The sequence below is a fragment of the Nesoenas mayeri genome, assembly GCF_963082525.1.
Source record: "Nesoenas mayeri genome assembly, chromosome: Z".
Taxonomy (NCBI): Eukaryota; Metazoa; Chordata; class Aves; order Columbiformes; family Columbidae; genus Nesoenas; species Nesoenas mayeri.
The window spans coordinates 35,649,537-35,792,744 of NC_137542.1; the positions used below are offsets into that span (position 1 = coordinate 35,649,537).

The 143,208-nt window shown below is 42.0% G+C and overlaps 6 protein-coding genes across 6 annotated transcripts; 3 read left to right on the forward strand and 3 right to left on the reverse strand.

Moving 5' to 3' along the window:
- Positions 1-466: 466 nt before the first annotated feature.
- On the forward strand, positions 467-7,929 carry CHRNB3 (cholinergic receptor nicotinic beta 3 subunit; the record flags this gene model as incomplete). The annotated part of the gene is made up of 4 exons (XM_080362421.1): positions 467-508; positions 5,271-5,380; positions 5,606-6,488; positions 7,795-7,929. The coding sequence occupies exons 1-4, from the start codon at positions 482-484 to the stop codon at positions 7,927-7,929; spliced, it is 1,155 nt and encodes a 384-aa protein (XP_080218547.1). The 5' UTR covers positions 467-481.
- A 5,619-nt stretch (positions 7,930-13,548) lies between these two features.
- Positions 13,549-23,226, reverse strand: CHRNA6 (cholinergic receptor nicotinic alpha 6 subunit; the record flags this gene model as incomplete). Its single annotated transcript, XM_080362589.1, has 6 exons — positions 13,549-13,671; positions 16,391-17,378; positions 17,496-17,605; positions 18,735-18,779; positions 20,642-20,781; positions 23,148-23,226. The coding sequence occupies 6 exons, from the start codon at positions 23,224-23,226 to the stop codon at positions 13,549-13,551; spliced, it is 1,485 nt and encodes a 494-aa protein (XP_080218715.1).
- Positions 23,227-58,563: 35,337 nt separating this feature from the next.
- Positions 58,564-68,945, reverse strand: SLC26A1 (solute carrier family 26 member 1; the record flags this gene model as incomplete). The annotated part of the gene is given in 4 exon segments (XM_080363000.1): positions 58,564-60,084; positions 61,400-62,050; positions 68,857-68,882; positions 68,885-68,945. Coding segments are annotated over 4 exon segments (2,259 nt in total).
- A 13,435-nt stretch (positions 68,946-82,380) lies between these two features.
- Positions 82,381-92,468, forward strand: IDUA (alpha-L-iduronidase; the record flags this gene model as incomplete). Its single annotated transcript, XM_080363001.1, has 11 exons — positions 82,381-82,488; positions 83,137-83,232; positions 83,787-83,989; positions 84,406-84,585; positions 85,650-85,866; positions 86,462-86,677; positions 87,282-87,403; positions 88,652-88,777; positions 89,363-89,439; positions 90,211-90,311; positions 92,368-92,468. The coding sequence occupies exons 1-11, from the start codon at positions 82,392-82,394 to the stop codon at positions 92,466-92,468; spliced, it is 1,536 nt and encodes a 511-aa protein (XP_080219127.1). The 5' UTR covers positions 82,381-82,391.
- A 5,954-nt stretch (positions 92,469-98,422) lies between these two features.
- On the reverse strand, positions 98,423-103,430 carry LOC308052239 (purpurin; the record flags this gene model as incomplete). The annotated part of the gene is made up of 4 exons (XM_080363084.1): positions 98,423-98,944; positions 100,030-100,142; positions 101,704-101,840; positions 103,314-103,430. The coding sequence occupies 4 exons, from the start codon at positions 103,428-103,430 to the stop codon at positions 98,718-98,720; spliced, it is 594 nt and encodes a 197-aa protein (XP_080219210.1). The 3' UTR covers positions 98,423-98,717.
- Positions 103,431-114,574: 11,144 nt separating this feature from the next.
- Positions 114,575-137,168, forward strand: PDE6B (phosphodiesterase 6B; the record flags this gene model as incomplete). Its single annotated transcript, XM_080362813.1, has 22 exons — positions 114,575-114,985; positions 117,295-117,447; positions 117,777-117,866; positions 120,280-120,420; positions 121,481-121,555; positions 121,647-121,711; positions 122,677-122,743; positions 122,890-122,937; positions 123,120-123,269; positions 124,368-124,511; positions 125,124-125,189; positions 125,814-125,960; positions 127,580-127,687; positions 128,673-128,782; positions 129,748-129,835; positions 130,413-130,513; positions 131,919-132,026; positions 132,783-132,846; positions 134,267-134,341; positions 135,282-135,365; positions 135,640-135,796; positions 136,822-137,168. The coding sequence occupies 22 exons, from the start codon at positions 114,575-114,577 to the stop codon at positions 136,878-136,880; spliced, it is 2,511 nt and encodes an 836-aa protein (XP_080218939.1). The 3' UTR covers positions 136,881-137,168.
- Between the last annotated feature and the right edge of the window lie 6,040 nt (positions 137,169-143,208).

Sequence of the window (143,208 nt, forward strand, 5' to 3'; positions counted from 1 at the left end):
GTGCTGTGGAAGTCAGACTTTAGTTTTGTGATTTATTTACATATTCAGGACAATGTTTCAGCTTTTATCTTCCCCAACTCACTCCAGGCTGAGCTGTGTGTGGAGATGAGCCATCCTGTGAGCCCACAACCATGTGTATCCTGACCCCTGTTGCTGGCTTAGCCCTGCTATTGTAAACCTGCTATTATTAATACCTCCCTGCTCTTTGGCATCTGATTCCTATGAGCTGCTGTGAAATGCCAGACCTCAGTTTTCTAGTCTCGAAAGCTCCCAGTGAGAGCAGAAGCAGCACCTAGAAAGTCAGTTCACTTCCCCCAGCAGTGACTGAAGAGCTCCAGGTCCATGGGGAAACAGGACCAAAGGGATTGCCTCTGTTCGTCGCAGGGTTGGACTCAGCCTGCATAGGGTCTGTTTCTGCTGGGTGTTTTGGTATTGCAATCATCTCTATCTTGTGTCATCCTAGGATGAGAAGAATCAGCTGATGACAACCAACGTGTGGCTGAAGCAGGTAAATTAGACCAAATGAGACCTCCCCCTCAGTGTGTGGCTGCTGGGCCAAGTGGCCACCCCAGCCTGCAGCCCATTGCACCATCCATCCCCTTTTGTGATGCCAGCTGGTCAGAAAAAAAGCAGCACCATGTTACCTTGCCTCAAGTTTTTATTTTACTCCTCTCACTTCAGCAAATGCATAAAGGAGCAGAAAGGCAGGCAGGTGGGCCTTTAGGAAACAGAATATCCTCTTCTCCTGGCCTGCAAGCCAGCTCTGTCCTCAAGTCATCTGTATTTCAGGGAAGCAACATCTCCTGACACTGCAGTGAGAGCCCCTGAGATGCTGTGTATGCCCTAAGGGACTATGCTCTCTCAGACTTAGAGGTCATGCAAGTCCTGTCTCTCTTGCCCAAGATAAGAACGGTGCCTCAGACAGATTTCATCTTCAGCATAAGTAAAGAGAAAAAACGGCCAGCATGTTACTCCACAAACAAAATTAAAATCTGTGGCAAATTAATTAGATCTAACATAATTGCTTCTAGAAGTGACAATAATTTATACAAATGGGGGAAAGGTGAAAGTTGAACTGTTCTTCACTGAACTTTCTTCTTCACTCGTGAAGAGCACTGCATTTGGTTTAGATTACATTGCATCAGTTTACTGACCTTGTGACAATTATTTTAAGTCTGTCAGCCACGTGAGTATCTATAAATATGTCAGCTGATCCTAGGCAGAGGACATAAAACACAAGCCATACTTGAAATTATTACCATGGGAAGTAGTTCCCAGGGGTCATTGGGCTGGCGGAGGAGAAACGTGGCTCCGTATTTGTTCTCAGTCTGATACCTGTAGTGCTTCTGGGTAGAGCAGAAAACCCTAAAGACTGTATGAACATTATATGTAAAGCTGGTCACTCCCTTGAAGACGAAGAAGATCAGACTTGCCCTCACTGCAGGGAAGACGTGAATTTCCCCTTTTGCTGCGTAAATTCGCCACTGATTTGAATCCAACTGCTGAGACTGCCCTGAAAGAGCCCTGGTGTTATATTCTTTTCTACCTTCAGCTCCAATTGCAGAGTCTCTTGTGTGCACAGGGCCAGATCTTGGCTTCCTTATTCTGTTTGAGTAGCCACTTGGGCAGACAGCAGAGCCTTCCTGCAAAGGTAACTCCTTGACCCCTGTCTGTCTTCTCCTTATTCCCACCTTCTTTCCTTGGAGGCTGCAGCACCCACCCTGCCTGCAGGTCCAGGCCCTGCAGTCTGCAGGTGTGAAATCAACTCGCTTTACCCTCCTCATTCTCTCTGTTCCTGCAAGTGTCCCCAGAAAGATTTTACTGGTCTTACAGCCTTTGACAGAGTATTCCTGGGTCTGACTGTCTCCTTCTTAGGGAAGTCTTGCCTGCTTGCTCCATTCAGGACAGCAAAAAAAAAAAAAATGCCCTGGGGCAGCCTTCATCTTGCTGGCTGGGTCACAACTTCACCCAGGTTACAGTGACTGTAGAAGAGGCAGGCCTGACTCACCCTAGCAAGCCAAATCAAATCCTGATCTGTCCAAGGACGTTAGGCCTGAGATGCTAATGCAGACAGACATCTATCAATCCTCTTTCCACTGCTGCATGAACATATGTGGGGACATTTTGGGTTAGCCCATCCCTGCTTAGCACTCTGTTTGTGTTCAGCATTGACCTCCCCAGAGTCATAGCCTGAAGCCTGTGTCACCACTCCTGCTATGGGAAATGAGGTTCTGCTGCAGGTTACTCCAAACATGCTGCAGGAGGTAGGGACATGCCACCATCCACTTATTACCTCTTGGATGTGAGGGAGGATGACAGGGAAGCCACTTTTTCTGGTCCTTCTGCCTCATGCTGTGGCTAAAAGAAGGACTTACCCAAGAGTCTGTACTGTAGACATGCTGATTTTGCTGGAGGTGCAGGCTCTGATTTTCACGCATCCAAATGCCCCAGGAGGACAGGCTGAGCACTAAATACCTGTAGCCTGACCCATGTGTCCTGCTTGGGGCATCATGCATTCTAGTTGGCTTAGTGTGAAATGGTTCCACATGCAATCCAGTACTTGGGGAATTATTAGAGTGCATAAGCACAACAGCTAGGAAAAGGTCCATAAAACTAAACAGAATTAAAATAATTTTTAATTTTGGGTAGGGAAAAGTGAAAAACACTAAATCAAACTGGAACTTTCTAATGACACAGACCCTATCCTTCTTTAGGAAGTAGGGAGGGCAGGGAAGTGTCATCCTCACCCTGGGTGTTTGAGGTTCAGCCATCGTTTCTCTGCAAGAGTCTGGCTTTTCTTAGGTGAGCAAAGCTTAAATCCAAGTGGTTGTTTTTATTTTTTTTGTTGGTTGGTTGGTTTGTTTGGGTTTTTTTGTGTTTTTTTGTTTGTTTGTTTTGGAGGTGTTGTGTTTTTGTTTGTTTGTTTGATTGATTGCTTGATTGCTTTGTTTTGTTTTGTTTTGTTTGTTTGTTCATTTTTGGTTTGGGTTGGTTGGTTGGTTCGTTAGTGTTTTTACCTCAAATATTCAGATATTCAAGGTGATGGGATTTGATGATTTTCATGCAGGCAGGCACAATGTGCAAAGTTGCTTTTAATAGTTAATGAGAAAGTATCTGGATTTGGGCAAGCTATGGAGTCTGCTGGCAAGTGTTGAGAATCTGGCTCCAGTGTTTTTTGGTCCACTTGCTGTGTGTTAAGCACTTGAGTGACAGCCCAGAAATGGGAACTTGGCAGAACTACAGGAAGAGGATTGGAGGGTCTGTAGCAGCTTGGAAGGGAGAAGAGAGGAAAGAGCCCTTCCCATCTGCTGCCAGCATTCATGTCAGTATAGCCCGTAGGGAGATTCCTGTTTTAAACTGCTTATCTTCAAAGTCTGCATACAATATATTTTCTGCTCCAGTAAGAAGATGATACACAACCACTTGCCTTGCAGACATGAAAGAGCACTTTAGCTAGGAGAGAAATCAATGCAGGGCAGGGTGGAGGGAGGAATATTGCAGATGCAGCAAATAACCTAGGCCAAGGGCCTGCTCTAACTCAACTCCAGAGTGATGATTATATTTCTAGGTGGCCCACAGGGTATTTGATTCTGTTGTGTTAGTGCAGTCTATGAGCTGACTATGTTGGCTGCTGCTATCAGCCCTGACTGTCTTCATGTATAACACATATGTTTCCAGCCTAAGCTCCCTTTTGCCTATTACAGGAGGTGTCCAGGACACATGTGAGTCTGTCCCCACCTAGCAGTTCAGGCTGGTGGAAACAACCCATTCACTGACAAAAGTTCACGATAAAAGTGGTGTGCTCTGCCCCTGCTGCTGAGGCTAAGAGCAGGAATAACCCCTCTTTTTCCACACCTGAAGAGCTCCCATCCCTCCTTTAGCAGCAGGAACCTGGGGTGGATGGCTGGGCCTGACAGCTGATGCCAGCCATTTCTGCAGTTCAGGGAGTGGGTTCTTATCTCTTCTGGTGCAGGTAGTGGGGTCATTAATCCTGCCATGGTACCACCCTGGGCAACCGTTTTCTCTGCTTATGCCTTGGGACAGATTTTAGGAGGGGTCTACCAGCCATTTGCCCATGACCTTGGGCCCCATCCCTTCCCTTCACCTTTAGGAGGGAGGTGCTTGTTCTTACTGTCTGTGTTTAGGTCTCTACTGCAGCTCTGGCTTGCTGTCACACTGTAAAGGACTGCAATAACAAATGTCTGTAGGTATAGCTGTGAAAAGCACATGGAATCCAAGAAATAAGAGGGGAGCACCATTGTAGGAGAAGAAGTAGAGAATATAACTTTTTTGTTTGCCCTTAAGTCATGGAGGAAGTTGCCAAGAGAAGCCTGAGGCCTCCACATCCCTGAGGAGCTCTTAGTGCAGGAGTTTAATGGAAAGTGATTAATCTTCCGCTTCTCGGTATTGACCACAGTCTACAGCTCTTGCTTCCTTTCACTGCTGTTCTTGTGGGCAAATAAAAACTCCCATCAATAATGGATGGGCATCAGACAGCTGCTTTTCCACTGCATCTCTGTGGAAATACCCAGGTTGCTAGAGACACTTTGCCACAATCTCCCTATCTGAAAAACACAAAGAGGAGAGAAAAAATATTATGCACTCCCACATGATGAAAATGGACAGGACTCCCCCTACTTTTGCTTTTTTCAGGATTGTAACCAAATGCTTTACAATGGTGTCATACTATTTTTCCTGCAATAGTGTGCAGGTCTTTCTCATGAAAGAAAAATATGTTGGTTTGCAAGGACAGTGTACAGATATTAGGTGCTGTATTCTGCTCACTGAAAAAAAGTCAGGTCTCCCCTGAAAAGAAATTAAAGGCCACCTCTCTGTCACTTGGGTAGTAGTAGCCATGCCAGCTGGCTCTTCTATGGGGTCAGTGCCAGACAAAACTGCTGTGGGCTGGTTCTCAGCGGGAAGAACAGATGCCATACCCAAGGGAAAGCAGCTCCTTCCTTCTGGACTACCCTCAGGTGGGCTGGGCAGGGTGGTGTAAAATGAGAGTCAAGTGCTCTCCAGAAATGCCTGCCTTGAGGTTGCCTGCAAAAGGACAGATCACTAGGGCACTCCTGTGGCTGGACAGGCAGTGCTCATGGGGGTTAGCGTCTCCCAGCCATGATTGTCTGGAATCCTCTCTGCAGCTGAGCAGTCCTACACCAAGCTCTGTCTATTGTGCTGTGCAATGCAGTCCCTCTGAGGTAGGTGGTGGGAGAAGGAATGAGGCTGTTGTGTGTAAGTGGTCAGAGGACTCTGCTGGCTTGTTACAGGAATGGATTGACCACAAGCTCTCCTGGAATCCAGATGAATATGGTGGGATCACTGCCATCCGTGTCCCCTCTGAATCCTTGTGGCTTCCTGACATTGTTTTGTTTGAAAAGTGAGTAGCATGTCTCCTTGCTCCAGGCTTAGGTCGATTCTTGGGTAAGGCATGCCAGCCACCATGAAGCTTGCGTGTGCTGTCAGAAGGATGCTTCTTTAGGCAATGTGAATGTTGGCTTCCCTTATGCTCCAAGTGATGTGTAGAAAGCACACTTGTGAGGGGGTAGGGCTGGGGCAAACATAGTCATGTACTTTATACCATTTCTTCCTGTCCAACTCTCAGTGCTGATGGACGTTTTGAAGGATCCCTGATGACCAAAGTCATAGTGAAGTACAACGGAGTGGTGACCTGGATGCCACCAGCCAGTTATAAGAGCTCCTGCACGATGGATGTGACCTTCTTCCCTTTTGACAGGCAGAACTGCTCCATGAAATTTGGGTCGTGGACGTATGATGGCAATATGGTGGACTTGATTTTAGTGGATGAAAATGTAGACAGAAAAGACTTCTTTGATAATGGGGAGTGGGAGATCTTAAATGCCAAAGGTATAAAAGGCAACAGGAAAGATGGGCTGTACTCTTACCCATTTGTCACTTACTCGTTTGTGTTGAGACGCCTTCCACTCTTTTACACTCTTTTCTTAATAATCCCTTGCCTGGGATTGTCTTTTCTAACTGTCCTGGTGTTTTACCTGCCTTCAGATGAAGGAGAAAAGCTTTCATTGTCGACATCAGTTCTAGTCTCCCTCACTGTTTTCCTTTTAGTGATTGAGGAAATAATCCCTTCTTCTTCCAAAGTCATCCCTCTGATCGGTGAGTATCTGCTGTTCATCATGATTTTTGTGACCCTTTCTATTATTGTGACTGTTTTTGTTATCAACGTCCACCACCGCTCCTCAGCAACTTACCATCCCATGGCTCCCTGGGTTAAAAGACTCTTCCTTCAGAAGTTGCCTCAGCTACTTTGCATGAAGGGCCATATGGATTGTTACTCCTTCTCAGAAACTGAAGAAAAGAAAACTACCTTGAAATCAAAGCTGCTGGGGAAGCAGAAACACAAGCAAGCAAAAGAAGGAGAGAAAATCGTTATTGCCTTCCTGGAAAAGGCAGCTGACTCCATTCGATACATTTCCAGGCATGTTAAAAAGGAGCATTTCATCAGACAGGTAGGTGAAAGAAGGGCAAGGAGGGATGAGTTTCCTGAACAGCAATGAGTTCCAAACTCTTACCTTTTCTGCATGCCTTCCCTTTGCCTCTTCCTCCTGCTTTCATCTGAGACACGTCCTAGGAGCTTCCCCTGCTTGATAAATAATATAGTTTCTGAGAAAATGCATTGCTTCAAGGAGAATTGTATTGTGCTGTGGGAGTCCATGCTTTTCACAGATGCAAGAGGCCACAGCAACCTCTCCTGGGGAAATTCCTGGTTTGGGATTATTTGAATAACTTTGTCCTGCTTAAGCTGGGAATAGAGATGATTCTGGAAAACCTCTGAACTGTCATATGCTCTAAAAGTCTGTCTTTCACAACAGTTACAGTGAGGTTCTATGGCAGTTGATAGGTCTCTGTCCTGGTCTGTAGCTGCCACAGTGTAGCTGCCCTGCCTTGGGTGGAGGTTTTCTAGATTTTCGCTAACATTTGGATTAGTCCCTAACTACCATCTCTCTCCTCCTCTCATCAATCCACGTGGCTATTAAAATGGCAAATGACTGTGTGCATAAACAATGCATCTCATGCGATGGCAGGACAGCAGAATAATGCACCTATCAGCATATGGAAAGCGAAAAACTTCTACCAGCACCCTCCTAGCAAAATCCAGGGCTTTGTTTGAACTGTGCTGAGAGGACTTCAGCAGAAAGGTGAACAGTAAATCAAACACACAGTATCTGAGCATATAAAGTCCATGACTTAAGCCTTGTGTTCAAAGCTGAAATATTTTTTATTATAAAAAGTCCCTTTGATTGCTTTTATAATTAGCTCTTTTGTGTGTGCAGGGTTGTGTCAGTACTAATACTGCAAAATGTCCTTCCAGAATGCACAATATCTGAGCCAACAGAGCACTTAAGCAAGCACAAGCCAATAGGACCACTGGTTTTGGAAGCAACACCTGTATCAAAGTGCTGTGCAAGAGCCAGTTTCTGCCACTTCAAGGGAAATGTAGTTCTGTGGAAAGAAAGCCAGTTCATTATAAAGCCATCTTCAAGCTTGAGTCTGTAAACTTTCACATATGTACTTACATAAAAGCTTTTGCACAGCCTGAAACAAGTCTGATTACCATGTGCATAAAACTATGGAATTGTTTTGAGTGACTCATAGCTATGGGTGCTGAAAAGGTGATCTTTGTCAGTTTTAGGGTACAGCACACTGCAAACTTCTAATGGTAAACAGATTTTTAAATCTGAAATATATGTATCAGTATCAATAAAGTACTGGGCTCATTACTTTTTCTGTTTGTTTTCCCTTTCTTCTTCCCAGGTCGTCCAAGACTGGAAATTTGTAGCTCAAGTCCTGGATCGGATCTTCCTGTGGTTATTTCTGGTGGTGTCTGTGACGGGTTCAGTTCTCATCTTTACCCCTGCATTACAGATGTGGCTGAACAGCACTTTGTAGAAAATGCTCCCATGTTAGCACACAAGTAGTACAATGCCAAGGAATGGTGGTGTCTTTGAGCTTGGCCTCTGTTTTACAGGATGGGAAGCAACAGCAAGAACGAGAGAGGGCATTGACTAGTACTTTCTATCTTCATACAACTCTACAAGTTAGAGATTTGGTGGAGATCAGAGGGGGCTTGTTGAACAGCTGAGACCTAAAGTGAATTGGGCTGGACAATTGGCTTGTAAGTATTTTATTAGTAGCTTGATTATATACAATAAAAGTCAATATTATTAGTTAAAATAGGAAATAGTACTTCCAGTGCAATGACTATACTTAGAAGGTAGATCTGTCAGTTAAAATGATACTTTACAAATGAAATTATAGTAAGAACATTAATTAGTACTCAGTTTAGCTACATTTCCAGGTAAAAATCACAAAGTCTCTACAGATCACTTTGTGCATGTGTCAGAACAAACAATTGCACAGCATGTGCATCAGAAAAAGTACAAATACCTTTCAGGTGGGGTTTTTGAAACCTTGACTCTGTGGCTTCACCTGGCGGCAGAGTTTACCACTTTGCCCACCTACTACTAGCCTTGATAGCATGCACACTTCAACTCTCCTCTTGGCCATCAGGAAGCCACGAAGGTGTTACTGACTTTTCAGTATTATTTGCAACTTGCCTGCTGCTCTATAATAAACCAAAAGGCTGAACAAGCAAGTATTTTCCCCATGCTCTGCATTTAGAAACTACGACTCCTGTACCTGCTTGTTCACAAGTGGAAGGTCACCTGAAGCATATCACATGGAGAAAGGTGACTACGCTACTCCACAAGGCAATAGTGATCTTCCTAAACAGTTCAGTTGGAGGGAAGCTGCAGACATAGTTTTTGGGAAACAAAACTTGTGGCTGGTGCAGAAACGGAATTTCTCCTGAGAGTTGTGGGGTGGGCTGGCTACCAGGAAGGTATGTCTTCTGGTGTTGGCTTGTTCATGTTTCCCAGGCAATTCAGAATTTCATTAGTTTAATTCCTTTAAATGTGAACCTTCCACATGATTAGAAGCAGCTCGTAGATGCGACCTGACAGAAAACATATAGGTGAAGCTCTCATCACTTTTGCTGGGCCAGTGTTTTACCAATATGGAGCGTTTTAGAAAATCCCATTCAGAACTTGTAGATGTTTTCAAGGTTAGCAGGGGATTTGGAGATCCAATTTTTGACAACCTAAATGTTAATCTGGTGTTAAAACTTTAGCTAACCTTGAAACTTTCTCCCTAGGGATGGAGGTTAGAAGGTGTTAAAAAGACACAGAGGTATTCTGATGCTTAGATTATGTGTGCACACCAGACCTATGTTAGTATCATCCCATCTTGTTGTGTCACTGCAGAAAGTTCTGTTCACTTGTGCAATCATTATTAATAAAGATGTATTTAGTAAATTATCCCTGAGGTGAGAGTGCTCATATACTGGACTTTGCTGTTGTTTTGTTGTTAACAAAGTTTAGTTTGTAACCCATTTAAAAAGCCTTGTCTCAAATCTATTTGAACAGAGAGATTGTCACATTCTTGGAAAATCCTTATAAATTTTTGGCTTTATGTGTGAGTTTGAAAAGGGAGCATTCAGATCTGGTTATTATATTGCAGGAACCTAGAACAGACCAATTTAGTATAGCATATACAGATAAATGTCTTAAAATAAGTCACTGGTATAAAGCTCTTCCATACTGACCCTGCTACCAGCTGGTCCTCTTTTCTTCCATTATGTCAGTTTGTTCCCCTGGCCAGTACTGTGAAATGCCCATATGAAAACAGCCAGGAGGCCTTTCTTTCCAGCATTTACAGAATCCTGAAATCAATTAGTGGTAGGTTTTCTGAGTACTGCTGCCGAGGGCTGCCTGTTAGCCATGACAGATGACAAAATCCTCTCCTGGGCAAGTGCTTCAGGTGTTTAGATGGCAGATGGTCCTGTCCTCACAACATTCTGGTTGCCAGCCTGCAGGCAATGTATGGCTTTTCTCACATGGCAGTGTCTTATGCCAAGCTGCTTTTTCTAGCTGTTGCTGGTAAAGGTCAGCAGGGTTCAGGTCCTCGCATTGGTAGATGTGCGAACATTGTATAGGCATGGCTTTAGCTTCTGGTCTTCCTAGCATGGCATCTTGGACTGCTACGTCTGTAGTCTCATTACTCATTATTTCCTTGCGCTGTTTCTAAGCTTCCCTAAGTCCCTTTGCTGCTGGCCCACAAATGCATTCAACATGTCCCACAGCCTGGCCTGTAACTAAAACACACAACTAGGGAGACATTTGGTCAGATGGTCCTCCAATCTCTGCTCCATGTGCTCTGCATGTGGATGACAACCTTGCAAATTGCAAATCTTAACAAAGAAAAAGCAACCATCTGCCTTACTACTGCCTCAATATGTACTGCCTTGATTTCTGGGCACTGGCTTGCCTGGGCCTTGGCACTTCTTGGTAGGACGATGTGCATTTTAGTGGAGGAAAGTAAAAAGATGGTCTGCCTTGGGAAGATAATGTAATGAGTTGGTTGAGCTGTTGAATTGCTTCTGTGCTTTTAAAATTAATTCATAGATGTCATCACTCTTAAGAAAAGGAGGTTTCTTGCTGGCAGTGCTACATTGGGACTTATAATAGCAAGGGGTACTGCTGATGTGGTCTTGGAGTGAATGGGGTGAAAACAGACACACCAGTCTGTGTGACCTGCAATGAACATGGGTGCTTTTCCTGTGACTGTGCACAGTGTGCAACCGAACTCAGCACCTGGGATGGCATCAGCTCTAGTTTAAACTTTTCTTGGTATTGCAGTTAGAAGGTCCCCCAGAAGAGCTGGGGTAAGCAAAACTGTCACTTTTGTGAGGGTTCTTCACTGTCTGCTCAGCAGTGGGCCCCTACTGAAGATTTATCTCCAAGGTGAGATCCTTGGGGATAGTGTCCCCCACTATCTCTAATCAGCCAGCTACTTTTGCAAAGGTGACAGGTGTATGCAAGGACTGCAGTCTTGAGTGTGCCCAACACAGCCGAAAATGGCAACAGAATCCAAAAGTTACTGCATGGGGGGAAGGAAGGGTAAATAGTACACTCAGAAGGAGACAGAACATGACTTTGTAAATCTCACTTTCTTAGGATACCAGGCTAATGAGCTAAACTGTCCAAACCCTGTGTTTGTGGTCCAGAGGCAAGAGAGATGTGTAGTACTGTAAATGACAAAGACAAGGAGCTGGTGCTGTGGCATGGAGGCCTTCTAACTGGAGATGAGGAGCTGTATAATTGTGAATGGTTAGACAAGAAGCCAAGGATTTTGCTGAAGTCAGCTTACTGGCTGTGGGGTAGTAGCTGTCATGCCTAAAACACAAATGCAGCACACCTCCTGCCACAATATTTTCATTTTTTGGTATGGTCACAGACTGCAACAGTGAATAACTGGCAGTCAGATGTCTTTCCCATAGAAATAAAATCTTCGGGCTCAGAATGCAGCTCTCATCTTCAAATTCCTTTTCTTTCTCCTTCCATTCTTTCTGATTGAAGAGCCAGCATAGCAAATGTAATTTAGTAGCATCTATAAACACATTGTATGGAGTACGGAGTTAAAAAACACACGTTCTTCAAGAAAGTATATCCCAGCAGTGATATTTAATTGACAGGCTAACAAAGCAAACCATGCATATTCACACGTCTGTCTGTCACTACATAATTATGCAATATTAATGGCAAATATAGAAAATGTGGCTTTCTTCTAGAAAATAATGACTTTACATATTTCAGCTACAGGATTAATATAGTTACATTCTTTTCATTCCACTTTTATCTGTGACATATACATTTATTCAGTCCTATTATCTTTATTATGGAGCATCAAAAAAGAGTAAAATGCCAGTCAGAGACTTCAGAAACAGGGAGTCATACTTTCCAAGGACTCGTGATGTTCAAAGCAGAGACTGAGGCATGGCAGACACTGAAAATACTGCACCGACACTGTACAATTAAATTTAGGGCCTGCTATAAGAGAGAAGGGCTTTTTACTCTTGAAGACATTTGCTTTAGTTGGAATGGTGCCTTTTAGAGAAGACTCCTTGCACACAAAACCAACAGGAATTGAAACAGACAAGGGACCTGAGGCTAATCTGGCCATATAGTATAGAAACTGCATCAGGTGCACACCCCCAAAGTGCCTCAGGATGAAGCACACTAGGATTTGGAACTGGGTTACAGAGCGGTAACCTCAGCTGCAAAGGAACTGTCCCTCCCGTTACAGGTTTGCACACACAGCACTGACTCATGAGGAGCCATAAAACAGAAAATTGCTGCATAGCTGTTTGGAACAAGGTGCATTAAGATTCATGATAGCCAGCCTTCTCTTGCTGGGATGTGTGCAATTCGAGCTGATCTTGAGGTTTGAAAACACCAGAAAACTCAGATCAATCCAATAAAGTCAATCCAATTTTGTATGTCATGAGTAACTACTCAGGGCCAAACTCTCCTCCTTTGGGCTTATGTCTGGGCCTGAGCAAGCAAGAGTTTTCAGAGCAGAATTTGTGATCTGGGACCACTCTTAACCTGATGAGAGAAACTTGCCTCAGAAATCCTACTGGAGCTTACCAAGGACTTGGTATTCAGTATCAGGAAGTAAAAGGGACCTCGGATGCATGCAAAGTTCAGTGGAAGATGAACTAGGTTTTTAAAGGTCTTAGAAGCATGTAGAATTCAAATGTGGATGCTTTATATGGCAACCACAGATAGTTTGGGTCTTTTCTGGTTTTCCATAGTGCATCCAGGTTATTCCTCTTTGGTGACTCTAGGATGCTTCAAATTATGTCAGCAAGGCTACATGAAGTGCAAAATATTAAGTGAGTTTGTCTTCAGTTAGAATTACATGCTAAGGACCTGTCTGACTTCAAACATAAACATAAACATGTACTTTGTTGGTCTGGGAACCTCATTTGTGTACATATACTGCAGAAGATGAGGACCTGTTATTTTAGATTGTATTGAAAATGTTACAGCGTCAAGGGATTGGTTTGATGGTACTTTTATTTTTATTTTGGCTGCCTGACACAAGAACACAATAAAGAGCATTGGTCCAGTCAGTAGGACTGTGATACCTCATCTAAATGCCATATCAAAGACTGGCTGTTAGAAAGCGATAGAGAGGAAAAGTAAAATAACTGAGGACCTGAGGACGAGCTATGATCAGGAGAGAAAAATGAAGCCAGGTAGAGCCCTCTTAGGGTAATGCACTCAGAAGTGCCTGAACTGTCCTAATAACCTCCCATACTGAAACCAAGGAAAAAGCTCAATAACTTCCATCTGCTCCTGTGATCCTCAGTGTGATTTTTACTGCTGATCTCACTGAGGGAAAGACAGACAGGCACTTTAAAAATCCCAGGTGTTCTGCCATAGAAAGACCACATGCTCGTCTCTCATTTTGAGTCCTCTACTCATTCTGTTTTGGGTTGTTTGCTTTCTCAGAGGACCCTTTCCTCTCTTTGTCCTTTCTTCTGTGGATGGGTGCTGAGGAGGCGATAAGCAGAGGGGTTGTGTAAAAGGAGAGAAATACAGGAGACTGTTTGGAATTGGAAATGAAACAAGAACAGAAGTGGATAAAAAGCAGTGGGTCAAGTTATGTATGTGCTATTAGTGGCTGGATAAAGAGCCCTGCAGTCCCAAACACACAAAGGATTATAAACACCCAGAGAAATACTCTGTCTATCACCATAGCTATGTATTTCCAATCATCTTCCACCTGCAAGAGAAAAGAAAAAATAAAAAGCATAAACTACATATAATGTAACATGCAATTGAAAGCTGACATTATGCAGTAGAATGTCCCTTGTAAGGAAGAATGTACATGCAGTCATCACTAGTGTTGCCTGTTGCGCTTATAGTTGCTGCAGTTTTCAAGTGTCTTTAAAGGGTGCTGATTTTCTAGTAGTATTTACCACTTTTGGCTGATAACATTTAACACCATCCTAGTCTGCTGAATTTTTTCAAATATTCAAGTCTGTTGGCAAGCTACAGCTGTGATGCTGACATTAACAAATAGGACCTGATCATGTGGTGGTGTAAAGTGGAGTGGCTTAACAGAAGGTAGAATCACCATAGTTGCACATCACTAGACTCTGTCAAGGGATTTATCCTGACAGTTCACACAAGAGACAGTTTGCTATTCTGGCCTGATTTGCCACACTGTCACTCCAGTCAAGCCTCATTGACTTCAGCAAACTGAACAGCTGGACACATGGACTATAGCAAAGCAAGGGCTCTGACTGAGTAAACCACAGTTGCAAACCACAATTGTATGTGCTGAGTAGGCCAGAGAGGATTTTGGATGTCTGAGAGATATACCTTAGGACCACTTTCAAGGAAGCCAATGTCCTTTAAATTGTACCTACATACAAGGACCACTGCATCAGAAGAACATTCACTTATATAAAACTAGTGACTGGTTAAGAGCTCTCTGCTGAGGGATCTACCACTTGGTCTCCTAATTTCTTGAAGTTTTCATCGAAAAGGCTGCTGCTGTATGTCTTGTGAAAGCAAACACAGCAAGAATTCCAGCTGCTGTAAATGTTGCTATACTTTTAAAAGGGCTTTTATTGTACAGGTCTAGTGCATGATATCACCCATACGGCTTTGTATGTCTGGCTGAAGCAGAAACAGCCTGCAGAATAATTTCCTCAATGCTTGCCTGAGAACAGCTTCCTTTTTCTCCCCAAAGACAGGATTTTGCTCAAATGAAAAATCCTGCTTCCCATTCCCAGTATGTTTTGAAACATAAAATACAGAGCTGCTGATACACATATCAGACTAAGAATACAATTTAATGTGGCAGGAGGGATTTGCAAAATGCGAATCAGGAAAAATGTGGAAGACTAATCATGATAGCATTTTAGTCAAACTGCTTCACGCAAAGCCTCTTTTTGGAGTGCATCAGAGAAATCAGCTGAATACAGTACACGGATATGTTTTAAGCAGCTGGAAGGCAGTGAAAGCAGGGCTAAAATATAGGAGTTGAGTGAAATATTAAGGAGAAGCAAGGCTCAGCTCAACTGCCATTTTCCTCCATGCTGAGAGATTTCTGTCTTTTTCTTTGGGCTAGCATGTATTACTCACTCATCTTATGAATTCACTGACCAGGCCTTAATTGTAGCCCTTTATTCAGAAAGTTATGGACTTTATTTTCAGATGAAACTTCTTCTGTAGGACATACAAAAGGGAAAAAAAGTAATTTTGGGGTTGCACATACATTTCATGAATTTGCGCTGATTTCAACAAAATATTCTGATGGAAAAAATACCTCTCAACATTCCCCTTTTGTATTTTTCAATACAAATACAGCAGTATTTATTTTTGAAATGGATTTTGCCATGATAGAGCATGTAAAAAACTTCAAAATCAAAAGCAAACATTTAACAACAGATCAAAGATAAGTTTCATTAGATTCTAAACACTTTTTTAAAAACAACTTGAGGTGTCAGAGCATTCTTATTCATTGTGAGGCCTGGGTGTGGGGAGAGGCCAGGTAATCTTTCTTGGAGCTACTTTTAGTTACTTGTGTTTACACCTGAGGACATGGCCTGAGAATTCTCTAAACATGCATCATTTTTTGGTGACAGTAATCCCAGTTAGGATGAAAAATGTATAAACTCACACAAGCAAATCCATTTATTCAAATGCCAAGTCTCATTTTTACCCACACACCCCTCTTTTCTAAAAATCTGTCTTTATTTATCTGTTGTCTGTTTTTATTCAGGTGTCTTCCCCCAAAACTCAACTTTGATTTCAGCATATGTTTGTCATGACTGAAAATACTGTATTGCTGAAGCTAATATTCATCAAATCACTATAAAAAAAATGAGAATACACCAGACTGAAACTGAGTAAAGAAAACAGCATTCTGAAAGGAATATCTTTACCAGATTTTTCACTGATAACAGTTCCCCAGATCAACTCCTGTGCCGCCAGATAAGCCTCTTTCCTTAAAAAGCAGTTCCCAAATTTGCTTATTTCATTAGTACCACAGAAAAATATCCTGCTTGGTAAACAGCATGCTTAGTATTGCGATGTCACCGCTTACCAGGGCTGTGCAGTTGGTGAGCAGTAGAAGAGGGTTGCTGCTAAGTATCTACAGACCTTGAAAGGTCACACATAGCCTATGCCCTTCCCCATGGCAGGATCAACTCTGCCTGAACCACTGCCAAGCAAAGGTCATTCCTCAAGGCTGCAACAGGCTGATACTCCTTTTCCTTTGAAGAGTGAGCCTCATGTCTAATCTAAAACTGTCCTGCTGCTTAAATTATCCACTGAGGAAGAGTAGATGAGATCACTTTTCTTGTTCCATCCCTAGTGCATGATTTATCTGTAGCAAACTCTGACCCATCCACAGGTCTTAAAATTTTCTTCTCTAGACCCAACAACTCCAATTCCTCTGGTCTGCCCTCCTGGGTGGTTAACTCCCTTACCTCTTTGTTTTCATTTTGAGACCTCATGTTCTCTGCAATGAACTGAACACTGCTAATGACATCCTTCACTTCTGGGGAGTACTCCATGTGCTCTGCCATCCACTTCAGGGACCGATGGCTCGGTTGTCTTCTTTTGGTGGTAGTGAGTTCAGTTGCCTTATCACAGTGATGGCACTGCTGCTCCTTGTGTAACTTGGTATCTTTTTGTTTGTTGTGCTTTGACTTGCCTAACATATTGGCTGATCCTTTCTTGCTTTTTCTGGAGATATTTTTTTTCTGCTGTTCTAATGGTCTCTGCATCAACAGGACTTTTGGGAGCAGGCTAAGAAATACGGTTTTTACCCATTTGGGCATTTCGTGTGTGGTTGGAGTCCTGTAATGTATATTCAGGACAAACACCGTGATGACAATTGACAGAGTCACAAATACCATAGTGAAGAGTAAATATTCACCTACAAGGGGAATTACTAAAGAGGTGGATGGGATTGTTTCTGTGATGACCAGTAAAAATACAGTCAAAGAAAGCAGCACAGAGATGCAAAGAGTCACTTTCTCACCACAGTCAGATGGCAGGTAAAAAACTAACACAGTCAGAAATGAGATGAAGAGACAGGGAATGATCAGATTTATGGTGTAAAACATTGGTAATCTTCGAATATAAAAGGAATATGTTATGTCTGTGTAGATCTCTTCACAGCAGTTATATTTGATGTCATGTTTGTAACCAGAAGCATCAACTATTTCCCATTCACTATTTTCCCAAAAGTCATTCATATCTACTTTGGATCCAATGATTAGAAGATCAATTTTGGCTTTGTCATAGGTCCATGAGCCAAATTTCAGTGAACAGTTCTGATGATCGAACGGGAAAAAGGTAATATCCATAGGACATGAGCTTTTAAAAATAGCTGGTGGAGTCCAGGTGATCATTCCATCATAGCGAAGGAGGGCTTTGGTTTTGCCTTCAACTTGAAAATCTCCCACAGCACTAGAAAGACAAGTGAGGCAAAGATAAGAAAATCACCATGAAAGTAAAATGTCTTTCATGGACACTGCACAAGGATTTTTTGAGAGAGAGGGTAAAATAGAAATTCGTTCATCATACTTGTTATACAAGACGATATCTGGTTTCCAAATTTTGTCTGCTGGTACCCGAACAAATTCAATGCTATCATATTCTCTGGGATCCCATCGCAATTTGTAGTCATTCCAAATCTGAAGGAAGAATGGAAAATTATTTTAAAACCTTGCATTATCAGCAAATTTCTGCTTCTCAGATCTTCCTGTAAAATGACAGACTATGATAAAGACTGACAGTGTAGCACACATAGAAGGGGACAATGGTCTGAAAGACAACAAGGCCATGACCTGGAGAAACACTGGACATATATGAATATTGCTTACATTGATTTACCACTCCCTCCTCTGTGAGGGGCTGCAATGCAAATTGTTATCCATTGCTGACGTGCTGAGATCTCTCCTCTGTCTTGCTACATCAGTATAGACCCTTACCTGTGCAAGGTCACATCCCCACTGCAGAGAGTAAATACAGGCCTTGCTGCTGCTGTCATGAGAGCGCACCTTGCAGGTTAAAGGAGGCCAGTGTCAAAGGAGACCAGCATCCTAATGAGAACAGAGGTACATATGTACACTAACAGGCAGTTGCTACCAGGGGACATTATTGGTTCCACAGGGGTAGCAAATTACCAAGTCAGAGGCACCAAGGGATGCTCAGCAGCTCTCTTGTGTTGCTATCTGGTGCCCTATCATGGGGCCACGCTCCTTGCTCCCACAGCCTACCCTGAAGACCCTTCTCGTAAGTACAGTATATTTTACAGAAAGCTTTGTGTGCACCACTATCAGTGCCTGAATGAAATTGTGTTTTTGGTGGAAGCTGGCTTGTTTTTCTCAGCAGTTTAGGTCCTCTAAAGACTTTGTCAATGTATAAGTGCTAAAACCATCTGGAAAAATGGAGGCATGCTTCTTTTGCTAATAAGTGTTGTGGTTGTAATCTTCAATATGGACACGACCTAAGAATGCAGAGCTACCTACTTAATCACTCTTCTATGGGTATGTCCAGCCAGAGTTACCAGATAAACAAATGATCATGGGATCATTGGAGGAGAATATACCACACACAAATATGAGAGGTGTAACTTCTTGGAAATAAGAATAAATAAATTACTTTCTCAAATGTGGCCATGGTTAATGAAGCTTCTCCTTATTCATATCTTTAAAATCCTTGATACAAACCCATCACTGCTTCTACAGATGTAGCTTACAAGGTAGCACACATTTCATCGTATCAATGCAAATGTTTGAGAAAAGCAATGCAGTGACTTACATGTCTTAGCCACAGATTTGTTTCCATGATCTGATTGACCTCATCCTAGAAAGAAACACAGGCATGCACATCTTTATTCAATAAATTAATTATGGTATCCTGAGATGGTGACCAACTTATTTTTATAAAAATGGAAACTAGAATTCCACATTAACTGATACCAGGTCTTTTCTGGCTATTTTCAGGGAGCTTATATATCATGCACAGACATGTGCAGCTCTACTGAAAAACTTTTAAAGCTCAATTGAAAAAATATGCCCCACAAATATCAGATATACAAAGAGCTGTATTGCTTTTCCAGGGACCTGTGTACCTGAAGAACACAAAACATACAATTGCTCTGACCAGTAACAGAGGAATAAGGTTCTGCCAGTGGCTATGTGTTTTGCTGGATTCAGTGTTTTGAAAGCTCTGTTTACACAGTACAGTACTGGTCAAGACTCAAGAAAAACAGCATCTATGTTCTCGCATTTCTATACAAATTTCTACACAAACCTTTAGAGCAGATGATTTCAACCAGTACTTAATTAGGACATTGTTTTACCGAGACCTTCTTTTTACAGTCAATTATTGCAATTGCCAATCAGTGATGAATCAGGAAGGTGCTGCAAGAGACACCATAATAAATGAGGGGATCCTGTTCTAATAAATAAGCCTTCAGCCCAAAAGTATTCAGAAAGACTCATATTACATATATCTATGAATGTGGGCTGACATTCACAATTAAAATATCTGCAAGAATATTTCTTTGGGTAGTTCTTAGTTCTTAAGCCTGTGTGCTCAAAAAGTTAAGATATTTACAAGCTAAAGGTAGAAAATGTTGTAGATGAATTTTCAACATTCTGTTCTGAAGATTAAGAAAAAAAGATAATTTAGTAAGCCCTGTAACGTTCCTGTCCATGGGTTAAACTATCTAAGTTCTTGTAAAAATCATGACCCTTTATTGAGAAAAATCCAATTGATTTACTTATGATAGTCCTTTTTGTCTCCAAAGACAGCACTGGGAGCCAGGGGCTGCAATGTGAAACAGAACTGCTGAAATCTGCCAAGCCACCTATTACATGGAAACAAAATACTTTGATAAAGGAACTCCAAAAGTTGACAACTGCCTTCACCATAAGGACTTACAATGCCTTTATTTATACTCTTAAACAACTTAGTTCCTTGGCTGCTGCTGAGCATTGCTCCTCACTGTTTGCCTGTCTCTTCATTATGGACTCAACTATGTGCATCAGAATCAAAACTCTGCACCTGTTCTGTGGATAATTTGCTTCACAGAGCAGACTTCAGTGAGGGTTAAGGTCATGTTTTGGTTTTTCCACAGTCCCCTGCCCTGCCGAGCAGGTCTGTCATCTCAGACACACACACCCTTGTATACAGTGCACCCCAGAACACACACACAACATTCATCCCCAGCTCCATGCTTTAAACCACCACTTTGCAGGCTGTACATCTCTTATGTTATTTTGAAACAGACTGAAAAAGCAAGCAAAAACAGAGAAGATTTTGTCTCTCAGGGCCACTACGAAATGACACTGGCCCCACAGGAGAACTAGGCCCAGTGCTCCACATCATGAACACACCAGACATCTCTGGAGCAGGCTAGGCCTGTGGACAGTAAACACCCAACACTGCCACTTTGCATGCCAGAGGCTGCTGCCTGGAGCAGAGGGATTTGACACTACAGAATAAGCAAAGGAAAGTGTGTAGCTCAATCTGCTCATTTGGGCAACCGGAGTGATTCAGCTGACAGACAGAACAGCAAAGGTCTCAGCATGTACATATATGCACACATGACAATGTCAGCTATGAGAGTTGTAGGTGCAACTGTTAATCTGCCGCTTTAGCAATGTGCATATATTTGCAACCATCCCCAAACCTCAGCATTATTCTGTAATGAGTCTTACCACATTTGTAAGCTGGGTAATGGCCACTTCGAAATACACTGTGACAGGATCAGACACATTTTCCACTGGCCTGATGAACTGGTTGTACTGGGAGAAGAGTTTGTGAAATAACCGTTCCTCTGATTCGCAGGTTGTGGTATCTGTGTTGGTAAAGATAAGCAACAGCTACATCAGAGGTAAGGAAGTGGAAAGAAAGGTGCTGGATAACATAGTAGTCCATGCTGTATTTCCGGATCCTGGTGTTTGTGACACAGGACACAGGAGCACTGAGAGAAAAGGGCTGCCAGAACAATGTCAGCTGAAAGCATTCTCCTGCAGGACACTGCCCACTGCTTCCCATCTCCTCAAAGTGTAAGGTAATGGCCTGAATGGAAATGCCTCCTAAGCTGCATCCAGCCCGCCCTGATACCAGACCAAAGTAGAATAAGGTGGTGTGAAGTAGAAAAATTAGAAACATGGTGGATTCAATCTTTGGGACTCTTTATGGTAAAACTGAGAGTTTATCAAAAGCATAGCTACTTACTCAGAACTTAAAAGCTTGAGGCTGCAACTACTGGATCAAAATTGATGTCAGGGACTCTGATCAGCAATTGTAATGATGCCTCCTAGTCTTAAAAGCTATGACTACATTTTATCCTCATATGTGCTATTTCAGCTCTTTAGATAGTACAACATTTGCTCTGAAGGAAGTTCATTTATTAAATTATATGAGAAAAAAAGTGGAAATACTGTCATTTCTTATAGAATAGCATGCATCTTTGTAATACAGAGGGGTTCTTTGGGAACAAGCAGATCATAGCTGTAACCCTCAGCCTACGCAGGACAGATGGGATCGCTTAGCAAGCATAAGGTATATGACAGGCACAGAGCCATCTTCTCACTGCAGAGTCAAGAAGAGTGCTCAATCTGCTGTATATAGCCAAAATGTGAAATAGTTACTTTCACAGTGCTAAAAGCTACAGACTTCGATTTCAAGAGGAAAGATTAAATCATGTGGACTCTGGTGACATGAGCTCAGAACAATACTTTTCTTGAATAACTTTGCTATTCGAGTATACTACTATATTTCAATGTAGTACTATAATTCAGCACTGAAATTCAAAATACTTCATAAAGCAAAGATTTAGAAATCACACCTCATATTGAGCACAGCTGTGTTATCAAAGCTATATGATGATACCAAAGATACTACTGATACAGCTGAGGAAAAATAAGTTTTTCAGATACATGGTTTTAAGCTTTTGCGTTAGTCCCAGACTGCAATAGAACACAACAGGAAAGCCATCATGATAAGCCTTTATGACTGCAAATATTAAACAAAAAAGGTTCTGTAGCAGGCAACATGGTCTCTGGCACAGCATAGGACATAAATTCGCAATTTATATTTCCTTCAGTGAACACAAGGGCCTGTGGTTGCACAGATGTCCTACAGGGAGATGCTTAGTCTCATGATACTGCACTATTTTCATGCCCTTGTTTTTGAAAGAAATGACATTTCTGCCTCTTAGATGATAAGAAGCATGTTCACATTCAGGAGATTATCACAACTAAAAGCTGAAATACTGGTTACTGGTGACTTACAGGTATGGAAAGAAAATTCTAGTAAAACTTCTATGACTTAATGTTTTGTTTCATCCTTTTAGCATCATCCAGAGAAGATACATGAATGTCTATAAAGTTTGGATGTTTGTATACCATGTATTGTGCCATTCAAAAAGGAAACTGCAATTTCCTTTCCAGATTTCTTCATCATCATCCATCTCACTGTGACTAGAAGTACCCCACTGTGGGACCATGAGTTTCTTACTAAAGTCTTATGACTAAAGCTGGTGAGTATAAAATCATCTTTCATTTGAAATTTTCCTGCTGACTTCGTAACATTCTTTGAAATAAATTAACAGAAATGGACAAGGATTTAAGCCTTTCATTTTTATTCTTCTGTTACAGATACTCATCTCATTGGTGTTGCTTTAAGACAATGTCTTATACCTTGCTAACACGAGAACTGTAATTCATATATGTCTTGGTCATCAGTGGAAGTGAGACCTTAAAAAAAATTGAATGTCTTAAAAGCAGAAATCCTGCTGAACCTCAGTGAGACTTGTGTGTGGAAATCACTCCATTATGTTTAGCCATAGATCACAAACAACAGTGAATAAAAATATATCAAGTTCTCACTTTTTAATGTGTCGGTACCTAAAATGCATGTATTTAGCCTGCACTATTTAAGCAGTTGCAAAATTTGAGCACCAAACAAAATTACTCAAACTCCTATTTCATTTTCATCCTTTGCTAGAAACAGTTCCTCAACTAGTTATCAAATCAAAATTAAGAGTTTTATGTGTAAAAACTTGTATTGCTTTAGCTCTCAAAATACTGTTGAAATGTTACAGATTTCAGGTTAGAAATAGCTGGTAGAAGCTTTACATTGAATTCATTCCAGGAAAGCAGAAGCAGAGACAGTGACTAGAAAATATTTTAGAGACTAGTATCAAAGAGAGCCTACCTTTAATCAAAGATGTGAACACGAATAACCAGACACAGAAAGCACGGTTACACCAACATAGCCACCTCTTAGGATGCATTGCTAGCAGCAGAATAGAGCTTCCTTTTGAGAAGATAGGTTTGGGGAAAGAAACAGAAGGCAAGAAGACATACAAGCCCGCTGGATGGTAAGTAGGCAGTACAACAACAGATTCCAGTTTTGCTTTTGCAGCAAACTCTGCAGTCTGCTGAGCAGAGCAAAGCCTTGCAGAGTTGCTTCCACTATCACCAGGGAGGGAGAGCTTATGCCATGCAGAGTGAAGGGAGTCAGGCGGCATCCTATCAGATGACTTTTCGCATTTCCAGTCACCTGCACCCCTGCTGCTGGGTGAACGTATAAGAGGGCAGGAGAGAGGGAAGGCAAGACACAGGGCACCCAGTGTGGAGCCAGGGAGGGGAGGAGGAATTCACTCAGCCCTCCACCCACTGGTTAAAGAACACACATCCAAAAGCAGCTGCTTTAGCTATTCCCTGGTGCTCACCTGAGTATGTCCATCAGAATATACAGAGACGAAACAACTTCTGTTTCTGGGCTGAAGACTAATTCTGCAGCAGGAGAAATGGATGCTATATGGTTCTAACAGCTCTACCAGAAAACATTAGAACCTTGAAATAAGTATAGCATCATGTGATAGAATTGCTTGACAGTATTCTGAGTGAAAAAAATCTAAGTCAATTAGATTTATTATTGCTGTCTGGCAGGACCAACTAAAAATCCTCTTTCATGACAAACAAGTCAGCTCACAGCATCAATTTTTTTTATATTTTGTGTGTGTGTGTGCAGTGATTCCTGTGCCAGTATCCTGCTAGGGTGGAAATGGAGCAGTAGAATAAAGGAAAAACATTAGCTGCTGTTACAGAAGTACCTAACAGGTCAGGTTCACTGTCATTAAGTGTTACTCTTAATGACAGAAGTTAAAAAACTGGAGGTCCTTGTTATAGATTGTATAACTAAAGTAAATTTGCTAATCAAAACAGGAATATGTTGATAGTTGACGATTCAGTGAGTTGTGTAAATGTTAAGCCGCCAAGACCACAGAATGTGTTATATCCCTTAAGGGAAATTGCTATGGGAGGGCCGCAATCCGGGGTAGGGTTTGTGTCGATCCCCCTGAATTCAGGAGATGTAAGAGAATTTAAAAAGGAAATGGGGAACCTACTAGAGGATCCTTTAGGGATTTCTGAGAGATTTGATCAATTCATGGGCCCAAACATACATACTTGGGATGAAATGCAAGCAATTTTAAGAATTTTATTTACTATGAAGGAAAGGGATATGACTAGGAGAACGGGAATGAGGAACTGGGACCAGAGACATCAGCATGGTCCAGGTGCAGACATAAAATGGCCACTCCAGTGGCCTAATTGGGACAATCAGAATCAAGAATACAGAAATCATATGTCCGATTTACGAGATACGATAATTCAAGGTATTAGGGAATCCGTCCCTAGAGGAAAAAATATAAATAAAGCCTTTAATGAACATCAGAAAAAGGATGAGACACCTATTGAGTGGCTGGAGAGATTAAGAAAGAGCTTACAACTATATTCAGGATTAGACCCCAAATCTCCAGTGGGACAAGCACTCCTTAAAACACAGTTCGTAGCAAAAACTTGGACAGATATTAGAAAGAAAGTAGAAAAGATCGATGATTGGCAAGAAAGGGGTCTAGATGAATTATTGAGGGAAGCACAAAAAGTATATGTACGAAGAGAAGAGGAGACTCAGAAAAGACAAGCTAGAATATTAGTTGCTGCTGTAAGAGAAGGACAAAAAGGAACCAGGGATCAAAGACCTAGGGTTTCCCAAGGGAACAGAGAACAGGGTACATTAGAGAAATGGAAACAGGCCTTTCCAAAAGAAATAGAGTGCTTCTACTATAAAAAGAAGGGACATTTACAGAGGCATTGTAGGAGACGTCTGCATGATGAAAAAGTATTTAAAGAAGATTAAGGGGGTCAGGGGCTCTAGTTGCTGGGGACCCAACAAAACTTTAAACCCTTACTAAACCAAAAACTAAACTAGGAATGGGTCCTCCGCAACAAGAACAATTTAAAGCTGTAAATAATCTTTTTCTGTGAGTATCTTTTTGAATGTGTTGCAGTTTTGTAAGTCTTTACCTGTTGTATGGGATAGTAAAATTTTGTGTGTAAAAGCCTTGCCCAGTCCAGCTTGCTGGAGCAGTGGGGCGTGGGGAGCAGGTGCCAATGGGGCTCCAGCATGCACTGACCTGTTTTGTCAGGGAGACCCAGTGGTGCCTCCACCTAGCTGAGCAGTGGGCTCAAAGGTGCAATTCTAAAATCAAGGTATTGTCTTGAATGAATGTAATTGTGATCTGTTCGTATGTTTGGACTTGGTATGTGGTCTGTGTGTCTGAGCTCAGTATTTTAGTTTGTATATATTTGGTAACAAAAGTATTTTGTTAGAGACATAATTACAAAATGGGAACCGGTTCTGAGACTAAAAATATCACCTTGCTCTCCCTTTTAAGATGCATCTCTAAATTAGTGGGGGAGAGTGATTTGAATATAAAGTCCTAGGATTAGCTGTATTTCAATTTAGTGTTGTTTTGGGGATACACTGATTCAGATCTAAATTTAATGTAAGAGATCGATGCTTAATATGCTGCTTATTAACATCTGTAGGAAATTACACAAGATAGAGGCTGAGGGATGTGACTTCCAGCCAGAGGATCAAGTATTAATAAAAACTTGGAGAGAGCTCACTGGTCCCCCATTGGGAAGGGCCTTTTTGTTGTTGTTCTCACTACAGATACTGCGATTTGCACAGCAGAGTGAGGCTGGACTCATGTATCTCAGGTCAAAGGACCAGTAGAATCAACTTCCGCTAGATGGACTGTCACATCTGAACCAGGAGACCTGTGAGTGAAAATAAAGAGAAACAATCCGGTGGGTGAATCACCTTGAGGGAATTGTAAGAAAACTTTAGAACGGGGAGTATCAAACAGACATATGCAACATACCAAGATAAAGTGCTGTATTTGTGATTGTAATTGTTTTCCTTTTGTCTGTTATCACCATATATATATTGTAAAGAAAATTGGTATTACCATTGCAGTTACAATAACATCCCCCGAGGGTTGTGTCCTGAATGTATGCGAGAGGAACTTAAAATAACTCTAACTACTGGCTGTATTGCTGGCAAGCTAGGACAACTTAAACTAGACTTTGAGGGCCAAGACTATTGGGATTCAAAGGGTTTTTGGGAGCTCTTTGAGAAAGGAGTCAGAGGAGAACTACAAAGTCATGGTCAACCAGTCCAAATAGTGTGTTGGAGAGTAGTCAAGATTCCTTGTAATCTATCCCCAATAAAAGCTAAAGGGTGGGAATCTGTAGTTAAAAGAGAACGACAAATGAAAGTTCCTACCTGGGGCTCGTGAAGGATATCCTTGCTGCTGAGAAGATGGACTACCTCACTGCTGGAAGCGAACCAGTAGGTGAAGGAGGCAGAAGGGTAAAACAGTGGGGCATGTTAATCAGGTGGAATTCAATGTTGAATTTACTACAGATGCTCAGTGGGACTATACATCTGCTTTCCAAGAGCTTCCAAAGTGTGAAACCTGGCCATAATAAAGATTATCCTGTAGCTCAACAGCAATACTGGGCTGTTAAACAAATGTTAAAAATTGGCTTAATTCTTTTTATAAGATTAGATGTGGTATGTGGAAGTAATTTTAATAATCCACATCAACCTTATGAATGGATCCTTCAAAGATGGGAAGATCAAGTTGTTGAGTGTCAACTAGTACCTATAGAAACCTGTAGCAATCGTATAAGCCAAAGACCTTATTATTTTTGTCCCGCTTCTAATCCCGGGAAGAGTTATTGTAACTATCCTAATCAATATTATTGTGCCTATTGGGGTTGTGAAACTATTACCTCTGACTGGGCACCTCCTATGAAGGATAAGTTTTTAACTGTAACCTGGGAACCTGTGAGATGTACCTCCCTAGTAGTTAATTTATTTAGAGGCAAGTTGATAGGGCCTACTAACTGTAAACATTTAACACTCACAGTTCTACAACCAGAAGATCAAGGATGGCTATTGGGAAAAGCTTGGGGAGTTAGGCTTTGGGAACCCAAAATGGACAGAGGGGGATTAATACGAATTAGTAAACAAGTAATTACCACACAGCCACAAGCTGTGGGGCCAAATATAATCATAAGAAAAGATAAAAAGAAGAAAAGCAAGGAGAAGAGTACAGTTGTTTCTCTCCTTAAGGAAACCTTAGCCCTGACTAAGAATCCTAATATAGATGAGGAAAAGAGTCCTCTGTTCAAAGTAATGCAGGCAGCATACACCACCTTGGATAATACTGACCTCAACATGACGAAGTCCTGCTGGTTGTGTTATGATGCTAAACCTACATTTTATGAAGGAATAGCCCTGAATGGTACATATAACCTATCTGATTCAAGAAACTACTGTGGGTGGGAACAAAAGAAGGTGGGAATCACTCTTCAACAAGTAAGGGGGCAGGGGACATGCCTAGGAAAAGTGCCACCTATAAAAGAAAAACTTTGTAGTCATAAAATAAACACAACAATGATAGCTTCACATAAATGGGTAATACCAGAAACAGGTGGGTGGTGGATATGTTCCAGAACAGGATTAACCCCGTGTGTATCACTGAGAGTGGTTAATAGTAATACTGAATTTTGTATTCAAGATTTAGCGGTCCCACAAATACTTTATCATTCTGAGGAAAGTATGTATATGCATTGGAGTACTGAAAATCATAAGATCCAGAAGAGAGAACCTATAACAGCTATCACTATAGCCACATTAATAGGGTTGGGAGTAACTGGGGCTGCAACAGGGATATCATCTTTAGTTCACCAACAACAAGGTTTTACCTCTCTCTGAGCAGCTGTAGATGAAGACTTAGACAGGATTGAAAAATCTATTTCTTATCTTGAGAAATCCTTAACTTCCCTCTCTGAGGTAGTCTTACAAAATCGAAGAGGGTTAGATTTATTATTTCTACAACAAGGAGGGGTATGTGCAGCTCTAGGAGAAGAATGTTGTGTTCATGCTGACCACACAGGAGTCGTACGAGACTCCTTAGCCAAAGTAAGAGAAGGATTGGCACAAAGGAAGCGAGAGAGAGAAGCTCAACAAGGATGGTTCGAATCCTGGTTTAATCAATCACCCTGGCTAATAACCTTGATTTCCACTCTATTAGGGCCTTTGATAATGTTAATGTTAGTTTTAACGTTTGGTCCATGTATTCTCAATAAGCTCTTAACCTTTGTTAAAAATAGAATCGATACAGTACAACTCATGGTAATAAGACAACAGTATTTGGAAAAAGATGAAAATGATCCTATCTTAAATGCAGCACGAGAAGCTGTAACCGGGTTTGATTAGCAAATTAAAGGGTAAAAAGAAAAAGGGGGGATTGTTATAGATTGTATAACTAAAGTAAATTTGCTAATCAAATCAGGAATATGTTGGTAGTTGATGATTCAGTGAGTTGTGTAAATGTTAAGCCGCCATAGTTTGTCACATTCTGGTTTTGCAGGCTTTGGCGGGAAGGATGTTGCATGCTCTGCTTTGCAAGTTTTGGCGGGAAAGACATTGCACACCCTGCTTTGCAAGTTTTGGCGGGAAAGATGTTGTGTGCTTATGGGGAGAGGGATGTGCTTCGCTGTGCGAAGAAGACCATGTGATAGCATAGCAACCCATCTCACCAATCAGAAAGATGATCGGGGGGGGCATGTACTTACAGACGGTATATAAATACTTTTTTTTCTGTAACCAATTTGCGTGCCTTTGGGTGGAGCAGTGACTCCCCGGCCGCCCAGTGCTGTTTTGCTCATTTATCTTTAATAAAAGTTATTCTAAGTTTCTTTGAGTTATATGTGTCCTGATACCCCAGAGTTGAATGCATGTTCACTCCTCAAGCATTCAGTATGCATGTCCTTGCAACTGGAATCCCTGAAAAGAACCTGTAGGCAAATGGTCTGAGAAACTGAGGGCCCTGTTTAACTGCAGAGAGGTGGAGGGCACCACAGGTTACTTGGTGCCATCCAGCCCTCCAGAAAGCAGCTCAGACAGAGAAATCTCCTTCATGTATGCTCAATCCATCTTGAACAAGTCTGCGTGACTGTTACATTGTTGTGTAAGTGTGGAGAGAAGAGACAAGCCATAAACAGAAAAAGGATGCCCTCTGTACGGCAGAACACAGGCACAATGCTGGAGCTCAGGATGAGAAAGCACTTTATCTTCTACACAAGTTGTTGAAATGTGGGTAGAAGGGAAGATGTCTGTCTGGAAGAGACTTAGGAATGAGTTTCCTGCACAGAGAAGATACTTGAAGTGGACAAAGTTGCCCATGGCAAGTTCTACAGGATGAAAAAGCAGACTTGGAGGACTACTAACAGAAGTCCTACTCCAGACCTCACTGGAGTTAGGGAGCCTTGAGCAGAGAGTCACCTTGGCAGAGTCACCCTGCACTCTCAAAAGCAGCAGAAAACCAAATATGGTTGTAAGTAGAGACCACGACAGTTGTGATCCATCTCCAAGCTGAAGTAAGATATAAATTCTGCTTACAAATGATTTTAAGATGAAAATGTGGGTTTCAGCATAATGATGTTTCTTGTAAATTTCCATTTTGCCATTTTTCAAAGAAAAAAGGTAAAAAAACACAAAAACATTTTGCTTTGTGTCCAGTTTTTGTAAGTTGCAATGTTTGTTAGGATGATGTTAACAGTCCAGGTCTGTAACCTTGCAGTTCCCTCACCTTATCCAAGGAAGCTCATACCTCCTCCTTGAACTCATGAAGCCCATGGTGCACTGTGGCTAATAGAACTATGCAGCCATATACCATCACAGGATGCCCGTGGCTGGCTGTAGTTATGGTATATGAACTGCTGTGAAAGTTCAGTGCTTGTAGAAAGATGGCATATGGTAACAAAGTCAGATACAATTTGAAAGTAAACTGACCCTAAAATAAAATGTTTTGACACTCCCAAACCTTTTGTTCTTCCAAAAACCTGACAGGCAAGGGAATCAAGCATGAAAAGCTAACAAACCTGCAAACACGTATCTGGGTTAAACTGGAAGGTCTTCAGAAGAGAGGGTAATGAGTGTGTTTTCCTGTCTGGAAAGCAGAGCAATGGCAGGCCAGCTGGCAAGGTGATTCCTAGTGCCACACTTGAAGAGCTGCTTTATTACGGGGAGGGAGGGACTGGGGAAGCAGGGTGAGTTAGGAGGCAAGACAAATTATTCAGTGAGCAGATGGCAGGAGCGATTGTGCCACACCTGCCCTGCTGGTAGGACTCTGCTGGAGTGGATGCTGCCCTCGGGAAAGGCTGAAGAGGAAGGCACAGCTCAAATTGGGCCATGACAACTGGCTGCTGAGGCATCCAGATGGAGAGGCCAGAGAGACCAGCTTATGTATTACTTCAGTAACAAGGAAGCCAGCTAGAAGCAGAGCAAAAAGCCTGTGAATCGTTGCTGCTAGGGAAGGTACCTAATTGAATCTAACATGAACTGGCCAAGGAAGGTGTCAACATGCCAGGCTCAAACAGCAAGCACATAGCGACAGTCTTTCACTCTTGTTGGCCCTCCATGTTGGGGAGAAGAGGCTGATATAGTCCTTTCACGTGTGCTTTTACTCTCCAAAAACACCCTGACTCAAAGCAAAATCTCTGGCCTCCCTTCTTTAAGTGAGGTGGCTCAGGCAAAAGAAGATGAGCAGCTTGCAGGGATACACAAAATCTGCCCACTATAAAGGTTTATAGCACATGAATGCACTTCACCACTGGAGCTTGACATTGTAATAGTTGCATGGTGTTGACTGTGTAAAATACATCAGGGCAAATTTAGAGGATTGCTTGTGTGTCCTGTAACTCTGGCTGGAGGCACATGCTCCAGTGCTATTTGCAATGCTAATGACAGATCTTGACTTTTGGAGTCAGGCCTAGGTTTGCATGGCTGACTTTTCTCTCTAGAGCTAAGTAGTTAACTGCTGGAGTGCCATATCTAAATTGTTTGTAGGCACTGACAATGTCATGGGTTCATCTGCAGTGGGGCTGTGACAAACACCTTTTCAATGGTGAGACACTCGTACCACTGAACTCAGTGTGGGACTTCACTTCCCAGCCCTCTTGACTGCTAACTACTCCTAGGCAAGTGAATTTGCACCTAGGGACACCTGTTCACCTTTCCATCACTGGCCTAGAAGCGCTGTGGGGGAAAAGAGCCGCTTCTCACTGTTTGCTTGCTCAGGGCTACCTGTACATTTCCCTGTTATGGCTGTGCTGAAATAGCTGTGAAGATGACTCAGATCTCAGCAGCGCTGTATTTTATTTTTATCCCACTACCAAACCCCTTTTGCAAGCAGCCAGCCATTAAGGAAACAATCAAGTCAGCTACAGCTCGCTCCTATCTGGGTATTCACACACAGTACACCCCTGGGTACGGGGCACCTACTGTGAATAAAAATGATGCCAGAGGAAGGAAACTGTAATGGGACAGTGAAACTGTCAGTCAAATCCCACTGTCTTACTGACAGTTTGTAGAGAACCTTGGATAGCTTATGCATTAGTTAAGTTAAGGTAAAGAGGGAACTTGGGAAAGCTCACAGATGAAGGGGAAATTTCTAAGAGCGCGAGTTGCTTTAATTGAGCAGGCAAGTGAAGAACAAGCTCTAAAAGCTGGGATGTGAAGCTGCATTGCAGGTTCTGAGTGATGAATGAATAGCTTAGCTTGCACAGGTTGTTGGGAATAGTGTTTTTCCCTGCCTGTGCTACCTGAATAACTAAGTTGCTTGTGAACGCTGACATTTTACCTTAAAATGCTCTGTTCTGATTCATGGCAGTTGGAAACTGTCACATTCCAGATCTTTCAAGCTAAGCTGCCACCCCTTGTCAGGCCTAACTCTAGCTGACAGTAGAAGTAAAGCAGGCTTTTTAACAATTCAAGGCATTGTAGACTGTCACAGAGGCACACCAAAAGTCAGTTTAGGCAGGCAACAAGCTCCAGACTTTATTCTAGCCAGAACAGTTTAGCCAATAAACAAAAAAGAAACAGGGTTTAGCCAAATTATTTAGCACTCTGACAACATTATAAAACACAGGTTCAGATACCAGTTGAGGAAAAGTTGTTTAGATACCCAGTATTATATCCTACAGCTTCACAGAAACAATATTAACAGCAGTATTTCTCCATTCCATTTTTTATCATTCTTCTGTGGAGTGAATGCCATAGTGAAGTGACAAAATCACAGCTCTTCCCGGGGAACTGAATAACTAAACATTATATAGCTTTTTGCTCTGACTTTTTGAATGCTGTACCTGCCCTGTCTGTGCCAATTACAGTCTCACCAGAGCAGGTTTCTATTAACCCGTGTTAGTTCTAAGTGCAGTTGGGATCCTCTATTTTGTTTTACTCCTGGATATCACTAAAATAAAGCAAGTTATTAGTAATACAGTTTTCACTGCCTCATTGGCAGACATTCAACTACCATGAAAGCACTTTCAGGTCATTACCTTTTATTTAAGTGTTAGTATGGTCCTGTTTGTCAAGTCTCACACCATGAGCAGTGCATTCACACAGCTTGTTCACTTGCACTCTCCGCAGCAAAGCCCAGATCTCCCCCATGTGTAAGTCATAGGCTTTGGTCTCTCTCCTGCTCTGGGATCTCATGTGCCAAGAGTGTCTGCTCCCTGCTACATCAGCCACTGAGCAGGGCACTGGCTTCTTATGTGCAGGAGACACAAAGCATGAGTGAGGATGGAACTTCAACAGCTACTGTGTGCAAATGTGCACAGTAACGTGCTCATGCTTTAGAACTGCTTATATTAAGGCATTTTTTTGTGAGTCAAATTTCAAATGATGCATGGGAAGAGGCTGGGACTGATCAGGGCATTTCCACATATTGAACACAGAATTTCTTCAGTTCAGTAGCTTCCTCTGTGATACAGTCCTTTCGTCCTTTTTCTTTTGTTTTAAAGAGATTGAACCACAATGCCTCTGTCAGACTCCCCACTGCCCCAACTATAAAGTCTGGTAACTCAGGCAGTTATTACCTCCTGAGTAGCCGAGTACATTAATGGGGATGCCTATTCCCATGATGCTGCCTGCTAAGGAGCTACAGGACACCATCAAGATCCATCTTCTGTAAGCTAAAGTATCATTGATGGCAACATCCTCGAAAGCACCTTCTACTGTACATCTAGGGTCACATAGTATCGCTTTTTTTGGCTTCAGTAACCTCTAGCTTGGAACAACTCCTGTAACTTGATGGAGACTTACCTAGGCTGATGAAATCTGATCCATTTCAAGGAACTAAACTCCAAACCAATAATCTCTGTTTGGTTTTTCTAGCTTTCTTACTCAAGGAAAAAGTCCTGGGAGTATGTTTTCAACATGTAAAATACATGATTCCACAGTTCACTTGTGTAAATACATTTCTTTGGTGCAAACATACCTTTACATTGTCATGATAAACAATGTAAAAACCACACAGGCTTGAGTAGGATTTTTTGGAAGCATTGATATCTGCAGTGCCTGCAGGGATAATACTATAGCCAACATCTTACTTTGAAGAAATATAGCATCTCATAAGTAGTGAAAAAAAAATATCAAGCATAAGTGTAAATGGAAATGCTTAAAGTGATGCTATGGCATAATATCCTAAAGCAATGGATTGTTGGATTCAGTGAGTGGAGGGGACTCTCCTAATGTCCTCTTCCTGTACTGAGGATAATGGGTATAGCAGCAATATTGTTAGGGAAAATATGATAGCAATGAGTATGATGACTGGAAAGGGCAGGCATCTTGGAACGAAAGGTACAGGATCTGATTAAGCAAGAAAGTAACAGGAATATGACTGCATTAAAGAGTTCCTGTCTGAAGGTCTGAAATTTCCTAGCCCAAAAGGGATGACGGGAACAAAGAATATTAGAGGGTTTAGCACAAGAGGCAAATGGGGAGGAATATGATGGTCCTAGAAAAGAATTATTGAGGAAAAATGTGGCTTTATCTGTGCATAGGCATCAAGTCAGATTTCATCTTCATCCATATTTCTTTCTTAGAAGAATGAACTGAAATTTAGGTTGCTAAAAATGACAATGCAGATGTCCAGTTTTAGACCTTATGAGTTCATTAAAATAATAGACCATTGCAAGGAGCAGCTAACTCAAGCCACAACGAGGAAGCACGCCAAACAGTGCTCTTGTTGATCTGACCATGAATACACTCATATGCTGGCTAAATACCTTCTCTGAGGCCATATTCTAGTGGACTGAGATATCAAACTTAACAAGTGTTTTTGCAAATTCAGGGGTGTGTTCCAAAGGAAATAATAAAATCCATGGGGTACTTCATGGCTGGAAACTGAACAACAACAACAAACCAACCAACCAAACAAAAATCCTTAAACTGTTTAATTAGAGTGAAAAAAAACTAATACTTGAAAAAAGTTATCATAGTTATCACAAGGGAAATGGGGTGGTCATTGAGCTGGAGGACTAATGAAGCCTTATTTCTTGGGCATGTATCTTTTGTCCCTAAACTTTCCATACCTCAACAGCTCTAAACATTCCTCCTGTTCCCTTTTAGATCCCCAAGGGCTGCAAAGCAGCATGTGTAGAAGGCAGGCAGGAGCTATGTGTATGCTGACTGGTGGACCAATATATGTGTGCTCACTGGCTATGCAGCTACTTCCAAATGAGATATACATATAGTACGTCTGTTGCTCCTTCAGATGGTGCAAAGCGGAGATCTCATTTGGATTCTTTCTTTTGCAGAGTTTTTGATTAATGCTAAATTTATGGAAACTTAATTATCTTTAAAATTAATTCTAAGTTGGCCTTTAGAGGGGTCAGTGAGTAGACACAAAAACTGTGAAAACCTAAATATAATTAGAATAGGAGGCTTGGCTGAAATAAAGAGCATTTATTTATTCCTGCTTTAACTTTTAGCAACATATACAGACAATAAAACACTCAGGCAAGAAATAAGTACAATACAGTCCCTCTCCCAATTTTTATCTCAAAATCTGGAGTAGGAAGAAAACCAAATACTTCAACAAGTGAAGACAGGGATGCAGGATAAATCTTCTCAACATAGGTGTACCTCCTGAAAACTTCTTGCCTACCTCATGTCCAAGTGCAGCAGAGATAATAAATGCTTGGCTATATGGTGATAAACATGGTAACCATTCATGTCTCATTAAATACTGGATTCTATCAGAGAGAAACCTCAGAAATGCACCATGTCTAGACCAAGTTGCTTGACATTCCTCTGACACTAATTTTCTTTTGGAGGATAGAAACTGAAGAGCAGCTAAGTGAGGGAAAAGTTCTTGTCAGGTTTGACATCTAAGTAAACCCTTGTACCTTACTGGTGTTGGAGGAAAACCTTAACAATGCAGTGGGTACTGTTAAAAACTAGCTCCCAGCTGGCACCTCAGCCAATACAAAAAAATCCAAAACCCAAAACTCAGACATTTGAGAGAATATGTAAATGCATGACGTGAAAAATCCATGTCAGCAGGAATTCTGACATTCAATTCTCACATCTCCTCTATAATGAAACTAAACCAACAACCCTTTAAAAACACCTATGGTACCCCTGCCTGAAATCTGAAACACTTTCCAAGGTGATGAGATTGTTGAAGGACACAGCTTCTCCACTGATCATAAAGAGGTCATACACTGTTTGAAAGTTGTCAAGACTTTAGTCCTTACTTCTTATTCTGGAACACTGGAATGATTTACATATGTTTCTCTTAAAAAATCTTCATGTCTAGCCCCCCCGACATCTCCCAGGGCATTACAACATTTTTGTGCACACTGCAAGGGTGTTTACATATGCTAAAGGGGACACTTGAAGACAGAGAAGAATATCCTTCTGGAAGCAAGATAGGTGCTGCAGTATTTTGTATATTTAAGATATATCTTTGAAAGTTCGTGTGAGAATTTGTCATATTCAGTGCAAATGAATGGAAAACAGCTGAGCAAACATATAAAAAAATTACCAACTCCACTCTCCCACCTTTGTTAAAATGAGCTGGGAAGCTGGGAAGTTTAAGTAATCCTGTTTGTTGCAGAGTCTGTGAGAGCCTCTCATCCTTAGTGTCCTGTTGCTTTTGAAGAAACTATCTTGTTTGGGATTATCTGTGCTCAGTTTTGTGAGTAGTTTTGATCCCTTCTGATTAATAAGTATTAACACTATTTTTTTAACCTGGGCTATTCCCTTTTTGCTCCTGAAGACCATATCCTCACTCTGGAATACCAGCAGTAGTAAGAAAAATGTTTCTGTCTGAAAGAATCCAGTATTTCTCTCTGTACCTATTTTCCCAGCTCACCACTAAAGGTTTCTGGAGTTTCTCAAAGCCAGCAGGCAGTGCAGATACAGTCCTGTAATGCAGGGGTGGCCAAATATTCCCGTGTCAGAAAGATTAACTTCGTGTGAGCTCTGCACAAACACACTGAGAGACAGCCCATCTTCAAAGGATTTAATATCTAAACTGGCAAAGGAGACAAGGGATGAATGAAAAAAATCTTGATGGTCACGTCAACACCTGGAATGGCCAAAACACTGAGAAATCACAGGAGTCAACAAAAATGGAATAGGAAAATGTGGACTGCAGGATACTAAACACAAATTGATACTTCCTGGACAATATGGCACAATAATAATTTCATTGGAAACTAAGCCCCTACTTCTGTTTTTAACCAGATTTCATTGGAAATTGGTCAGCAGGAACACTTCTAAAAACACCAACTATTGAGAAATTTTGTAGTAAAATCAGATCTCAATAGTCCTGTTAAAACTCCATGTGGAACTGAGAAATTGTGTACATGTTTTTATTTTGACTACACGAAAACCTATCAAAGTATGCAGGTTTAGAGTGGCACTGATATCAGACCCCTGACATGCAATAAAGCACATTAAGTGTGCATGGATTTCCCACTAGCTGAGAACTTATGTCAAAATTCTTCTCAGGGAGCATTTTTCGTCTCTAGAAGGAACTGGTGCAAGTGTCTGGTGACTTTCCTCCTCTTTGAAAGAGAAAATTGTTATCTCAGTGCTAAAACTGTGTCTACACTGTGCCACAGAACTTGCACTTGGACTGTGCCACATGTCCTAGAACTGTTGTTTCAAATAACTCAGAGCTATTTTTCTGAGCCATTTCTACAGTTTGTCAGAAAATCACGCACATTTTCACAAGACATTTTAATTTCCTTTTAGGTAAAAAAAGAAAAATTATGAAAAGAAGTATACGACCAAACCTAAACTTCCTGACAGATCTGTTAAGGAGAAGAGTAGTACGCTATGACTGTAGTGACACACAGCAGACTCAGAACAGCAAGCCAGGCAGCCAAGTGACATCTCCTACAAATTCTCATCACGACATGCCTCCTATGTGAAATATTTCAATTTTCTGTTGATTGTTATAAAGGACAGGAAGAGGACTCTTTTACTCTTAGAAAATGATGTCAACCTTGTGCAAACAGAACCACTTAGCCAAAAATCCAAACTTCACCTGAAAATATTTTTAATCCACTTTATTCATTACTTAATTGCTGGCTCTCAAATAAAGTCTACTGAGAAAGGCAGCTGCGGGACTGACAGAATATAAATCAATCACAATCTGCAGAGGCACAAAGTGCAAAGGCACTGCAATATAAGTGACCAAAGCTCCAGTGGTCCTGAAACACATTACTTTGGGATGTCTGAGTTATGAGTTTTTAACCTTTCAGGGCTAGCCTAAGTTTGCATCTGGAGGGAGATCACTTCAAGGATGCCAGAGGAGACAAGCTGCCCATTCCCACTTAAATGGATGACAAATTAAGATCCAAATCTTCTAGTAATTCAGAACGAAAACCAAAACAAAACCCAAACAAATAAAACACAAACCAAAAAACCTCAAACAACAACAACAACAAAATCAAAGCAAACAAACCAAACATCATCAACAACAAAACCAAAACACAAACCTATCCTCTGCTATGTGAGGAGTAGTCCCACTAAGAAAACAGTAACTCTGTAACTGAAAGCACAAATATGTGCACTCAGGTTAACAAAAGACAAGTGACAGGATCTTGCTCTTGGTAGGTTGGTGTACTTGTCCATCTCTCCCATGGACACCATCATATTAGTGAGGGAGGCATGGAGGCCATCAGCAAAGTTGACTTCTTTATGCAGCAGTGCTTTATTTTTGTCAAATGACTGTCTGATGGCTACAGAGATCTGTACACTTCATTTAATGCATGGTTTTGTGAACCTTATGAGCACAGACGTTTCTAGGACAGGCTGAGCCATCTATACTTCTTGTGCCTCTGGCAAAAAGTGTAAGGAGAAAGTCTGATGTCATTATGGTCAGAAGCCATCTTTTATGTTGTGCTCTGAAAGAGCATTTGGAAGGAAGGAGAATAACTGCAACCTCATAAAGAGCATTGTGACTGAGAGAGGGAGCAAGTGGAAAAATTCATTAAAAACATCACTTGCTTTAGTTAAACAAGTATTGCCACTGACTATTAACTGTGAGCAAAGCCAGTGTCTGAAGGAGACAGGCTTCAAGTTTTGTCCATAGGCTTGAGATTAGACAGGAGTGTTTGCTGATCAATTGCCATGCCATAGTCTCTGTGATGTGGTCTTAGGCTCGGCAGAGCTGAGATACTCCCATCTTTGCTTCAGGCAGAAGCAGATAAACTGCTTAAGGGGGATTAATTCCATCTAACTCCATCTATCCAGAAATGGGGTGTCCATTTCAAGGCTTTTTCTGCTATCAGTGGAAGAAGATTTGCTGATGCAGAGCTCAACTTTGAATAGGGGTATCTCAGAGCCTGTTCTACAGGAACTAGCTAACTCTGCCTCCTGTGTGGTTAGGCGTGACAGATCTCACTGTTTTTCCTCCCCTTGTTTCATCTGGCACAAGAAAACGACACTTTGCCTCTTAGATCTTCTTTGGACTCTGAGACTAACACAGCCTCCCCGCTTGCTGTATGCTTGTACCACCTAGCACCCCCTAAAATTTGTAAAGTAGGCCATTACAAGGAAGATGTTCAGATGGATAATAATTGGGGCAGACTTACATGAATGATAAGAAGAATCTTCTTCTCTTTGAGGAAAAAACTGACAGAAGTGAGGCCTCCAGAGGCTGTGCAGCAACTCCTATGTCAGCTTTCTGTGCTACGTGCCTTAAGGCATTGTAATGATAACATAGTAGATATATTGTATTTGAGCTCATGACTCATCTATGTGAATATCTAATGAAGTAAAAAATGGTGCAAAAAACATATGATAGTAGTCAGCAATACAGCTGAGAAGCAGAGTACTGTAACCATTGTGATTTGCTTTTTGGAAAAGCATCCAGTAGCACATCAAGAGCACTTTAAATCAGCCTACACTAACTGTATAAGGAGGAATAAAAATATGCAGTCACAATCAAGGCTGAAGCATGTGTTGAGCTGGAATGTGCAGAGCAAGCCAGACATACTCAAACTGTCATTCATACATACTACAAAAGATGTAGCAGTTTTGAATCAAACGTCATGAAGAAGGTAGATATAAACTGGCAGGACACCCCTTGGCTTCAGGGGTGCAAATTCAGCTGTAAAGTTCCAGGGCCACAGATGCAAACATTAAGAGAAAACATGATGAAGAGCAAGAAGTGACACAAAGTGGCAACTGTAATCCACTGGGCATCACAGCAAGTTGGTGCCATGTCAAACATCAGCACCAAGACAGGAAGGAGTGTTTCAGTGCTTGTCTAACATATTTACATTGTCAATGAGCTGCAGCTTGACAATGGAGAGCAAAGGGTGAGATCCCCTGAATAAGGCCCATGGGGAGTGAGAAGCAATGACAACTAACATCTGCTGGAACTAAAATGATGCTGACTCAGACAACAGGATCCTCTAGTTTGGAGATGGCTAGAAGCATTGCAATTCAGACAAGATCAAAGCTTGAATGAAGGCAAAAATGGAAACAAGAGACATCTTTTGCAAATAAACCTCATTTTCCTCAGTCACATCTATGGGGGTTACCTGCCATTTTTCCAGAAATTTTTCAAGTATCCTAATTTGTGCTTTTCAAAGTGATTTTTCTTGAAAAGAAAATGGTTAGTTTTGGGAGGGGAAAAAAAATAAAGCCAGTCTGATAGACATCTCTAGATTTTACTGCCTTGGCAGCCCCTATCCACAGAATACTTTGTTACTTATCACATAGAAAGCTATCAAGGAAATTACTGAGTTCCATTTTGTTTCTGTTGTTTCTATAGTTTGTTTTATCCTCCCCCATTAACCCAAAAATTCCAATGACACTGTGAAGAAATACTGATCAGTATGGCTGAAGTTTGCAAAATACAAACCAAAGAAGAGGATATGGTTTGGAAAGTAGAGGTTCCAGTGCTGCCTCTTTGCATCCCCCTTTCCACCCCAAAAATCATCCTTTCTCATCTATTTGGTCAGATAGAATCCATGAGGAGTCACATGGAAATCTGAGAGCAGCAAAATATGCCCCATGGAAGAAAAACAAACCCACCATGTAGAAAAATTATTATACAGGATGTCGTCACTCCAAGGGGAGTTGCTGCAGGCAGCAACTTCTGATTGACAAGAAACTGAGAGTTGACTCCCCTGATAAGAGGAATATGTATTTGCATGTTTGTGTGTGTGCATGCATATACATTTTTAGTAATCATGTTGACAGATTGGGAAGGCCCTAAGAGTGCAAGGCATACTTGAAACTGATGCACTGTGCTAATCTAAACCCTGTGATGATTATGTTCTCTCCAGCTGCATCACAACATGTAATGGTAAAGAAGCATGTGCCCATAAATTCCCAAATGAGTGTGCAATACTCATGTCTGTTGAACTGCTAAAGCTGCTTTGCACTTCAGAGGAAAGCAGTTGCACTCCTGTTTAAGGAATTTACCAGTTCGTTTTCAGAAAGTGGTAAAACTGAGAAGTCTAACTGTACAAAAGAAGGACGCAGCTGCAAACCCCTGAAGCTGGATGACCTTGTATTCTGTTTTAATATATTGTCTGAACTTCAAAAATTGCCAATTTTAATATTTATTGTTTTAGGAGTAATGTTCCTTGAAAATGAGTACTCAGTTAACTTAAGCACATCTTGCTCCACCACTGTGCAAATCTTGCCAGACAAACTTTCCTATGAATTATCTACACTCTATAGACCTACACCTCCTTGTATACAACCTACACCTCCTTGGTCTGAAACCTGTGGGTGAGCATAGCAACAATATTTCCAACATCCCAACATCTTGCTTTAGCCTGGGTAACACTATGCACACATACTTTTCAGGACTCGTTTCTCTCATTCTGTATCAGGTTAAGCATGAATACAAGCCTGAGCAAACCCCAAGCTCTCATTCTCACATGAGTGCATTCTGTGTTTTAGTAGGCTCCTCCTGGCATTATGAAAAGGCTCTAGAGAGCACTGTATGAAATGGTGCAGTAGTTGGCAAAAGTTTGTTGCCCTGGGCCTGGTCATTGCCCTTTTAGAAGAAGGATGGGCTTTCCTGGGGAAGCTGTATGAAATGCTGGCATGAATATCCCCACTATCACTTGGAATGGCAATGAAACGGGAAGGTTGTCACAAACTGTCACCATTTATTTATGATTTGTGTGCAACTGTGATCACAGGCAAATCTGTCAAGATACAAGGTCTGTTATGAGTCTAAGCCAGGTATTGCAAGAGAGGGGCTATGCCTAAGAATTGTAGGCATGTACTTAAAGAGACCTTTGGGGAGCACAGTAGAGATGTACAGCCATTTCATAGACAGCTACAGATTGCCCTGTCTAAAGGCCATGGAAGGGTAATGACACAGTCTTGTTCCTGTTTTGCAAGGTGGTGTGCCTGCAGAGCTGACCAAAGACTGAAGTTGTTGTTGTCTCTTCCTTTCTCTACCATTGTTGCCTTACCAGATAATGCCCAGTCACCTGAAGAGTGCAAAACGCTTTTACCAGCCTTCCACAGTCCACTACAAAGCCCATGCTAAGGAAGCACAGGTATTTGCCATCCCCTACCCAGCTTCAGAGAAGTGACAGTTTGTGCTACTGCTTGATGGGGAGAACTGTGTAAACATATGACACAAAAATATTGCAAATTCTGCATTGCTGTGCTCTAAAGCACAGCTCCTTTCCTAATTCACTACCACTAGGTCTTTGCAAAATGAAGTAAGACAAACCAATAAATTATTAGGCAAAGTATTTCCAATGGCTTTTCTGAACTTTATTCCTTCAGTTTCTAAGTATCACTTAGTGGCCTGTTACTCTGCTGTGTTCTGCAGTTCATGACAAAAATAGAAAGGCTACAAAGCTGCAGGGAAGATACTGATGGACAGCTCTGCAAATTGTTCCAACTGAACCATAAAACTGTCAAACAAATGATACATATTAGCTGTGATGGCCTTATGCCTCCCAGAAATAAAGTGAATCCCCTAATGGAAGACTTCGGTAAGGAATTAAACATTAATTAGAGCTCATAAAAGATGGATATAAAAGGGATTAGAGGCAAACCAAAGGATTGCTGTAGCCATGGTAGAATGAAAGCCAGTACATTTATTTCTGAACTTTAGTTTCTTGACTGATTATGAGCAATACAGACCTACAGCTGAAAAGAACACATGGCAGGGGACAACACCTTTATTCCTTGTTTTGAAAGGGGTAGTGTACCAATGCCCTTAGTTTTCTTCACCCACATCACAAGCTCAGTGCTGGGAGAGTACTTATGTTCTCAATTATTGACATGGTTCCTAACTGGAAGAACTTCTAATGGTTTGCCTCATGAGCATGTATGATGGCCACAGCAGGTCTAATATGGAAATTAAGGCTGTCAAACTGGGAAATAGCTTTGTAAGTTTTAATTAAGTACAGTTGGGTCAACCTCTTTAGACAAAATGAGCCAATTAAAGCTTTTCAAATAACTCAAAGAGCAGCCATTCTGATTTTTCTAGAAGATTGTGTGATTTGTAACTATATTTCCATCTGTCTCTCCCCAGCCCATACAAAATATGAGTTATAATCCATGTCCTCTGGAATGAACAAGTGAGAAAGTGTAAATCCTGTGCCTTTCAATTTTTGAGGCAGGCTTCTAAACTTGTATTAATTAATATGTTGACTGGCATCTAACCTGAATTTAAAGTTCAAACCACGAGCCATCACTGATATTAATGCAACCAGCACCATGGATTTCCAAAATTTGCTGTCAGACCCAATACAGACAATTTAAATTCTATTTCACACATAAAAACCCTGTCTGTTGGATTCTGTTTACTGAATTTTATAACAAATGAGAAGTTAACTGGCCCATTAAGAACAGATATTTAAATAATAAATATTCCCTCCTGGATGAGCTGCAAAACAGAAGCTGACACAAATCTTGTAGCAACTGGGAGTACTTGAAAACGGGAACCATAGCTCAAGAATTTGCCCTTGCCCAGCTACAAGTGATTGGATTCAACCTCCACTTGTTTAGTACCAATGCTGTGGAAGGTCCACTGGTTAACATTCTTTGAATGGCAGCACACAGTACTACCACTGTTGGACCACAGAAATTGAAAGTTTCCCTTCTGGTCTTTAGCTGCTCTCTCTCATGCAGAAGAAAGGTCCTGACAAGATGATAAAACAAATTCACTACCCCTTCCTGTTCAGACCCAGTGCATATAAGAAATGAGAGAGTTGCAGACAGTGTGGTTTCTGCCTGCAATTAGACCCAAAACTTCTGATGGGCACTACTGCATGGTAATTCTGAGGCCATGCAGCTTCTTCCACTGCTGCACTGCAACAAAAATTACCCTGTTTCCTAGCATAAGGTCTCCACTGAAAACTAACTCAACAGGGTTCTGCCTGGTCCTTACACAGGCATGAATTCTTTCACTTCCATCTGGTAGGCATATTTCCTCCCTATATTCAGAGCTGAGTTCCTGATAGTTGTGCTCTTCTGAAGCCACAGGGCCCTCTGTCTGCTTTTGGACATTTCAATTCTTGCCCATCAAAATGCATGGGCGATGGCAAGAAAGAGTTGTGGTTTTCCTCTTCTAACTTCAAAGTTACTCTGCATGAACCTTGCAAAGGCTTTGTTCATAAGCGCAGAGTAAGCTTTGCTGAACAGAGCAGACAAGTAGAAAGAATAGATCAGAGCCCTGTTTTCAGCTGCATCTTTGTGACACCCAGGAGTGACAGTTTGGAAAAACACCATGTTGCCCAGAAGGCTTCCCAGGAAGCTGTCATGTCTGACATACAAGGGAACCACCTACTCATGTTCACAAGCTGCCTGAGATGTGCTAGACCATCACAAATTTGAGGAAAAGCCTTGCAGCTGCTCCCAGTCAAGGAGAACATGATTAAGAAAAAGGACCAGACATTTAGTGTGACCTTCTAAGGAACCCTGCAAATAGAGATTGCAACAAAAGGTAAGTATTTTACCTCTGCATGAGACTTGGAGTAGTTCACTAAACATGCTTCCAGTGTTTTAGCTCTTTTTGTATGCTCTTGGGAGAGACTACTGTGGAAATCAACTCAACACCCCCTGTCCACCATGTGTGCTGACGCTGGGAGAACCAAAGATTATCTGAGGTTTGAGGGCTAAATCTGTTCTTTCCTTCACACTCAGCCTCTCTTCCTCAAAGCAAGAGGTGGAGCATGCTCTGACCTTAGGCAAATACATGCAAACCCTCATTCCACCAGAGGACCTAAAGTAGTTGAAAGAGAAATGACTGATGTTGGGTGCCAGAGGAAACTGAAGAGATTAGGGGGGTTGTCAGAGGGATGCAAGGCAGCATATCATCCTCAGCTAGTCAACACAGTGCTGTTTCTCTTATATATGACCACAGTCATAGATACATGGAAGGTGACTGCTATGTAGCATTAATGTCATTCTTCCTGATAGCAATGCAACACTACCCCTACATTATAAACCAAATTTTGCTATGGACAAAAGGGAACACAGATTATTTACAGAGCTCAGAATTTATTGTTAATCTAATTAAGGTTTTCACAGCCTAACTAAATACAGGAGATTGCTATCGTTAGTCCTGTTACAGTAATTTGATTTTCAGGATTTTAATATTAAGACTGATATACACTAAATTCCGAGTATCTATCCCTTTTCTTTGCCTTATGGTTAGCCCGCCATTGTCCTAAGAATCACAGAAGACATAAGCTCTCCCTAAGCAGAAAGTGGATATCACACTGAGTCCTTAGCATGCCAGTTTCTTCACAAAAATTAAGGTAGTGGTGGTTGTGGGGCAGTTGCCTGGGCTCTGCTTGGGGCTATTTTTGTATTTTTTCTTAAGATGGTCTTCTTTGCTTTAGTTCCCAGCTAAACTTTGATACTGAGCCACATGGTAACTCTTCACCCACGGACAGTGGAGTAAACCCAGAAGTTTACAACTGGGAGTTGTGGAGTTTTGGGTTTATTTCCATCCCAAATTAAGTGCAGAGGGAGCAGACATCAAGCCCAGCACCACAATAGTCCTGAGGAAGAAATACATAACCCAGCATAGAAGAACATTGCACCTTCACAGTAGTGCTGTCCATCAACAAAACATAAGTGTTGCCACTATTTGCAACACAAACTCCCCCAGCGTCAGTTAACATAAGGAATTATGTGATGACTATCTCTATTGACAGCCATTTATTCAGGGTCTGAGTGCACTAAAAGGCCTCAATCACCTTGACCAGCCTTCCCTGAGGCCCCCACCTACAGCCTCTGCCCATGGGCCAGGAGCCCCATTTCAGCTCAGCCTGAGGCCTTCAACCTCTACACCAGCTATCTTGTAGAATTGCTGGTCTCAGCACTGCCTACATCTGGCCATGGACCTTGTTGATCTGGATGTTGATCTGTAGACTTACTTCCTAGCTTGACCTCAGAACTGTCCCATCACCATGCATTTGCCTGGTCCAGATTTGATAATTTGGACTCTGGGCTGACCACATCTGCAGCTTCAGTGCCTGCCCTGCTCCTCAGTTCAGAGGCAGTGGATGGGCCTGCTGCAGCCCCTGCCAGCCTTGTTAGCCCCCTTAGCTCCCTTTGTCTCAGAAGAGAGCTGGCCTGTGCTGTCCCCTGACACATTTTATGCTCAGTGGTATTCACTGAGGTAAGCTGAAAAAATTGAGGCAACAGTCACTTGGCAACCAAACAATCACTACCACAGCTTAAACAAGCTCTGGTCAAGACAAACCCTGAGACAACACACTATTGGGTTAATGTAAAGCTCTTGGCCTAATACTTGTAATGACAGAACTATATGAACCAGGTTACATCTGAAGACAAAATAGATGTACAGTGCTGAATTGCAGCAAAGTAACATCCTTGAGTCATGTTGAATCAAGGTGGCTTAGGAGGTGACATCTGGGTGACAAGGTCCATGTCCCTGGCAAAATGAGAAAGCATTTATTGAGCAACCCTACGCTACATACACTTGGGTGAAAGCCAGGGTAGAATTACAGGTATGACCAATACAGTGAGATGTCAAATCCTGTTCTTGAATGTATGCAGCTTTGGAATACTGGACATATGCACATGGATGGTGTCTAAAATTGCCAATAATCCCATAATACTTGTTAAATTTGTTGTATTCTCCAGAGATGATAAAAAGACTTCCTAATCACATATAAGGTAAACTAAGTAATGAGAAGGAAAGCACTTGTGAAGGGCTGAGAAGTAGTTACATCGCTCTGAGTCTGGCGGTTTGCATCCAACCAGACTATGTTGTATACCAGTAGCTCACTTCCTCAGAGTGCATAGGACCTGCACCTTAACTGTGAAGTCCAGAAAGTCTGTTGCAGAATTATATCTCTAGGCAAAAAGTGAGAGTTGGAAAAATGATGGTGTGCAATCAGGAAATAAGCACAGACTGAAAAATCTGAATCCCTTGGGAGGAAATGGCACAACCCACCCTACACAGGGGCATAAAGCACCCTGTTGTCTCCTACCCGACTGATCAACTGCTTCTAATCCCGAACCGGTGATCATGCAACTCTATGGTGATATGTCCCATGCACCTTCAAGCTTTTAAGCGCCTGAGAGCTGAGCCACAGCATGAGCAGCCCTGGGAAATTTATGGTAAGTCCCCTTGCCAGTGTCAAGTCACAATGCCAGATTGCCATTCCTATTTGAGCCTCTGGGATGTAATGTTCTTGCCTAAATTTTGGCTGTGAGCCTTGTAAACTCACAAGAAGTCCTGTGGGAACTGAAGACCTCAAGAGGCAGATGAAGCTACAAACAGAGAAATAACATACCAGCAATCAGAACTGAGCCACTTTGCAGTTCCTTAGAGATGAGTCCCAGTTTGCCATTACTTTGCCAGGGAACCTCTTGGCTCAAGCAGGATTACACATGGCATAAACTTGTGCAGTCTTTTCCTAGTTGCAATGTTCCTGAGCTGAGGAGTAAATGTCTGACTTCCCTTCCTGCTAGCTCTGGCACAATTGCTTCAGGGAGAGCTTTGGTGTAAGGGGCTGAAATACCAGAGCTTTTGGGTTGGCAAATTTCGGTTGCTCCACTAGGACTGTTAGCCTTGATTTCCATGAATACACTTGTCCCTTTGTTCTCTTGTTGATATCTGCAGCCAGCTCTTTGCCTAGAACCTCCCAGCAGTCTCCCTGGTGTGGGCACTGTTGTAGCGGCCCACAATTTCCACTGCTAACTCCTGTATTGGAAATGAGACTGGAGTACCCCATCAACTCAATCAGAACTAATGAACACAAAATGAGACGCTACCATAGTATTTGCAGATGTGGAAGGAAGGCACAATTCCCCACATTCTTCTCCTAGTTGGCAAGGCTTAACAAGATTCCCGATGGCAGTACAATACACAAAAGAGAGAGATCCTAAGGAAGAGAGTCCACTCCCATGGAAAATCCAGTACTCAGTCAGGAAATAAATTTACAAACTTTCTGTTATAAAGTGCATTTAAAGCTCTTTGCCATCCTGAAATAAATATGTTTAGACTGGAAAAACGGACATAGTTTCAGTTCTGCCAATTACGTTATTTCGGGGAACTCCTACTACTACTACACTACTGCACTACTATATAATACTCCTGTTTCCTACAGGTTTGTCAACACAGAGCACGAGGACGTAACAACAGCATGAGGATAGACTTCCCTCATGCGGTACCCAGGAGAAATGCAACAGCTCCATCTGCACGCCGTGTTGCAACTCTGGAGCAAGAGCTCCCTGTCACTGCCTACCGCCAGAACAACGACACGAATACGACACGCCCTGTTTTCAGACGGAAGCATTGCTACTCTAGTTACCTGAGCTGCGCTTCCCGAAGAGAGCTCACCGCGCTCACCCCATGCCCGGCGGGAGCCCCGGGAGGCGGGAGCCGCCCACCCCTTTGCCCCATGGGCGGGCTCCCTGCGTCGCGTTCGCCGTGCGTCGATTGCGGGCGCCAGTGACGCTGGGCTGTCCCCCGCTCCTCGCCGTGCCATGGGGCTGCTTCTTTGGCTGCTCCTGCAGGCGGGCGCCGGCTCGGCGGCGTACGTGGTGTCCGTGGATGTCCGGCGGGTCGAGCGGCCCCTGCAGCACTTCTGGAGGAGCACCGGCTTCTGGTAAGCGCGCTCGGCCCCGCAGCCCCGCCCGGCAGTAGGCCGCGCCGCGCTGTGCTGGCGGGAAGCAGCTGGGTGAGAGAGAGCCGACTGCCCTCATCCTTCCTCAGGCGAAGGTTCCCCGGAGTGTGAGAACGCGGCCTCTCTGCAGGAACGTAGGCTTTTCCGAACCTGCTGCTTTGCGATCAGGGAGCCCGGCGCCTCGCTGCCTGCCTGCTGCTCAGCCTGCTGTGTGCTGCTGCGTGGAGCTGGTCCTGGGACGCGGCCAGTTGATGTAAACAAAGTGGATCACAAGTCAGGGCCCACTGACATCTGCTCTCTGAGTTGCTCCCTTGCCTCCAGAGCCCTTGAACACGTGAAGTTCTTCCTCTTAAGCAGCACAGCACATATGTTGATGCTTGGAACTCATTGCCTTTTCCTTCTGAGTGTTGCCATTGTCACTGTCCCTACATAAGCCCAAGCAAAGCTTCCTTGCTGTTAATTCTGGGAGTTTGTTCTTCTTGGACAGCACTTCCAACATGCACCATCTTCATGATGTTGTCAATTAGTCTGTTGATCTGAGTCAGGGGGATGGGTGGGAGCATGCCTAAATAATGCCCCACCATAAATAATAATGCTCGACTGACTGATATCCAGGTAGAGTTTTGCCTCTCTGAGAAAGCCCAGTCTTGCCGAGCTAACTGGAGTTGAACAGCCTTCAGGTTTTGTAAGATACATGAAGGCTTCTAGCAGGCTCAAAAGCAGAAGATGGTATATTCCTTAGCTGTGTTTGTATCTTACTCTACACTGATTATGACCTTCATTTAGGCATACAGTAGATTAAATAACAGTTGTAGGAAACTACAACAGGGATGGAATCAGCAGTGTGTGCTTTGGACGAAAAGGAATTTGTGTAATTTTGTGTAATGCATAAAGGTTGTCTAAGACAAAGCTTGCATGTTTTTCCATTAGTTTTCTCTATTGGTGGGGAAACAAAAGAGGATCTAAAATCCATTTTGATTAAGAAAAAAGTTTGAGCTTTCTAATTTTTTGTTTTCTTTTGCTCTTCCTTTTTTTTTTTTTATTCTTTGCTTGCAATGTTAGGAAACATTAATGATAAACTTGCTTAAAAATGGTATGTTTTGCCCATTTAGCTTACAGCCCAAGAAACACCCTTGAAAGAAACTTTGGAAAGGTGCAACCATAAAAAGCATGTGAGGGAAAAGCAGAGGAGCAGCAGCAGAGGCAGAGACTCCCATAGGTCAGCAGCTATTCACTTGTAAGACCTGACCGATACTGGTGTTTCTCAAACTGTATGATCCCAGCTCACTGGAAAGCTCACACTGACAGGACTGGGTTCCAGTTGGAACAGCTGCTTTTCTACATCACAGTTTCAGACAGTTGGACAAATGCAGTTTGACAGCTGGGATCAGCAGTTGATAAAGCCTGCGAGACTGCAAAGCTCAGTGTTCTCTTGGATGGTCACTTTCCACACAGAACAGGAAAGGACAGGTACTGATACTGCCACTAACAAAATCCACTGTTCTGCCAGCTTCCTTTTGTGTCTCATCATGGATTCTGCTAAATTTCTCTCTAACAGAGTGTGAATTTCAGAGAGTTTATGCAGTGTGGACTAGGCAAAACTATGTGACTGCTTTATGCCTTTACTTCCATCTTTGGCACTGCTTGAATTGAAGAAGGTTTGAATCTCAGAGTAGTAAAGCACTGCTTAAAATAACAATAGTTAACATTGTCCCTATCCACTGCAACAATTAAAAAGACCCAAATGGCTGATATATTTTTAGTAAGACTGGATTTTGTAACTTCTCAGTCTCACTTATGTGACTTGAATCAGTCTTAGGGAGATGATTTTTAAGTGCCTTGTATGCTGGTGAAGTTGCACAGAGGGGCTCACATGTGCTGGCTGATTTATATGAAACCCTACAAGGATGTTACCTGTGTCAAGGCTTGCACTTTCAGATAAGTATACAGGAAATGAGGTAATAGGTAGTGTTTTAGCTGGGACAAAATTTGCATCAAGTTCTTGTCTAGGTGGGGTCAGCATTTTCTTCCTTTGTCCACAGATGGTTATATGGTAGCAAGTTCATACAGTGGTGTCCTTGGAGGTAGTTTGAACATGTGGAGGGGGACAGCGGGAGGCGAGGATGACCGTATGACCCTTTCCAGCATAGTTACAGTCATCAGGGAGCTGATCCAGGCATTAGAGGAGACAGATTACAGTAGGCAAAGCATAATCCATATTAGTTTTTCATTTATGCTGTTAATATACTGTCTGTAGTTTGTGTACAAGTCACCTGTCTTTGCAATGTGCAGATGCATGGAAGTGTTTTACTAGACCTTGAGGACAATATTGTTTTATCTTTCTTGTAATACAAATACTTTAACATCCAGAATTTTCAGGTTACCAGCAGGCTTTAATGAGAATCTATAAGGATGCCCAAACCCAGTGAACTGGGCAGCGTTCTGAATTTCTGACTTGTGGAGGATGGGAGTGAGGTCTCCCTCCATCTTGCAGCTATTTATCTGTGGAGATAGAGGCAGCAGAAATTTGCCCCACTGTTAATTTTTGTGGAATAGGTAGACAACAAAGTCATGTTAACATGATCATTACTGTATAGCAGTAGTATCAAGCATCAAAACCTCAAACCACATACTCCTGTGCTTCCTTGTTCTTAGGGTTGAGTTGAACATAGTTGAAGAATGGGGAGTCTCTGAGGGTCTGATTCTGCTTCTTAAGTATAGCTTCCACAGTAGAGCAGGAGTTGGTGTTGTTGCATGGACTTCAGCAACAACTTCAGGAAGATCAAGCCCATATTTGTCTTACAAAAGACAAGCAACTCTTCTGCAAGTCTGACATCCACTCCAAAGCCTAAAAGACACAGCTTCCTTATCATTAGATACTCAGAGACAAGATGACTGTCATATGGCTGCTTCTGGGCACTGTTGCCTGAGTTTGCTATTTGTGCAATGACTGCTTGTAACACTTTACTTTGAGCTTGGCAATGGGATGGCACCTGAGTTGTGTTCTACTTTGCCAAGCTGTATGTGTAGCCAGTTAGTCCCAAAAAACCTGCAACTCCATTTTGCTTTCATCTCATGTTAGGCCGTGCTCCTCATACTAGGGAGGATCTTGCAGGTGTTATAGTTCTTAGCATAGGTATCTTTGGATACCCAGTGGAGCTGCTAGTTAATATTGCAATGTGTTGTTTCTTTTCTATCCCTCCTTTCCTGAAGCCCTCCTTTACCTCACAGTCGTGCTGACCTATTTGACCTGAGCAAAGACCAAGAGATGAACCTTGCCTACATTTCTTCTATTCCGCATGGCGGCATTGAACAAGTCAGAATTCACTGGTTACTGGAATTAGTTGCTTTCAGGTAAGCAACACCTCAAGTCAAAATCCAGAAAAATGTAACATGGTGAAGCATCCAACTTATGCTCATTTGATATTTGTCCTAGTAAAATTGCAAGCAAGGCTTATCTTTTCTTCCTTGAAAGTCAGGTAAGTGCCAGTGAAAGGGAATCAATGTAGGGGTGTATGAGATTGAGAGAGAGCTTGTATTGAGAACAATGGGGCTAACCTTCATGCATTATGTCCTCAAAACAGATTAAGGAACAGTTTATTGTAATCTAAAGAGTCTTGTGTGTGTTGTTTGTCAAGTTTTACCAAGAACATCTCAGGTCATATGCTACAGGAATACCACATATCCACTGCTGTCATGTCCAGGCCTCAGCCTCTTGATTCCCAGTTGTACCATGGCCTCCAGAGACCACTCAGCCTAGGAGAAAGGGGTTTCATGGACAATTGCATGTACAAGGTTCTAGTGCAGCTTTTTTTATCTTGGGTGCATCCTTTCTAAAGTACTGCTTGGAACAACCTTGAAAAGAGAACTCTAGAGGAGTTTCCAGTGGTTCCTTAAGCGAGGAAGTGTTTTTGCAGTCGAGACATCTACGCCCAGTGTTACAGAGAGAACGCTCAGCTGGATTCCAGGCAACAGTTGTTTTGACTGTTTTCAAGATTCATACTGGGGTGTTGTCACTACCATTCCTTCAAGTCCAGCAGAATTTGGTCTTAGTGCAATAACACCAGCAACTACTCTGTACTGAGAAGAACTGCTGGAAGAAGCCAGACTTGGAGAATTCAGTCCTGTCCACATTCTGGCTGGCCTCATGTATACCTAAAGCTCCCCTGGCTATAGGTCTGATTTTAATATTCAGGTCACAGTGTTGCGCTCCCCTCCCAGGTTAGATGAGTCTTTCACGAAAGCTAGGAATAGGATGGAATAGGGTGAGAGACATGGATTCAGTCTGTTCCTTACCAAAGCATTACAGATGGCAATACTGTCCCAAATAAGACTTCTCACCCATTCTGTTATGTGCTTTGCTAACCATTAGCCATTCTAGGAACAGTGGTGACAGACTAGAAAGATGGCTTGCTTTTCTGTCCTTTAATTTAGGAGACATGATACAGAAAAAAAAAATCCCATGAAGATTAAAACAAGCCTGACTTATTGAGAGGTCCAAATGAAGGCTACCACTATTTTATGACTGCTTCTATCTTCCACTTAACTTGGGAGTTTCTTTTTGTATCCTGAGCCCACCTGTGTACTGCATCAAGTGACTGGTAGTAACAACTAAAACTTTAGTTAATAACAGTTAGTACCCCCTTCCAAAAGGATTCATACACGTAATAGCACTTCTGGTTCTATAGAAATATGTCAGACTTTAGGAGGATAACAGTGGAATTCCTTGCCTTTCAAGTCCCATTTAGCTCAGCTGAAACACACTCATACCAACATGCCCAGTGGAAAGAACCAACTACAGATGCCTAGAACAGGAGTGATGGGTCTGTAAGGAACAACAAACCCTAAAAACTCCATCAAAAGTTCTCTTAGCACTTAGAGTTTTGCCTGGCTCAAGCTGTTGCTGAACTGAGCATATTTACAATCCACATCATTATTGTATCTGCTATTCCAGACACAGGAGGATGGGAATTTACAGGTTTTAAGTTTGGGGAAGGAACAACAGGAAGGAGGGCTCAGACTCTGGAAATGGGATGTGAGCAGACGAGTAGTGAGTTTCGGAGTGTACATTAGGAACAGGAGGAGTTTTCTTCCTAGGTATTAAGAGTGTGCTTCTGTATGTAGGTTTGTTTGAGAGGGCGTTTGGAGGTTCTGCACACAGATGAGCTGCCTCTGTATGTTGGTCTATCTGTGAATATAGCATGTAACACAGCTTCTCCCTCCTATCTGTACCTGTGGAAGCTTCCCAGTAAACACAATTTTCTGTGCTGTGTCTCCCTTTCTTACTGGGTTACATGTTTTGTACTCACTCTTGCAGTAAACCAGCTTTGGCACAGGCAAGGACAACTGTCACTGCTCACTACTGCTGGAGTCCTTGTCTTAGATTTCCATGGTTTCTCCTGAGAGATGGCTTGGGTCTTTTACGTTTCTGTAACCAATTGACTTACGGAAAAATCAGTGAGTTCGTTTGAAAAGGGCATGGTCACATCTACACTCAGAGGCCAGAATCCCTCCTGACTGCCTGTCTCAGCTGTGCCACTTTTCGCATTGAATTTTCCAAGTGACTGAAGGACAGGAATGTATCTGTCATGGATTCTGCTCAGCCTTTGTAGTGAGTGAGGCAGAGCCCTTCAAAGTGCGACAGAATCCTTGACACAATGAAAATTCTAGGAGCATGGAAAGTTAGCAGCAAAGCAAGAAGCCCCAGAAAAGCTGTAGTGCCTCAAGGGTTGTTTTCTAACCCACAGCCTCAATATTTAGCCCAGCTTTGGCATGTAGAAATTAGAAAATTTGCTACTGTTTAGAACCAAGCTAAAACTGCTAATTTTGCAAAAATGTGCATTTGTCAAATACAGTAAGACATTTACGTTGTGGAAGGACAACCAGTGGACTGAGTGACAGCAATGGTTTGCAAAGGGAGATAGCATAGAGCCTGTTGACAAACCCTGGAATTGAAAGAAGCAACAGCGGCAAGAATGCAAGTCCAAACAGGAGAAGTTCAGTGTTGATGCTGAATTCTGTGCATGTGCAATTCTCTTCCTGAATCAGTGATATCCAGAAGGATGTGAAGAGGTTTTGAGTGAGAACCCTGTAACAGAAAAACTGTATCGTGTCATGGGGCTGGTGAGTAGAGGAGACTTCTTGGAAAGTGATGATAGGTACTTGACAAAACAAGAGCACTTACGGAAAATAGAGGACTAGGAGATACCACCACTGTGGAAGCCTAACAGGTATAGGCATTGCTTTTCCTCACAGTTGTGCTGTCTGTAGAAAGGTGCCATAATTCCTTCCAAAAGGCAAATGCGGTCAAATGAAAGAGTGCCACCTTCACTTTCTCATTTCTATAATGGTCTTTCTCATCATGGCTTCTAATCTCCCAATGCTGAATGCATCCCTGAATTTTAACCCTTTGCTAGGACAGCAAACTCACTGTTATATTTTTCTTTATTCTAAGTTATCCTGTTATTTCACCAGCCATGAAAGGATACCACAAGGTAAGCTGTTTTCACATAACTGCTAGTTTTATTTTCCAAGCAAAAGCACACATTTGTCTCTAGGTCACGTGACACAGGAATATTATGGTTACAAGGGAACCCAAGTTGTCTATCATGGATTGGACAGTTCCCCAGTTGTTAGTTACCAGTGCCAGTTAATACAACCATTTTGACACCTCTGCCACACATTCTGGCCATGCTGCACTAGTCAGCAGGACAGTTTGAGGTGAAGATTCCCAAATCTTTGCTCCAGTCCATGAGACCTTCACAGTCCACAAGCTAGGAACCCTTTCCTGTTCTTATGTAGCAGTACTAAATTTTGTTAGGTACATGATTTATACAAGGCACCACAGTGAACAAAAATATGGTCAATCTACATGATGGTTATAATATTTCCTAAAATGCATATAATGATTTTATTTCAACATTAGTATTAACCTAGTTGGAATTACAAGTCCATCCCCAGCTCCTCTCCAAGTCACAGTACCTAATTCCTGGTAGAACAGGAAAGAATCAGCAGCTTTTAACATTTTCAAACTTCACACCCTTAATCTTGGTATAACACAGTATAGCAAGCATAAACCTGTCAGAAAAAGACTTGCTTTTTTAGTTACAGTCTCCCAGCATCCCTGCAGCATAGCACTGAAAGCTGTTTCCCTGCTGCGTTTGACATTGTGCAGCAGAACAACTTGTTTTTTGAGCCATTTCTGCCAATGAAACTGAAACAGAAAATTGTTCTTATGATTTCTTCTGGTCAATAAGTTTCTTCCTAGTAAAAGTCTTAAAGATTACCCTTCCTCTTATTGTATAGCCAAGTCTCTTTGCTTAGGTATCCTTTGGTGCCATTCTTAAAATAAATATGATGAAAAGGAGACTCTGATTCTTATTTTCTCAGCCTGCTTGATAAGAGAAGGGCAACCTCTCTTCATTTTTCTCCAGAGGCTGTTGCAGGGATACACATTCTGTTGGAATATATTTTTTCTTTTTTTCATTATTTTTTTCTCTTTTAAAGTGAGATTCATCTAGAGTTAAGGTTATTTTTGCATTTGTTCTGTTCTAGGCTGGTAGCTTGACCCATAAAGATAAAAGAAGTTTAGATTGCTAGGATTTGTGCTCTTGTTATACTGAAACAATTTTATTTTACTTCCAATGACAGCTTGCTTTGGCACAACAGCCTGAGAGTGTCTAGACTGATATTGTCTGACAGTAATTCCTATAAATCTACTTCCTTATGCTAGGCCCTGGCAGAACCTTAGAAGAAATATTCCCTGGTCAAAGAATGGTTACAAACAAAAGCAGACACAAAGAAATACTTTGTCCTTGGGCTCTGCCCATTTTGCTTTTATGACAGAAAGGAGCTAGTCATAGTAAGTGAGTTAATTAAATTGTGTTGTGGCAGGAAAATGCTGCCAATGGTCAATCCTTTAATCTTTTGACAGACATTTCTGTCAGGTTTTACTGCTCTGGCAGTATTAACAGTGTGCAGCTGATATGTTTTTTTATAACAAGTGCATGAAAATGTCAGCATTGAATCACTTACCTACTATTGTGCTATTTTCAGTCCCTGTGAAGAAATTTTTTATTTTGTCTTTATGGAATGCAGTGCTTTTCCTTTAATAAAATATTTGTTCTTGAGAGCCAAAAAGGCTCTGGGGCATTTGGAGAACCTCAGTTTGAGTGTTCTTTTGTTCAGTGACCTGAAAAGTTTAAACAAGCAAGTCCCATGATGTCTTGACCTGACTTTTTTATTTTTTTACCTTTTTATTTTTTAAAATGGCACAGCAGAGAAATGGTTTCTGCATGTGTAGAACCTATTTCTAGAGTCTACTGATTGTAAGACACACAGCTGTGATGGAATTTCCTTCCATGCTTGGTGCTGTGTGTGAGCCACATATTCTGCCAATGCCATGGGCCAGAACACTGCATACTAACTCTGTTACAATCAAAATCTAAACTTACACTTATTTGTGAAGAGAGAACATATATATAGCAACACAACTGACTATGGGGGTGTCATTTGACTCAAAGCAGAATGAACAGCAGTTAGTGCAAATTATCATAGAAAGTAACCCAGCCCTGGAAAACATGGTTTAGTGGATCTCAAATCAAAGACTAATAAGATAGGAGGAAAAAAAACCCTTGAAACATCTGTATAGTATGTGCAAACAGTGGTGGGTATTCGTCCAGCATACATGGATACACAGCTTACAAAGTGCTGCTACCTTTACTTGGCCCAAGTATGCTACTGTAAAGCTTCATTAGCATTGCATCAGAGAAAACCAGCCAAAAGTACTGACTAACGCATCATTCCCCTTCTAGGCAGATTACAGATTTACCTTCTCACCATACCCTCTTCTCCTGTTACTCTTTGCACCCGGGCAGGCAGTTGTAGGAAGAACAAGCTGTGGTGCATCACAGTTCTGAAATGTATGTTTGATGGTCCTTACATGTCCCTGAATTGAAATTGCATCTGCCCACCAGAGGGAACTTATTTTTATAGGATGGTACAACTGCCTGGGTAACTCTGTGACTGCCAGTTAAAGCTGTTTGTGTTTCTTCATGTTTATCCTCTTACTAGTTACAAAATTGTGTATCACAGTCATATTTCTTTCGGCATCATTAAGAGTATCACAACTTTCAGTAACTAATTACCACAGCGTGAAGCCAGTAACGCAGGTGACTCCAGCAGTAATTTTTTGAAATTATTGTAATGGATCATGGTTTCTTCTCAGATTGTGTCATTAAGCCTATGTAATCAAGCTGGAGAGACATGCTACATTACACAATATTTTATACATTTTATTCGTATGCAAATGGTGGGAGTTGTTTGGGAGCACAGCGAGAATGATGAAAGGAGCAGGACCTTGCAAGCCAGAATTTAAACCATTATGGGTCGAAGATTCATTAGATTTTAATGGAGATGACATAGATGTTCAACACAAACCAACCATTAAACCGCTAGGAGAGTCAGCTGACACTGGGCAGACCTTCCAGCACAACAGTCTTACAATGTTGGGTCACACATGATCATGGCACAAGGAAGCAGTCAGTCTCAAACTGCCCTATTGCTCTTCACCCACATTGTAAAGTGAAGGTGCAGGTAATAATCCAAACTGTTCCATTCCTGGCCCTGGACTGCATTCCCAGTGGCTGTTCTGTGTGGTGCTGGACAAGCAGCAGAGCTCTTGAGAATGGCTTTGTAGGGTTATTGCTGTACACAGTCTGATAATTTAATTATTGCAAACTGCCCCTCCCCATCTGTCACTTTTGTAGTATATCATCGAGCAAGACACAGGGTTAAACTGAGCAATCTGTTGGAAGCTTTTGGTCTTTTGCAAACTGCACAGCATTATGTATGCTGTAGAACAGCATTTCCTGCATGCTTCCTAAATCTTTCCCAAAGTAACCTCCTTTTTTTAGAGAGTCTATCACTGAGGGATTGCAGCAAGCCAGGAGAACAGAAATGTTTAGGTCTTTGTAGTCTTTCAGGATTTCCTTAAGAGTATTAACTCCAGTAGTGTCCAAAAATGAGATGGAAGAACAATCAACAACAAGGGCTTGGAAATCAGTTTGCTTAGGAAATAGTCGCAGAGTCATTTCTACAGTGCGCACTCCATTAGCAGTTGTGTGATCTCCCTTTTTCAGATGCTGCTTTTCCTTCTTCTCATATTTCTTCCTTCTAGCAGCTTCTAGGTTAGGATCTAAATTAGTCAATCTATACAGAGACTTTAGGAAGTAGTTTCTATTTGCATAGTAGAGTGGGGCCTCAAAACGGAATATTTTGACCTTTGGAACAGGAGAGAGGTTTTCATATTCGGAGTCATCTTCATAAAGGCTAGTGTCTTGGATCTGAGCAAGCAGGGCTGTCCGTGGCCGCTGTGTCCTAACTATGATGCATAACATGGAGAAAACAATGCCAGCCAACAGCCCTATTTCTGTGCTGATCAAGGCAGAAGCAGACATGGTAACGACCCAAACCAATGTGTCCACCTTATTCACATGGAACCGTGCTGGCACATCTTGGAACTTCCTGAGCGCTCCTCGGAGGCTGACAATGATAATACAAGCCAGGACACACTTCTGCAAGGAGTAGAAGAGAGGTGCCAAGAAGAGTAGCACCAGCAAAACCACCATTGCGCTAATTACTCCAGAGACTTGAGTCTGGCAGCCTGTAGATGTTTTGACGAGTGTTTTTGCCAGAGCTGCACTGGTTGCAAAAGAATGGAAGAAAGAAGGAATGATGTTGCAGAACCCCACAGCAAACATTTCCTGATTGGCTCGGATGGTGTAAGCATATTTCTTTGCACACATTTCAGAAAGGGATACAGTGAATACAAAACTGACTATGGCAAGAGGCAAAGCATCTACAGCAACTCGGAGCATTAAATTGAAATGTGGTACCTTGGGGGGAATAAATCCTGTTGGAATAGCTCCAGAAACACTGGATGCATACACTTCATTTAACTTCCCGTAGTGTGACACCACTGTTGCCACAACAATAACTACCAGCTCTGTGGGAAGAGGAAATTTCAGCTTATGCTTATACCGATCTCCCAGTTCCTTAGCAGTGACCAACACCACAATACAAATGGCACTTGTGATGACATCACAAAGGTTAGCCTGATAAATGTTCCGAAAAATGTTAATCCAGGTAATAACCAGCATCCCATGCCCTTGGCTACGTGGGATTTTTATTCCAATCAGATACTTCACTTGAGCTGTTAGAATGGTTAAGGAAGCACCAGTTGCAAAGCCATCTAGTACAGACTCGGATAGGTACATAGATATGAAACCTAGACGAAAGATTCCCATTAGAACCTGAGGAGACAGAAAAAAAAAAATGAGCCTTAAGTTAAGTACAGGTGGGAGAGAGCTAGCTGGAGGCAGATAGCATTTGGCTGTTCAAATCTCAGAACAGGAATTATCCTTCGATGTTTCCAGTCTGCTTTTAAAACATGTGATTCCTTTTATTTTTGTGGGATACTACAAACTCGAGAGGTGAATAAGGAGTTTGAGACAGAGTCAGTCAAACATTGGTCTGAAGTTACTCCACTGAAGTGGCTCATCTGAATGTTATTTCCTATGCAAAAAAACCAGTGGATTCAAAGCTAAATATATTTTTCCCTGTTTTAAAGTGAATAGAGTTAAAACTTATGGCAATTGCTTTGTAAACAGAATTTGAATGACAACAGCTGAGATCCCTACTTTAGTGGCACTGTTAAGTTAAACAGCTTTTAATTTTAGCCCTGTGAACAGGAGGCAAAATAAAGTGCAGACAGCCTTTGTGGCATGCCTGAGGTCTGAAGTGAAGGAAGAGCTCACAAACTTTCCCACATCCCAGGATACTGTCCTTAACTTGTTGCTTCTCCTTCCTTTGATGACTTTGGAAAATACAGTTTTACCCGGGCATTTTATTGTTCGTAAAAGTGACCTGAAATTTCTTAGTAAAAAGAAAGATAGCTAACTCTTCCTTAATTTTTATATATATATATATATATATATTTACAAATAATAGATAAGTATGTTCATCAGACTTCCTTCTCTGTTCTCTTGGTATCCTTGTGACAGGCAGCACATCGATAACTCTCAAAGAGTCCAGCACAGCCATTGTCTGAAAAGTAGGTTAGTCAATGTATTGCCTCTTTTGTCCTTTCTGCTTCTGAATTATCTTTGTACAGAAGTTTGGTACAACATAGTAGCCACTGGCAAAACACTGAGCAGCACATTTCTGAACCTTTGTAGAAGAAGGTGAGTGATTCTGCACCTTTATTAAAGTATCTAGGTAAACAGAATTATTTCCTCACTGTTGAAGTACACAGCTATCTGGGAATTTCCCTCATAGTACGATCTGTATTTTATTCATGGTCCCATGAAAGCAGCAAGGCCAAGTGGCAGTAAAGTATCAAAACAATGTTAATGGTCTTGCAAAAGACTTGTTTTACCTGTGCTTGCTAGTAGCTAAGAAAACTGTCTACTTCATGCTTTCTCTGAGTTGTCTACAGTTAGGCTTTCAGGATAAAACAGTCCAAGTGAACTGATGCTGTATCTCTCATCGAAAGAGTCAAACCAAAGTTTAGGTCATGCAAAGAAGCTTTAGGAACTTCATACCTTATGTCTGGATATCAACACTTACCTGATACACTCCAGCCACAAATGTCAAGGCTGTAGCAATGCCAATAGCGTAGCATTCTTTTCCACACTCAGCATTCACCCCTGCAATTGTAAGGTTGAAGGAAGTTGTGTAGGACTGACTGTCATTCTGCAGAGAACCATTACCCAAGGCTGGTGGGGCATCATCGTTCAAGTCAAACCCAGCCAAGACAAGTTCTCGGTCCACAACTTGTCCTACCATTAAGCTTATCAAGCTGAAAATGCCAACTGAGACATGACGGGATGTGCCCATTAAGAAATAGATTATATTGGCAAAGAATGATGTGTAAAGGCTATAAATGGGCTTCAGACCTGCCAGCAGTGAGTATGCGATTGCTTGGGGCACCAAAATGATCCCAATCACTAATCCAGACATAATGTCCCCCCAGATGTACTCTCTGCATTGGTACTTGGGAAGCCATTGTAAAACAGGAAAGAAATCCATGACAAAGTTCTTCAGCTTCTTTGGGGTGCAGGAGCAGCTCTTCTGCAGCTTAGCTAGTATGACTTCTTTCCTATTAATCTTGACATGAGTCTTTCTTTCCATGAGAAAACAGGGAGAGGTGCTGTTTTCCATCCGGGTAGCCTCAAGTACTCTTTCCATTGTCCCAGTGTTTACTTCATGTGGGTGTTCCTGCAATGTGAAGAAAACGACTGTTAGGCTGCAGTTCATGAAGTGTTTTGGTTTTTTTTTCGCACAGATGCTTAACACTAGACATTTGTTACCTGATTATTCTTTTAGGAAGCATCATCCCAACAAAAACACCATGACAGGGCTCCAGTGACTACACTAAAAAATAAATCTGCAGATCGAGCCCTTTCTTGCAGACATTTAAGAGTTCATTTGATTGAATCCAGTTTATTTTACTAAGGAAAAAAAAATGAGTTAAATTAATCATTTCTTTGTACAACAAATATTTCGATCAGCTCTTCCAAATGCTCCATCATAAAAGTCTCTATGATCAGAGACAGCACTTGATGGTGTGAAATAAGCATATACTAGTGAGGTAGGCTATGGTCTTTCTAATACTGCATCTTGTGGTCATGGTTGAAGAATTCACATGTGGTATAGTGGACTGTCACTGCAGCTGTCCTCAGTGCACAGGAGAAAGGTTTTGCTAGTAGAACTTGTAAAGCAGAGTTTTCTAGGGAGCAACAATTTAGTCTTACACAAAAATTTGTACACAACCATTGATGGACTCTTACAAGCTGATATGTAACATGAACCTGTTGAATTGTAGATTGTTTTGATGTGCAGCTTCCATTACAAAATCAAAGAATCACAGAATGTTAGGGATTGGAAGGGACCTCGAAAGATCATCTAGTCCAATCCCCCTGCTGGAGCAGAAACACCTAGATGAGGCTACACAGGAAGGCGTCCAGGTGGGTTTTGAATGTCTCCAGAGGAGGAGACTCCACAAGCTTCCTGGGCAGCCAGTTCCAGTGCTCTGTCACCCTCACTGTGAAGAAGTTTCTTCTCAGATTTAAGTGGAACCTCCTGTGTTCCAGATTGTACCCATTGCCCCTTGTCTTATCATTGGTTGTCACCAAGAAGAGCCTGGCTCCATCCTTGTGACACTCACCCTTTACATATCTATAAACATTAATGAGGTCACCCCTCAGTCTCCTCCAAGCTAAAGAGACCCAGCTCCCTCAGCCTTTCCTCATAAGGGAGATGCTCCACTCCCTTAATCATCTTTGTTGCCCTGCACTGGACTATCTCAAGCAGTTCCCTGTCCTTCTTGAACTGAAGGGTCCAGAACTGGACACAATATTCCAGATGCGGTCTCACCAGAGCAGAGTAGAGGGGAAGGAAAACCTCTCTCGACCTACTAACCACCCCCCTTCTAATACACCCCAGGATGCCATTGGCCTTCTTCTGTTGGTGTATTTTAATGATTTTGACAGCATTAAGTTTAGACTCTAGTGACAGAAGTCATCATTCTCTGTATAAATGTCTTTTTTTTTTTAATTGTTAAGGAGAGTGCTTTGATTTCTGAATGCCTGATAACAACCAGTTAAAGTGTAGAATTCCAAAAGCTGAGAAAAAACAAAGGGCTTATGAGTCAAACTGGAAGCATAATTGGTAAGCAAAAGAATATATTAAGAGCAGCCTTTAAGCTTTTGATCTGCAGCACTCCAAATAAAGAGAGGCTTATTATAAAGTCCTCTGTCTGTCCTGATTAGAATTTTTTTGCAAGATTGTAGCAAATACTTGCGAGGGTGAAAAACCATGGACTCCACACAATCCAATATGAATTCAAGTGAAGCCATTTATTACAGAAACAAGCCTCCTTATATATGCAGTTATTTCCTGATCACGTGTCCACGCTCCAAGCATGCATTAGCTGATTGCATATTGTACATGTTCACGAGCTGTCCACGCACCCAAGTCTCACTGCTGTTTTTCACGGTGCTGTTTTTCAGCCTTCAAGCTGGCCTTGAGATTCCTTTGGCTAGTTCAGAAATAAATCTCCATCTAATAGAAACCCATCCACACAACAACCTCAAGAAAATCCCTCAAATCTCCCACAAATACTTTTTCCACCAAATTGAAAACAATAAGATATGTATCTGTAACTAGTGCAAAAGTCTTAAACAAGTTCCCAGGTATTAGTTTAAATGGCACAGTGTGATTTCTAAGGCCATGCAAGGTTTAACCACAACTTACAGCAGGATGTTTAAGTGTCGCAGATACATAATTCATCATTTGGTAGAAGGCAAAAAAGAGATTCTTGTTAGAGATGTGTGGACTGATTGTCCAAGTTGAAAATGACCTGTATAGTAGCCTATTATAGAAAGGCAGCAGATTTCTATCCATCCCAATTACATTAAATAGTTTTTACCTCCCACTGCATAAGCTTCTTTATTTTTGTAAATAGGGTTTATTCCATCATAAGGGAAAAAAAAAAAAAGTTTAATATAGTTATTCAGAAAGATCGGTGGCTATTTTTTAACAGCAATGTCAAATTTACTTTAGACTAATGTACTCCGTTGTTACACTAGGCAAGATCTGCTTGGACAGAAAATAGGTTGAATCTAATCTTTGTTAAAATGCAAAGGTGAGACAAAAGATAAAAGAAGTTACGACACCAAGAAAACTACTTAAGAGCATATGATAAAAGTTTACCCAATACAGAGTGCTAGCAACTCTAATAAAGACACTCATTCTCAAGAAGCAAAAAACAAGCACTTTCTGTCTTACCTAAATTAATTTTGAGAATGAGGGGCCTGTGTGTGAGAATGGCAAGTCCTATTGAAATACTGCCCACTTCTTACAGCCAAGTGAATTTAGACAGCCAAGAAGTAAATACAGTGCCCTTGTTCTACATACTTAAAAAACTAGTGGTCAGTTCAAAATCCAGTGAGTGCTTTTGATAGGCTACATAAAAAAGATTGCATTGACTTCTGTACACTAGGCTCATGTATTTAATTGTACAGTTCCCATCTCCCTCTCTGTAAACTCACACAGTTTACTTGCAAGTAAATCTGTATTTGCAAAGAAACCCCAAACAAACAAAAAACAAAACCAAAGAAAACACACACAAAAAACCAAAACCAAAACCAAACAAAAATGAACAAACAAACAAACAAACAAAAAAACCACAAAAAACCCACCACACATTAGAGTTCACACATATGCATTGTTTGTGCATCTTCCCAAGGGATGCTAATAGATTTTAATCCATATGATTATTGGAATATAGTTTCACTGGAAATCTCTTAAGAGATCTTGTATATAAATGAAAATTTAGTAATAGATCTTCTCTGTACTGCCTTACTGGATAATCGCAATCATAGCTTTTTGTAAAAGTCACCAAAAAAAATGCTAGCATGATAAAGCATGTATTTTATCAGCAGTTTTCATGCATTTTAGACAAATGTCAATAAACCTTTCCCAGGGCAGTAAATTCATTCAAGCTAAAACACAGCCAAATGCAGACAGATCATTTTCTTTAGTTCCTTTTTCTCCTGAAAATTAGGGTTTCCTTCCTGTAAATAACCATTTATTTTGCTAGATACGTTTTCAGAACTCATGTCAAATGAACATGCTAGCTGAAGGCTTCCCATCACTTGCTGGAAATGTATTCTTGGCAGGGAAAGGAGCATATAGCTCCTCTTGCACAGAGGAAGCAGCATATAGCATAGAGCATATCTGTCCATTACATTTGGCTTTGGTATTGGAACATTCTCAGCTGTTTAATACAAGTGGAAGTTACTTGCATTCACATACATATGTGTCATCCATATCATTGCAACAAAAAGTAGTCTTGATTATTTTAAATTGTATTTTGTTGTTTGGAATCTTTACAGTTAAGTTTTTTCAAGTTGCCCTTGACTACATGAGCAAAATCAAAAAGCGTTTTTTTTTCCCTGGTTGAACAGAACCACTGTATGAACCACTCATTCTTTCGGGTTAAATCATAGAATCATAGAAAGTTCTGGATTGGCAGGGACTCACAAGGATGGTCAAGTCCAGTTCCTGTCCCTGCATATGACAACCCCACAGTTCACACCATGTGTCTGAGGGTGTTGTCCAGTCTCTTCTTGAACACTATCAGGCTTGGGGCCATGACACTTCCCTGGGGAGCCTGTTCCAGTGCTCCACCACCCTCTGGGTGAAGAACCTTTATCTGATGTCCAACCTAAACCTCCCCTAGCACATCTTCCTGACATTCACGCAGGTTCTGTCATTGGTCACAAATGCAATGACTCAGCTTACCTTGTGAAAAAAAGAAATAAACCAAAGAACCATCCAAACCAAACAAACTGTTGACTTCTCAACTGGCCTTAGTCCCACCTTTCTTCCTGTCTTTTCACCATGCCACTGACCTGACAAAATCCCTTTGCTGGGGAGGAAACATTCATCACAACAGTGGGTTTTCTCTTTGCACATTCTTTGGCAAGCAGTTTCTGCTTTTACACATATAACCATTCTGACTGTGTGAGTTATTCTTTGTGGAACAGCACAACCCCAAGAACTTCATTCTCATGCATCCTTTTGTCTCCCCATCCTGATTGTCCACTAGGAATATGAAGCTGTATCTCTAGAAAGCCCAAGAGGGCAGGGTGGTCCTGCCTTTGTGCCAAGGAGATCTCTTAAATGCTGTATTTGGGACAGGAATCAGTGTATCACCACTCTACACTAGAATTGCTCACTCTTCCTGACACAGCAATTGCAAGTGTAAGTTAGGATAGAGCCCTTTATATAATTTGAGCCAAGTGATGGTTGCAGTTTTCTCTGTGTTCGAACTACAAAAAATCAGCTTAAAACTTATGTGGGTAGGGCAGGTTTTGTATTTATCATCTGAAGTTTCATTGTATTTTTGTTGCATAAATCACAGAAAAATATGAGAGACATCAGTTTAGCCAAGCATTAGATTTGAAACACTTGCAGGTGTTGAGTTAAACTGTTCATGGCACTCATCTTTCATCTCAGCAACCTTTTCTGCCTGTAAGAAACCTCCTTAGCCTCTAATGGCTATGACTACATTACTGCTCTGATTTTGAGCATTAACAGAGTTTTGAAAAAAATCCTTGGTTAGCCTTATTTACATTGCACAGATCCGATGTACAGAGATGTACTATGCTTGCAAACCAGACTTTTTTCAGAGGAAAGTACTCAGAAGCTGTGCCTTGGTGAACTCTGACCCTTTTTGGTGGCATAAAAATGCGAGCCAGCAGTTGGTTCTTTGGACAGATTTGAACAGATGGGATGAGGATGTTTAGTCTGTGGGACCTGACTAGTCTGAAGTAAAATATCCTGAAATGCATGTAATACAATACTTCCTTCATCACATAGTGCTTTGATTTATTAATCTGCTTTTGTTGTGCAGAATTACTTAGAAATGTGGACATAACCTAGGAGTTTTAGAAAAGATCAAGTGACAAATCAGAACAAGCGAAATGGATGTTTCTGTCTTGCATAAGCTTTTGTATTTTCATCTTTAGAGCACCAGGACCTAGATGTCCTTGGCAGCAGACTTAAGCAAGGTGCCAGCAAACAAAATGATTTATTTAAAAACTACCCTAGCAAACTTTAAGGCTATAGGCAAAGTACATCAGTGCTTTTTAGGAACATCATGTGAAATTTGATGAGCTGGGTCAGTTTTTTACTTTATCTGGGTAAAATATTGTCATTTCAAAGCATTTTCCTCTTTATTTTTAACTTTATGCTAATCTAAAAGTGAAAGAAAAAATATTACAGCTTATTAGTCTCTACAGGTCGGGAAAGCCAGAAAATTACACTAAGTACTCTACAATTTAACACTGCTCTACTAAGGAGTTGTTCTGAGGATCAAACAATATTTTAGGTTTGTGTGTTTCTCATTAAAATCTCCAGTTCACAACTTCTGTTTCCAACTATGGATTGATCTAGGATTTCCAAAGCAAGTTAGTCTCCCTTTCAAATGTCCGCGTTCACCAGAAGCTGTGATGCAATTTGTATTTTCCCAAGGATTCTTGGTCCAGTGTCCCAGTGAGTAGGATTACAGCCACTGACACCTAACAATCATAGAGGTGATCAGTACAATACAACAGAACTCACATTGTCAGGCAGCAGCTGTTGTTAAGGTTGGCCCATCAGATCAGCCTTGAGAATGATCAGACCTTGGAAATAAATGGTCAAGTAGTTTCACTAGTTCTCCAAGGACTCCTTTTGTTCAGAGGTTTCAGAACATTCTGGTCAAAATATTGGCATACACTCAAAGCCAAGACAGCGTTGTTCTTCTGGAGGGTCCTAGGCATGACCACTAAAAAGACATTTTCTGTGAGGTCGAAGAACATTTCTAAAAATCAAACTTCTTGCTTTTGCAAAGGCAGCTGGTACAAAGTAAAAGTCTGTTTTTAAAAAACAAAAGATATTTCAAGACACCTTTCCAATACCCTAGTCATCAGTCAAAAAGCTAAACACTCAGCTCCGTTTTCTGCCCTGTGGTTTTGCTAGACTTTGTTTAGTCATGTTAAGTTGTTGTAGAGAAAAACTAATTTGTGCCCCATTCTTGTGGTTTTTTCCTGTTATTCCCTGGTATTTTGGATCTACTATAGACAATAAGGGCAGTATTTTGGAAACCCTCTATCATATGTAATCACTAAGAAAATGCTTAATTTTAATAATAATTTAATACTTTGAGGACCAGGTAAGTTTCTTATACACCACTTTTCTTAAGTACGAGCCAAATGGATCGTCTTGAACTCTTGGACCAGAGTTTGCAGAAGAGATTGCTTCCATACGAGTTGCAGCTGACTGCATGTTTTACAAACTTTTGCACAGTATCATCTACTTTATAAGCAACATTTATGAAGAACAGAATAATGACAAAACTGAAAAAGCAACACCAGTGTGCAAAGTAACCAAAAAAGGGCAGTTTTACACCTTTGGAAACAAAGAACAAATAAAGCCTAAGTTCAGAAGTGTAGGATGGGAGGCAAATATCTTACCTGGATAGCTTTTTGACAGGAGTGTTCAGCTCTGCTTTCGCATGTTGGGATGAATGAAAGTCTTCAGTCAGGCATTTCTCTGTTTGCATAAAGGATAATTATTAGCTAAATATTCCTCAAGGGAAGGAATAGTAGTTATGGAATCTCAAGCTTCCTGCTTGGTAGTGTGTTGTCACTTGTACTCCTCTGAAAACTTGGATATATATGCAGCACTTGCTGAGGATTTGAGTTTAAATAATGCATAAGATTATTAATTAACTAATACTGATCCAAAAATTATGTGGAGTTCAGGATAGTACATCTCTGACCTTTGAAGCTGCTTCTCATCTGGTATTTGATCTGGTTTATGCATCCTCATATAGCATTAGCTTTTGATTTTACATATTCAAGATGGGAGAATAGAACTGCAGTCTTGCCTGGGATTTGTGCATTTTGCAGGCTAGAAGAAGTACTGCTCTGCTCAGCGCATAGGATGGGGCTGCTGGAGGTCAGAGTTCCTTTGCTACACGTCAGTGCATTCAGATCACAAGATCTTTGTTGCTTCAGTGTAAACCAGACTGTAAAATGTAGGTAGATCAGCAGGACAAAGACTGACTTTCTGTTCATTCTTTGTGTGGTGTATAAATGACCAAGTGCCCTCTCTTAGCTCTTTGGGTAGATGCAGACCTATCCAAATGAAAAATAATCATCCGTCTACTTTTGACAAAAGTGGTAGGTAATGTTTAATGGTTACTAAGCAATGTAGATTAACAGATTGGGCACAAGGTCAGGACTCACAAGAATTGCACTCAATAGGCCTACAAGCTAAAGGATGAGGAGTTGTATATGTTTATCAGCCAAGAAAGAACATGAACACGCACACAATAAGAATCTGAGATGGAAGGTATGAGGCCTGGAAAAGGCAAAGTTGCTGGAAAGACAAAGATGGTTTCTCCTTCTCTGCCAGCAGGAGTGCTTGCAGTGGGGTGCATTGCCACAAACATATCTACAGAGGACCATGTTCCAACATCATTTTTTATCCCAGCACAAAATATTGTTTGCTGCTCTTTAAAATAAAACATGAAAATTATGGAAACGAAAAGTCAAAACACCAGCATGAGGGTGGAACAGAAGGGTAAGCACCTCTCACCTCTTTGGTGCTAAACTAGTCGTGGATTCTTAGAACTACTGTCTGTTACCAAGAACTCGAACTTGGTGACAGTAGTTGTAACATTCTAATCCTCAAAGCTAAAGAAGATCATTAAGTCTTAGTAAAATCCTCTTTCTTGCCCCTTCTACACATTCCTGTCCCTTTGCTGCTCCCAAGATAGCTCTTAGAATAAAAGGGAAGCAGTAGTGCACTTAATCTACATAAGGGGTTTTGCACATTGGTGAAAGTAAGATTGTGTGTCTCTTTGGTCTTGTGCACCACAGAATAGAATATGGCTTTATTGCTTCTGTTAATTTCTTTTCAGGCCTGTAGTATTTCTTTCCTGAAGATAAAGTGACTTAGTCTCTCAGATTTGTCCTTTTGTCCATTTTATTACCTAATTCTTAGAACTGAGATTATCTTCTCTAACTTCTTAAAACGTGCATGCCATCTGCTTCAGGACCAAAGTAAGCTTGCCTACTTCATTCTCCTTTACAACGTGTTTCCAATATTTAGAAACTATGCAACTTCTAGTATTTTCAATCCTGAAATTTGCAGAATGATTGGGTTTGCCTCACTTAACTTCTTTTTTTTTTTTTTTAAGAGACTTTTCTTTGTTTCTGTCCAATAACATTTCTCCCAATATCAGGCTCCCCCGGGTACTATGGGATGTTCAGGTTATCACTTGACCCCTACTATATAGAGTCAATTGTAACTTTGTTTAACTTCAAGCTGCCCTAACAGTTTCTGAAATTAAAAAAAAAAGAAGGAAATTTCACATTTTAAATTTGAAATATGTGGACACTACTTGGGCACAGCATTATTTAAATGAGGCTAAATATCTTTGGACAGGGCAACCCCACATGGGGAGAAACAAGTGACGATACAGTCTCTTATACAGTTTCTTGGAGTTGTGAAAACAATCTAGTTTTGAAGAAACTACATTTTATGATAAACAAGCTCTACTTAACATACAGAAGTACCGATAGCAGAAGGTTAATCAGTACTTTAGTTATGGAGATGCTAGTTCTCACTCCACAGTATGAAGCCACTTATCAAGGCCTCAGTCCAACAATAATTGTGGAGCAGGCAGCTCCTGACATTCTGCCTGAGTTCCACTGACACTGACAAAGCAGGACTATGTTCTAAAAGGACTGCCTTTCCATGCCAAGTGTTCAACTCAAGCTAAATCTACCTGAGAGTATTTATGAAATAAATGCTTTAAAAAGATAAAATGTATGTGGTTTTGTTGACACATTTAGTTGAGGATTGCAGAACAATTCACAGCATTTACTACATAAAATTCATATCTGGTAACCTAATTATATACTTTAAAAAATAAATTAGTAATACGGGGAAGGTTAAAAGTGTTTATGGGGCTACAATCAATAAAACCAAATCTTCAGAAGTATAGAGTGGAAATGTAGCAGCCTTCTTCCTTCTTTGCAAGTGTTTGAAGCTCATGAATTCAGTGAATTATAAAAAACACTTAAGACTAATGTCTACGTTATTTAAAATGCCCTGAAACTTCACTTAGTCTACAGTTTACCTTTATACCATATTTAACAGGTGACTAAAAAGCACACATTTGGTTGCTATTTAGTAGGAAAGATGGGAACACTAAAAATAAGCATCCACTCCAGATAGATAGCCTTTATGTGCTATCTCTAACATTCCTTCTCTAGCTGTGGCAAATGTCCAGTGGAGCTGAAAATGATGTGTTTTTGCGAGGGGAGAGACATTTCATTGATTAGGGGTTTTTTTTGTTTTTTTTAAGTCTTCTGTAGTCCTTGCTGCAGGAGAAGCTTTGAGATCTGCAAAGTTCACTGCAAATATATATATATATATATATACAGATCTGGGTAAGACCATCCTTTATTATGCATCCCTCCTTCTACTTCTCACTACAAATATAGAACAAATTGATCAGCACTTACCAAATGCACAAAGTAGCTGCTGTAGTTCCACAAGAGATTTGTTATCAGCATAAAGTAGCACAGTTCCTCAGGAGCACAGCTTTCTACAAGAGCAGATTAGAAGTTCTGTCCTGATATAGTTTAGGTCTGTCCAATGATATTGCTCCAACGGTGTTCACAGTGAGATAACATAAATAGTAGCATTGCAAAAAATCTTCGTCCTGTAGAGTGTAATCACAAGTAGAAGATAAGCTTAAAATAATTATGTTACAGGAGCTGGTAATCTCTGCCTTTTTATTCATCCCAGCTATTCTGCTTTAAGAGAGCAAGTTGCATTAATGTGGAGATCAAATACAAGCATAGTCCTGACTTAACCTTAACTGTTTCAGGGGTTTTGGATACTTAGTTCAATTACACAAAAAAATAATGTGTTAAATAGGATTAGGATAGGCAGTGTGTGGAACTGTGCTTACGCTGTTGAGCTGTCCATAGCTGTTAATGGAGTTGTGTCCTTTGAAAAAGGATTTTTAGTAAAACACATCATGGATGGGGGCTTGGCTAATAAATCTTATGTCTAGGAAGATTTTATGTACCTTCAGCTGCCATTAAGTGTAAAGTGTCTGAGCTCATCTGTCTCTTAAACAAAACTGCTTGTTTTTTCATCCCTAAACAGCCAGAACCGTGGAACCAAAGGCTACTTATCGATTGGTTTAAGATGAACGTTGCGACTGATATTGGTAAATCTTAGAGGTAAATTTACTGTGGCAAGATAGTCTCTCAGGAATACTGAAGCTTCTTCACCCTTTTCCTTGCATTCCAGTGTACTCTCAATGGGATATTCAAACCCCCTTTCCATGTGCAAAGAAAACAGAATTTCTTACTGCACTGTGAGGTAAATTTTCATATTTCATAAGCACAGAATACAATGTGCTTTTATACTGAAAAGGGAGGTATTTTTTATATTAGTGCAAGCTGTTTGAGATGGAGGAAGAAAGAAAAAAAAGCATTACACATGAACATGAAGACCATGGAGTGGAAGACCTATCACTGCCATATTTAATAATACATCACTAGCCTAAGTTGTAATGCCAAAACCAGGTTCAGAACAGAATTATCAGCTCTCAGTTTGGAAAGATATGTCAGTTTGCATTTCATTGAAGACTGTCTATAAATGCAATTGGTTAGTTTTACCTCCTCGATTGTAAGAGGTTTTGCTATATTTTACATTCAAGAGCTAAGAGCAGACACTGAGATGCCATTTAAAGAGCTGCTCTTTCCAGATTAGTTGATAATGCTCATTTGTCAGTTCTGAAGTATTCAGAAACTGCTTATCACAAAAATTATCACATCAGTAAATTAGGAAATGAACTGTATCATTTAGTGAAGACCTCTTCTATATTTTGTGTTTCAAATAAGTGATATATTCAAGTTAGACTTACAGTTACCTGCAGACAGGCGAGGATTGATATGGAAAGACACACCTGAAGGTACATTTGCCGTGCAAATAGATCCAGGAACTGGACTTTGTCAGACACTATGTGCTACCTGTACTTCAGACATTAGAGAGGTATATCAGCTGATAAGTCTAGCTGCAAGTCTTCATGCCTTCAGTATTTAGCTCCATGTTCTTCTTTTCTCAGGCTGTCACTTGTCCCATTACATTCTGCTCAATAAAGATCTCACCAAATGGAAGCAAGTTTTGAGAACCATAAGATGGAAAAAGTTAAACACCTGATAAAAGTAGCACACTGTTAATGCAAAATTTCAGGTCCAGTTACAGCAGGTGTGGAAACTGAGCAATATAAGTGCTTGCAAGATGTACAGAGCAGACTAAGTAGACCATTGTTGAATTTGCTTTGTGTTGCATATTTGGCATCAGGAAGGTCGATAATTCCAACTCCTTGTTGTGATATTACACAACAGTAAATAAGCTATGTTGTGCACTATAGTTGGATTCACATACTTTTGGACTATATTTCCGGAGACAGCTAACAGGCAAAAGACTAGAAGGAGCATAAACAGAAAATAAAGATGGGAAAGTGGAGGAGTGACAATAACAGTATTGTGAAATGAAACCAGTAAGTCAAACATGTACTATGGAGACTTGTTACTGAAGGTGCAGTATTAGGCTGGGTGTTTGAATTAGAATGCTGGACGCATACAGAGAACAGTTCTGCTGCTTGAAAATAAAAATTCAGTGACAGCTTTCCCAGGCTGTTATGAGTTTGAGTTATGTGTTTGAAGCAAGCTAGTTTTAATGCTTGGTCATCATTCTTCTTGTGCATCTGAAAAGCCACCCCTTAATCTTCTTTATGGATTTAATCTTCCTGTCCCCTCTTTCCAAAACTTTTGCTTATAGATGACATTATCTGGAGTTCCATCATCAGGGACAGCATACAATCACAGTGAATGTTTTGCTTGTAGCCATGTGTTATGCAGGAGGATATCCCTTCCATGCATCAAACTCAATCAGAAAGAGAAGTGTCCTCTAGCAGGCCAGCTCACATACAGTGTCTGCGCCTACCTCTTAGTCACTGATGAGCCTTTACATTTTTAATGAAGAATCAGTCAAAAAGCATTTCTTGCCACTGGCTTCACCTTATCATTATTAGATTATTTCCCTTTGTAAATGCGTGTAGGTACAACAGATCTCAACAAGGGATTGCAGCACAATCTCACGACAGTCTAAATCATCGATGCCTTGATGATCTGATTGGATATGTTCACGTGTCTGGAGAGGCCAGATACTAAAATACCTTATGCCTTTGCTTAAATTGCTATGCATTCATATTCTGTTTCCCCTTTTACATCTTGAATATACGTTAGGAGGGAGGAAGTGGGAGGAGGAAAGAGACACAACAGTCTAATGACATTTTCCTAGCAAGCTAACTCACCTCAGCACAGGAAGCTGTTGATGCTTTGTTTGCCTCTCTCTCTCTTCCCCACACACACAGCGCGCTCATTGCTGAAAAAAGGACTGAGGCTGTGCTCACAAAAGCAGGCTGAGTAAGAACTGGAAAATCATAGGCCGTGATTAGCATCAGCTTGAAAGCATTCATTGTTGGCTTGCGCTTCTGTGCAAGTGAGTTTTAGCCAGATCACAACAAGGATTGTGTGAGTTCCTTTGCAAGCAAAGAAGCTAAATTAAGATGCTGTATAAATCAAAATCAGTTCTATTTTTATGTATTAAAAAAAATAAAAACACTCAGCTCAATCCGCAGCCTCCTTACTGGCTTGTAGAAAAGGCAGCAATTTCCAATAAATGACAGATGTTGTATTTTGCATTTTTTAAGCCAGTTTGTTCCTGCACCACAAAGATTCATACCCGTCCTTCTTTTTGCACATGTATCATGCTGGTTGGTTGTGTGGATGGATTAACTGTGACAAGCTGTGACATCAGCAAGGGCTGGATGCTGCCTGGCTGTGTGGATTTGTAACATATCCTCCCCTTATTACTGAGATCACTTATTTGCTCTATAGGGTGAGTGAATTATGTGTAGTATAGGATCCAGCATGGACTGAAGTCTTCACCATTGTGCCTCTGTGCAAATCCTGTGCTGTAATTGCAAAACAAGATTTTCAGTCCCTCCTTACACAAATGATATAGCTGAAAAGCAAATGCAGAGAAGTATTAATGCTGATAAATAAACCTGGAAGTGATAAAATGTGCCAGTTCTTTAGTGTGGGTGCAGTAGTCTTTGGTCTTGCAACTCTGAAAAAGTCTCTGAATGAGGTTTTTGGTCTGCAAAGCATGTGTGAAAAGAACAGGCTATGTTTTGCCTGTGGACTGACAGGGAGGAATGATCAGTGTTCACGAACCTGTAAAAGGTCAAGTGATCATGCTTATTTTGGGATATGGGGATTTCATGGAAGGGAAACAATTTAGCGTATCTGTAATGATCATAGGAAGTGAGAGCAAGTGGAGCAAGAACATGGTAGAAGCAGCTCTCCTGTGAATGAGTACTGTATTGTCAGCTTCCACTGAGTTCAGAAGGAGGAAGTGCTTTTTATTGATAACCCAGGACACTGATGATTTCATAGTTATTCATTAATGATCTTGTGGTTAAACTTGAAGTACAATTCTAGTAGAGTTTTTTTGGTTGACATTGAGGAAACCTGGCTCAATAACTGCTGAGAGGGCAGCTTCTGGAAAGGTGAATGCTAATGAGGGCTATTTTACCCTTCATATACTCTGAGGTATCATTTCCATAGTGCTCACAATCCCTTAGGACCTGCTTTTAAGGTCCAGAGGTTTTTAAAATACTCAGCAGAACGAGAAGCTTATGTAGACAGTTGGTGAGTTTGGAACAAACAAGTTCTTGGTAACAGCCTGAACTTTAAACTGGCTTCATTCCTCATAGCTGAAAAAGTAAGTAAAAAACAAGGAGGCAGGATCTTTTTGTGTTGTAATAGGGTCATGGAGGGCACCAAATTGCCATCTTGGAAAATACAAACTTGCTGACATTTCCCATCCAGAGCTTTTGACCTTCATCTTGAAGATGCTGTGCTCATAGCTTACGTGCTTCACTGTCACTTCAGCAGCCTGCTCTCCTGGCTAAAGAAATAAGATAACTACTTCTGAAGACCATTCCCTCTGGAGAACCTGGCAGCAGCAAGAGTCTAAATAGGCATAGTTTTTTGGTGTTTGTTCCTGCATCTTTCCAGTGAACATCTTGGCTCCTGACACTGATCTCTCCTCCGGGTTAGATGGGCATTATGTCTGTTCTGGAGTTTTATGACCCCAAAAAGACATCACAAGCTCTAGAAAGGTGGTAAGCAGTTACTTGGGACACTGTATCTAAGGGTGCTCCTGATAATAGTCACCTACTGCAACAACTGTTTACTCTTGATTTACTCTTGAGAAGGGGCGGAATTTAATTTACATGCAATCAGAACAATAGTGACTGTGCTGCCATTGGTCCACATCCTGGCACCAGGGAATGTGTGTTTGCAGGAACCAGCTTAAAAGGCTAGACAAAGGTGATCTGACATACAGCTAAGCATCTCTATCAAATGAATAATGGTATGTAATATCATTATCTAGCAAACACCATAGCACAGTAGAATCTTGACTGTGCTATCATTTCTCTCTAAGACTGTAACACGGAAAATCTCCCGTGGAGCAGGGTTTTTTAGATTTGGCTCCCGCACAGTGTCCACCTTTCATGTCTGAAGTCAGACAGTACCCTGATGAAAAGTTTTGCTTACTGTTAAGGTGTCATTTACACCTCTCTTCTGCCAACACCTTGTGCCAGTTTTCTCACCCTATTTCTTGTCTGCATTTGCCACTAAATGAGCAGTCTTTCCCAGCAGAAGTTCCCAGTGGGAATGTAAGCAGGCTCTGCTGCCTTGGGAGTGGTGTTAGTCAGCCACTATGGCCAGTCTACCAGAAGAGTGGCTATTCTCAGACATAGGTGAAAGCAAGCCAGATTGTTTTAGCCTTTGATGAGTGTTGTAACTATGTCCACCAGAATTGGAAAGACAGGCCGCACCAGCTGAGTGAGAATGTCAAGATGAGAAAGGCTCTACTCCAGTGTCAATCCTAGGCCAAACAAAGCTCTCTTCAGTAGAATAGCTCTGTTGATGGTTACCCTGCATGTTACCTTTGAGTTCCTAAATGGGCTGTGACCTACTGACAGAGGTCAGCCACAAGACTTCCTATCCTGGGAACTCTTTTTCAGTACTTTAGAATAAAGTTTGATAAAGTTAGCTTGACGTGTTATCAGAGATGCAATACTTGACTGAAGATTACCTGGAATGGAAACACTCCCTGCCTGTGTTTTTCTTGCTTTCTTCTCTGTAGATAAGATATTTGGTCCAATGTCTGTGTACACACTTGCTTTCCAGGGCATGCAACTTTATGCTTGGACAGGATCAACCTAGGGCAGAAGAGAAGCAGCAGGTACTGGACACAGGAGAGGGAAGCTGTAGCTATAGGCTAAGGAACAGTATCCACAGCTGTGCTGATGGGAGCACATCTGGCTGTGATGCAGGTTGTTCACAGCCAAAGCTAGCTTACCCCTGCCCTCCCAAGAGATTAAGTTTGTGAATGGGACTAGGCTGAAAGTGGCATGGATAAGAAGCCCGTCATGATTATTTTACAAACTTAGGCAAGCGATCCTGTGTGCACCTGAAAAGAATTTCCCTCCATACTAGAAAAACCTTACTCCAGTAAAGAGAGGCGGTGAAAAGCTGTTAACATGGGCCTGTAACCTTTGACTTAGCAAAGGATGGCTCACAAAGCAAGCCCTTCCAAGGAGGAGAGAAACAAGATTTTGTGACAGCCAGTGGATTCCCCTCCATAATCATCACTGCTCTTCATGTTTGCAGCATGGTTGTTTCTCTCAAGAGGCAGCACATATAAAGGGGTTAGGAACTGAGAACATGACAAAGACTGGAAAGGCACCTCACCAGCGGGCAGCAGGCTCTGGAGTATAGCAGCCTGGGGCTTAGAAGGGCACTGGTGCCAGGATGCCAGTAAACGTGCTTTATTGTAGTTGCTTGTTATGACTGATGATGAGAAAGGCCTTATCTGGAAAGTCTCCAAGAAAAAGCCCAGGAACAATTGAAAGCCAGGCACAGACAGGACAGTGATTGCCACTCCACATCAGAAACACTCAACAGCAAACAATGAACAGTCCCAGTCTGGTAAACACTTGAACAAAATTACAAGGACATAGCTTTCTGCATGTTCATAAATGAAGACAGTGGTGTCTAGAAAGCATGACTTCAGAGCAGAGACATCAGAAGAGGAGCAGACAAAAGAAAAGGTATAAGAGTGTAGAAGTCTGTGAGCTTGATACAAGGGACCCAGTCGTAAGTGCATGATGCTGCACTAGCACATCCGAGGTCAGATGTACAAAGCTATATTGAACAAATTTGACAATGTCAAGTGAATTTATCCTGAGTCAGGGGTTTACCATGTCATTAGCCTGTAACAGTTCTGATCTGGTCTTCAGTGTCCTGCAGTTACATTTATAGCACTGCAGGTAAACAGCCTGACAGCTGAGCCAGTCTTCCTCATGCAAAATGCATGTAAATAATACCAGCTTGTGACATTACTGCTGTGCCTCACAGCAGTCAGCATGGCTACCAGACACTGCATGGCATGCAACTGAGCAACCCAAACTCTAGTGATCCTGTATAGGTTATAAAAAGAAACCATCAATTTCACATCAGAGAAGCAGTATCGGCAAGGGTAAGATCAAGATAGGAGAAAGCGGCAATCCTGTCAGTTAAGTAGTAATTTTAATAGGAGCATACTGGCTAATCTGTTTGCAGGCAAGAAAAGATTCTCATAAAGTGACAGATCGACCAAAGGGTGTTAGAAGTGCCTCTACACCTATACACATAATACAGGATCTCATGTACTGTTACTTCAGTCATGGCTAGCAATGACATTCTGTTTTAAATGTTTTACCTAATGGATACAAGAGGAAAAATGTAGATGTCCTAGTATCTTACATGTACATGCATCAGATAGAAGGCCTTATTTACCCACATATTTTCACATAGCACTGTGTAGACCTTAAACTGGAGTCAGGAAGACAGTAGTTCCTTTGCTATTATCTAAATGGCATTATTAAGTTTTTACAAGACAGTAGAGTTAATCATTCTTACGCTCACTGGCTGTAAGTGTGCATGTAAGCAAATATTTCAATAGAACACAGGGTATAACTGGAAATAGTTAATGGATCTGAGGCAGCAGAGCTACCTTTTGCAACAAAATATGTGTCTTTGAACTTTGGAATAGGACTGTCAGACTTTTTTTAACCTCTGTCTAAGCAAAAAAAAACCCAGCTAGTTCCAAGTGACCATTCACTAGTTCAACAGTAACTTCTGAAATGCTCTTATGGATACTAAAGTAGATAAATACCTTTCTGCTATTTACTTCTTTCACAGCTGCCCCATTTGAGTCTGACAGGAACTGTAAGCCCACCAGTGGCTGCAGACATGACAATTTTTGTCATGGTGGTAGGACATACTTTAAAACAGAAAAGCCAGTTTCAGCTCTTTGGTAAAAGAGTGTGACTATGCTGGGGCTAAGACTGTGTACTTGGTTACATCACAGGTGGAGCTGGTACAGTGAGTATAGCTTACATGACATTTGCTTTGCCTGTCCTGTTTTCCTCTTATAGATCATAGTCAGAGACACTGATGGCACTTTGTCCTCTTCAGGTTGCACAGTTGCCTTCTTTATTTACTTGGTGATTCTGTCAGCCCTTCTTAATTCTCTGAGAACTATGAAATCGCTAGTGCAGTTTCTTCCCTGAAACCTTTGCTTAGCAAGGAAGCATACAGGGAGGAGCCTCAGTCTAAGAGGCTCAGAAATGCATGGGAAGGCACAGAAGGAAACAAATTGTGAATCTCAGCACAAAGTTCAGCATTGATTTAAAAAATCTGCTGTTTTCACTTTTTATCCAGTGGGCCAAGTACACCTTGCTAGCACAGATCAGTTACAGGAACACAGGATATTGTCAGTCATACCTAGGAGATCTCATCTGCATTTCACTTGTACCGCTTTCCATCCAAGCAAAGGCAAGGTGCCTGGGAGAGACTAGGTAAGACAGCAGAGGCAGAGCACAGACTGCACCGTACCAGTGGAATTAGGTGTACTGCTCTGGCAAGGCTGGAGAAATCACCTTTGAGAGGCACTGGGAAGACCCTGAAAAGCCCCCTTATATAACCGGGTCTGGACTTATCTCAAGGGTGCTTACAAAGCCTTTTGCTCTGGGCAGCCCGTGGTCAGAATTTAGGCACCAAGCCAAAGCCGTAGCTTGAGCCAAATGACAGGAAGTCACACTACCAAAATATTGTCAACAGAAGTTCATTTTTAATTCCTGTTTGGCACTTCGTACTGTCAAAACTTCGGCCTTGTCAGATTTCAGTTAAATCAAACCACAAGTTCAGAAGTTATGGGAAGTCATACACTGACCCACATATTACATTATGTTTGTTTTCATTGGATACCACACAAGAAAAGCCTTTCAGGAATTTAAAGCATATCTTCAGATGTATAATAGATAAATGACAAAAGACAGTTTTCAGTCCCTGGGTAAAAGCACTCCAGTGTTCCCATGCAGGTGCATGCCCTAATTTTGCTGCCTTTGGTCCTGCAAGATTCACTAACATAAAGGGATGCATCACGGGGCTACTTTTGAGTCTTTGAACAAAGCTAGATAAAAGGATTGCAGCCTGAGATCCTGGGAGTACAAGAAAAATAGTAAGCAAATACTAACAATGAAGTAAAATTACAAACATTGTGTGCATTAACTCAGTATTCTTTGAAAGATACAAAGCTGTTTCTCAGCTGGACCTAAACCAATAAGAAGCACTACTAAGAAAGCTATATTCTATATTGCAAATTAAGAGAACAGTAAGAAAGATTACATATGAGACAAGGTGGAAACAGCTGGCCTAGCAGTAGATAATCAAATGGAAACTGAAAAAACAGCTTAGCCAGAAAAAGTCCAGGTAAATTTTACTTCAGCAAAGAGTTAGAAATCTTAATATCCTGTTAAAAACTCAAAATCCAGCAAATTCATGATATTGCTTCTGTTGCTGCTTCTGGAATAGGAAAAGGGCATGGATTGGACAAGAAACATGACTTGCTTATGGTGAACACCTGTTACTTTAGAGGAAGGAAATTTGTGCACAATTCCAAGAACACTAGTGACATGTGAATTTTGAGAGCCAAAAGAAGGCAGCCATTTGACCCATTATCTGCAACCAAGTGCCACCTTTGCTATAATTTTTATTGTTGCACTTTTTATTACCTGCATTCTCCAGAGTGATGAATGGGGAACTTCACTACAATTTTACTGCCTTGGATAACCTTATGGATCACCTGTGGGAAAATAAGCTAATTCCAGGTAAGCACAGCTCTCTGCCTCCACAACTTGCTACCTCTGTTTGTTCATATTGTAATATCATCGAAGATTCTAAGAGAGTTTTGCCAACACTGCTTTTCATAAAAAAACATTATTTTCCTACTTGCCTTTACCTCGTGTCCATGTAAATGTAAACCGTATGAGAAAAACACTAATAGGACGATTAACACAAAAGGTTTTACATTGCTCTCAATGGCAGTTTGAGATGTATGAATTGGGACATGAGATCAGTTCGAGTAGAAAGTTTTGTACCCACTAATGTGTATCGAAAATGGCCAGATAAGTGAGTACTCAAGGTATAGCTTCCCTTGAATTTCTGCAAACATCCTCTGTTTAAAGTTCCCTCTGAGCCCTGAATTTATGATGCTAAGTATTAGTATTGATTACTATAGTCATTGACAAGTAAAAATATGTGAGCAATCTCAAATCTGAAATATTTGTTGCAGGGACATGTGAAAGGGAAAAGAAAGCCCATTTAATGATGCTGCTTCATTAACAAGTTTGTTTCAGATAAGGCAATAATGTCTTCATTCCTCAAAAGGAGAGAACACCAAAAAATAAGGAGACCGGTCTTTTCTGTCTTTTTTAGGATTTGAATTAATGGGGAATCCATCAGGATATTTTTTAGATTTTGAAGATAAGGAACAGGTAGTAAGATGGAGAAACTTAATTACACTTCTGGCCAGCAGATACATAGGTAAGTTACAAAAAATAAGAAAACAGCCCTGTTATTTATTCTATTGTAATCCCTTCTAACTACCTGAAGAAATTTTATATATTGTGATCGATTTCAAGGCCCTGGATTTCAGCACAGAACAGGAAAAAAAACATGCCAGAACAGACAATGGGACAATAGCTCCTTTTTTTGCTGATCCATGACCAACGTCCTGAATGAGCAGTATGTTCTGGGTAGCCCATTAGATCTGCCTCTGAGGACTGTTAATTCTGTTATGTTGTTGTGGTTGTAAACCACTAGCTTGCATTAGAACATAACCTGCATACTTCCCACATGCCAGCTTCAAATATGTCTAATGAGACAGAAGCCTCAACCTGAATAAAGGCTAGGTGAGTGTTCTAACCACAAAGCTGTAATTCACATCACCTCCCTCTCACCTTTCATCTTTTTCAAATATTGCTTCATTTCATTGAAAATGAGAGATCATTTTGAAACTACCAAAATCAAACTTCCCTCATTATTACAAAACAGGTAATATTTATACCCTGTTGTAGCTCTGGGTGCTGAACCTCACCTTCAGCCCTAATTGATAGGACTGTCTGGATTAGTGACTAATTAATAGGATTGACTAAATATGCAGCTCACTTATAAATAAGCCCTCTCCTACAGATAGGTATGGGTTGGAGCATGTTGCTAAATGGAATTTTGAAACATGGAATGAACCAGACCACCATGACTTCGACAATGTGTCCATGACAGTGAAAGGTAAGTATGTTTTGGAGCCCTTACTAGCATAGTGAATTAAGATGTGTGGGATGAGTGGAGGAATGACAGTGAGAAATGAGAGATACTGGCAAAGAAGTAAGTTAGTTAGGAAAGATAAGGAATGTGAAAGGTGTACCTAGTCTGTTTTGCTAAATTCACATTACTGATTACACTTAGTTTGCTGCTTGGACATCATTTTCCATACAGAGATAGTAGAACAGGGAAAACAGAACACTAAGAAGATGCAGTTCATTATTTGGATATAAAGTAAGGTTGCTGGAGGTAGAGGGGTGAAGGGTGGAGTAAGGAAGACTGTTCATTGACAGATGCATGCTTTGGGAACTTGCCCTCACAAGACTTTTGGAAGAAACTTGTGAATGCAGCTGAGATTTTGATGTCTTCTTGTATTGTCAGTGCATAAGGGAAGAGTAGTCCCCGTTTGTGAGGACCTGCGTCTAAAAGCAATAATAGAGTTGTAACATCTCTGTGTAGTTTCAGATCAAGGTTCTGTTTCGAGTTATCATCTTTAATATATCCATCTGCTTGGACTTCAGGGTTTCTCAATTATTATGATGCTTGCTCTGAAGGATTAAGAGCAGCCAGTCCTCTACTAAAATTTGGAGGGCCTGGGGATTCCTTCCACCCCTTACCCAAGTCACCTATATGCTGGAGTCTTCTGCGTCATTGCTACAATGGAACCAACTTCTTCACAGGGGAGACTGGTGTGAGGCTGGACTACATCTCTCTCCATAAGAAGGTCAGTCCAAGATTTCAGTTTAAGGCTATTTTTTAATCAGTTTAGTCCATGTTATATTTTATTCTGATTTATGAAGTTGATTTCCAGATGAGTGTCCACCCTATACCATGGCTAACTATTCTAATGCCACTTTGAAGATGTCAGTTGCAAGGCTTCAACTCAGAGCAAATTTGCCTTTGCCCAGTTCCCAGGGGGAAACAACTCCTCCATCTCTTTTCCATTTTATATTCTAGAGGACTTCATGCAAACAGCATGTACTGTGATGGATTAGGTAAAAATAATAATACTATCTGGCCCACAGCTCCTCAGGGATTCCAGGAACATGTTTTCAGAATGTGTTTATGCCTGTGAGTTACGTTTGTGTGTTTACTACTGCTTGCTCATTTTCTCTAAGCAGATAGGAAATATTGTTGCAGGGAGGTGGAAGTTCTCTCTACATCTTGCAACAAGAAGTAGAAGCGGTTGAACAAATTCAGAAGCTGTTTCCAAATTTTTCTTCTGTTGCCATATACAATGATGAAGCAGATCCAATGGTTGGATGGTCCATTCCACAGCCATGGCGAGCTGATGTGACCTATGCAGCTATGGTTGTAAAGGTAACTCAGTTCACTGTCTTGTCACAGTAGGGTCTCCTGGTGTGTTAAGGTGGTTGCAAATGTAAACCTACAGTGAATTTTTAAGCAGCTACTCAGAAGAGTAGATCCAACAAAAGAATAACTCCCTATTGATACAGCTGGAGTTTCCTCGAGTAATTTGTTTTCAATAGCTTTATTTCATTTGTATTAGTATTCTTCATCTTCTCTTAAAAAAAAACTAATTGAGAACTAGCCTTCCATGTGCTGCAGAATGTGTCAGATATTATATACAGTCCCTTAGTTAGATCCACCTGATAAGACTATATCCACATATCCTGTCTCCATGTAATACTACTGATATCTTCTCACTACTGCTAGCTGTCACCTCCATTAACTGAGAAATTATTTTCCAGTTCCTTCATAAGTTTTCTCTCATCAAGAGACATCAGATTATAATTAAGAAGTCCATTTTGCTCTCAGCATAAGCACATTCTTTGTCTTGGATTATACACATGGTTGTATAAGTACAGGGTACAGGGTATTTCAAAAAGGTGGACCTAATTTCAAATTGAGTTCATCTTTTTGCAACACCCTGTGGTTCCCACTGCAAGCCTGTTGTTTTGTGAGCCACTACCTTATGCAGCATCCAGAGTCCAAGCACCCAGACACTCGTCTAATGGGTACAAAATAACTCCAGAATCTCCAGTTCTCCAAACCATTTATATTTCATTCAGATGGTAAATCCAGACTACTAATTTAATATTCAAGACAGAGGAGTGTCATTTGTAGTGCGCTAACCAAGGAAATATATTCATAATTTATGCAGAGTTCTAGTAGTAGTTATTTCAGAGACTTTTTACTGGCAAAACCATGTGGATACTTGAAATTTTCCAGTGATCAATGTATCACCGAAAGAATAGTTTATCCGAGAATTGTGAAGTTCTTCAAACTTCTCTGAATGGCAGAGTGACAGTTCTTTTCAATACACTGTAAAGATTAAAACAAACAAGCAAATAAACAAACAGCGTCATATGTTTCTTGGATTTTCTGCAGGGCAAAGTTCCATGTTCTCTATGACTTTGCAGGTAATCACCCAGCATCAAAACCTGCTCATTTCCGAAGCAAACAACACCATCAACTACACACTGCTGAGTAATGACAATGCGTTCTTGAGCTACTATCCCCATTACTTCACACAGCGGACCCTGACAGCACGTTTTCAGATGAACAATACAAAGCCACCTCATGTCCAGATGGTGCGGAAACCAGTGCTGACTGTCATGGGCTTGCTGGCACTGCTAGGTATATTAAGCACTGATTAAAGAGCACATCAATAACCTCTTCTACCTAGAAGCTTCCTGCCTAAGGGAGATTATTTCAGCCACCTCACTATTGATAAAAGCAGGATTTCTCCTACCCTCTGTTCATCAGCTGTGTTAAGAAAGTGAAACTTCATTTCCTCTGAGAAATTATTAGCTCAGGAGATGTTCCTGACAGTCTGCTATCTATTTTATTGAATTTACTGCTTTTTCTATACTCTCTGTATGACAGCCACTCCCTTTTTGTTGACTGGTACTTCCTCTTGTGCCATCACATCAGGCTGCAGATGACTTTATGAAATCCTCACATCTGAAAGAGCCATGCAGCAAACTAAAGGAAGATCTAAATTTACTGTTACATGCTTAGATGTTGCTAGCTGAACTGCTAAGCATAAAAATTGCTGTAGTATGTGCATGCTCTCCTGTTGCAGAATAGGTCTGACTGAATGCTATAACTGATAAAATAAGCTAGAAGATAACTCAGCCTATCGATCCCTGTGTTTTGACCCCTCCTATATCAGAAGCTGATACAGGACTGACTAGCAGTAATGCTTACAGAGTTGTCACATTTTTTGAAGGAGAAAAGCAGATTTTTGCAAAAGTGAACAGCGGTGAAGGTGAAAGCACTGAAAACAGCAGAATTGGTGTCCTGGCATCTCTGCACACCCCAAGTGAGGTGCAACCCTCAGACAGCTGGCAAGCTACTGTACTGTTGCATTCAAGTGAGGATAACAGGACTTCATCCAACATCAGCACGATCATAGTGAACGCCACCCGCTTTCCCAAACTTAGAGGTAAACAAACATCGTGCAGACAGATCACATAATTGATCTTTAAGGTAGAACAGCTGCTGCAACACTTCTACTGAGTTGCCTTTTCTTGCAAGAGTGAGTTCATTTGCTAACTGTCTCTCATCTTTTGGGGATTCCAAGATTTTGTGAGGGATGATGGTGCTATTCTAGGAAAGGTTCTTTCCTAATGTCTGCAGCTTGACCCGGCTTTAATGGCAGCTGCAGGTGCAACTTTTTTTAAAGCAATTAATCTCAGTGTCTTTGCCTGGATATTGCCAGGTAACAATTCCCTTACTGGAGTGACTCCAAGACAGCCAACATGATTACACAGTTGATGCAGTTGACCAACAGATGTGTGTAGCACCTGTGCAAAAAATAAAAGGGTTTCAGTTCTGGTTATGGAAGTAATATCTTGAAATATAAACTTGGCAAATATGAATCGTAGAGCCTTGTAAGAGTGCTAGCCTCGTGATTTCCGGTGGAAGCCAGGCTCCGAAGTGTTGAAATCACTTGAGAAGGTAGACTTGAAAACCTTTTGCTAAATTTATTTTTGTTAATCTTTAAATCCAAGTAAAGAGTTTACTCTCTTTCATTTGTGTTCCTAAAGAGCTAGTGTATGTGACATATTATCTGGATAACAACCAAACCAATCCCTACCTGAAGTGGAAGAAGCTAGGAAGCCCTGACTTTCCTTCCCCAGAAGAGTTTCAGCAAATAAGGGATGCTGAGGTATGACCATGTGTTTGCTTGAAGTTTTGTAAGGGTAAAGTGGTTTTGAATCGGTTAACTACAGCTAAAGAGAGAAGAAATCAGCTCAGCTAGTCAAAAATTCCTTAGCCCACAGTCATGCACATTTCATATACATATGAAAATGCACTTGCAGTTACACAGAGAAATGTAGCTGATACACATCTGATGCCTTTGCCTTTATGTTATACAAGAGACCAAATGTAGATGACCAACTTCTTTATTACTGGCGTACCCTTAACCAAGGAGGCAGAGTTGCTTCAGAGCAAGTTCCACCTTCTTGCTGAAATTCAATGAGCCTTGAGGCCCTTTCTGTTCTGTGTCCCCAAGTAAGTCACATGGCCCTTTGTATGTTACAGAAGGGCCAAATTGCTATATTGGAGAGTTGAAATGAACCTCCCCCAATAACAGAAAACAAACAGCTCCCTGTGCATTGAAACAACTATCCAGTGCAAGTTCAGAAGACCCTTGGCATCTCTCAGGGGCTCACCAGGAGGCCTGCAGTTTCCCCTCATCCTCAGCAGTTCTGAATGTGCTCCACAGGGTACCGAGGAGTAACTCCCTACTGAAAAAAGCCATGCCCAGATTACTTACTGGATGTAAGAATATGTGAGCAGCCTGTCACTTCAGCTCTCTCTCCCATACTTTCCATATGCACTCAGATCCATGGCTTAAAATAAAAGAGGACACCTTTATACCCTTTGGGGCCCACAGACAGTAATTGCATTTTTATTTCAGTGTACAGTACTATGCCTTCTCTTCGCAGTCACCATAACCCACTATTGCTAAGGCCTGTGGGATACTGTAGGAGCCATCAGATCTTCCTTCAAAGAGGCACCAGCAAGGTCTTAGGTACTCTTAGCCATTATGTGAAACCTCACCCTCAGAGACCAGCTGAGTGACTGTTGTAGCTAGCAATAGCTTTCACTGCACACTAGGAATCCGTAGGTAAGAGACAGGGGTGTGGTTTCTAAAGGCTAGGAGACTGAAAGGAATGCACAGGAGGTTACTAAAAGTGATAGATTACACCTAAAGGCCATTTGTGATCAACCCAGTCTGAAATGGACAAATGCTCTGATTCTGAAGAGATGGAAAACAGCCAAGATAGAAAAGTCTATTGGTAATTCACAGTCCCAAAGTAAATACACAGTCACTTTACACTGATGTAACAGTTGGCCTTCAGGCATTGTAATAAAAGATTATTCACAATGCTTCTCTTTGGCTCCACAGGACCCGGTGACAACAGGCCCATTCCCATTTCCTGAAGGTGGCATCCTGACCCTGAAGCAAGACCTCCCTGTTCCATCAGTCTTTCTTATCCACATCTGTGCAAGACCGAGATCTGTTCCTGGTCAAGTATGTGTTGTATTCTACTGTCAGACCCAGCAGATCAGAAACTGCTTCCTGCTTTAAGTCTCATTAAGAAGAGCTGAACTATCATTTGAGCCTATTATTTGTTAGTAAATAAACAATTATTTTCTCCTTTGATGAGAAGACTTTCCAAGGCATAATTCAAGATAAAGCATTCCACAGCAAGTGGTAGGAGCCATCACTGAGATAGATGCAAGTTTATCCATTGTACTGGAAAGTGCAGTATCTTTTTAAAAATCACATCATGTGCTACCACACTTGACAACAGCTCTCCAGTTAATAACTAATGGCTAAAAATAAAATGGAATCATGGCTGTTGTATATTAGACATCTGTATCTGCTCATTCAGTCTCACCCATATTTATAGTGGTGCCCAGAGCCTCTGAAGGTCTTCTGCAAGGTGGACAGGTTAGAGACATAGGCTACAAAGCCACAGACCCACAAATTTTGCGTTTGCCCTGGTTTCAATGGAAAAAGTAAAAGCAAATATTAAGGAAGGATGAGCACAGAAGTCTGACCTGGCTGATTGGTTTGTACAGTTTTCTTACTTGGACATGTGTCTTTGGCCAGGTGACCGGTGTTCGTTTGATCCCTCTCACAAAGGGGCAGGTCATTGTGTTGTGGGATGATGGCTGTGTAAACTCAAAGTAAGTAGCTTTTAAAATAAAATTAATATAATCTAATAACCAGCATCTTACTCCCTAGATTGCCAGTAGTCCTAAAGTTGCCAGCAAGTGATTTCACAAATTAATGACTACTTGCTCCTTGAGAGATGCTACAGTGCATTTGTCTGACAAAATGAACTGTAGGACCTGCATGCAGCAACTGTGGTGGGCAACCCTGACTGACTTGTGGTCTGAGCAAGAGAATGTGCCTGTTGCTTAGTAGCATCCAATGGCATTTTTCAGGGACTTGCCTTCAGCATAACAGACAGGAAGATCCATGATAAAAGTTACATTAGCAGCAGGTGTCTGGGTGGGATCTTGCATATCCCTGTAAGGGATGTGAGCTGGAAGAGAAAACCTGCAGTTCCTTGCTCTAGCAAGTTGTCCAAGACTGGAAACCCTCTGAAGATGAACTTTCAGAGGCGATCCAGTGTGCCTCCAGACTCTCTCAGGAAGGACTGACTTAGCTCCTTTTCAAGCCAGTCTCCCTAGACTCTTCAGCCTTGATAAACCTGGTTTGGGAGTAAAAGATGCTTAAGAGTTTGTGATGCTGCCAGTACTCAATATAGCACATCCATCTCTGTGTTCTTCTGTGTGTTGTTGAAGCCATGATTCTTCCTAATACTGACAATTCATGCCATCCCACGTTTGGTAGGAATGGGTCAACTGAATATTTCATATAGCCCTGAGATTAGGATTTGATTGCTCATTGCTTTATTGGTTATATTTACTGAGTTGTCTGATCTTTTTCAGATGTTTAAAGACATTTGAAGTGGAGTTCTCACCAGATGGAAAAGCATACCAGCGGATTAATTCCAGAGACACAGTATTCACTCTCTGGGTCTACAGTCCAGGTAAGGCAAGAATATGCATATTATTTAATGTCATGTCAATAGTGCCACTCATGAATGTGCAAAACATCATTTAGTAACTACTGAAGGTACATAGCTTCCTCATCACATGCACTCCCATCACAAGTAAGAGCACATCTCTTCCTTTAGGATGATGTTCTCAGTGAAAGCCTTATTCTCAATTCAAGAGGACATTATTAGGAATATTATCGTGACTAAATTCCTTGTCACATAAACCAAAGTCACCCAGCTGTGGGGCTGCCAAGCTCCCTGAGAGGCAAAGCAGAACTTTTGTCTCTATCTGTAGCTAATCTAGAAACGTGCAAAAATGAGACCAAAAATTGCTCCACATGACTGGAGCTTGGTGTTATGCTCTTAGTAGTAGACTCAAGGCAACGCAAGTCTGAGGTTTGGGCTCAGTCTCATAGGTGTTGGTCATGCTTTTGCCTGCATTTGTACAATGCTCTTGTGGCAGGACAGTAGGACCAAACTGCCTTGGTAACACTTGCTTTGTACCACGGAGTCTGGAGGTGTTAGACTGCCTATGGATATGGCCACCTTCCATGAAGGGACTGGTTGTCTTGCATTTATTGTGTTTGCAGCTGTTCTAGGGGAAGGTCTCATCATGGTCATGTGTCCCTGTTCCCATACCTTTTTATGGCTTGGCAATGTTGAGCTACTGAGGTGCTCCCTTGTAAGAACAGAAGAGGTCCTCCTGTAGAACAGTTTGTCCTCGCTGTCTGAATACTTAGCCAGGGAAAGACCCCTCTCTTTGCTCTTTCCTAGAGATTTCGCTTTGGCCCTGACTAACTGCGTTAAGTTTTAGATGTTTCACATTAGAGAGTAGCAAGTTTAATCTTTGTTGATGGGCTAAGCTTCTCCCAGAGCCTGTTGTCATTTCTCATCAAGTACAGCCTAGATACAACAGGAACATATCCAGATGAAAAATGCTGAAAGGAGGTAGTGATATTTCCTTTGGGTATTTTTTTGTTGTTTTGGAGGCTAAAAAAGCCAAATGTGATCTAATCTGCAATGTGACTGTCCAACAAGTATGACTAATGAGCACTGGTCTGAGCTGTGTGAAACACAGACCTTGCCTCGAAGTGGTAGTAATAAAGATCAGTTGAGAGAGGTTTTTGCCAAAAACACAAGCTTACCTTAGCCTGAAAAAGGCTTAGCATCAGCAGTGGGTGCCTAATAAAGTTCAGAGCTATTATTGCAATGTAAATGCTACATAGGTAAGCAAAGACTGTAAGTCATGGCTAAGGCAAATTTCTGAAATTAGAATTCATTATCATCTAGTGGTGATTTAGTTGTTTGTTTCAAAAACAAAAAAAATAATAGGCTGCTTGAAAAGTCTTATATCTCAGTAGCCTTTATTGTCAGGTACTTCCTTCTCACTCATTTCTAGTGTTCTTTTTCTTTTAGAAAAAAAAATAAATACTAAAGCACACATAAAAATCAAGTAAATAGATGAGAAAAAAACACTTACATTGCTTGTGAGGTTGAAGACTCTGCTAGTGAAGGCTGTGTTCTTCGAACTGGATCAAGGATGAAAACCAGCAGAGTTACAGAACATCAACTCACATACCATTGGAGCAAGTGGTGCTGCTTCTGGAGTTGAGCAGAGGGGTCTCAGTCAGCCTGCATGCTTCTTGTTCTGCTTCTTTGTTTATCTTGTTCCAGAGGCAAAATCGCATCAGAAAGTAAGTCAGAAAAAAGGAAATTGCTAGTAGGGGGTTGCAGAAGATGTCGTAGCCTTCTTCCAAAGGCACTGCTGAGAAAGCAGTCCTGTAGCTGTACTCACCAATCCTAATGAGGAGAGAGGAGGTCCTAGGGCAACAAAACAAAAGAGCCAGTACTTGGCCATGAGGAATTTATAATAATTTTTAGTGAGGCAGGCACAGACACAGTTACATAGAGTGCAGAACTGATTTCACTACTTCCCCAGCCCATTCCACAAATCCACATTTTATGGGAGTAGTGCCTGCTCTGCATTCTCCAAGCACCACAGGTGTCAGCCTTTCACAGTTACTGTTTCTAACCTTTTCATTTGCAGGAGGCTCAGTCTCTGGCTTTTACAGAGTGCGTGCCATTAACTACTGGGGGAAGGCAGGCCTGTCATCTCTTTCTGTGGAGTATGTTGAAGCTTTCAAGTGACTCTGAAGAGTGATGCCTCGCTTGGTGTATGCTCCCCACAAATGACAACTCCACAGACAAAGAAACTCCTCCCAAGCTGAGGAGGGAGCATCAAAAGGACCTGATGAAACAAGTAAGGAATGTGAGTTAGAAGCAACTGCTCCTGTTAACTCTTCAGAGCTCAAAAGATAGCATTATTAAACAGCCAGAACTGACAGCCCAACTCTTACAGTTGTAAAAGACAGCTCTAGGACTGGGATTCAGCTTGGTCACTAGGAATTACAGGAATTAATACTTATTATTCCCCATTTTACGCTGAGCTAGTGGTCAGGACAACCCAAGATTTATACAGGTCACAAACAGCAGCAGAAGCAGGACCATCACTTCACTGTATAAGTGAAGATGGCAGCAAAGGCACAAGGAAGACCTGAGAGTGAACTGCCAGGCTGTCCTGACATAATGGTTTGATGGAAAAGCACACAGCAACCAGATGCATCCAGAGTATGAAGTGAAGGACCCTTGCTTCTCTGCCAGTTAGTCACACATGCCCCTGTGGGTTATTTCAGAGCATTTGCTGTGTCTTCAGATGTATGAGGTTCTTCAGCCTCTCATACAAGGGTTTCCACCCTGCTGTGACTGCAGTTGTGGCTGTTATTTGGATGCCAGACCTATTTTGCTCCCACAGGCAGAGGAAGGGGTAGCAGCTCATTCTCTGAGGTGAAGAAGGCACAGGAAGCTCTAGCCTCCAGGCTTCCCTGCATTTTCTGATTTCTGCTTGTGCCCAAGTTACCTGGTAGGACTGTGGCCACCAGTTGCTGCCTCATTGTGGTAGAGGCCCTAACCCTGAAAGCCCTCTTCATCTCATTTCAGTCACCTAGGCTGGCCTTCTACAACCCTTACAGCTAATGTCTCCCCACAGCATGCCTCCCCTCTCAGCCTGTAAGTGACCTGAGCCTTGGCTTTGGGTGACCCGGAGAAAGCTGAAGTGCTAGTGTTTTCATATTAGAGGAGAGCACACTCTTGAATGCGACAGGGCTGCTACTGACAACTACTTAGGAAATTAACCCAGGAGAGTTTGAGTTGCTGTGTTTTGCAAAGTTTGTGTATAAGCATGTGGTAGCCCCAGACCATGGGATACAGAACATGTTTGTCCGTCCTTCTAGCTGCCAAGCACTTTATGTAACAGCAAAGTTCCCTGAAATTTAAGGTGTGGCTTTTTACTTGCTCCTTTTTACAACTGGCACAGTTTGAAATGTGCTTTTAAAATGCTTGTGGACGGAAGGATAGTGCCAGTGAAAACAGCTGGAGTGTTTTTCATGAGAGGAGCAACTAACACTGAGAGGTTGCACTAACAAATCCCCTACTGCTCTCCTTGCTGACCTCAGCCACCTCACCAACATAACAACAAAGACTGTGTATTTGATGAAACATCCAGGCCTCGGACAAAAGAACCCCAAGTTTGCACAGTGGGAGCAAGCTGAACTACCTCAAATGACCTTGCTTTTACAGAAAAGTATAGAAAAAGTCAGTATATATGAGATGAGGCCTGTATCTTCTTACCTTCTGGTTACTTTTTCATGTACTTATGCTGAAAGTGTGCCTTAAAAGATTAGTCTTGTTGCAGAACTCAGATGAAATATTTCTTGCCTCAATGAAGTCTGAATAAAGACCACTTGTCACATCTCAGTCTGCTAATTCCTTGCCCATAAAGGCTTGTGCAGAACTTTTAAAATTTAATGTCTACATAAAAGTGCTAGTTAATACTTGAAACTTCAGTTTTCTGTATCCATCTGTCACTGACTCTGATAGGTTTTCAAAAACTGTGTGTTTAACTTTACCATCTCCTCCGTTACCAGGCAGTGATCAGGCCTCCCTCACAGTTTCAGTTTTCATAAGTGCCAGACGTGCAGAGCACTAAGTGGGACGTAACAAGTGCTTGATAGTTCTGCAGCATCAGAACCAAAGCAAGACTGCAGAGCACTCAGGTGTGTCTCTTGCTGGCCATAAATCCAAATAGGAAAATCCAATGGCAACTGCAAGATGAGATTGATTGCCTACTCTTCAAGCAAAAGCTTCCAAGGCTATGTAACAATTTTGCAACTGCTTGTTGAAATGAAAGCTATAGGGGAAAACCTTTCAAATCAGTGTTTTATATTGTCTAATTGTATATATACTTCATTTGTTACCATCCTTTGTGCCACCCAATAAAAACAGTTTTTAATCTTTAACATGAGCTGTGTAAAAACAAGATCTGATCATTGTGTTCTGGAAATTGCTTAAAACTCTTGTGTCAACAATTTAATCTTGGAAAGGAAAGCTTGTGCTCAAGGTATAAAAGATAGCTTGATTGGTGCAAGTTCCAACATTACATAAAAATAAAGTATGAAGGGATTGTGACCATAAGAAATTTAAAGGCTGACATAGCATCTTAAATGTATAGATTGCCTCAGTTATCACAGCCCAGGGAAAACTGGTCTAACTCAACATGGTATCATAGTGTCAGATTTGAGGACTTGCAGTGTCCTTGCTGCGAGTACGTTCACTGATGTGTAAAGGGCAATATCCTTGCAGGGTTCCTCCTGCTGTTCCACAGTGGCCTTTCTGCCAGCACTAAAGGAGCTTTTGAGGACAAAACAACAGTCCTTTTCATTTGTAAGCAGCTTTTTCTTTTCTCTTGTTAGTGGAAAGTTTGTGCAGGACAGAAATTATGACCTAGGACGTACACACACACTTAAGACCTGTAACATAAGGTTTGTTCTTATCAGCCAGCCCAAGCAGCAGACAGAAGTGTGTCTACCTCTGCATGTACCCAAGATGTTTTATGTTGAACTCAATGGAATAACAACAGAAGTGTAAATCAGAATACACTTGTAGCTGCCTGCCCTACCCTGCCTTGTCTTTCACATTTCCTGCAGTTGCTGGAGAGAAATGGATATAAGCTACCTACCATCTGTTTATTAACTCACCAGATCATATGATGAGGGCTTCCATGTTGTCCTGATGGGAACATGTTCCCCCAGTTCCTCCAAAAACAAGGCAGATTCCTGGGGTACATATAACTCCACAGTTTATTCTCCCAGAATCACCACTATCCTCCTGCAAACCTGGAGGTAGAACCTTGTGTGGCTAAGGGATTTCCCTGTCTAACTCATCTAGACAGAACATACCAAGCACAGTAAGGATCTACTTGGTCCTGCATATAGATCCTTCTTGCTAGAACTCCCATCTGCTCTGGTCATGTAGTTATTATAACTGTAGACATCAAAAATCCCACTTCTCTAGGACGGGTAGTATTGGTCTGAATATCCTGGCCAAAGGTCAGGCTCCTTCAGCTAAGGGTTAGTGTTGTGTAATCACTTGTGATACAAGTCCTAAGTTCACATATCTCCACCCCAGTACTTCCTTTTTAGAGAGGGAGGCAGGTGGTGAACTTTCCGTCAATGCACTGACCTTGCACTTGGCCCAGCACAAAAGGTTGATATTTTTTTCAACACTCAATAGTCTCTATCTGTGTAGTTTTTTGTTTGCATTGCCTGCTGGTGCTACTCTTCTGTTTCTGATCTTAGCTTTAGTTGGTAGTTCACCATCTTGTTCCATGTCAGGGTAGCTTTACCTAGACCAGAAGAGCAAGGAACACCTTTATTTGATGCTGTCTGAGAGCCTTAGGAGTCCTGCCTGAAAATCCAGGGAAATACAAGCTTGAGAGGCTTCCCTGCATCCCTGGAGTAATGCCTCTGGCCTTGGAGCAGAGTCTTCAGTCACTGTTTTTTATGCTCCTTTGAAGAGATGCAGTAGATTATAATTGGATACTGTAGGTAAGATTGTGCAAGAATCTTTCAGAAGCTGTTTTGTAGGGTAGTCCTCTGAAGGTCTTTGCTCAGTATCAACCTTGTACCACATACCTTTTGAAAGCCTCAGGAGCGGGAGCTGTTTAGCGTGGCCTTGCCTCTATGCTTCGTAATCATGACCTGTGCTGACAAACCACAGGGTTCAGCAAGGTGCTGAAGGTGTTCTGGACTGGTAGTTTTATTAACAGGAAATGTTCAAAGTGAGTGTGATTTTACGAAGAGCAGTGGGAAACTTATGTCAAAAATATTGACTCAGATTACCCTTTTCCTACACGCAGTTGTCTAGAAAATATTCTTTTGGTTCCCTCTATCTGTAAAATTATTGCCCATAAAACCTGTCGTTTCTAGATCTTTCAGTTCTATACCCTTCGGATACTGGAGGCTGGATTATGAAGGCCGTGGTGAGTAAATTATTGCTTATTTAATTAGAAACATAAGTAACTGCTCATTCAAAGCAATGTCCCAGTGTTATTGAAAGGAACATCTACTTTATTGCATTTGTGATTCGGAAATATTCTATGCTGGCTTTTGAGTATTTAGATGTACCAGGACTAACCATAAGATATTACCAGGCAGCAAGGATCACACTATCAGCTTGATCTCAGAGTTGTTGTTCAAGAGGATTTCTTAGCTTTGGAATTTAAATAGCAACATTGATGGGAGAGGTATGTTGTGAATGCCAGGACCCTGCAGGCACACACAAGGCTTTGTTGCTTTGTGCAGTCTCACCTGGGGTCTGCACTCCCATTCTAGCCATTGCCTATGGTCCACAAACCTTCCTGACCTCAGCCCAGGCCCCTACCCCTTTGAGAGCCTTTCTGCAGGTAGGTCTGCGTCTGACCCACCCTCCAGTCCTGTTTCTCCTAAGAGTTTCCTCGCAGTCATGCCTGTGCCCTGACTTGTACCTTGCTGCCCACGCTCACTGGCTGGACCTCGCAGGTGAACTCCCTAGACCCACCCTGTCATTGTGCATTTGTCTGATGATCAGCACTGTCAGGTGACCCGTCCCTGTCAACCCCCCTGCTCTGCTCCCCCTACTTGATGCCAGGGAGGGACACTGCCATGCCTGTGCTGGGGCCACCTTTGGCTGCTATCTCACCTCCTCTTGGTGAGCAGCTGCGCTCTTCCTGCTCCCTAACAGGATAGCAGATAACAAAAAGCAATTCCAGAGGTGTTTTTTTTTTTAAAAAACATTTATTGACAAATGCCACTTTACGTATTACCTTGAAAAGTCAAATATCAATACTGTATTGCACATAGTTTACAAAATCCCCGATATTTTATTGTGTTTTTCAGGAAAATAGCACTAGTCCACACTATTATTTTTTTATTAACTGAGTAGCAACTTCAAGACCAAGAGGTCTGGCTTCTTTCTTTAAGGATAGGATCAGAAGTGTACTTTTAGCAGGCCCCTGGAAAGAAAGAAAAGTAAACTTTAGTCCTTGTAAGAAAATTTGCAAAGAAGTGCTTTAACAGCCTTTTAGTCTTCAGTGAAGCTGTAGCTACAATGTTCCTAGGATACTTCTGAATCACAGTAAAGCATTAGAATGGGGGGGTTGCAAAAGTTGCTGTTTGGATTCCTCTGTTTGTTGGCATAGCACTTGTGCAGGCTTTGCTAGTTCCAGCTGACCATGAGTTTCCAGCTTACATGAGCACCTGGACATGAGCCCACAAACCAGCTCCCCTCCCTCTGCTACAGTAAGCAATATGGAGGGGCAAGGGGCAGGGGTGCCCATACCAATCTCATAATCTTGGATGATGCCAGTACCTGCTCTGTAGTGGAGGACTGACTCACATAACAAGATCAGCTCCCATGCCTCCAGAAAAAAATTGCTCACAAAATGAGCTTTAGACATGTGTGTGTGTAACACAACTGATGACTTTAACTGACAGCAGACAGTCAGAACCACTGCTCAGAACCCTCATCTCTGCTACTCAGACTGCCCAGAAGATAAACCATGGTGGAGCTAAAAAGAATGAGGTTACTCCTTTCTGGAGGCAGCTTCTCCTCCTTTCCTGGAGGACAGTGCACAGAGCTAAGGTAAGGTGCTGTTATCCAGGTGGCCTAAACAAGCATTTTGAAGTGCAGAAACACCAGGTTGTTACACCTGTTAGAGTTGTTACACCTATTAGAGTAACAAAGCTGATCTTCCTCTGGTAGTGTGCCAGTTTCAGCTTACAGGATTCCTGTAAGGGCAAACATAAGGCTGCAGAACCGGCCTATAACAGGCTTTCTGCTTTACATGGACTTCCTTTTGCAGCCATTGTCTTATCAAATATAACATGAAAAAAAAAAAAAAAAAAAAAAAAAGAAGTTACTAAAAGAGTGGACTTTGATTTGCTACCGTTCTGTTGCATTTACAGCAAATGCAACCACCTACTCTACAGGCTGCCAGTGCAGCCATTTAAGTGGGTTTGCTCATCAGCCCAAAGTACCTGACTGAAGCACGGGCTGGAACTGGCCAGACATACAGATTTCTTCCTGCTTCTGACGCACAATGCGCTGAATGGCTGGGGGGAGGCCACGGGGGTTACGTGAGAAGATCAGGGAGTAGCCATCATCACAAGACCCATCTTCCTTTAGACTGCGGCAGGCATAGGTAATGGCATAGTTGTCATAGTCGGTGTCAATCACCCAATAGTTGTCGCCTGAAACATCAGAACACTCGTGTTCGTCGTGGTGGGCAAAACAGAGCAGAGGTGAACCTAGTCATCCCACAAGGAGACACCTCACTTCGGCAAATGGCAGGAGTAGCTTCCCAAAGGAAGTCACCTCCCACACCCAGCTTATCTCCACACCCTGAATTGGAGAACAGGGACAAGCACAGCGCATCTTGACTACATGTTGGTCTCTATGATGCTCAGTGCTTTTCATCTTTGATTTCTTAGGCTAGAAGTATTAAGGACTAGGACTTTCCACATTTTCTATTCCAAAAAAATGGCTTCATGTTTTTCACATGGGGGCAGGGCATACAGGTTAAGTTTTGGGCATCCAGATTACACTTCCTATCTGAGAAGCCTCAGCAAAGCATGTCTCCTGTCTTCCAGCCTTGCTCAACTAAATGCATTTTGTTGTGGTTAATCTGCCAGTACTCAGTCAATTTAATATTCCTTTCTTATGCATTAGCAGGCCAGGTCCTGCCCAACGTCCACAGCTGGAGCCCTGCAGCTATGGGAGACTCAGGCACAAAGTATGGGGTTTGCAGGGTGCATAACTGAGGTTCAGCATGAGCAATTTCTGCAAGGAGAACTTGAGTTAACAGCTCCATTTTGTTGAATCCAGCTGTGTCTGCCTGAGAAGAACTGTGCCTGGCTGCTGGAGTGCAGATGTGAGTCTGCATGTCGCCTCCCTCTAACTATGAGGAGTACAAGGATGACTGATCCTCTGCACCTTTATAATGCCCAATGTGGGGCGGAAAGTATTGCTTCCCTAGGCTCATCACCCTACTTGGCTATGCAAAACCCATATATGTGTCCCATTGCCTCTAAGCTGCATCCTCCTTGTTAATATATATGAATATATTTGTTGGGTCTGTGAGGAGTCTCTGGATACTGACCCTTCTATGGAGATAAATGGTACTGCTTCAATAAAGAATCCCCCCAAAAAAGGATGCTTTGTCTTCACTTAGAGCAGTCTGAGCTCAACTGTTTTTTCTGGTCATATACTGAAACACACAAATCTGGGGAGCTGTAAGCTACTCTCCAGCACCACAAGGCTGAAGCTGTTCACTCACCACCACTGGAGAGGTAGCTGGCCAGGCCCTGATAAGTCATGTACATTTTTGCTGGAGTGGTTGGGTCAGGTACTGTATATTGAGCAGCCATGTCAGCACAGATCACCCAGAACCTGCAACAAGATCCATAAGACTGAAGGTAAAACCCTGTGGCATGTGGGCTTCAAATGAATGTCCCTCATTCAGGACTTAGGCAAGAACCAAGCTATAGTTCAGCACAACTGCCTCAGGCATGGCCGTGGCCTTTCTTCATACAAAGTCACTGTTTGTCATTAAGTAATGCAAAACTGTGACAGTGGCCACATCACTGACAGTGCATTGTTGCTGTCTGGTCCCCTCCTCTGCTGTGCAACCATGGGGACTGGGGCAGTACCCTGATGCTCCTTCAGGTCAGCAGGCTTTTTACCACCCATTTCTGTGCAAGCAGACAGCCACCGAGCAAAACGATGGAAGTAATTTTTTGATTCCCTGCTAGCAGTTTGCAGAACGAGCTGACCTGCATTTGGGCTCATTTACTGTGTCCCTAGGCAGAGTCAGGGACCTGTCTCTTCTCTCTTGAATCCTTCCTAGCTCTATTGGCACAGGGACATCTGTTACAACACAGAAATAATTACAGCCATTCTGCTGTCCAAGCTAGTTCAAGACCTTCACACAGACTGTGGAAACCCTGTGGGTGCCCAAACAGTCTGCCTTCATTGTCCATTTCTTCTAATGCCCTTCTTTGATTGGTATCTGTTTGCCTTGAATACCAACTACATCTTAGCATAGTTTGTCAAGTATTATCTGGATTTATGAAATTCTGGAAGGTTCTTCATTCCCTTCCTTGTACAGGCTGCACTTCTCCTTTACCTTGGCATTGCAGAAATAAATTCATGGCAGCCCTGACACCCCACTTGGTTTTTGAAGAGACCTTTCAGGAATTTTCCCACCCACACTATGTGGCATGCCTGCAAAGCTTCATTTGTTCCGTGCCAAAATATCCTGGAATGCTGTGCTGTTATGACTTACAAGATTCATAGCCATGTCCTCTATTCTGTTATTCATGCAGTTAGACAGTTTTGGTAGCTAATGCACAACAAAACTAGTGCTAGCCTACTGAAAGCCCCAGATTTTCTTTCCTACACCCAGAAAGCTATTTAATCCCTTTAGATGCTTTAATTCCTTATAGTAACCATGACCAACAGGCAAAACTCTAAAGTTTCTTCCATCTATCTGTTCAGACATTTCAAGGGCATCCAGGAGTTAACCACATGTTTTCCTCAGAAGTCTATCCAACACTGCATTGAAAGATCTGTGAAAGTAATGCTCATTACACTCCTCCTTCTGAATCTCTCAGTGAAATGAGAGCTGCCCTGCGCTCGCAGGGCCGCAGGCTTCGCTAGTTCCTCTCACATGGTTGCAAGTCATATACCTAACTGCTCCATCACTCAAGTTTCACTTTATAACTGACATTATGCTGCAGTTTTGTGGTGCATCCAGACAAGAGCTAGGCTGAGAAGTAACCCAGGACTTGAAAGTCTCTAACCTCTGCCTCTAATATATTCCCTTGATTGAGCTTCCGTTTTTGATGAAGAAAACCCAGTCATGTTGTGTACTCAGGATAGATCACCTTCCATATTCCCCTTCTCTAACACCTCATGGCAGCAGCTAGAGCTGAAAGTCAAAAGAGCTCACCCAAAAAGCTTCACTCGGCCTTTGGAAGATGCTGTCATAGTGCCATCTTCCTCCACGGTGTATTCAGCAGAGATGTTGTCCTGAAGGAAAAGGCCTTCTGGATCCTTCTTGGCCAGGGCGTACCATTTTCCTGCATACTAACATGAAAGACTATTAATATCTGGATTAATCACCACAGCAAGATTAGCACAAAAGTAATTTTGTAAACATAGAGCCCTTCTCACTACCCATTGCCTGGCCTATGAAGGAAGTCTGAGTTTGAGTGTCTACGTAGCACACAGGTCCTGCTACACCATCTCGTGCCTCTGTGCCAGAAGGAGTGGGTGTAGCAGCTCTGCACTTCTGTGCGCACATACTCTCATCACATGAGACATTCCTATCACAGTGACCTTAACACTGAAAGCTTCTCCCATCCTGAGATGCTGGCTGGAAGTCAGGCCAGTTCTTCCCTGTTCCCATTCAGGCCCCTGCTTTTCTGTGGAAGATGCCATCAACAATACTAAACTGTAGCCACAAAGACCTTTAGCAAGCTGTCTGGAGGCAGCCTTGTGGCTATGGGGGTGCCACAATGGATCTCTGACAGTGAAAAGGATCTGCCCAGCAAAGCAGAAAGTGATGGCTTTGTACACTGTGAAGAAGAAAGGATGTGTTGGGGAGACTAGCAGCAAGCAGGATGAAATGAGATTAAGGGGAAGAAAATTTATAGGAAAAAAATGGATCCCTGAAAATCCCTAAAAAGCTCTATCTAGTAAAATGAAAAAAATATTTAAATGGGTGAATGACAGACAAGAAGGGCCTCAAAAGTAACATTGCTAGTAAAAATAATGAGGAAAGGAGAACTTAGTTGTGTTAAATTTAGTTTTTCAGGGAAGCAATGAGATCTGTTTGTCAAGTTCCATACATAAGCCTGAAACACAATGTGTGATTCCCAAACACAGAAGACTGAGAAAAACGTTGACTTTTTAAAACTGGGATGTTTCTAACGCTCTCCTCAGACATGGGTTTGTTTCCAACAAAGACAATCTTATATAGAGGAAGTCCTGGCCCCACTCCAGCTGCAGCTGGAAGTGATGTTTGCTGAGAGACGATCAAAATAGATTCTGGCACACCTGTCTGGATCTTTCCAACACCAGGATAGCCCTAATTTCCTCCTCAGAGGCAGGCAGATTAAATGCTGTGTTTAAACAAGAGCCAGTCTGTGTTCAGGATAGCTAACTAGATAAATTTTCAGTTTGCTATGACTCCCAAGAATGGCTAGTGGTGGATGCAAATCCGCCAGGGCATGTGTTTGGGCTTTCTCTGAGATCAGGATCTAAATTATTTCACTCACAGTTCCACTCAAAGTTGAGATCTGTACTGAGCTTCAAGCTAATGGAAGATGACATCTGACAGACTGGCATCCCTGACTTTCAAGGCCAGCTTTACTGTAACGTTCAGAAGGTTAAACAGTAGCAAGAAAAACAAACTACAAGAACAGTGTCTGAGAGACAACATACAAAAGAAGTTAACTTCTGGTAATTAACCCCTTTAGATTAACACAACTCATAACCTGGAAAAACAGTTTATATATGAAGCTTCTTCACATGTACTGTTGCTGTAACCATAATTACCCTTTTTGGATCAAAATTGTCTTTCACAGCGAAAGACTCCACTGCACAGGTCTGAGCTAGGCTGTATTCAACAGTGGAGAAGACCGAGGCCAAGAAAACATACTGTGTGTATTTCATTCTGCAAGACAAAAGCAAATGTGAAGTTTTATTTCATGCAGTAGGTGTGGGTAGCTAGTGCTCTGCCTACAGAAACATTCTCTTCAATTTAAAACTAGTTTATTTCCAGGCTGAGTAGGCTATTAAATCCTCCATCAAGAAGCCACCATATTGTGGTGCCTAAATCCAGTCAAAACTGAGCATCAATGGCAATTACTTTGCCAGACTATTTTGCTTCTTGGTAGTAGTATTGCTTTTCATTACATTTTTACATTATAGATCAACCCAGACTCTGGATAAGGTTGGTAAAGACTGATAAAAATTTGAATTTTTTTAGTTTTTTGTTTTCACAAGAAGAATAATGTTCTGATGAGCTCTGGCAAAGCACTGTAGGTTGTAAGGATGTTATTTCATGGTGGTTGTCCACTTCGCTTTCAAAAGTAGCAAAGCTGTGTTCTTTATGGCCAGTTCTCATCATCAAAATAGGCTCTTCCTAACTGCCTACTCTAATGGCAAAATACGTCTTGTTATTGTCTGCCATCAGACCATTCTCTCTACGATCATGAGAAATAATATTCAGTGTCTAGAGGCTTGGTCTACCATTGCAGCACAGCCACAAGGTAGCCATGGCTTTATTTGTCTCCTTGAGTATCCCAGCTCATCTCTTTCCCAACACCTTTGTTTCTCACACTTTGGGAAGAGAGCACCTGCACATACATTCTTGCAAAGTATTTGACTCTGAATACCTCTTCTGGTGCCAAGATAAAACACGGTTACCTGAAACCTGCCTGCGGCATCCAAGCTAAGCTACCAACCCAGAACTTCCAAACAACTGAGCAGCTATTCTGTTCTCAGCTGCTGCCCTGCAAGCTGCACTTCCTTGCTGCAAGATGTGCTGATCTGGCCTTCCTCTGAAGAGAGACCTACCTGTTGGGGTAGAGGTGTCGGAGATCCCTGAGACAACTCTGCTTCAGTCTTTCAGCTGCAGTCAGCAGGACAGTTTTGTGTCAATTGCCCTCCAGCTGCCTTTAAATAATGAATCCGCAAAGGCACTAATTGGTTATTTTTGCTCGTGTGCCTGAGTAAAATGCTTAATCTTGGATAATCCATTATGTAAAAACAGACTGTAATCCTCACACTGGTGGGTCTGACTGCTATACTAATACGAACACAGCTTTTACATAATGGAAGAAGCTGCATAGAAAGCTAATAAGTCTATTGATGTGATTGTATCACACCTTTATCTCATTGAAGTCTTTCTGCTTCTAACACGTGTCAGGAGAATAAGCATAGAGCATTAACCAGAGAAACTCATGGACTATATGTACTCATCTGAATAGGCACGTGTTCGTATTCGATAACTTGCATGAAGTAGGTATGTAATTAGCTCTTCCAGTATATGCACCATCAAATAAAGCTGATCCTTGCAAGAGTAGGAAGGCGTTATGCATTATCTTCTGGGGAAAAAAAAATATTTTTCCTTTACACTGACATCAAAATCTTCAAGTCCTCACTTCTCCTGTGTACATTCTTCCCAGCTTACCTTATCAACATTTCCAGTTGCATAAATACTATAGCTCTCTCCTTCACAAGGTGTTCTTCCTAGAAGCCTTCCATAGGGATGCAATAAAGCACAAAAAAACGAGAAGGCAGAAACAGCTAGAAAAAACTTTTTGGTGGCAAACTTTGCCTGCTATTCTTACAATTTCCCCAAGTGCCCAGAGAGTCTCCCCAACTGCAAAGGTTGACAATGTACTCTTTCTACCCAGGCTCACCTGGCAGACTTAAGACTTCAGAGGCTCATCTAGAAGTTGCCAGCACTTGCAGCTGCTTCTCTCACTGGGCTGGTGGGTGGTGGGAAGCCTTGGACATACCACTAGGGATGACTCTGTAGTTTCTATAAAGGCCTAGGAATCCTGAACCTCCTGGTACTGATCTAGCAATCTGGACATTCAGAGCAAGGCTAAAGCCTTCTGAATGTGTTGGACTTGCTGCAGACATCACTTACAGCCTCTGGCCCAGGAATTCCTGAAGAAAAGCATGCAACCTCACTCCATAGCTGGTGTGAACTGTACTGCTTTCCGGACAGCTTGTTTAGTGTTGCCCATTATCTAGGAAAGACAATTCTTGCTTCCTGCCAGAGAAAGCTTTTGGTCTCTGTGCAGCTTCCACTTCCACTTTAGAGGGAGGCAATAATACTTTGCATGCTCAGAGGGACTGAGCATATCCTGTGCATGCCATCTGCATCACTTCAAAGGCAACCTGGGCAAGTTCAAAGGGGAATGACCTGTTGGTAACTGTGACAGGAAGGTGAGAGCACCCATTCTAGGCCAGGTTTGACCAGGATCAAGCAGCACAGCATGTCCCCTTCTTCCTGATGGAGGGGCTGGGTGCAGCCTCCATGCCCTCCTCAGCCATGGTGGGGCCACACCATCACAGCCTGTGCTCTTGGCTTTTTATAAGTGTTTTTCTTTGGGGCAGGTGGAGCACTTTGGGGCTGGCTTGTGTTATGCACAATGGCCCCTTCTTTTCCCTCAATATTTTGGCTGGGTTTATCCAGGGACACCAAGACCTGGAGGTGTGGTGAGATGGCACACACCCAGCTGCTGCAACGAGGTGCCAGCTGCTTTATGTCCTGGGCAATGTGGATCTACCTTGTCTTTTCTGTCCTTCCTGGACCCCTTGCACACACTGTGCAGCCTACTTTCATCTCTACTGGCACAGTCTCCTTTTACTCGCATCTTCTTCACCAGCAGCATTTACTTCGTTTAGAAGTGAAAGTAAAATCAACAGGAAACCCATTCTTTAAAAAGCATGGCTACTTGAAGAATGACATAAAAAGTAACTTCTTAAAGTGCTTTTTGATGGCTAGATGCCCATGAGATCTTCAAAAGACTTTCCCCAATGCTAAATCTAAGTGCAGAAGTGCAGCACTTTTCCAACCTGACACAGAGATTTAAGAGTGAACTGTAGTGTTTTCTGCAAACTAGAAGGGTTTTGAAAAACTTACCACTTCATCTGTTTCCAACAAAAAAGATTAGTTTATATCTGCGTGAGACACAGGTGACACTCGAAGCCATGCTTAGGTGACTACCTAATCCCCCAGGGATTAGAGACATGTTAATAATAGCTAATCGCAGCACAAGATTTTGCTTGGTGACCATAACATCTGTCACTGAATTATCTGCTGTTCGGTGCACGAAGAAAACAAAATCAAACTAACCTTCATTTTTGCAGTATTATGTTAGTTTGTGCTGGGTGTAGACAAAAAAAGGAGGCATCAGAACATTGAAACATATTCCCGGGCCCTTTGAATTTGATGTAATATGAAACATCTTATAGAAACAAAGGTACACTGCAAGGTCTGGTTGTCAAATAAGATATCCAAGGGCCTATTCCATACCTGCTCATCAAAACTTCCTGGTTTTTAATAGGTGACCTGACCACATAAAACATATATTCAGTCTCAGCACAAGAGTAACTGGTAGTTTTAATGTCCTGCAGTAAAACAGGTATGCACGTGAGATGATTAGTCTTATCTCTGCCCTATCCCATGAAATACAGAAGAAGCGGTTTTGGCCTTCCTACCCCCTAGCATCCCCCCTCCTTCTGCCTTATTATTGGAATAAGCATAGGGTAAACGACTCTGGGAATTACTGCAATTGCACTGCTGGCTCAGATTTAACAACGTGTGCTAGCTCAGCAGCTGATAGCACAGTATGAGATCTCTAAATAGCCTTCTGCATTGGGCATTAAGTTCCCTGCTGTCCAGCAGGCAATCAAGTTGCGGACTTGTTTACCACGGTGCTGGAGAACATGTAGACACATCTTCAGTTGCCCTTGACAGCTATTGTGGTGGTTATCACACCTTAAGTCGGGAGGATTTCCTCTCTAGCCTTAGATCTAATTTGTGCTGCTGAGGACACATGGCTTCCTTCTAGGTTGTCACACGCATGTGACTGCATTGCCAGAGTATTTGTGTCCCAGCCCCAGGTCTGCCAAAGACTGAGAGAACAGTGACAGTCTGCTCTACTCCCTCACAAGGGCGGGAGACAGGAGAACTAAGGCTTTCCCATAGCAGTGCACCACATGAAGGCCATTGGCTACGAGGTTCACAGTTTCTGTGACTTCTGCTCAGAAATGCTGATATTTCCCACTGAAGAGAGTGATGCAATAAAGATGAAGAGAAAATAATTTTAAGTTCATTTCTCTGTGTTTCAAGCGTAAGGTTCTCAGGTGTGTTGCATCATTATACAAAAAAAAACCCATCATAAGTCACTGCCTTATGACTTTTAAGGCACCATTCAAATACCTCACAGCTTTAAATAGCATAAACTGAAAGGCACCCTTCCCTTCTGCAGTATGATAGTGTCATTCTTGCTAAACATACTGACTGACAATGGGTAGAGCACAGGCTCACATGCTCCCATGCACACATCTCAGACACAGACAGACACACACCCCTCTTAGTTTGCAAATGAAAACAGGAGGCTGCTCAAAGCATGGAGGAGTCAAGGAACCTCAGCTCTGCCATGATGAGTAGCCAGCCCTGGAGCAATGTTTTTTTCAGGGCCATTGTCAAGGGTTTGGCAACAAAACCAAGTTACAGCCTCTCTCCCAAACCCTTCAGTATCCTGCTGACTTAGCTGCATCGGGTGAATACAGAGCTGGCTAAAATCTCTTCTGAAGTGGGATTTTAACATACAAGGATCCAATAGCCAAACAGACAGATTGGTTTTGTGCCATGTTTCTGCAAAACTGTATGGACGATGGTTACAGCTTGATCAGTGAGCTGCTAGATTTCACTCTCCAAGCCATGACAGTTTCTCTAACGGCCTGTTGCTACTCTGTGCCAAAAAAACCATCCAGGCCTGAGGCAACCTCATGAAAAAGAAGGCCTGTTTGATCATCACATAAAGAGTTGGGCATTTTGGTTGTTTTTTTCTAGTATTTGTTAGTAGGCAAACTGGTGACATGCCTATATACATATCTAGTATTTACTACTACTGAACTGGTCCATTTGCAGACATTGGCAGGTTTATTAATTTTACTTGCAACATTTATTTAAAGATACAATATTTATATTTTCATGTCAACCTGCCAGCTCCTGGAGGGCATAAATCAACCTTTTGGCACAGGAAGCATGGAGAATGTGCAAGCAGGGTGGCATTTGCAAACATGAAGGGAGTTCAGCTGTCTGAAGCAAAGGTCTTTACACTGGAAGACAACTGTGGGGTATTTCCATGGCCTGACATTATTATTCTCCTGGGGAAAGGCAGGATGAAGGGGACTGTTACCTTGAGGAAGCCAATACCTCCTACCACATTTCGCAGTGTGGCAACAGACTGGAGTTTCTTAATTCCCTGGTGTTATTCCCCTGATGCCTTCCAAACAGAAGAGGCACAAAGGATATGTGGGTATCCCTGAAGGTGTAAATCAGGCATGTAGTATTCTAAGTCTGCTGCTTTTCTGTTCATGCAACAGAAGCAGCTTAACACCAAAAGTGCAGAAATAAATCTATAGACTTTAACTTGTTGCAAAGCATGATGTAACAGCAGAACATATGTCCTCAATAACATATTGCAGACAGTAAGTTCTCCTTCCAGATTATTGCTTCAGATTGATCCAGCAGCATATTTACAGCTCCTTACATAGCATGCACCTCAAGGTGCTTTACAAAAGTGATACTGCTGGCACAGAGCTTGAGTAGTCATGGATAAGCCAGGATGTCCATGCCAGCCCTGATGATGGATTTAAAAGCTAAAACCAGTAGCACAAATTACCAAAGCCAGGGGAATCTGTATGTGCATGCAGCCAAAGGCCATTAGCCAGGCATCTGGCCTCAGTGAGCATTAGAGGACAGAGTTTCCATCTGCAACAGAAGGCAGAAAGAGACTAAGGAAGGAAGGTTTAGGTCAGAGCACATCTCTGCGCTCCAAGGAGAGGGCAGTTGTGAATATGAGGCTGATTAATGAGTCACAAAGCTAGAGAAGAAGCCAAAGGCTTTCACATACAACTGCATTTCACCTTTCTATCTCTGCTTCTTCAGTTGGAGGAACAGATGATCTTCATTATATTGCTTAGGAAAAGGGAGAAGAACTGTGAGGTTTTTTTCAAAGCTATCAAACATTATTTTTTATATATAGAGAGAGGATTTTGTTTGGTTGGTTTATGCTTTAAACAGATGGTTTTCTCTGAAGCTGCAAGGTCTGAGATAGGGCAAATCTTCCACACATAGGAAACCTTACAGTTTTCAACATGGCATGCTTCTTGTCAGTTGAGGGGTCTTAAAGGTCAAAGCAATTTGTTTTACAGAGGGCCCAAGAAGTTCCAGTCAACTCTCAGGGTCCCAAAGTGTTACTGCCTCTGTAAACTTGCAACTGGAATACACTTGACACAAAGATCAAGTTTACATCCACTTCAGACTGAGCAACAAGCTGGAAACACTGAAAATTGCAGTGCTGCCTCAACATTACTAATGCCCATCAAAAATACTGTAACTGCACCAGGCTTTTTTTAATTCTAAAACACATTGCTCACCCTTTGCATTTGAACTGCCTCCCGCACTTTCCCCTGTCCACAGTAGCGCATGGGATTTATACTTTATTACAAATATTTAAGGATCCTGGTACAATTCAGATATCACCTATCCAGCCAGCAAGAAAACAGAGCTCTAGCATAACCAGTTACTGCTCAGACTGCATTTTCTGTGGACCTAGGATTGCCACTAAGCAGTGCTCCTGTGCTCCAATGCTGTATTTCTGTGTAACAGCCACATTTTATTAAAACAAGTATGAAGCTCCAGTTGTTCTTGCAACCATGCCCCAGCTGACACATGTCCCATTGCTGCCATACTGCACCTCTGTTGGGCTCCTGCCAGCCATGGGCAGGACTCAATGCTTGCCCAGGATGGGCTGTGGGAGGTTCCTGGCATCTATTCCTCCAGCCCCTGCAGTCTATCTGAAAGCCAGCCCTTCTCTCTGCTCCCCAAATTTGGTACCATTCCCAGACTTGGCTGAGTGCCCTCTGTCTCTCATTTAGCTCCAACCACCTTGCCCAGGGTGCTTGGAGGGAGGCTACAGCCATTTTCCACCTCAGGCGGCTCCATTAGCTGGAGTGCAGGTGGGAATGGGGCCTCAACTGTCCCTGGAATAGGGGTTAAGAGCCCAGGTAGCAGGGTCATGCTGTAGTGACGTCTAAAGGTCCCTGGTCAGCTGCAGAGGGGAAGGAAAAGCCAGGGGAGGGTGCTGAGCAAGAACCCTCATATTTTGCATGCTAGCCCTCCATGCAGCAACAGAAAATCTGTGTGTGGCTGGAGGAGTGAGCCAGACTTAGGGGACAGAGGAAGATCCCAGCCCAGGAGGTGATGAGAGACACAACTCTGATCCTCTCTGGGCTGCTGTGGCTCCAGGCAGGAAAGCTTATTCTTGGATACAAGCAGGTGGCATGAGAATATTACTTGGTAAATCAGATAAGCTGAAATCTTGTTATGCTAGCAGATGAGTGGGCCAGAAAGATTTGAGTGTAGCTGTCAATACAGCATCCTCTAAGGATAATGTCTAATCAAAGTAGTCACTTGCAGCTCACCTCTGCACAGCCTATTGGTTAGGAAGAAAACATTATTCCCACAAAGGAGAGGCAAATCATCTTCAGATGTAACATCTCCAACCTTTTCAGTGTTGCAAGTAGTATCTGCACCATCTGCTTCGGACCCAGTTCCATGAATGACTATATAACAGTACTACTTCTCTTTGGCAGTGCATTTTGCACCCCATCAGCTGTATGACTTCACTTCACAATTGGAGTTTCTAATAGTGTCCATGCAAGGACTGGGGAGAGAATGTGATACGAGTTGTAGGAAAGTATGGAATTTTGTTCCCAGAAACTCCAGCTCGTTTTCCCAGCCACTAACAAAGCCTTCAGGGCAGCTTATGCATGTAAGGTTTCCATTTGAAATACTGTTAAAAGGGCAGGCACCAACACCCAACAAGGAGGGTTCTTATGCGAACTCTGCAATTAGGTTTAAAGCTCTTAGAACCAAATGTGTGCAATCACACATTCTCAGATATTATTATGCTGTGTGACAACATAGTGCAAGTTTCCTAAAACAGCAGCTTCATTCCCCTCCAAAATCCTCCAGTGTCTGCTTAAGTCCAATCAAACAACACTATCTTGTTGCAAGCTGAGACTGTATCCACCTCGGTTATCACCGCTATGCAAACAATGGCTTTCATGGTGCCAACCAATTTTCCTGAAGGCCTAGGAGATACATCACACTTTAAATTCTGGGTACATCAGCCCACCACCCTTCTCCAAGAGGTCTGCTTTGGCACTGCTAGCTCCCTTTGCGCAGATGATTTAGATTTCCACCCACCATTCCTATGTGGTTTACTTTGCACTGCAGTTTTACAGCCCTGGCTTGGCTTAACCAATATTGCCTCAATTTCTCTGCTTCTGCAGCTATAAACTTCAGTACCTTAGAACCTTTATTCTTTCCCCTTGTCAAGGGAAAATCTTGTTAAGTTTCAAATCCTACATGCAGAGGAAGGAACTGAGCTTGGCTCTTTCATATTTTGACCCTGGAGTGTCTTGGACACTACTTGTTTTTCTTACAATATTTCAAAACAAAAACATTTGTCTTGAACTCAATAGAGCATTTCATATTGAAGCGTGAATATCTGGGAGGTCTGGATTCAAAAGAGTGCCAACTTTGATACAATATGAATAGTTCACCCATTTGCAATTTTTCAGTTCCCAAATCATGCCCCAGAACTGCCTACAATGATTTGCATACCCTTTAATACAGACACCAGCTTACACATAAAGAGTAGTAAAGCCATACCATCTAGAAAACACCATATGTCACCGAGCCCAAAGGACCTTCTCTTCAGACACAGGGCATCCTGAGTACATCCTCTGACTGTATAGCTCTGTGCTGTGATATCCATTTCATAAACAGCCCGATTCCTGCTTTCATCATTAATTAATCATCAATTAAATTAGTCCCATCTAGCAGGTTTACACTACTGCAAATGAAGTTTTTCCTGGTGTCTAAGCAATAGTTCCCCCACATACAACTGTCCTGAGAGTCTATAGACTGTGGGAGGATTAAGATTAGCAAGAACACACAATTTACAAAAGGGCCTGTTTTGTCCAGTTTTGAACTCACATTTTATGGTCTCACTCAAACTGTCTCCCACCTTCAAGTCCTTGGCTAGTTCTTTCCCTTGTCTTCAGTCAAAACCAAAGAAAATTTCCTCTTACTCTTTCTGCCATCATCTGTACCCAGAAAACTGCTGCAACATGCAAGATCTTGCTGAACAGCCTGCAACCTCAAGTGTTGCTATCCCTACAGATATCAGGAAATTAAAATTGCCCACTGCCAAATCCTGTGCTTGGGACAGTCCTGTTTGTTGTTCACAAAAAGGCTTCATCCATCCCCATTCTGGAGACATGGAGCAGACCCCCACCATGCTAGTGCTGTGCTGGTCCTTGTACCTCTGTTTGAAGGCAGATGTTGGAGGCACCACTGGCACACATTGTCTCCTCCAAGTCTTCTTGAGCAATATTTTAGTATCCTGGCTAAGAGAATTACCAGATCAAGTCTCTGTCATGCTAGCAGAAAGGTATCTAAAACATTCAGCCAGTTGACCCAACAGCTTTCCTACTGCACCTTCAGTGACCTGGGAACTGAAAGAGGGAATGGGAAAAAATTGAATTATAAACAAAAAATGTATATATCTTTGTCTCAGTTTCCACTGTTTTACCTGCAATCTTCTTTCTTTCTTAACTCACTTCCCCTATATTCCCATGCCTTTGTGTGAAGGCGTTCACTCCTGTTTCAGGAGTGGACACAGATGGATCAGCAGATTTCTGTTCTGTCCTCCCTGATGTTGGGGACCATCCCTACCTGTCTTCCTCTTCAGCTCCAGACCCACCTGCATAAACATTTCTAACACTGCCACCACAGGTCCTTTTCTTGTCACCCTCCTCCCAGGCAACCACAGTCACATTTGCACTGGTTTGCACCACTGCTGGCAGTACCAATGCACTCTGGGACAGGCAGCCTTGGACCTTTACTCCTTCGAGCAGGCGAGCCTTGGTTATCTTCCAGCAACGCAGTGGGTAGAACTTACCTCTGTTCCCTACTGCTGAAAATGTTTGTGCATTGTTTAATTCCTCTGAAATATAGTGGCCTCTGTGACATTTTGCCTCCCAGCATAATGCTGATCCTTACCTGCTGTTTGCACAGCATAGTGGCTCCATTGATGTGAAACAATTTCTATCACTCACAGCTATAATTCCCACCCTTTCTCCACTGATAGACATGAGGGAATTTTTTTTATACCTTCCTAGAATTTTTTTTTCTTTTGTCTGCAGGGCTTCCCACGATTCCACGAAGTGTCTCAACCCAGCTACCCCAACCCAAAGCTCCTCAGACTCCTTCCTAAAGTATGCTACCAAGAGGCATGCTTTCTGGTCCTGGTTCTTACCAGTGAGAAGAAAAGGCCACAGACCTCGCAAATTCCATTCAAATCCTGGACTAAATTGTTCAGGATTGGTGGTTCCATTTGAGAAAAGCTCCTACAGCAGCAGATAAAGAATGATGCAATAGTAAAGGGAGCGCTGAAAAAGCAGTATTACCTCACTATTTTTGTGCTCTTTTGTGAAGGATGCACTTCCTACTACTGTAGGAAGCTGGGAGAGCAGAAATAATAAGATGCTCACCTTGTTAGCCAAGGATTAGGCCCAAGCAGTATATATTTAATTAGACTTTAAAGAGCTTATTTCCATGTTCAGAGACACAGTTTTCCCTGTGGCTGCTGCCTCAATATAATTGTTCCAGTAAGGAGGGAGTTTTCAGCTATTGTGAGCACTCAATTTTTGTTTGCATTTAGATTAAGAGGAAGAAAGTGGACTCAAAGCTCTTGTACAGGTCATCTAATCTGGTTGAGAAGATCTGTCCTCTCACAGACTCACCTTGGGCACTATAAAGGAATACCTCTTCTGGATGACAAGCTCTCTTTGCAGTGTTACCTCAACCTTGGTCATTCTAGAAGCAACACCTACCACAAAAATTTAGGAACTACATTAGAAACTTGAGTGCGGTTTGCATAGACCACATCTTTGGACTACTACCTACCACAAGATCCAGGGCATTCACAATGAGCATTAGTGAAGACGATGTGGAGAAGTTTCTTGATGGCAACCCCACTTTTGCCAAGCAGTACTTTGAGAAGAAACTAAGAACAGAGTCCTGGGATAGCAATGAGAGTGAAATCCTTTTTGAGTTGATCCAAGACATGCAAGAAAGCATCAACATGGAGAAAGTTGTTTTCAAGACCTTGAGAAGAATCAGGTCCCTTATTCACGCTGACCGTTGTAGTCTTTTCATGTACAGGCAGAGAAATGGCACACCTGAACTGGCAACAAGGCTTTTCAACATCCAAGAGGGAAGCACCCTGGAGGAATGCCTGGTGTCTCCAGACTGTGAGATTGTCTATCCATTGGACATAGGCATTGTGGGCTATGTTGCACAAACCAAGAAAACCATGAACATCAAGGATGTCACTGAGGTAGGTTTGTCATTTATTCATTTGCTTGCTACAAGAGAGGCTAACAAAAGGGTCAAGAGGTAGTAGGGCATTTCTGTGCTTGGTCAAACCTCTTGCAATGTAATAACTGAGTACTGGAAACAGAAGTACCAGTAGAAAGTCTGTGAGTTGCTTCCAATTTCATTTATGAAGTGAGGTGAAGCTAAGCACATTATTACACTAGGTATTAATGCCTGCAAAAAAGTGTACTGTCACATCTTGCCTGTCTAATTAAAAAAAATAAAAATCACATGTAGTCCATCAGAGAAGAGAGTGAGGTACAGCCAATTCTGCACTGAAGGCACATGGAATTTCCCACACATATTTGTATTCCATGAGTAACTGGCAAAGAGAGAGAAATACTTTACAGTGCATCTAGAAAGGGTTTTCCTCACCAAATGACATTTGCTGTCTGATGCAGCTTTGGCCATGGGCATTCAGAGGCATTTTTATCAACTAGACAGAGTGGACCTCAGACTAGGTGAGTTAACTGCAACCTTTGTGTGGGTGATCTTCATCAGAAAGAGTAAGAGACAAACTTTGACCAAAAAAACTCTTTCAGCAAATCCTACACACTGTAATACCAAGAGGGATCCAAGGAATTTTAATGTTTTTATTTTATGCCTTCATGACAATATTTGCCTCCTCCATAATCCTGGGTTGAATCATGTAAACCTGAATGGCAGAAATAACAATCCGCTTGTTCTAATCACAGTTATAAAATTAAAATCCATGTGACCCAAATATGACATTTGGGATTACTCCATTTGGGATTACTCCATTGTTACAATTACTCTATTGTTTGCTAGTTACAAAGATACCATCTGTTTATCCATCCATTTGTTGCTCCATATGAATATATCCAAATGCCTCAGCAAAAACTTCCTTGTCCTCCACAGAACATACTGAAGCACAGTCTTTTTTTTTTTTTTTGAGGGCGGTGTGAGTGAAGGTACAGAAAAAGCATCAGCATGGGACTTTAACATTTTAAAGCTCTCTGGCTTCAGATATGTCTCTAAGAACATGGAAGGATTTCAGTGCTGTGAGACAAGTGCTGCACTCCAACTCTAGTGCTTTCAGACATTGCCATAAGGCAATTCCTTTGAAGGAGACCCAGAGACTAAATGCTTTGTCTACCTCAATTGGCAGGGAAAGCCAGCGGTGTGGGAGGTATGGGGAGAAGGTGCATTAGGGAGTGATTATTCTTTCTGGTGCAGCCCTCTGAATATGATCAGAGCTCTGAGGTTTTGTCTAACCCAACTAGAAGGACTTGTATCTAACAAGTTATTCAGCTGAGCAGGGAGAAGATCTTGGGTCAGCAAGAGCATCCCTGCACTCCCTATTGGCAGGTGATAATGGTGTCTAATAAGGCCCTGCGCCAGTGAGGTGATGGGCTGTAGGCCTTCACCACACTACCCTTTTGCTACTTTGTTTTCTTTTTGAGAGGGAAGGACAGTAACATTCACATAAGGAACAACTGGATGAGTTCCCTTTGTGTTGCCCTTACAGCATGACCGAGCACTGTCCCAGTCATTTGAATGGCAATTCCCTCATGGGTGACTCTCTGGACAGTCTAGTCCATAGCAGTGCCACCTGCACATTGCAAAATGCTCCTGTGGCAGAAGGGAGTGGGTCACTCTCAGAGGCAGGGAGGGAGCGCCCAGAACCACATACTGTGGGTATCAGCTTCATCCTCTGTTGAAATACCTTCCCTACAATCTACCATCCCATGCACAAAGGCCTAGCAACATGGCAGGGAATGCCTGGAAGAACACTTTCAGGAGAAATGAGGGATAGATGTCTTCATGGAGGCTGCAAGCCAACAGTAGCTTCAGGACCCAGGTAAAAGCAGTGACTGTACCAGACAGCAGTGGTTTATCAACTGTGGTTATGCAGTGCTGCATCATAACTGGCTGTACCCACTTCACAGTGCTAAAGAGAAGTCAAAGACAAGGAAGGAGGAGGTATTATGAAGGATGTCAGTGATCTCAGAATGACTAGTGGACAGTTCCCTTCTGACAGAGTTCGTCATGTTAAAGCTTATGATTTGCAAGATCTTTGCAAAATGTGAAAAAGTGCATGTGTCACAGTCAGAAGCCACAGCCAGTTCTCTTGATACTAGCTGTATCACCTGTACGTTGTCCAATTTTCTGCTAATTTGTTTCTCTTCCTCAATATTTTTTTAAGTGAAACATTTCTTCAGCTTACTTCAAGAGGTTGTGTTTTAACTTGGTTTTAAGACTCTAGACACTGTGAAAAAGTGTTTAATTTGTAAATTCTCTGTTGAACAGTGTGCACAGTTCAGTCCATTTGTTGATGAGCTCACCGACTACACTACAAAAAGCATCCTCGCAACACCCATCTTGAATGGCAAAGATTTAGTTGCGGTCATTTTGGCTATTAATAAACTGAATGGTCCATACTTCACCAGCTCTGATGAAACAGTAAGTGGTCAGTAGCTCAGTTTCTATCAAGCAGTTGTTACTTTTGCATGTAACTGACTCTTCTACAGGAGGGATGTCTGCTTTAGTGAAGCTCTACTGGTGCCAGTTTCCCTACAGGGACACAGAAAAGCCGTATTATAAGAATGCTTATCTCAGAAATCTTTCATGGAAGTTGCAGTGGGATAAGCCTCTTCTCACACCAGTGCAAAGCAAAGAATTTATCCGGGGGAATTACCATGGCATTGCTAAAGGGATGTTATTAAATCCAGTGTACGCAAGGCTGCTACTTAATTCAGTTCAATCTGAATCTCATTTTTTTGCCTTTTCAGCTTTTTCTGAAGTACCTGAATTTTGCCTCCTTGAACTTGAAGATTTATCACTTGAGTTATCTTCACAACTGTGAGACTCGAAGAGGCCAGGTAAGAGTGAAAATGCAGATCAAATGAGTGCTTTCAGGTGTAACTGATCTACTTCAGAGATTTGTGCCTGAAGAGCAGAAAGAAAAATATGCCCTCATCTGCTTTCAGATACTGCTCGTTCTCCAGAGTCTTTCATTAGTCTCTCTCCCTGTTGCTGTTGGCAAAACTACAGGAGATGATGAGTAGCACCAGTTTCAGCAGGACTGAGTTCCAGGTGTTTTGTTGAACTGAGGCTATGAAACACTCTTGGGGCATTTAACCACTTCAGCCAAGATACTTCTCGAAACAATTAAGAATGAGGTATTTTTGAATGTGGTTTTTTTTTTTTTTTCTTTAGCTGCTTATTAAAAAGTGCTGTGGAATTTCTTCTTAGTGCCAGTAAAATGATTCTCATATGTCTGTTGTATAGGCCTCCTCCACTAGAAATGAACATACATCATGGTTTTAGGGTATTCTGAATTGAAATAGTTCAGCCACCATTTTTTTCCACGACTTGGGTTATGAAAGGACTCTAAAGTTTGTTGGGTTGGATGCGAATCCATGCAATCACATTCTGCAGCAGATAACTGTTCGTCATTGAAGAGGACAAGCAATTGTGTCTATGTTTTATGGCAGCCATGCCCTTGTCTCCAGTGGGGGCCCCATGGAGGATAAATACTTGTTTTGGAAAAATGGATGCAGAATGAAAGTTTACATTAGAGGCTATGAGACAGCACTTACTAATTCATTATCTCATAGGCTTCATCTAATTTTTTCAGTAATCAAAAACATGAATGATGGCAGGTGATCCAGCCATCTAGCCATTATGAGTAATTCAACTAAAGCAGAAATAGCAAACGTTTGTTTCTGTCGAGGGTTTAGCAGTAGGACTGGGGGAGGTAAGGAAGAGGCTAGAAAACAAAGCGGAGACCCAAGAGGTGGAAAACCTAATGTCTCCTGCAGGGTGCTCTAGTCTGTAGCTGAACCCAGGAGTCCTGTGTTCATATATCACTGCTGCGTCAGCAGGTTCTACCAAAAGGGAGAAAGGCAAGAACGAGATGCAAGACACACTGTTAGTTCTACCAATAGTTCGGCTGGCCATCCAGATCTAAACATCTGTGCAAGAGTTAAGATGGCTCATCGTGGCAGACTTAAAATGACACAAATCACGTTCTCAAAGGTGGTCTAGGATTTTAATACGGCAAATCCCAACAGCAAAGGCTGGGGGATACTGCAAGTAAAATGGCTTATGCAAAGACAGTTCAGTCTGCTTGTGCTCAGATACTGTGTCTTAGTACAAGACCATATAACACATTTTGTCCAACTTCTTTACATCATTCCATGAATTGGCCATTCATCAGGTGTTGCCTTCAGTCCTCCTCATTGGCTTGTGGCTTTCAGCATTACTTATTGGATACTGTAAAATGTCAAAAAGAAATCATTGCTCATTTTCTTCTAATGGTTTGTATGACAATGCCACTATCCTGCCTGAGGGATGTTCAGAGGCTGGTGACATTGAACACCTCACACTTTATAGCAAGTGGCATAATGGTCCCAATTTACAGATTAGAAACAGAGACTGATGTATTGTAAACAGAGCTCAGTATTGTAAAAAATATCTACTAGGGCCCAGTGAAGAGGTGAGACACATTTTCCTGATTGTGGCCATGTGACAATATTTCTTGTTCAAAGCACAGCTCCAGTCAGCTTCAGTTTGCAGCTGTCAGAGCTTCTGAAGCATTTCTCCTTGTGTCTCCTGGGCTCAGAAAGCAAAGCACAGACATGCGCACATGCACTAGCTAAGCTGGTAATCGCATAGATGGCTTCCTTGTCTTCCATGTCAGAGAAAATTAAGCTCTTCGTTAGGCTTACAAAGATCCTCCTTTTGCCACCAGAAATACTTGCCTAATTTGCTACATAACCTCTACAAATGAAAGCACCTCATAGCAACAGCTTTCCTAAGGGTACATCTCTGGGCCATGAGATGGGGAAAAGGATCATAGGCTGGTGTGCACACAAAGCAGCTGTGCAAAGGCCTTGAGGAAAGTGTTAATTTGTATATTTCCAATTCCAGCCCTGGAATTTGTGACACTTTTGGTGTTAACACTTTTTGGATTCAAGATTTTTCTTCTGGATCTAAGATGTAAGTGGGGCCATCTCTTTATCTGGCACTACTACTTTTTTGTGGTATATTTGTAAGACTGAACTTTTACATAGCACTCCATGAGGACATTACTCTTTCTCAGAGTGCATATTTCCATAGTAAATCCCAGTGTGAATAAGCAATGCTTTCACATTTTGCAGTACAGGTTGTTATTGCACTTTTCAGGAACTGTAGCATAAAACCCCAATTGTTTCCTTGTTACTTCAAACACACTTAGGAAGCCCAGTGGTGAAGGAGAGCCTATATTTACATTTGGATTTTATTCTGCAGGTGCTGTTGTGGTCAGCTAATAAGGTTTTTGAGGAACTGACAGACATTGAGAGGCAGTTCCACAAGGCTTTTTACACAGTGAGAGCATATTTGAACTGTGACCGATATTCAGTAGGTCTCCTGGACATGACGAAGCAAAAGGTGAGTCTATGTTGTACATGTTGTACATGTATGTTGTATGTCTTTCTGTGTTGCTGGTGTCCACTGAGAGGTGACACGTGAGATATGTTTTACCGCAGCAGCCAAAGTACAACCTAGCTTTGCTTTGGTTGGCATTTTTTAAATTCTGTTGTGCAGATGAAGAGCCTAGGATAAAGAAAAGAGAGGGAAAGGGAATAGCTTATCACTGGAATGGGACTGCCAAAGGAGCCAGGTGCCAGGAGGACAAAGGGCAAACATGTCTGACCTTGGCAATCCTGGTCAAAATCTGCCACATAACAACAGCCTCACAAAGTTGGAAGTATAGTGAGATACCTGTGGAAACCCCCAGCAACAGAGTAGCACCATTCCCTAAGGACTCATCCATATGCATGTTATCCAGGCTTTTAGGTGAAATTTTGCTTCATGAAAATAAGCTCACAGAGCTAAGTCTGATTTGTTCTGATTGTCTGCACCTTTGGCAAGCTTTATGTGGGGGTTACACAGCATCCTTGTAATAGGAGCCCTACTTTATTCCATAATCAGGCTGACTTCGGCTACAGTGAACTTTGTTCTCCAGCACACTGCCAGAGCCTTCACAGCATGCTGTCTTGTTAAGGGGTGTATTAAAAGATCCTTAGTGTGACAGAGACACTTTGATTGGCGTTATAGTGTACCCTGAGAAAAACAAACAAACAAACCAAATCCTTCTCTTTAGCAAGCTAGCAAGTAGTAGATCAGCCCTATGGTCACACTCTGGAAAATGAAGAACACATAAAACATTGTTATAGTCATTTGTACTGTGAGTACAGCCTGTACTGTTCACTGAATGAAGCAGCATCCTGTGTATAGGCAGCGTATTACTATATACAGACATATAATGCACCTGACACTTCCTGATTTATACATAGCATTCTGCTGCCTAGAATTGAACTGGTCTTATTATTTCATGCTTTGTTTAACACAGTACCAAAATCAGCATGGTAGAGCAGTGGGTGCTTTGAAACTGAAGGCAGTATGAATTTTTCTAGTGTAAAAATACTTTTTTTCATTTTAAAACCAGGAATTTTTTGACCTGTGGCCAGTTCTGCTGGGAGAAGTTCCCCCCTACTCAGGACCTCGCACCCCAGATGGTAGGGTATGTGAAAACCAAATTTCTTAAGCTCTTTCCTGTCTGGCTCTATTGCCTCACCACCAATTTTAACATTGCTCTTCTATTTTTTTGGTAGGAAATAGTATTCTACAAGGTCATTGATTATATATTACATGGAAAAGAAGACATTAAAGTCATCCCGTAAGTGCCCAGTTTTTGTATGGTAGGTACTGACACAAAGTGTAGCCAAAAACAAGGTTTCTCATGACTTAAAGACATTAAGGAGGAGATAAGCAAAGGCCTGGTAGAAGTCTGAGTAAAAGAAGCAGAATGTAAGTTGGTGCTTTGACTCACATTTCTGTGGGACTAAGATTTCCTTCAGGGCTTTGGGATCCTGGCTTGCAAGTCAAGCTTGAGAAGTCACTGCAACCAGTGATTCTTTTTAGATGCAGAAGTGAACTGCCTCAACTGCCTGCAGCTTTGCCACTCTCTCTGCCAAGCTGGGGCATCACTCATCCTCGATGCTTTCCCTGTGGCAGCAGATGAGCCCATCCAGGCTGCCCTTGTATTGAGGCACCTTCTGTCTCAGCCCTGCCTTTCACCCCTTTGCTACCCTCCTGGCCTCTCATGGTTACTCCTGCTCCCCTGCCTGTCTCTCAGCTTTCTTGCTTCTATCTTATCATCTGGTCACTGACCCCATCTCAAGATACCTCTGTTCCTCCTCTCTTGACACTACACTGAGACTCCGTCCTTCTGAAAACTACCATTTCTTCATGACACTGAATTTTTCAGAGGAGTCTTAGGCACCGTGGACAAATCTGACATAAGAGGAGTTTTGCCAGTTCCAGTTACACTGCTTTGTATTGGTGTAAATGCCACAAGAAAGGCTTCCATTTCTTAGGTGCTCCCACGAATGCTTTTTTCTTTAAGTGTCTCCACACAAAAATATTTTATAAGTTATTCTATATTGAAACCTTGAAGGAAAAGTATTATGAGAATTTTTTTTGCTTGGGTCCTTTGAAGTAACAGGACTGTGTAATAACTGAAGGTAAAACCTGTAGATGTGAATTGTGCAATCAGCTGGATACATTTTAGCTCTGTGACCGTTCTTCAGTAAATGTAAATGCATATGCTTAATTTCTCTAATGTGTTTTTCTTTCATACAGAAATCCTACACCAGATCACTGGGCACTAGTTACTGGACTGCCAACCTATGTGGCTGAAAGTGGATTTGTAAGTATGTAGGCTTTATTAAGGCTTTCTGAGATGAAGTCGTACTAACCCTCCTTTCTCATCAATTCTTTTTTTTTTTTTTTTTTTTTTTATATTTAATCTTCTCATTGACCATATTGTAAAACGTGTTTTGTGTGATCCTCTAGATTTGCAACATTATGAATGCTGCTGCAGATGAGATGTTTAACTTTCAGGTACTGTAAAAACTTCCAGCCCCATCAAGGATGCTACTTTCTTTGTAGAAATGTAATTTAGAATTAACATTAGGCATATTAAGTATTTCATTAGCCCATAGTCTTGATGTCAAATGTGAGTGCTGATGTATTTAGAAATAATATTAAGTACATGGTGTCTGTCTGCTTGCTATCGCTTCAAGGAAGGTCCTCTAGATGAATCAGGATGGACTGTCAAAAATGTTCTCTCCATGCCAATAGTCAACAAAAAGGAAGAAATTGTTGGTGTTGTCACGTTTTATAATAGAAAAGATGGTAAACCATTTGACGAACAGGACGAGACCCTCATGGAGGTACAGTTCCCTGCTACTGCTGGAAGTAGTTAATATGGTTGAGAGAGGTCACTATTGTTCATTGTACACCTGCAAATCATTCCCCCGTGTTTTGCAGCTAGGTTTCTTTGTTGCTTACAGAGGTGTTATGCATCAACTTGAAAGTTTTGAAAGCAACTGCATTAAATACTGGATTTTTTCAGTCCTGGAAACCCAGCTGTGTCTTTGTCACTTCAGCATTGTTGGATTGGACACCTAGCTGTGAGCAGCTACGATGTACTAACATGACCATTCTGACCTGTGTTCACATACATGACAGCCGGCTTACACTGGCTGAGAGAAATTGCATAGAAATTGTCTGTGTAGCTAAGATACAAAGAGTGCCCAGCTATTGAATCTGCCAACAGCAGCTGTAATTAAAGACCTTGCTGCTTAGAAATGCTCCTCTGATAGTTACAATTCAATATAGGCATTCAGCTCTTGGCATCTGTTATCAATCAGAATGTTTCTTGAAACAGACTTTTCTTATAAATTGAAAATACTGAACAAGAAAAAAAAACACCACAAAAAACAAAACAAAAACACAAACCCCAAACAAAAACAACAACACAAACAAACAACAACAACAACAACAACAAAACCAAAACAAAACAAAACAAACACACAAAAGGAATCAGTTTGAATTGGCCACTGGAAAGGAAACACATCGAGAACAAACTCAGGTGTAAAGATATGTGAAAGGTCATGAGACCACCTTGCCATCCCTTGCTATGAGTGTTCCTGACCTGCTTTCTCCATTGTGACAACAGTCTTTCCACAGGTGTGGAGACACTTGCAACACCACAAAAAAAGCTTTCTGTATGCTGAACTGGACAGACAGTACTGAACCTCCACAGCATGGGTAATCTGGAGGCCTAAGCAGATTCACCAGCTGATGAGCTGCTCTGCTGAGGAGCAAGTAGAGCTTGGGAGCAAACACATGGTTGCTCATTGCTAGACTTGTGGCCAAAATGGAACTTGTGATTCTCTAAAAGTATATCGTGCAATGTTATATTTCTGTGTCTTTGAGAAACAGACATTTTGTTTACTTTACCATTTCCTTCTTTTCCTCTCACCAAGTCCTTGACACAGTTCCTGGGTTGGTCTGTACTCAACACAGACACATATGATAAGATGAACAAGCTGGAGAACCGGAAGGACATTGCTCAGGATATGGTGCTCTATCATGTGAAATGTGACAAGGATGAAATCCAGGAAATTCTGGTAATGCCTAGCAACATGCAGTACACCCCCAAGTGCACTGGCCTGACCTGTGACTTACAGCACAGACACAGGTCTCCTATTCCACAGAAATACTTCCAACCACCATGGCATGAAGGCAGCACCCAGGGCCCCAGGTACTGCACAATGGCAGAACAAGTCTTTGTTCTGACTCTGTGGTCTGCCACATGGGGAATCCACTGGCCATCCATGATAGTAGGCCATGGCACTCCACCATGCTGTGCCCTTTCTAATTCCCTCAGGAAAAACAGCCCTGGAGATAGGTTCACACAGGCGCTACTCATTGCAGGGCTGTAGCAGTGGAAGAGGATCTGATTTATTCCCCAAAACCTTCTCAGTGCAGAGGATGTGGAGTCTGAGCTGGGACACTGGCTCAAGGAGGATGTTTGCAAGTGAGAGAAATAATGAACAAAAATCAGGGAGAGAGAAAATATTTTTACCAGGAAGAATGGGTTGAAAGACCAGAAACAGAAGTAATGCCTAGGAAGAAAATGTAATTTACATGTGGCAGCTGCCCTAGATTGCCCCAAAGCTGCACAGTGCAAAGTCCAGTGAGGTTTGGTCATCAGTTTAACACATTCATGATCTTTGCAGCCAACACGAGAAAAGCTGGGGAAGGAGCCAAGTGAGTGTGAGGAAGAGGAGCTGGCAAGCATCCTGGTAAGAGCAATGTACTGCTGGAATTGACAGCTATGGCAAATGTATATTGCCTGAGTGGTTGCAGGGAAGAGTTCCCTGTGTTGGCACTCTGGTACACATCAACAGGGCACCTGGTGAAGGGTGAAGGCAAAGCATATTCTGTGCCCTTCTACTGTGGAGTTTGAGACTATTGTTATCAGGTGGCAGCAAATGCCTTCCCCAGCTCCTGGGGAGTACCTGCTCTCTGCCACTTTATCTCAAGGGGTTGAAAGTCCATCTGGAAACACATCAGCCACCTTGACTTGTCACACACTTTATTCTCTGGAATAAATATGGAGGCCTGTAAGTCTTCCCTTGTAAGAGCTGTCAAGTTTGGAGTACACGAACTATAGGAAATCAACATGAAAAGTTCTTGAAAGAATACAAGCAATATTACTTCCACTTGACCAGAAATGTCCTCCATCTTCCCTCACTAATGGGGTTTTCTTGAAAAGCTGCATTCCAAACTATTTATGTGTTATATTCTAAAAGGAAAAGAGCCCAGCAGTATCAGACTGACACATTTTTATTAAGCAAAACCCACTTGAGGTGTTTCTAGTTGTGGCATAAGTAACACAGCAACAAACCAACCCACCTCTCTTACAGAAAGAAGAACTCCCAGGGCCCACCAAGTTTGAAATCTATGAATTCAGATTCTCTGATTTTGACTGCACTGAGCTAGAGCTGGTGAAGTGTGGCATTCAGATGTACTATGAGCTCGGCGTGGTGAAAAAGTTCCAGATCCCACAGGAGGTAGGAGCTGGAAATGCCCAGGGACTACTATCATGGATGGCCAGTGGATTCCCCATGTGGCAGAGATCCCTGTGTGTGCCCTGCACAGCTCAGAGGGTGGCCAGAGGTCTGGGTTCACAGGGACTTTCAGCAAGAGAGATGTGCATCTTGAGCCCCTCATCCCACTGAGAACAGAGAACTCCCTCTCAAAGCCCCTAGTTGCTACATGTGGGTTTGGAGCATGAAGCTGGCCTCTTCTGCTCTGCACTGTCTGCTACAGGTGTGGGTTTGCTATTGGGTCTACAAAAAAATTGCTTGCTCTTCCTGTGTCTAATGCCACTCACAACTGTAGTGTGAAAACACAGTTTCCAGGTGCAACACAGTGTAGTGCATACTTGTATACGTGTTTCATTTGCTACAGTATGTACTCTATAGCTTTCAGCCAACATACACTGAAACCCACACAGACAGGTCTCTCTGCTTTTCTTCCCTCCGCAAACATGGTCACAGCTTCATTTGGTGCAGTTGGTGCCAACTTTCTCACTGCTAGTGACAGGATTGGTGTGTCCTGTGGGAACAAGGACCCCACAGCCCCCTGATGTGCAAGTTCACGGCTTTTGCCACAGTTCAAGCCCTTGTAGGGCTTGTGAAACTGACATTTCAGGAGCTCTGCTGCTCCCCAAGCGATTTTTCACAACATCATGTGAACTTTATTTCCATCTAGTGTGATCTGGAGGTAACTGCAGGAAGAGTTTTCACCCTGAAAAGGCAGGCTGGGAAGTAGAAGGAAAGTGGGGGACTCTGAATGGGAATTACTTCTGTACATCTTAGTTGTAGCATGCCAGTAAGTATTCAAAATATCTACATCAGGGGTGAGTATGCATATTTTAAACCTCAGCGGCTGAAACAATTAACCCCTGATGGAGCTGTAAAAAGCAGCCACTACGAGCCGCTGAGGTTTAAAATATGCATATTCACCCCTGATCAATTTGCCCTCTGAGAAAATCTACATAGCTACAAGAGATAGTACATGTAGAGAACTAGAATGCAGATGGAAAAAAATAGTTTGTCATTTATGTCATATATTGTCATTTATGTCCTATATTGTAATTATTTAGGTGATATGAACACCACTTATCTCTTCATATATGGAGCCACATCTCCTTACGAGCGGTATGAGTATTAGTAAATTGCAAGACACAAGAGGGACAAATCTTATGAGTGACCACATATAGAAACACAAAAATTAAATAAATTCACAAACAGTAGCATGAAATATCTTTTCCTCTACACATTGCTGTTTCTTGTTTCCCCTACAGGCATCTCTGTGGGTTTTTTGTTTGGTTGGTTGGTTTTGAGGTTTTTTGTTTTGTGTGTGTGTGTTTGTTTTTTAAAGGAGAGAGAAAGGGATTAGAAAGCAGAGAACTATATTTTAGTGTCCCTTTTAGCTCTCCACTAGGCTTTACTTCAACAATTGTGCCAGGAAGGCTGATTGTAACACAGCTTCTGATTCCTTTCAAGGGCCAGCTCTTTAGAACTGGTCTGAAATTCCTCTATGACTTCTGTACATGGTCTTCATTGCAAGAGCAAAATGCAGGTGCTTCATCACACAAACTAACATCCTCTTCACCAATTTGCAGGTTCTGGTAAGGTTTGTGTACTCTGTCAGCAAAGGCTACCGCAAGATAACTTACCACAACTGGCGTCATGGCTTCAACGTTGCACAGACCATGTTCACGCTCCTGATGGTAAGGTAACACCAACCTAGCTAATTCTATGGCACAGCTTTATTTACAGGAGGTCTTCTGCTGTGCCCTGGAGGTATGCAGGGCTCCCTTGGGATCCTGGTGTAGGATAAGAGTTTGTGACTCCCAGCACAGTTCCCTGCTAAAGTGAGGTCTCCATTTGCCTTAAGTGACAGTCCTTGCATTACACTTAAAGCCACAGCCAATACTGTCCAATGAATAGAGTACTTCAACTCTTATTGGTACAGATGTGTATGGTGTTGAATAGCTTTCAGATTAAATCCTTCTGCAGGGTGTGGGAGAGTAACTACAGGACTTCCCTTCCTCTAGTAGCTTCTGAAAGAAAGAACCAGACTCAAGCTGGGATGGAGACGACCTCATGCTTTCCGTTTCCAGGCAGAACAGGCACAGGTTTAAGTCTATCACCAGTGTGAATGTGGCAAGTGCTGTTTCTCCCAGGCTCTTGGGGCAACAGGTGCCCTAACAAGAGAAAACAGGTGTCAGACTGCTGCTTCACACCAGGGATGGACCAGCACCAGGACTCAGTGCAGACAGTATGGCCCACACAGCTGGCAGAAGAGTTACACTTACCCCTAGACAATCCTTTGGGCAATTCAGCTTGGAGAACCCATTGCCCAGAAAGATGCAGAGCCCCTTCAAGACGTATTTTGTGGCAGTGACTGGAGGGGTACCTATGAGGACACAGGTGTCCCTAGAGCATGAAGCTGCTATAGCAGCAGGTAACCAAGATCGCAGGTGCGCATTGAGCCCATATGTATGACAAGCATGCCCATTTGAGTGTGAAACATTTCATTTCTAACTGCTTCCCCATCTTAACCTAAGTGTATTGCGTATTGCATTCAGCTTCACAAGTATTTTCAGTTCTGGACCGTTTCAATTAGGGGATTCCCATCACAGAGCAGTCACACCTCAGTACCTTTTCCTGTAAGGGACACTAACAGATGACATGCAAATTCTCATCCTCCAGACTGGCAAACTGAAGAGATACTACACAGATCTCGAAGCCCTTGCAATGGTAACTGCTGCTTTGTGCCATGATATTGACCACAGGGGAACCAACAACCTTTACCAAATGAAGTAAGCACTCTCTACCACTTCAGTTACTGTTGCTTTCATGGGGAGTGGGATCAGGCTGTGATCACACCAAACTTCAGTGCAGCTCTGTTTTATACAGAAGAGTAACAACCTTCTTTTGCAAATAACTTTGCTTTTCAGCTTGCTACAGCACTTGGGTTTAGGCTTTGGCCAGTGGGGAAACTCAAATTTTGCAGTGCTCTCTGGGGCATTTTTACCTCCCAGCAAACCTCCTTTGGTTAAAGCAATACTCTACATTACCTTTACTGGGTTGAACAAATGTAGCATAGGTATTTAGTAGCCTGAGCTCCCTGGGCATAATAAGCCTACTTTTTGCTGGAAGTATCTATGGAGAAAGCACCAGGCATGGCACTACCCTCAGAAACAAAGTACCTATGAGTAGAGGGTGCTGCTCTCAGTAGGTAGTTACTAGCTACAGGAAAACAGTTGCATTATTTCATCAACCAGTCAAGCCTCTGTTGTACACTGAAAGCAGTGTCATAATCAGAGCTCTTCTGGAATGCTTGCTGGCTACACTGTCTTGCTGTTTACTGGAGCTTTGGAAAAATGTAAGTGAAGCTGGCTAATGTTTTGGATAGGAGAGGGTCTTGCTTTTCAGCTAGGAAAGTGTCAAAGGACTGCTGTTTTTTCTGTTCCTATTACTATATATCAACATGTAGTTATTGAGGAATTAAACAAGCTTACTATGCTGAGTAATAACAGTCTGGTCATAAACAACATTTTGGGTGAAATTTGTAGTTGGAAGATTGTTTTGTACTGTCTGAATAGTTATAAGCAGTGTCATAAAAGTATTTTACTAGACTAAAGTCATTAGCTATTAAAACATTACTCTTAAGCCTTTTACAATGATTTGAACTTGTGTGTGACAAAATTAAACATAAAATGTGACATATCTTTTATTTTTAATAGCTGCACTAAAATCTTTAATTTTTCCTTTATGCAACCAGATCTCAAAATCCTTTAGCTAAACTTCATGGATCCTCTATTTTAGAGAGACATCACCTGGAATTTGGAAAATTCTTGCTCTCTGAAGAGGTTAGTAATGAACTGTAATGTAAGAACATGAGTAGTTTATGTTCAGGGAAGTTTTTCAGCGACAACAGAGCTGTCAGCTTAGCACCAGACCTTTCTCTGGTTTGGATAGCTGAGGAACTGCAGCTGCCTCACTCCCCAAGGACTCTATTTTCACCTCGGACCAAAACGCATGAGCTTCCTAAATGCATTACTTTGTTTCTTCAGAAGCTGTATCATTATCCCTGCTGGAATATGCTAAATATAGGATTGTCCTCCTATAGCCACTATGACCGAGCCAAGGCTGACACACTCCCTCTGCTATCTTTTCATTTCAGGCAAATTCACATGGGGGACAGGGGCAGGGTTTGAACATATGTTGTGTAACAAGCTTCAGGACATTGACCCCGTTCAGTGAACAAAAAAAGGAGACTGAACACCAACATGCAGTGAAAGGGGCTCACAATTCTAGCACCTTAGAGGAGGAAGCTGAAGCTATTAAAAAAATTAGAAAGTGAGCATATTTGAGGAAGGGAGATGGCCAGTAATGCACAACACCACAGTGACTGGATTTTGCATCTCCCTTTCCTTTGCTTTTCAGTCGCTGAATATATGTCAGAACCTCAACCGCAGACAGCATGAGCACATGATTCACCTGATGGAAATTGCCATTATAGCAACAGATCTGGCACTCTACTTCAAGTAAGTCAATCTCATACACTGTGTGTGAAGGGCAGAAACCAGCCAATATTTTACAAAGACAAAATGTGATGCCCTGCTCTGTGGCAACTCCTTCAATCAGCAATCCTCTTCACAACTGCTGCCTCTGAGAGGCTGTCTTCAATACTGACATTAGAGCTGGTGGGAAGAACTCATTCGAAACAATTTTGAGCTTTTACCAATTTGATCATGTGCATGAGTTTTTAACCCTCTATTTCCAACAAGGCAAGTGCTTTATGATTACCTAATGGAAAGAGATGTCTGGTTGTTTTGCCTTTGTTTTTTTGTTTTTTAATATAGCACTTCAGCAATAAAAATACTCATAAAGGATTAATGGCCTAGCCAGGGCTACATTGACTTCCCTGGGAGAGCAGCACAACCCATAAAACAACTGGTCTATCTTAGATGAATATCCAGTTCGTAGTCTATTTCACATCCAAAAGCCAAAAAAGCCAAACATCTTGGAGCAGCATGCACTGACGTCTTAGAACACAAGGCTTGAATTCAACAGCATATGACTTCCTAATCAGCAAGAAGGTCTCAAAACATGCTTTCAAAAATACAGTGCTGAGACCAGAGACTGCTTCTGTGTTTTGTATACAAGAATACTTATGCAAAATACAGAGTCAGCAAGAGAGGAATATGAGGGAAGGTGCAATACCCAGTCCTCCTACCCTGTAGGCTGGCTATATTGGAGCAGATAGCACCACTTCCTTACTAGGAACAGGACACCCTTTACCCTCCTTGGTACATGATGTGCAAGCAAAGGTCTGGTTGAGATCAGACCCAGGCAAAATGATACAGACAAAACATGTATGCAAGTCACTTTGTGGATCTGGCCTAAATGTCTTCCCTGCTAGCATTGAGACAGCAAATTTTTCCAGATTCATGTTACTCAAAACATTGGTGTGTTGTGTATAAACCCCTCCCCAGAATTTGCTACATATATTTAGGTATATAAATAAGGTTAACAAGGTCAAATGAAGCATATAAAGCCAGGTAGCTTTAGAAATACTTCAGCCAGCTCTAGGTTTCTGTAGTTTGCTGAACATTCACATTCTTGTGCTGTCAACAAAAGAGCAAGCATTTCTCAGCTGACAGAATTTGTGGAAGTTCATACTTTCATGTTCTTGCTTGTGTCCCGCCATTAAACTTATTTTTAAGTAATTTACAATAGTTTTCTCTACTTAAGAGAAGCAGGTGATGCTGCTTGGTTTTGTTTGGGGCTTCCCTGAGGACCTAAATGCAAGGCCACCAAACGCTGGAAACCCTTCTGGAAGGGCTACAAATATCAGAATAAGCCATCTGTTTTTAACACATTTGTTTCTTTGGTTTGGATTTTGGAACTTTTTTACTTTTGTTTTTCTTTTTTTCCTTCTTCTCAAAGAAAGAGAACAATGTTTCAAAAGATCGTTGATGAGTCCAAGACATATGATAGCATAATGGCCTGGACTGAATACCTGTCCCTGGAGACAACAAAGAAAGAGGTTGTCATGTGAGTAATCAGCTCTGGAAAGGTCAGTGATGAAGTCACTTGATGACAGTTCCAGAACATGCCTTGCTCTGCACTTACTGCAAAATCAGCACATGATATATTACTGTCCACTCAAATCTGATCTTCCAAAGAAACAGGGAAAAAAACAGGGAAAAAAGCTTAACGTGGTTGCTCATCCAGATAAGTAACTGTTTTTGGAGTGTCCTTCTGGTTGTATACACCTTATGAGATGCAGGATCCTTTCTGGCCATATACTCCCACCAGACCACCCTGTAGCATGCACAAGCAGTGACAGGCTGATCTACAGAAATTCATTAGTTCTTCTTCACAGTGGCAACCAATCTAAGTTGCACAATGCTGTTGTAATGTCTAGACAGATACTTTGGAGGATGCTTTGCACTGGAAATGAAGTGCACCCACTACCTCACTGCACTTTGCACTGCTACATCTCCATGAGAGAACCAAAGATGTTACTCTGAGGTCAAGAATTTCACCCCAGCAATGACTAAAGCAACAAACATCCTAGTGCCAGAAGCAAGAGATTCCCAAGTATAAACCCATTTTGATCAAAAGAGCAATCCTTGATGAGTGCCCCAGTCAGAGCCAAGGCTAGTACAGCAACCCATCTTTCTTTACCTATCACTTCAGCAGGGACCAGGGGATACCTGACACACTACTTGGGGTATAAGCATCCTGAACCTGCAGGAGGTAGGGTGCAGCCTGTAGAGAAGAAACTAATTTCTTTCCTATTTTTAGGGCCATGATGATGACTGCCTGTGATTTGTCAGCAATCACAAAGCCTTGGGAAGTCCAGAGTAAGGTCAGGTGCTTGATATACTGTTTAGATTTCTCTAGCTTATACTTCAAAGTAATGCAATTTTCTAAGTTGCCTAGAAGTTGAATCAAAGTCTCCTACCAAAACTAGCAAAAGGACATTAGAATAACTATGGTGTTGATGGATAAACCAATCTGTAAGACCGTCATTGTGAATTCTGTAGAAAATTCATATTTACCAAAAAAGAAAAAACACAAGTATTTGACTTCTTGGGTTACTTCTCGCTTGTGACATATGGTTGTTTGTTTGTGGTTTTGTTTGTTTGTTTGGTTTTTTGTTTGTTTGTTTTTACAATACCTGCTGTTTGCTCAGTTGTTTGATTTCCTTTTAGGATTTCCTTCCTGAATTGTACTTGAGCAATTGCTGAGTAAGAAACACTAAAATTTAGAAGCCTGGAATTGCTTAAGTTGAAAGGACCTTTAAGATCATCAAGTCCAAACATTACCTAGCACCACCAATTCCACCAGTAAAGCGTGTCTCTGAGCACCACATCTGTATGTCTTTTAAAGAACTCCGTGGATGGTGGCTCAACCACTTCCCTGGGCTGTCTGTTCCAATGCCTGACAGCCCTTTTAGTGAAGAAATTTTTCCTAATATCCAATTTAAACCTCCCCTGGCACAACTTGAGGCTGTTTTCTTTCATCCTATTGCTTGACTTGTGAAACGATACAGACACTCACGTCACTAAAACCTCCTTCAGGTACTTGTAGAGAGCAATAAGGTCTTCACTGAGCCTCCGTTTCTCCAGGCTAAACATCCTCCATTCTATCAGAAGTTCCTCACAGGTCTTGTGCTCCAGACCTTTCACCAGCTTTGTTGCTCTTCTTTGGATATACTCCAGCACCTCAACAACTTTCCTGCAGTGAGGGCTGCAAAACTGAACACAGTATTCGAAGTGTGGCCTCATCACTGCTGAGTAAAGTCAGATTTCCCCAGTGAAGAGTACTTCTGTCCAAGCCATGAGCAGCCAGTTTCTCCAGGAGAAAGCTAGAGAATTTAAATGAGGATGAAAGAAATAAAACCCACCTTCCTGTTCAGCATGGAGAAAGAACAACTGAGATAGTCGTAGTAGGCAGCCGTAACAGTGACCAAGAGGCAAATCCTTGAGAGGGACATATTGGAAATGTTTCTTAATAGAAAAGCTGTAGATTAATGAGCTCCAGTGCAGTAATGTTGTTGTGCTGTGAATATATGGGTGCAATCCCCTTGCCCTACCCAGGAGAAAGGCTGGGTCTGGCCTTGGACATGGAGCAACAGTGGAGCTAGAAGTGTAATCTGCTTTATGGTGGAAACCTGAAGCACACCAAGGTATAAAGCTAAATTTTCCTTGTTATTTGTTTGTTTAACTTTTTTTTTTTTCCTAAGATCAGTGCTAACTTTTGTTTTTCCCTCCTTGACAATGTAGGTAGCTCTCCTGGTAGCAGCCGAGTTCTGGGAGCAAGGGGACTTAGAAATAAGCGTCCTTCAGCAGCAGCCTATTGTAAGTACCGTGTGAGAGCCAGACAATTCAGTTCAGACAGCAAGTCTCAGTAGAGACTTAATACAAGCACTGCTGCTCTCAGAGTACTGTGAGTCTTCCTGAAGTCACCATGCCTGCCAAAATCCATTGGAAAGTGGGTATTAAGGTAGAGAAGAACCTCTGTGACAGAGCCTCTTGTTCAGCTTGCCATATAGTTAGAGGGTCCCAGTGAAGACTTTATGCTGGTTTCTTACAGGAAAAATAAATAAATAAATAAATAAATAAATAAATAAATAAATATCAGACTACAGAGAAAAAGAAAAAAAAAATCAGACAAAACCCACATATATCATAGAGGAAAGCAGGATTTCCAATAAAGATAAAAACTACAAAGAAACAGACAAAAAAAAATCTACAAACTTTGTAGAGCCCAGAAATTATTTCTGGCAAATGGAAGAGTGTTAAAGCAGTGTTTCTTAACACATTTTTTTCTGCTATAATAACAAATACTTAAATTTGGCATTGAAAGAGCCAAGAGTCATTCCTTGATGCTGCCTCCTGCTGTGTGGTTTGTGTTTTCTGTAAGTAGAATTTCATACACACCCTCTACACACAGAGGCATCACAAATATTCAATTATGATTTAAAGAATTGGAAACCTCTTCAGCACTTTATAACATGAACCTCTCAGGTGTATGGTTGAGACTCTCAAGGGAAAAACTCTCTGTCCTTCTCCCCATAGACATTGAAAGAGCTGTCTAAAATTCTTGCTAAAACAGCAAAGGAAATGAACTCATTTCACTCCTCTGCAGTGGATGAAGAGGGCTGTGATGGATAGCCTTTGTGGATAGCATGGTAGAACTGCAAGTTTGACACAACAAGGCAGTTTTGGGGAGAAAATGGAAGTGTGTTTTTCAATGAAATGTTCTGGTAAATCATTATGAACTTGTGTCCTCCCGCAGCCCATGATGGACCGGAGGAAAGCTGCTGAGCTTCCAAAGCTTCAAGTGGGTTTCATTGACTTTGTGTGCACATTTGTGTATAAGGTGAGCAAAGTGCACCCTTGCATGCCCCATCCTTCTCAACAGGGGTTCAAATGCCACGTGAGTGAGTCCTGGTGCAGCAACACCACTCATGGGAAGAGGGACAGGTAGAGGACATGACTGTCACCCCTCTTCAGGGGACATGGTCCCTCTTTGTCCTGTTAATGTTTTTTCTGCATGAGCCAGCCTGGGAGGTGAGGTGTTGGGGTGTGTCCTGGGGTGTGATGGACAAGACTGCCTCTGTGCTGCATTGCACTGATGGGCATGTTTTGGTTAGGAATTTTCCCGTTTCCATGAGGAAATTCAGCCTATGCTTGATGGGTTGTTGAACAACAGAAATGAGTGGAAGACTCGTGCTGATGAGTATGATGCAAAAATGAAAGCTCTGGAGGAAGAGAAGAAAAAAGAGGAAGAGAAGATGGCTGCAAAGAAAGGTCAGAAAAAATACTTAATTTTTCATTCCTCACTTGGAAACGTACTTATGTGATATTCTGCCAGATCTGCAGCAAGCTTTGATGGCATGGTAGTCAGATGCCCAGACCAACTCTCCTCAGTCTTGCTCCACTGTCAAGGTTGAAGACACCTTGTCTTCAAATCTGACACCAGGACAGGCTGTCAAAAAGGCCGCTTGCTCAAATGCCCAGGAGCTACCGTTTGAGGAACTAGCAAGACTATATTCAGTACGAGTGCCCATGCAGCTGGGGACGACAGAAAGTCCTTCACAGTACATGTATGTCCCTAGAAAAGAGCAGGGAGACATCCTTTGTGCACACTCCTAGGGAGAGCACTTGAGTAATTACATTTCATCCCATTTCTAGCCCAGATTAGGTACCATGTAGAAGCAAGCAGAGGTACCAATACTACCTAGTAGCAACTGGCTTTGGTCAAATGCATTTTTCTTCTTCTGTGGAAGTGCCTGGGTGGCACTGAAATCCATAAGTTGCAGTGGGTGTTGGTGAAAGCTTTTTTGATAGCCTAAGGTGGAAGCAGAATGTTCTACCAGCCTCCACTCCAGAGACTGCATCCAAAGTCTTCTTTTGTTCCAACCTGGACCAAAATCCCAGCAGCCCATGGAGTGGACATTCCTTGAATGACACAGTTTAGAAATTATTAGAGCTGTCTAGACATCTCATATCTATTTAATTCATAGTAATGAACTTAAAAATATCAAAAGTAAATTCTTATCTGTGATTTGGAAAATTTTTGAAGAACTGTTTCCTGACTAGATAACCAGTATTTAAGTGAGGAAGGTTTCCACCGACTCAAAAGCACTCTTTCCAAGCAGCCTTATGTGTATGATGACATTGCACAGCAGACAGCTCTAGATATGGGTACTATAAGTATGACCTTCATTGATCACTGGATAACTTTAAAGTGCTAAAAAACTCCTATAATGACTGAGAAGGGCATTTATGACTGTACCTCTAATTCTATGTTGTTGTGGTTTTTTATATGGCAGATGGGTTCACCTGTAATGGAGGAACAGCTCCAGCTTCCAAAACCTGTAGCATACTTTAGACCTACTATCAACGTAATATATACCAACCAAAATGAGAATGCCCATGCTTTTTTTTTAAAAAAAAAAAAAAAGAAAAAAAGAAAAAAAAAATAATAAGAATAAGAATCATGGCATACAAATACATTCCTGATTTTACTGTTCTGCTACTTTGATTAGGCTTATGGCCAACCAGGGAAGGGCTAGATCTTGTTTGCCTTAACTGCATCTCTTCTGGATGGTAAGGAGGCAGTTCTGTCCTGCCTCTTGTCCTGTTTTATGTACCTGATATCAGACAGCACATGGCAAGTCAGAACAACATTTGGCTCAATGAATCAGGTTGCATGATGATGGAAGAACATTCCTCCTGCACTGAAACACTTCTTACCACAAAGCTGATGGGGCCAGTTGAATTCATATCCTGCTCCATACAATCCCATGTGATTGATAGTGTATGCAACCATAGCCCACAGAGTAAGAAAACTGAAGAAGAGAAAAATTTATTATATCTAAGACTATATATGTTAGGGTATCGGAAAGAAATCTGTGAGTAAGAGTAAAGCATGACCACAGTAAACCTTTGAACTGCTCTAAAAAGAGATAATTCCATGTAAACCAAGAAACACTGAGATAATAGTTCTGCACTTACTTCAAGAATTTGAGTAGGTTCCTGTTCTAAAGCATGGAGCCATTTCTGAAACATCCAGTAGCTGCCGTCTTCATGAGCCAGAACCACACAGTGTGCTAACTGAGGCTTTGTTCTGTGATTGTGATTGTTAGAAGACTGTTATCATTACCCATTACAGTTCCAGTTGCAGTTATCCAAGCAACCTGAATTGTGGCATCGCCTAAATTTGTTCTGTTTTTCCTCGTAATGCCAGTATTATTTAATGCAGTCCTCTTCCAATCAGTACCAACCCTCCTTCCTTTCCTACTCTTATTCTAAGATGTCTGATTTTTAGAATCTTCTCCAGACTCTGAAAGACTGATGACTTGCACTCTTTTGTTTCAGATAAAAGTTAGTTTTAATGCTTATTCATGCAACCATATCAGACCATTCAATTACACTCTTGTAGCAGTTGAGACACCCTTCTCTGCTCCTCTCTATCTCTTTTTTTTTTTTTTAAGTGTTTGGACATCTGTTTTGCTGGGGATTTTCTTCTTCTATTACTCCTTCTACCTTCAGTGTTTTTACCCTTCACTATCTTACTTTACGTTACAAAAATACTGCAAATAAAAGGAAAAGTAGAGCTATGTAGTACCTGGTGATCTGTGTCTTAGTGTAGTAAACAAGATCTAATCCTCTATAACTATGCAGCAATTCTGTGAGTAGCAAGCTGTCTTTTACAAAAATACAGAAACCTGTCCATTTGCATGAAAGCTAAATATGCCACTACTAATGACTTCATACTGTATGTCTCAGTTTTGTTAGCTACTATGTAGAAGGCTTTCATCATACAGCATATGAAGTCAAACAAGACTTTTTTTTTTAGTGGGAAAAATGCCAAAACATTACCATATTGCAGAGCCACTGTATGCTTAAATGCTAAGAAAAGCTCGTTATGTCCCCACACATTTCCCAGGAAGTAAATCCAGGAGGCTAATCTTCCTGCCCCCTGTGCCCCCAAGGTGCTGGCAGTGTCTCAGGGTGATCCAGCAGGACTTCTCACAGAAGCAGCAGAGGTTCTTGCCCAGCACACCCCACGAGGATGGCAGGAGCCAGGGCTGTGCATGGCTGTGCCCCATCGCGCCTGGGAGCACAGGTCACCCCACACGGCACTGGGGCAACCGTCCTGCCAGGTATTTCTGAGGGGGACCATGCATGCATGCAGATGGGTGTCCATGAATACACAGGGTGGGGTGCCAGTGGAGGAAGCTGTTACTCAATGGTGCCCCATTTCCATGGGATCAAGAGGGTCTCTGAGGCTCTCTTCTGTAATGGTGGTGCTGAGGCAGCCCAGAAGCCCCACTACAGTGAGGACCTCATGTGTGTGTGTCCCAGGAAGCTGCGCCCCGCTGGTGGGGCAAGGTAAGCCTCTCCCCTGTCTCCCTCACCAGCTCCTGCCTCCCTCTCCTGTTGCTTTCCTGTCTGCTTGTGTCACCTCAGGCACCCCAGACAGAGCACACAGCTCTGCTTCCCATTGCTGCTTTGTTGGACCATTTCTGTAGGTCAGTGATCATGTGTCCTATCTGCTCTGCAGATGACTGCCTCTCATGTCACTGTGGGAAGCCATATGCAGCAATCAGAGGGCAGTAAGACAAACAACAAGCCAAGACCTTTCATTTTCCTTTTATTTTCTCCTTGGACTACGTCTGTTTCTGATGGCATACAATCTGTGGGTAAAACTTTTTCCTTGCAGCTTAATCTCAGGGGGTGAAGAGTTCTTGCCCATCTTCTGCACAGAAGTTGCATTCCTGCTGGACAGCTATCAGTGAATTCTCCTTTGAGGAGAAAGACCTGTGACAGGTGGCAGAAATGATGCTCACAGGTCCATAGGCAAGCAGTATGCCTGCACTGGTGGAGCTGAGAGGAGGTGCAGGGTGGCATGAAAGGACTGGTGAGACAACACAGCTGCAGTCTGAGATTATCCATCAGTAAACTGCAGGGTATTACTTGTCATTCATCCAGGACAACCAGCGACTAGTCCCAATGGTTCACCTCCCATGCCAGCCCATACAAAACATTAATGGCACAGTGCTACTTCCTGGAGAGGGGCACCTGGTGGGAGGAAACCCTTATCTCCCCACACCTGGCAAGACATTATGATGAGGTGCTTCATTTTCTGCTCTAGTTCTTTTCTCGTCTGACACAAAGGTCATGTCTAACCACAGCATGTACAGCCCTGAGCTCCAGGCACCTTGCCCTTCCCTTCTGCCCCTCACTGTGGTGCTCACTGCCCATGCCTCACACATACTGAGTGTCTGAGGTGAACACTGACTTTCTCATACTGTGCAGACCAGGTGACTAATTGGGGGGGGTTTCTTTGTTTGTTTGCTTTGAGTTTTGTTGTTGTTGTAGTGTTTTCAAAGTGGTTCCATCTAACATAGCCATTTTGCTAAAAGGTTGGGACTGCTGTCCTTTCTGGTCAGCTTACTAACAGATGTTTCTATATCTTGTTGCACCATTACAACCACACCACTTCCAATGTGCTTCCCACATGTGCTTGCCAGTTAGGTGCAGGTGAAACGCAGCACGGTTCCTACCTGCAGTGCTCCCCCTTGGCAGCTGGGAGATGGCTGCCTGGATTTATTGGATGTGGAGAAGGGAAAGGCCCAGAAACAGATTTTTCCAGCATTTTCCCAGGCCTGGGACAAAAAACGATGACATTGCAACATAATTCCGGGAGAGGTCTCCTGACTGATCAACTCCCTGTTGAGTGCTATACAGTATTTTATCTCTGCTTCTGGCTTATTTGCCAAGCAAGTGTTTTCACCTGTGGCTTGATGCAGCTCTGAAGTCCAGCAGGAGACAAGAGGGGCCCCATTGTGTGTCTCACTGAAGGAGGTAATGAATACAGACCTCCATTCTTGGTTTTGAAAGCAGAAGGTGAGGAGGTAGGGAAATTAATATCCCTGTATAACTGGGAAGAGAGGTTTCTCAGAGAGGAGCTCAGAGGCAGAGAGTTAATTTTCCTTCCATGCAGGAGCGGCTTGCCTTTAAAGGGAGCTGCTGAGAGATTTTTAGTGCTGTGGCATCATCTGCTGTCCCAGATGGAAGGGATAGGACAAGCTGACATGAGGCATAACCTCTTTGCTCTACTACCAAAAAAGAGCACATGGATACCCTTCAGCTGTTCCTTCTGCTGGAGCCTAGTCTGCTGCTGATGACTTTGTGAGCAGAAATGCCTGACCTGGCATTGCCAGAGGTATGGAAGCACCTATGAGGTCTCTGCTGCTGGCAGAGCTGTGAGGGTCGCAGATCCTGCAGAGATGGAGGGAAAAACTGCCAGCAAGGGTGGGGACCACAGTCCCTTCTTCAGCCACCTCTTGCATATCTGGGATCTCATAGAAAGACTACTATCTTTTCCCAGCTGGCCATAGTCTGACTCCAGCTAAGTCTGGGAAGTGCTGCTCTCTTCTCAGGGAGGCAGGATGGGAACAACTCAACCTCCACTTGGCTCTTCAAAGGAAGAGACAGTGATGAACACCACAGGTGGGGTATGGATCCCAGCTCCATCCTCCAGGCAGATGGGATGCATGTTTTGGCACTCAGCAGAGTTGCTTCATTGGTGTGACAGCTCCACATCCTGTGTAAGAAAACCTCTGTGAGAGCCCAGAGAATACTGAATCCTAGTAAGATTCTATTGCTATCTGAGCTGACTGTGGCTTGCATCATCTATTACAAATGCTTGCAAGAGAAAAAAACATTTTTTTCTCTCTACCTCTTCCTCTGTCCTTCCACAAAACCTTCAGATGTGGTATAGGGAAGACTGGGAAAAACATTCACTAGAGAGAAACTCCCTCTCAGGCATCAGCAGAGCACTGAGGAGTCAGACAAACCTAGTTCTAGCAGACGAAAAGGTGGCTGCAGTGTTTTCCAGACTACAGAGCAAACATGGGGGATCGTTCTCAAACCTTTTGTGAGGAATGTCATTTTCTTCTTGCTTCCTTCTTCTTAATTCCATTCTCAGACAACTGGTCTCAGGTTGACTTTCTGCTTCAGTTTTCACCTTTTTCCAATAAAAAGTTGCCTTTCAACGGAAGTATCTGTCTCCTCACCTTATATTTGTGACCTGCCACCTGGGCCAGATGCCCTGTCTTTCCTGCTTTCTCCTCTACAGCTTTCAACAAGTTGTAGTTGCTGTTACTTGCTGCTGGGGGTTGCAGTAGCCTCACACTCAAATAACACAGCTCTTTCTCTAATCATCCCAAAAGCCATTGCCAAACACAACTTTTGTCAAGTCTGTCAACAAGTACTTGGCTTGGTGTGCAGTCATGTGGCCAAGAATTGTCCTCACTTATTCCTCAGTTACAGCAGATACTTATCAAAAGCTTATTTAACACATCCACCCCATTTTTCCCTTATCTCTAGCAGTCCAGAAAATAATTTATGTGCATTCTTTCTGCAGCAGTCTTCAGATGTATCTGCAGTGCACTTTCACATCCCTCCCATCCTGTAGAGGCCATTCCATCAGCTTTCACAGGATTGCAGGGGCTAAAGACTGGGACTGCACTCCCTCAAATGCAAGCAGCCTGATCATGCACTACTGAGGAAAACACCATTCAGCAGTACTACCTGACTGCATAATCACTCTTAGTCTGTCGCTGGTGTGAAAACAAACTCTTTCCTTTCACACCTTTGGATACCTGCTTCCAAAACTGCCTGTGCACACATCTGGGTGGATTACCTTTTCTTTCCATGGGCTTGCCTCTCTCTTCCATGTGTTTCATCAAGGAAAATATGAAGCCTTTGATCCAAACACCTGTATGAATCTTATTCATAGCATATGTGTATGAAATGGACTAAGCAAGCCTGTCACAGAATCAAAGAAAAAAATTATCTCTGGACTCTTGTTAACAAATGTCTGACTGCCCACATTGTCATAATTGTCTCTGTACTTGCTGCAACCCATGTCTGCTGTGTCCAGTTCTTTTGCTGTGCACCTCTGAGTATGAGGCTTTTTCCCAGAATCTCACTCACAATTAGTTCAATCCTTGGTCTTCACTTAAAACAAACAAACAAACAAACAAAACTTACTCATCCATTTCAGTTCTTTTGCATATTAACTTTCCTAAGTGATGCTGTAAGATGTACTAGAGCTCACAGGTACCTTAGACTTGTTGCAAATAGTGTTGAACCTACTACAGCTCTTTTTCATTGGCTTTCTTTGACTCCAACATGATAAGCATCTATTGCCTGGCCAGAATGGGATGGCAGAGGAGTAATTTAGTCACTGTGGCATGGCTGTAATGAGGCTTGTGGCACCTTCCCACCTACATGGGAATTCATCCCAATGTAAGGGGTGTTAAAAGGACAGCTTCCCTGCCTGGCCCTGCAGCCATGTTTTGAGGACTGTATGGAAAGAGTGGCACTTGTAGTTCATCCTGTGTGGGAGATTCTAGGATCCTAACCTCTGCAGATCTGACAGACATCCTTGGCTGCAAAGGAAGAGCCCATCCCCTTCACGCTTAGAGCCTAGGCCAGCCCAGCATTTATCAGCTAGGTTACAAAGGCCCCAAATGCAGGACAACTGCCAGGGGAAGAAGGGTAACAAAGGCACGATGCCAAGGGCAACAGGAGAGTTCAGGCTGAGTCATTTGTGGTCCTAGAGCTAGGCCAGACAGCAAAACTCCAGGTAGCTAGTGCTGCAGAAACCCCTGTATATTGCAGCTGCATTGTGTTCTCTATGA